Raw genomic sequence first — 144,179 nt, forward strand, 5'->3', positions numbered from 1 at the left:
GAATGCCAAGGTAAGTGTCTATACTTGCACGATGCAATAATGTCTAACATGCGTTCTTCTGTGCAACTAATCTGCTGTCCCTTTTCTATTCTGCAGGTGCGGTGCCTCTGGAGCGAAGATCGTGTGATGGTGACTCGTGGAACCGCAAGTGAAAGCAGGTTCAGGTGAGTAGCTATGCTGCGTGAGATTGAATGTCTTTAGAGAGGTGCAGCTCACCTGATGTTTTCTTTTCCTTTCAGCAGGTGTGGCAGCTCCGGGACTGCGATTGCGTGCGTGGGCCTTGTTGGAGCGCAAGAACGAACAGCATTCAGGTGAGTATTACGCTGCGCGATGCTCAATGTCTTTAAAGTGGTTCTTACTCTGCGCGGTTAACCTGGCTTTCCTTTCCTGCAGATGCGGACGATCAAGACGGAGAATCAGGTAAGGTCTTGTTCTATTCTTTACTCTCTCCTTCCTTTGCAGGCACGGATCGCAATGACCAGGATGGGCGTGGCTGAAGACAGGACTGAAGCTTGCAGACACAGTGAGCGTTATACTGCAGGAGTGCAGAATAACGCGAAGCGTGTTCTGTTCTACAGGCGTGGTTTAAATAGCTTCCCAGAAGTAGTTCCCAGGTAAAGTTGTCCCTTCAACCACACCCTATCAAATAGTCCCCAGATAAAGTAGTCCCTTCAACCAGCCTCAGACTGGGCTGCACGTGGTTCTATTACTCAGTAACCTTCCTTACCTAAGAAGGCAGTATGAGCCTGGCACCAAGACTGAATCCAGGAAGCCCTTAGGCAATCCTTTGGGGCCTTAAAGGTTCCCATGGGTGCCAGTACCCTGGGCAGGCTGGTCTGCTCCTGATGTCTGGGGGGCAAGCACCATGACAGGATGCTAACCCAATAGGAGGTGAAGGACAAAGGGACCCATCCCTCCGCTCTTCTCCCTACCCCTCCAAGTGTAGTATCTGATGACACCGACGATGAACAGGGAATGTAACCAATGAGGGAACTAAGGGCAGCAGAGGAGTATTCAAATCTAACATATACGCCACCACCATACACTAAAGAGGACCTGCAGAAAGGCACAGGACAGCCAGCTAGTGATGCAGGGGCGAGCAGTGAGGCTCAGCAGCGTGCAAAGGAGGAGTTGCAGTGCATAAGCACGAACAAATGGATAGCAACGCAGGTACTCTTGAAGCTTCAATGGAAGATAAATGGGGAGGCAGAAGGGGCAACAGAGGCAATAGAAAGCCTGAAAAGGGATGGCGACACAACCGACTGGGCAGAACTAATGTAAGAGTAGGACAGAAGAGAGAAGGATAGGGAAGTGAGATTAGAGCATGAGGACAGAGAGAAGGAGAGGGGGAAAAACTGGAGCGAGAAGACTGGGAACGAAGAAGAGAAGGAACACTTGGAAAGGGAACAGGAACGGGAAGAAAGGATAGAAAGGGATCCCAAAGAAAGGAAGAGAGCGGAAAGGGAGATGCGGTAGAAAAAGGGAGAGAGAACTGGAGAAGGGGGAGAGACCGAGAGAATTAGCAGAGCAAGACAAATGCAAGTTAGCAGAGAGAGAACAGAGAAAGTTGCAGTTGGACAGATTGGCAAGAGAACGAGCACGCAGGGAGGAAGATGAGTGAGCAATAAGGACAGTAAGAATGCAAGCAGCGTTGGATAAGGAAAAGAATAGATGCAAGGAGGACGGATGAGCAAGATAGCACAAATTCACGAGGCAGGAGCGGGACAGGAAGGAGTGGAGCAGGCCTAGGGGCCTGGGCCGGAGACAGCAAGTATGATTTAGTAGACCTCGATCCTAGCATGAAACGTAACACAGACTTGACATTGAGGAGACTATGTTTTGCCGATGATTTCTGTAGTAACATGGACACAGGATCCGACAATGACGACAAACACAGTGGGGATGAGAGGGGGGAGCAACACTGGTCACAGTCCACATAGACATGTGGTCGTCATGGGAATTTAGGACCCACACACAAGGAGAAGGAGGGGTCGATTCAGAAGAGCAAGCACAGCAGATGAACGAAGTGCACCACACGCAACACATATGATAATAGACTAAGGGATCTCCCAGGACGTAGGAGGGGGGAGATCGTAGAGCTTATGACAATAACAAAAAAGTACCCACATTGGAACAAGCAGAGATGTGCACAGACATTGAGGATGAGAGAGGGCCGCAACAAATTAGATGGTACCGAAGGACACCGGAAGAGAGGGTGGCATATTTACAGATGCCTTTATTAGAGAGTGAAGGGGCAAGTATGTGCCATGGAAGCACACAGACAAAGAGAATGTGAAGTGTGTGAAGTGTAGGCTACCATCATTGAGCGCGGGAGCGGGGACATTGATTTAGGAGATGGAGAAGCTGACAGCTGGTCACAGATTAGTAGTGGGTGACATAAAGGGACTAGTATCAATACTAGGTGACGCAGCCGATGATGTATGGAAGAGGATGGGGTTCCCAGGGGTGACAACACAGAGCATAATGGCATACCATTTGCAAACTGCAGGGCAGCAATATGGCAAGCATTATGAACACAATACCCAGACACGTCAGACATTGACAGTCAGCACAATATAACAGAACAGTAAATGTAGCAGCAATTTAGAAATTATGGAATTCAAGTTAGAGAAATCACACATAATTAGAGAAACACAGTATTACGTTCCGTGTATGTTATTATTAGCGCTGGGGGACCCAGGTAATCTAAAACAAACTGCTGCTCATCATTCCTCAGCCAGCTCTGTAGATGACAGCGCCACAAGGAGCCGCCTGGGGCATCATCACACTCCGGGCACTTGCTCGAAGCGATTCCACGGATGAATCTCCCGCCGAGTCTTGTGTGCATGCATTCTAGTAACGTCGTGCTGTCAATCAGCATGACGCACTATTCTCGAACGTTCTCAGTGCAAAAAACATGTCCATTGATGGAAAAACCCAACTTGCTAACTCTCCAAGACGCTCCTTCCTACCCCCCTTGGAGCCCATCTGCCACTTCAGGAATGTTTGTTATCACTGCGTGCAAGGCTGTACCATGCCTTCTCATGCAAAAGAGGATTTGTTTACCATGGCAGACAGCGCCACGGTTATAAGGAAAGAATATTCCAAGAGAAGCTTTCAATAATATGCATTGCCATTGACCCCTAGTGGGCAAGCTTTACCAGCCCTGCGCTTTGCTAGCTAGTGTCATGATGCTTCAAACACTCAAATACAGGTCTCTGTTAGCTACTAAACTGGGGCCCCTGCCCTGCCTTACTATGCACAATGTAACCTTCCACCCCTTTGAGGCCTGCACCTTCAATGTAGCTCCTTATGCTACTAATGTAGGTGCTATCAACACAACAAATGACTAATTCATCTATAAAGATCTGTTTCAGCATTTAGCACATTCTTTGAATAAACTGTTAGTTTTAGCTGTTAATACAGCCCTCTAAGGACCCAATATGTGATATGGTTAGCTCAGCAGGCTACTGCACCCGCGAAAATGCAACTTCCTTCACACTACATTCCACCCCTTTCCCACCCGAGACACGAGCAGCTCGTAAATGCGGGAAATCTCATGTCCCCCATCCGACACGTCATAGAATATTTCAGTGACCGCGTCGGGCTCACCCTACAACACTATGTCTGCCCACATGTTTTTTACCATCCGCACCAACTTGGTGTACGTGATGTATTGTCTTCGCTGCAGCCCAGTGTTTAGCACAAGCGTGTCAAATTCAATCACCTTCCCTTCTTGCCACATATCCCCTACCGTTACCACACCTTTTGGTTCCCAGTGCCTACGGATTGTCTTTCGCAGTTTGTCATCCACTCCCTTTAATGTCACTAGCGGTACCTGTGAGGAGTACGGGGCTGGGTTATCAATGGCCTGGCAAGCTCATATCTTCCCTCCCAGTCCCAACATCCTGGTACATCCTTTCTGTTGTGCTTTTGGCAACCAGATCCATTCTTTCAGAAAGAACAGGCGCATTCTGACTTTAGTCTAGATCCTGGTGTTGGGTCGTCCGAAAGCCACCTTGCGATATATTGCAGCTGACTGGCCAAGTAATAAGTCTCAAAGTTTGGTAAACCAATGCCCCCTATCTATGTGTTCTGTAGTTTCCACATTGCTATCCTGTTTCTAGTGTTGTGCCCTATAAATTCTCTACAAAGGCTGTGGAGCTTGCCAAAGAATCGATTGGGTATCATGTGTGGTATGTTCCAGAAGAAGTGCAACAACCTGGGCAGCACCATCATTTTTAGTAATGCCACTCTCCCCATCATGGTCACGGGGAGCTTGGCCCAAAATTGCATACTGCGTTCGATGTTAGCCACCGCCCTCTCCATATTGTGTGTATGTTCGACCTCCGGTGTGTGATAAATGTTGATCCCCACGTATCGAAAGGTCTCCATCGCCCATTGTATCTGGAGTGTCGGTAGCTCCTCCCGCTGCATCCCTTTATACCTGCCCAGGAGGAACATGCATGACTTCCTGGGGTTCACCGTTATTCTGGAAAACAATGCATACCTGTCCATCACCTCTAATGTGTATTATAGTTTTTCATCCGGGTATCTCAGGTATAAGATGTCATCAGCATACATGGAGATCAAATGTAGCCCCCCCCCCCCTTCGTAGGGATACCCACTTCCCCATAATTATGCCTCAGGTATATCGCCAGGGCTTCTAACGCCAAGATTAACGCCATTGGGGACCATGGGCATCCTTGTCTTGTGCCTCTATTAAGTTGCCAATGCTTAGAGATGATCGTTCCAGTCTTAATCCAAGCGAGTGGCTCACTGTATAACAGATGCACCCACCTCCAATAAATTGGTCCCATCCTGTAGCTTCTTAGAGCTGCCATCAACCAAGGCCATTTGACAGAGTCAAAGGCCTTCACTGCATCTAATGATATCGCCACCTCTTGTGAGTCCTCCCCCATCTGTTCTATGATGTGATGCAACCTCCGGAGGTTATCAGAGATATTCCTGTGTAGGACATACCCTGTCTGAACAGGATTCATGAGTTTATTAATGAACAGTCTCAACCTGCTTGCCAGCACTGCAGTTAATATTTTACTATCTTGGTTCAGCAAGGTCAGTGGTCTGTACGACCTGTACTCCATGCTGGGCTTGCTGGGTTTAAGAAGCGGGATAATGATCGCCTCCCTCAGGGATTCTGGCAATACTCCTCTTTCTAGTGCTTCATTCAACATTGCTATCATCAGGGGGAGCAGTTCCGCCCTGTACGTTTTATAGAATTTGCTAGGGAGTCTGTCGGCCCCCGGGGCCTTGCTAGTGGGTAAGAGCTTGATTACCACCTCTAGTTCTTCTATGGTCATTTCCCTACTTAACTATATTTAAATATACACATATACATTGACATATACCATATATGCAACACTATATAAACAGTATGTCACAATAGAGATGACTGCTGGAGCCAGTCAGCCCCTTAACAGTACTTTCAAGGACTGTCTCTGGTGACCCTGGCACCCTGAGGGCCTGTCCCCTGATGATTACAGATGGGGGTTTTGCCCTGCTTCCTTCTTCAGGATGGCCTGGTTTATCACATGGGGTCACCTGTGTTCTTCTCGTCTTCTGGCCAACCCCCTGCCCAAGTGGGGGGTCGGACCGCCATGACCACGACTCTCCATGACTATTTTCATTCATGTGGGTGGCCCAGTTGGAGTGGGGACCACCAATGATCACTGCCGTGCCTGCAGCCTTTTTTTTAAATCTGGGCAGGCCCCATTGGCCGACATCCGCCAGGGCCCAGTGGCATTCGACCTGCCCCTGGCATAAGCAGTTCGGCTCCTTCGCTCAACCTCTGCAGGGGGCTCCTGGCATAAGCAGTTAGGCCCCTTGGCTCACGCTTCTGGGGTCTCCACACATGTACACCATGCCAATGCCTGGGGGTAAGTCTTTTTCTCCTTCTCTGCTGTCATTTGCGTCTCTCATCCTTCCTGTCCTTTTCTAACTCTCACTTTACTTCAATCCTCTCAAGATTCATTTCTCCCCTGGCCAGCCCATTCTTGAACAGGAGAGTTCCATTCCTTTGTTTTCCTTTCCTTTATAAAAATTCCATCCAACCCCATGGTGGGCTGGATGGTTTGATCCAAAGCAACACACACATGCATATCATGCATGCATGCATATATATCTATCTCACCCTGCCCCCCCTGTTGTCTGCGTCTTTATTTCTAGGGCCCCTGATAGCCGGGCCCCTAACTCAATTTTCCTCTCCTACTATTGCTACGTGGGCGAGTTTAGCTGCGTCCCTTTCTAATATGGAGGTCTCCATATTCAGTGCTCATTCTGCGAAGGGCACCGGGGCTGCAAAAATATTTTCTGTCTGGGGGAGGGGGAGATGAGACGTTTTACGTGTGCTCACTTTGCATGGAAAAGCACAGCATGAGAAGAATGACCTACAATACCCACTGCCTTAGCTCGTGATGGTTTTAATAGAGACAGAGCCATTGGTTTCCCCTTCACCCGGTTTCTGTTTGCCCTTCACTCTTAGTAACGCTGGAAAGCAAGAATGGAGAATCTTTCACTTTCATTCTGAGGTCATTAAAGGATCTGTCAAGCACAGGCCAGGGAAGCAGCCTGCTTGCTTGACATTTCTATTTGGTTTAGAGAAGCTTTCCGAATGTGCAAAGAAGAGGAAGTGTTTGAGGAGCAAAGTCTATTTATAGCAGCATACTCATGAGTGATTAGGAACATCTGGGCTCACATTGATGGTGTACTTCTTTCTAATATTTCATCCTTTGCTGCTGACCGCTCAGTATAGAAGATATCCTGCAGAATCTAAACACCCAGTCATTTCCCAAAATTAGGTGGCCCGTATAGAGGGAGCGGATCTGTCAAACAATCTACCAGTCAGCTCTATCCGTCAGATGCCCTCACCATTCCAGCCAAACAATCTCTTCTAATGCAAACCCCATTGCTCCCTTCTTTAGGGGGCGCAGAGGCATCTGTCCCCAATATGTGGGGGCAGCTCCTATGCATGTCCACGCACCAAATTGATTCCAGGAAGGTTTATGTGTACAGAATTACTTCTTTGAGCTAATGAATTAGTACCATACCAGTGGGTACTACAGTACAGTTGGAAAATATTCCTAAATGTACCAGTGATAAAAAAACAATATGATAATTAGGCAGTACCTATCCAGCAATACTACTACCCATTTATTATCTGGCAGTAGCACCCTGAGCGGGGGAGCCAGCCAGCCTATCGGGTGGTTAGGAACACAGACTTGCACCAGCGGTGTAAGCTCGTGTTCCAAGCCTCCTGGCGGCCAGCTCCACCCGCTGCCATCCCCTCACCCCTTTTTTAAATTTGTAATCCCCCCCACCGCCAGCTTACCTTATTGTGGCTGCACTCGCCACAGCCGCACCTTCCTCTCTGAGCAGAACGGCTGCCATGGAAATGGAAGAGGGGCTCAGAACGGAGCCCTGCCTTCTCTCTCCATAGCAGATATGTTGGGATAGGATTTTCCTTTGTACAACGGGACGCCACGGGAATACATAAGGGCCACATCTAGAATTGGCTCTAGCAATTAGAGGACAGCAAACGTAGCACCCCCCCCCCCATTACAAAATTCATTGACTACAGATGGCGGAAATTAACTGCAAAGTGAATGAAATATGCCAATGCAAAGAGAAACTGGTAGCAAAGTAGATCTGAATAGGGTGAACAAGAGCCAAAAAGAGGGGCGATTAAGGGTATAACTTGTAGGGCCAGAGGGTTAATATGGGATTAAATAGTCATGGTATAATTCGACATTTGGTATCACAGCATTGCCCCATAGAGAAAGCGGTGTGCTGGAGGTGCGGAAGCTGAAGTGGGGATGTCCTCAGGTACGGAACAGGAGTTTGATGTGAACAGACTCGGCCACTCACCCAGCTGTAACTGCTGAAGAAGGTGGAACCCCGGGTGGGAATCAATACACCAGGGTTTCATTACAAGACTTCTTCCCCCTCATAAAGTCGAACAATGAGGGAAATGAACAGAGAACAAAAAGAAGAACGCAAGAAAAACAGGAAGATGGGAAAGAGGAATTTGTAAAGGAAAATGTAAACAATAAATGTCCCAACAATAACTGAAATGCAATAAATAAGTTAACAAATTCAATACATCAGTCAACCCACATGCGCACTGGTTTACTTTCTCGCACCCCAAAGCACATTGTCTCCCAATTTAATGGGAGGAAACCTGATCCTTGAATCGTGACCAAAACCAACTTGTTCCTCACCAGAACCCTCTCTTATGCTGCCAACCTCCCTGCTCTGGCAGTAGCACCACCTGCAGCCAGCTCCTTCTCCATGGCCCTCTGGCCCACCCTGGCAGTAGCACCACCTGCAGCCAGCTCCTTCTCCGTGGCCCTCTGGCCCACCCTGGCACTAGCACCACCTGCAGCCAGCTCCTTCTCTGTGGCCCTCTGGCCCACCCTGGCACTAGCACCACCTGCAGCCAGCTCCTTCTCCGTGGCCCTCTGGCCCCACTCATGATCAAACTCTGTGGTGGGTGCTGTCTCCATTTCGTTTTGGCTCGCACCACTACCTGCATTCACAACCACCCTCTCCTGCACACCTGTAAACCAGCACTGCAACCCTCATGGGCCCCCAAACACAATCACCCACCACATTGGGAATACATCCCACAGTTGAACTTCTCTTCCCCACCAACCTTCTCTTGCTCCACCTACAAGCATCATCAAGAACCACACACCCTACACCCACCTTCACCACTTGCGCAGAGTCATGTACACACTGCCTCCTTTCGGTACAAATCTTGGGTTTCTCGCGGACACAATCACCAACCAACACTTCAAGTGGCTTCCTGTTCACTTGCTGCAAGCACACCTTCTCCCGACGAGCACATGCTCTCTCCAAAACCTCCACCATATTCACTTCTGAGTAAAGCCGCCACTAAGAGCAGCCATCCTCAACTTCAAACCTCCCTTCCTACCCCTCATAAGTTCAAATGGGGTTTGACCGGTGATAGAGGATGGCATATGCCTATATGCAGCCAATGCTTCTGACAGGACATTGGTCCAAACCAATCCATTAGCAACAGCCAACTGAATCGCACCCTCGACAAATCTATTCTTCCTCTCCACCAACCCATTGGCTGACAGGTTGTACAAAGAAGTCTTGTGGTGCATTATGCCCAACCTACTCGAAAATTCCTGCATACAAAAGGATACAAATTGAGTCCCATTGTCTGTGCAATTGCAGCCGGAACACCTTCCTTGTCAAATACCTTGTTTAGGAAATGAACAATATTCTCAGCAGTTACTGTCTCCAATGCAGCGGCTTCTACCCATTGTGATGTGTAATCCACCAAAACTACTACGAATCTCAAATCTCCTCCAAGAGCATCCATAGGGCCTACAATGTCCAGAGCCAACTTCAACCATGCCTCCTTGGGAACGTCTACCGAATGAACCGGCTGGGGGCGCGGTACCTTGCTCTTATCGCTTACAGAACACGCCACACACTCCTTCACAACCTGCTCCACGTCCTCATCCATCCTTGGCCACCAATACGACTCCCATAATCTCCTTTTAGTCAGGGATCTACCCAGATGTCCTTCGTGCGCCAAATCCACAAGCTTATAAACAGAGGAAAAACTAACCTGTCCCCTCTCAATACCCCACAGCCCTTCGGACAACACATTCACAATATGGTCATACCCTTTTCCTCCTTCCTTGCTGTTCACGTCCTTCCAACCAACTCTCAAACCTTCCTTAATCCATGCCAACTCTGAATTCTCCACACACTCCTTCTCGCACTCACATTATTATGGCACAAAGTACACACGCAACTTGGGTGCTGAAACCACACTCCTCCTCTACCTCAAGAAAATCCCCCCATCAAACAGATAATCCGCCACCACATTCCTAGACCCAGGAATGTGTTCTACTCTACAATTAAATCCCTACAGATCTGCCATCCATCTGGCTTTCCTCAGGGAGACAGATCGAATCCTCTTGGTAGTTAAGTCATATGTGAGGGGTTTGTGATCCATTCTGATCATGTAGGGAATCCCCCCATAGAAATGTCCTAAAGTACTTAGATATTACGCTGTCGACTGGTTAAATTGCACCAGTCTGCTGGAAGGACCTTTGTGGATATCTCACTAATTTGCTTTAAGTAAATGTTCAAAATTTTCCAAGAATTCTTCAAAAATAATAATAAGTTCAATTAGTTGTAACCAAAAAATCTTTTATTTAGAAATATGCATTTGTCTGAGGCCTTTAGCAAGCATTATATTGTCCAATGCATTTCGGTCTGTGCTAGACCTTCATCAGGGACTGTATTAAACGATGCTTCTAATCTTAGGCCTGTTTGTATTCAATTCTTTATTGGAGAATTATCCAACTCTGCTTCACTCAAACATGCTTGTTTATATTTTGTTATATGCCCTTTGTGCAGCTTGCTTCTGTTCTTGATAATCTGTAGTAAACAGATGTAGAAGCAGCCGGGCACCTTGCTCGCGTGATGGCAAAGTGGCTGCCAGTGTTTTTCTTTCAATTACTGCATAACGCCTCTCAGCATCCCTGAGCACTCTAGATGCAAACGCAATGGGATGTAATTTTCCATCATGCAACTGTTCCAAAACTGCACCCAAAGCAACCTCACTAGCGTCCACTGTAAGTACTGTTTTGCTCCTAGAGTTGAACGAACCCAGGGATGGCATACCGTCCACATCCTCCTTCAATTTGACAAACTCTTGTTGGCAACGCTCATACCATTAAACCTGATGTTATTTCTTTAACAAAGCATGCACACCCTTTTTACCACATAAGATGGAATTAACTTTACGTAATATTCGGTCGTACCCAGGAAAGACCTGAGCTGCTCTTTATTTACTGGAGAAGGTGCCTCATTACCTTCACCAACTCCTCTTTAGGCCTCATCCCTTTTGCATCTAACATGTGCCCCGAATAGATGACGCTGGGAACGGCAACCTGGCGCTTAGACAATTTAACAGTCAGGCCACTTTTCCCCCAATACATGCATCAAATGAATCACTCTTATGTCATGTTCTTTGCGATCCTTGCCCCAAATTAGAATGTCGTCTTGGAAATAACTTACCCCTTGTACCTCCCCGAATATCGTCTGCAACAACCTTTGGAAAACGGCAGTCAGATGCCAAACCAAATGGCATGCAGCAAAACCTGTATGCCCCGAAAAGGCGTGACAAAAGGAAGTAAGGGGGCGAGACTCTCATGCAAATGTATCTGGTGGTAAGCGGACGACAACTCAAACGTGGCAAACCACGCTGCCTGTCCTACTGTTGCTAAACGTTAGTTGATGTTGGCCAAGGGATGGCGATCCACCCATACATTAACATTCAGCTCAAGTCAACACACATCCTGAGACACCTCCCCCTCTGCCCCAATACACCTTGCGTGCCAAGACTACCGGTGACAACCACTCAGAGGATTCAATCTCCTCTATTATTCCTGCATCCAAGAGTTTGGCCAGTTCACTTTTCAATCCTTCTCTTGCTAGCACTGGTACTCTCCTGACCTTATGTGCCTTGGGCACCACCCCTCTCTACAACAGTATTTTATGGAGAAAAATCATCCAACATACCCAACTTATCTGAAAACTGTTGGAAATGTATCCTTCAAATATTCAACAGTCACATCTCCTCCCGTAGGCACTCTCTCTCCCTCCTCTACACATAGTACAGAAAAGCCTTGCCTAGGCACATTACAATTTCTAGAGCAGCTTGCTCATTGCAACCTAGGAATATCTTCCTTGTGTGCTACTTATAGCTTTCCTTTAGTAGCACAGCCTTTGAATTTTATTAGTGCCCATTCGTATCCTAGAACTTTTATGGATACCTGAAAATATGCACAAGGGGTCATGTCAGGAGGCTCAAGTGTAGACCATGCTTTTCCATAACTTCTTGTGTATTGTTCCAGAGATATCAGTGTATGGCAATCCGGAATCCACTAACATTTCTATATCTACACCATTTATAGTGAGTACACCCAATGGCCCTTTTTTGGGAACCTCACCCACATGCAATAGCACACCTTTATTATTTTTGTTGGTGCTCCTTCAATCACGTATCCCACTACTCCATCACCATCCACCATTCTCACGGTTTGTTTTCCCTCACCATTCGTTCAGCACATTCTGGCAAAATGTCCTCTCACATTACATTTTCTGCACTCCAAGCGGGGCACTCCTTGGCACCAATGGAGGGGCCGTGCCAGCCACATCTTCTGCAAGACTGTTCACAGGACCCGACGGTCCTGGACTGTTCTTGACAGCATTATTCTCTCCTCCGTCAACTCTCCCCCTTGTTTCTCCACTACTCCTCCTTGATACGATGGCCTGTACTTCTTCACCTAGGCCAGTCTTGTCGCTTTTCTCCATTACGGCTTGTACACTTAGAAATTGCCAGAGCCATTGAAGAATCCTATCACCTTGTCAAGGGGAGGGTCCCTGTCAATCCATAGTCTTGCCCTTACCTGGTTTTCATCATTACCTGGCCCCTTAAGTACTCCTCCAATTCACCAGTGAACTTGCAGGTTGAAATAAGAGTGCGTAGTGCTGTTATATACGAGTCAATTGACTCGCCCACTCCTTGCACCCTTGAAAAGAAATGGTACCTCTCCAGTACCACATTAGGCCTTTTGCCAAAACACCCTTCCAGCTTTTTCAATACTGTCTCATACATCCTCACTGCTATCTCTCCTTCTCCTCCTCCGGGGATACACACATCTTCAGCAGGCAGATGTCTTAATATTGTGAGGCCCCGAGTTCCCAAACAGTTCAAAAGTGTAGCTTCCTTCTCATTTGAATATTTAGTGCCACCAGCTGCCCTTACGTACACTTTGAAAGCATCAATCCAGCGGTCCCATGATGGTGGGGGGGGGGGTTCACCTGGATTTGCCAGTAGTGTGGGTGGAGGCCTGGCATTGCTCTGTTGCATGGTGGTGCCTCAGCTAGGCTTCTCTTAATGTACACTAAAATGTGGGGTTCTGCACACCTCGTTTTGTTGCTACTTGTCCCAAGATGAGCATAGCTTGGTGAGCTGCACTCATGTACTTGTTCACTTCCGTGCAGGGCTCTGCTCCTTGGTTACAATGTTACTGCCTTGATCTGTGTACACGGTGTGGCCACCTGCAGGAGTCAGGTTGCTATGCAACCAAAATGGCCAAACGTCGTATGGTCCTCTACTCGCGGTGCGCTGGTTTTCACTGTGAGCGTGCAGGTGAGAGAACGCTTGTGTCACTGTTCGGTTAGTGCTCCATGTGCCATCCTTTAAAGCAATTGGGGAGGGAGCTCATCTGCGGCTTGCCATGGCCCCTGGTCAGGTACGGGAGCGAGGACACAAGCCCACCTCATCTGCGGGGAATGGTGGAGCAGACTCCCATGGTGCGGCTTGGGAGGCCTGAAAAGGGTGTTTCAAGTGCACAGAACACAAGTGTTAAGGTCTCCAGAAGGTCCGTTCACTGCAGATCCTCATCGCCAGTGAAGTGAGGCTGTCCACACTGGAGATGTAGGTACGGGTAGGAATGGACCTCGGCCACCCAGCTCCAACTGCTGAAGAACGTGGAACCCTGGATGGAAATCAATACACCAGGGTTCCGCTACAACAGAAGCGAAAGGCTTTATGCGAGTGGGTATGATGACCGTTCATGAAGGTGTCGAAGTAAGCAAACCCCACAACCGTCAGGTTTCTTCTGATTAGAAGTATCTTCATTATTCAGGCCCACCAGCTACCATGTCACTCCATAGCTTCCACCATCAGCAGTCGCTCCCATCGCTCCCCACACACCCTCTCCTTGAGTTCAGCCCCCATTCTGATGCCATCCATCCAAACTTGCCCCAGGGTTGATCTAGTTGGTGGTAAAAACCAAGAAGGAAGAAGATGAGCAAGTGCTTTTAATCCTGGAGGGCAGGGGTGTAGACTCCAGGTAAAGCAAATGGGGCTTGATAACGTATGGATTCTGATGCAACTCTCACATTAATGTGATTTGCAAAGGCATGCTGGTTAAGCAGCATGAGGCGTTGCAATCCTTGGATATGTTCTGCCATGCATAAAAAAGGGGTACCTGATTCCATTCTTGGTTATGTGATGAAGTGTTTGAACAGTGGAATAGCACATCCGAAAATGTATGCACCAAGGGGAGTTGAATATCGGTGGAAACATAAAAGGTGATCTGAAAATAAGATAGAAACCAGGAGGAGCATGTTTTGTGTTCATGAAAGGAAGTCTCGGGGGAAAGATTGTTAAAATGTACTAGCAAAGTGTTCCCCAATATGCTAGGCAATTTGAAGGGCTCAGTAGCTCTCAGACACAAATTTGCCCAGAGGTGCCTCATCAAATCCCAACCCCACAAGGCTCCATTCTGTCGTTGCCCATCTTGAAGCACTACATGGATTCTGGGGGAACTTCTTGCTAAGAGACTGAAACCCAATTGGCAAACAGCTATACCTAAAGATCAATTACATCAACGCAAACACTGCCCGTCCCTCAAGTAAGCCTCAATATCAAGTGCCTACATGAAGCGTAACCCAACTACCACCAAGCATGCCAAAAAGCAAAATTGGCTGTCAAAATGTTGTAAAAGATTCATGCCTTCGTTCTTAACCAGTGCAAATTGTTTCTGCTTTACTGCTATCTGCCACTTGTTCTCGCTAAACAGTCTCCCTCTAGCCCTCTACGTTCCTCTGGCACCAACTCTGTATCAAGCATTTCGCTAAACAGAGGGCCGGAGGCCAATCTCTTTCCTCAGCTGGCTGCCTCTCATGGAACATCCTCCCCCTTCTCTTCCTCTTCCTCTTGAGCCGGTCCTCCTCAAGTTCCAGAGGCTCCTCAAGACTGGTATTGTACATCAGCCCGAACAAAAAAGGTCGGACCGTACAATACGACCAAAAAATGCTACCACCAAACATTCGACCCTTTGGTGGTAGCATTGCATTGCATTCCATTGCAGGCAAGTAAGACTGCGGGGGTGTCCCCCGCAACACCCCGCTCACTATACTTTACAGTATAGTGAGCAGGGGAAACCCCTGCAGCCCCCGTAGTACGCAAGCGTGTTCGCATGAGAAAGGTGCAAACATTTGGTAGTTTGCACCTTTCTCATGCACACTTTCTGGCCGCAGCAAAATCAGCCGCGGTCAGATCACTTAGATCCTCAAGACTTTTCTTTTCACCCTCTCCTTCCCTTCATCCCTCCTCTGCTAATCTCAAGGTTGCTGTGATTGGTGACCAGGGCCCTTATGTGTCCTTCTGGGCCCTGGTCCCCCACACCCATTTGCCTTCTGCCTCCACCTACACACAGCACTTGGCACTTACTAGCCTACGCCACTGTAGGCCTGCACTTACCAGTTTATTTTTTACAGATGAAAGTTCCTAACACTTACTACTTTGGGCACTTATACCTTCTGCTCACTCACTAGCATGGACACCCTGAATGCTCACAAGGCCTTGTAGGTCCGTCTTTATCCTCCAGTGTATTCATTGTTTTCCCTCCCTGTTGCCCTGGGGGCGATTTGAAAAGCAATTTACTTGTTGTGTAAGCGCCTAACAAATGCACAATAAATAAAATAAACTATGGCTGCTCATTCAAAACATTTACCAAGATGTCCCAAGGGTAGTACCAACTTGCGATCCTCTGCAAAGTCAAGCCTTCTTCCCTGCCAAGAGGTTTGAGAGAGTCATCCTAACCATGGGCAGAGGCGACGCTCTACTGGCAGGTGTCCCACATGCCACACCGCAGCCTCTGAGAGCCATCCTCCAAAGCACAGCTTGCCACATCACAGGACTATGACATTGTAATCACCCCCTCTCCTGTATGAGCCTTTGCAGGGTATTACTCTAGTGATGAGTTTAACTGTACTTTGAGGATTATAACTCATAATAGTTTTCTCTTTGTTTTGTCTGATAGGGAAAGGAAACTAGAAAACATACACCCCAAATTCGAGTGCAATTGTAACGCCTGTACACACATAAGAAACCAGGGTCCACTCCTGACGAATGTTCTGGATTTGTGCCCCCTAGAACAGAAACATGTTGAGTTTATACTGTGTAACAGTGAACACAATGACAGATGAAACGAATGCAATGAACTAAAACTGTTTATGCAAACTGACCTATGTTTTTCAGAAGAAAAGCTAGGAATTGAAACATTGTATTACTTCTGAGCATTACAACATGTTCACATCTAGTGGCAGTGTTCGTCTTATGTATGTACACAATGATATTTTGATGTGTTTAAGGATGCTTTGTATGACAATGAATAGATTAAGGATCTATGATTATTTTAAACTACTGGAAGTAGCCCCCCTTTCAGTGTTGTTTCTTAGTTCCTAACCTCTCAGACAGGCCTCCATCTCCTTTAGTTTGTGCATATCTCTGCCCTACACCATCAGCTCCAGAGCTCCTTGCTCCCTCAACCAACCTCACCAATGCTAACTCTTTGGATGTCCCTCATTTACAGGGCTTTGTTACATCCCTGCTAGGTTTGTGCTTTATAAGTCCTTTACATAAGCGTTGGAGTATCATTTTCCATTTGTGTAAAATAGCAAGATCTGATGTAACATGCAGCTAGGTGGCGGCACAGCAAGGGGCGTCTATTGTGGATACATTGGTGAAAGGTAGAGGAAGATGCCCAGCGCAATCGGAATTCAACAGAGGCCACTAAAAAGACCACAGAGCCTGGTGGACAGTGGGGTGGGATGTTGCATCAGTTGTACACCTGGCAAAATATTTGAAACTAACAGAATCTAGCACTTTTTCAATTGGTTCAGGTTCTCCAAGACAAACCTGAACCGATCACATACAGTGCTTCCAATTCACACTTGCATGCAAAGACCGATTAGTTGTACTGCGTTGTTCGCAGTGCTGAAGTTTGTAGCCATTGCCAAGACTAATAGCATGCAGATGGGGAGTACAAACCACTTCCTGCGATCCATCCCAGCCCTGGTCTTTTTACAGAGGGGAAACGCTAGTGCTTTGTTCAACAGTCTGCAAAACTCTCCCAAAGAGAAGCGAACCACTCAGCAGGTGTCAGATGCGATGGAAGCTTTGAATTCAACTGGCAAGCACAGTTGGCCACTATTCTTACCAGGGATAGGAGGGGGCTGATCAGCGAGGCAGTTCCATTGGGGCTGTGAACACACTGGCTTACAAACAAGCTACCTGGAGGTGCCAATCTGAGGCCAAGGAGGACACACTACAGCCAGAACACCCAGGGTGAGTGATGGCCCCTATATCTGCACCCCTGACAATTGAATTGCTAGTTTACTTATATAGCGCCTATACACAATGTGCTTCAAGGAGGGAGGGAACAGGGGAAAAATACAGTTACATTCTTACAAGTCCTTTGAAACAATACAGAATGTGAAAAATAACTATAATCATCGAGGCGACATTTCAGATCGTGCAAAGAACAATTAAGGTGAAGAGGGGGAAAAAAGGAGACAGAACCAGCAGTAACATTACTATGCCTGACGACAATTGATGTAGTGCATGAGTATACAAGAGGGGAGGGGTGTGGAGTAAGGGCGAAGGAGAGGAACAAAACAAGCGACTATCATAATACATCAAGTCAAATTAGACAGGTACTGGGGAGGGAGAACACAAGGAGGGAAGGGGGAGACGGACAAGCTGCTATGATAAGAGTAAGGTCTAGTGGACATAAAAGATGTGGGCGGTGGAGGGAGGCTGTGAAAGACAGGCGGCTATGATTACTATGCCTGACTGCAATTGGGGTAGTGCCAGGCTTTAACAAGAAAGGGGGAGGGGTGGGTAGGAAGGGGAAGGAGGCTGCGAAAGACAGGCAGCTACGTTTACCTATGCCTGATGGCAATTGGGGTTGAGCCGGAGTTTAACAGGAGGAGGGAAAAGATAGGCAAGAAGGGAAAAAGAGGGCAGAGGGGCTCACAGATACTCACAGGTGGGATGGGGCATCACAGAACTCACAGGGGGCACACAGACACTCATGGGGGCGGCATACAGAGGTAGACAGGGCCTTTGTTCTGGACCTTCAGAGTGGTGGCTGGCTCCCAGTTGCTTCGATTGGCTAATGAGCCAAATGCAACCAATGGGGGGGGGGGGGGGGGGGGGGGGGGGGGGGGGGGGGGGGGAGGGTGGGGGGGGGGGTCAGGCCAGAGCAACAGATGAAAGGTGGAACAATGAGGAAATTTTGAAATGGCAACGAACCTGGGGCAGGGCTGCAAGATGCCCAAAGAACACACGCAAAGGAAGTCAACACTTGTGGAAAATTGAATTCTCTGCGAGCAGCATCATTAAAGCATATTAAATGCATTTTTTCCCTGATGTTTTCAATGCGCTGTGATCGCGCCAGCGAGCGCGCCATAATTCATCTTACCCCAATAGATCTTGAAGGTGGGGGAAGCATGATGAGGCAGGTGAAAAGCCTCCAGAGTCCTCAGGTGAAGGGAGCAGGGAGGAGGGAGGAGGCAAGGTGAATGGTCAGTCCATCTCAGGGATAGACCCAGAAGCACATAGTTCCCCACCTTCTACGCCACTGCTAAAGCTGGGCAAGAAAGGCCACTGGACTGGCAACCTATGGACCACCGCTGCAGTAGGAAAGGCATGCACACTACAGTTCCCCACAGTCGGGCAGCCCAAGGTGCTTTCTTCCATACCAGGAATACTCTCATGAAGCAGAGAGGAACTATCCTGAAGGCTGGGAGCAGCACAATGAGTCTCATACTGGTGAAAACCCTTCCACCGGGTCACAAAAAAACCAGACTAGGTATGTAAAAACCTCTGTCCATACAGAGAGCATGAAGCAATCTCCCCCTTGGGACAGAGGGGTTAGAACCATCTCAGATACAAGAAAAGGAAACCTGTGAAAGGGAAGCTAATCAGGCAGCACACAAGGTAAGTGGCAAAGTAACCTAGGGCAATACGGAGGTTCAGTCCTATAAAAAGGGATGCGGTGGGAGATCAATGGCACAATCAGGACAGCGATTCAAGGTGGAAACCACAGCCTGCTGAGGACTAGAACTCAGACCCCTGGTCAAGGTCAGCGAATGCCTGCTGAGGACTTGGTCTCAACCCTAGCAGAAACCAGACAGAGCCACCCAAGGCCTATTTTGCTGGCCAACACTCAGAAGGGCAACCCTTAGCTGGTGGGTGAGAATAACTGCAGCCTGACAAGAGCGTTTAAGGGGGAAAAAGACTGGTTGAGTAGTATCCCCGCTGGAGGGAGTGGTTCAAAGTCCTGCTTAGACAGTATTCCCAGTATATTAGACAGTGAAATAAGCAGTACTTCCAGGGAGGAATTTGCTTTAAAACAAATAAATAAAAAAAATAATAAAAACATTTTTTTTAAAGGAATGCTGGAAATGAGGGTCCACAGCGCAGGAAAGCTTCATCTGAGGTCAAGCAACACAAATAAAAACATTCAAGGAGAGATACCCCTCGACTGCGCAAGGCACAAAGTGTTGGGGGGAGTCTCTATAGCTCAGGAACTGTGAATAGAATAATATGGATTGTAGACTTGGACCCTAGGGTTGCTTTAGAGTAGGCCTGCTTTCTGGTCTTTATTCGGGCAGTTTGCAAGATTGGTTGTAAATGGAACCCTTTCGCCCCTCTGAGCAGTTAACCAACTCAGAGCTTAGTTTAGTGAAGATGGGGGTGGTTTCCTGCACTCTGCTGGACTCCCTTCCTCAGAGATGGACCAGGAATTTTAGTGGTGTCGTGAACAACTAAGGAAGGAGGGGGGGAGGGTGTGTGGGGGGGGGGGGGGCAACAGTCAGCACTAGGTGTGCCATCAAATGCCTGCAATCTTGCTGTCCAGGTTTCTAAATGTGTCACCAGCAGGGACACTTCAGTTACTAGCTGCACTGATAAGAGCAGCCAAGTGGCAAAACTGCCCATACAAGTTTATGAACAATTATTTCTAAAACAAAACCACAATGAGGTAACAGCTCCATCATGGCCTGGAGGTCAAAAGGCTGCGAGTGAAAACTACTGAAAACCTCACATTTTTAGATGAGCAAAAAACATTTATAAGACTTAAAAAGGGAAAAGAGGCTTGGGTGGGGAGTAGAGCAATCACCGTAGTCCGGAAGCCCTAACACTCCACCTACCCTCAGAACATAGCACATCAGAATGTTAATTCAAACCAGCCTCACAACTAGTGGGGATTGTGATTATTACCCGAGTCACAACCAGAGAGGACTGTGACCATTAGCCTGCGCCACATTGAGATAGAAGCATGAATATTAGGCTGCGCCGCAAATTGTTAATGATGCCTTGCATCACACCTGGCAGGGACTGTGACCATTAGCATCGGCCACATTGAGATAGAACTGCGAAACATAGGCCTCTCTCCAGTTTTCACGGTGTCTAAAATCAAGGTGTTCCAATTACTGCCAGCCATTCTGTGAGGCCTGGGCCTTCCTCCTGTCGTCTAGGTGTCAGGAATTGAGGTGTAAAATTATTGCTTGGAATTCGCCGAAACCTAGATCCCTCCCGACCCCGCGGTATCCTAAATCTAAGAGTACCATCTCATTGCAAACCACCTATGAAACGCACTAACCCAAAAGCTCAAATTTCTGCATACTTAACTCACACAAAAATCCACACAACAAACCGCACGCACTTCACCATACCACAACAAACACCACATAAGTCGCACCAACAGCACACAAGGACTCACTCGATCCAATGTTCACACCCAAGCTCAGCACATTGAAAACCGAACAGGACCCCACCCTTCTCACTTTCCTACTCCCTCTTCACCCGACTAACGCCACCCCACCTTGTTTACAGATCCGCCTGAGCACCTGGGGACCAATTCCGTTGGTGACGGTGCAGGGTATAAATACCTTTAACATTAAATACAGGGAGTGCAAAGAGAAATTAGGGACAGCGGATTAGATCAGCACAGCCAGGGGGCATGGGTGTGTGCAGACAGCAGGAAACGCACAGGAGAGGCTGGGTGAGGCAGGACACATCTGAAGAGCAGGACAGAGCGTGAAATAGCAGGATATGGTTAGCAGAGGACAGGCACTGCAGAAGAGAGAGGTGGTTAGAATAGAGATTATTCCCCGAAATAGGACGGGCGGATACTCACCAACAAGGAACAATGCTTAGCATTTCACCACCCACATCCTCCTGGCAAAGGAACTGCCATGCAAGATGGCCATTCGTCCACAATATATAGCAGCAGCTTGCCTGCTTGACGTGCATTGGCTCTGAAAGGGAATCGGTATAAAGCGCCGCCAGGGTAAGGTGGCGGCTAGAAGAAAAAGCTACCAAAACGACCATGTGGGTGCAAAAATGTGCAAACAAGCAAAGCGATAACCATATAAAGGGAACACAGGGGCACCATTTATGGTACCACACATTAGTATAAATACATTCACTTCTAGCAATACTACAGAGCAACGGGGTGAAATAATCACACATGGCACTCCAAAGGACACCTTCCGATAAGCACATGCTCAGTCGTAGCTCAAACGAGCAGACTCATTCGTTTTGTCACTTTCTGTAATTACGCGACAAAAGAAACTCATTAGTTTCGCGAAGTTTCTGTAATTATCTAATAAAAGATTGCTTTAAATTAAAAGTTGTTTTCGTCATATCCTGTGAGGCAGTATGCGCCCTTACTAGGTCAGACAATGCATTAAGCATAAAATCCATCTTCGGGCCCAACCTTTCAGCGAGTCATGCGGTCAATATTGTAAATATTGAAACATCTCCTGCGTACTTGCCTTGTTGAGAGTGATAAGCTCATGAGGGTAAGACCTGGATCCTAAAAGCTGTGGCTTGTAGAAATCCTACAAAGCTGGACTAGCAGGGTCTGGGTTCGTTTGTTTGCTTGCTCGGTAGGTAGGGTAGGAAGACAGCTGACCCCAGCGCTGCTCATAGCGACCTTCGAGGCACACACTGGACTCTGTAGGGGTACAGAGCATACAGATACAACATGGAAATGGCTGGACTACAACATGGGCATATTGCATGTGCATTGACGTACCAACATTCTTTTTTCCTTCTGTTGTGGTTATTTGTCTCTTTATGTATTGACAACATGCCTCGCTAAAAAGTTGAGCCTCAAAGACAGATTTGATCCGGAATGCATTGGCTTACGTAGTTAGGGCGCATACTGAGGCACAGGGCATGACGAATACAATTCTTGTTTTTTTCCAAGCAATCATTTATTTAATAATTACAGGCACTGACAAAACTAATACGAGTTTCATGTACGAGTTCACGCTCATTTGTGCTACAAGTGAGCACGTGGCTATCTGAGGGGGTCCCTTGGAGTGCCTTTTGCAAACGAGGAAAGCCACGTTAAAACCAACGACAACCCATTTTAACAGTTGAATCGCCGTTGAATAACACACATGGTCAGCTTGAACTTCATTTACATATGCCAATCAACACTACTTTTCCGAAGGTTTGCATCCTAAAGAGAATTTATGAGCTATGATAGGCCCAGCTTTGTGACCCGTCAGGGGTGGGAGCCCAAGGTGGGATGGAGCCCATAAACAACCTGAGGTATCAAGCAGGCCCCCTCCTTACCTGCTGAGGCGACGGGGGGGGGTTAGGCAGGGGGAAATCGCCAAAGGAGACCACCAGCCAGGACGCCGTGAGAGCCAACGCCAGGGAATCCACGCCGGCAGAAGCAGTACAGAACACCAGGCATGGAGGAAACCGGTGCACCTTGTCTCCAGGTGGTGCCATGGCTCTGCCAGGCACAGCGACGGATACCGCTGGGAGCATCGGAACCCGGTGCAGCACCAGGGATTTAAAAATGTTAGACAACGACCTGGGAAAGTAAATCGGGCCTTCACAAAGCGGAGACAGCAGGCCCCTTTTTATGGCTTGGAACCCCACGCCCAGTACACAGCCACTGTGCGAGAATGGGAAAGGGGCAGGGCTTACAGGCCCTTATGAGGCCTTCCCTGGTCACATCCTTGGAGCCAGGTTAGTGGCCAATCCTGAGGTGGTGTATATAAATAAGTCTGTGTGAATGGTTACGTGTGTTAGCAGGATAAGGGCAGGTGGTGAAGGCGGCCTCCGAGAGATCAGGAGGCAAGAGCAAAAGGAGTGCAAAGGCTATTATAAAGGAGGGTGTCTGGAGTATGTGTGTGAGAGAGAGGAGAGTGAGAAGTAGATGGAGTAGGGGTAATAGATGTTGGGAGTGGAGATAGGCGAAGGTGGTAGTAGCAGTGGGAATAGCAGGAGAGCGAGTCTGTACGTAGTGGGGTAAAGGATATTGGCAGTGGAGTAGGTAGTACAGAGGGCTTGTGAGAAGCAGTAGAGGGCGATAGTAAGGGTATAGAGTAGAAATAGAACTATCAACATAGAGCGAGGGAGATATTAAAATAGGAGCTTAGCGAGAGGCAAGGAGGGAAGAGTAGGCAGCATTAAAAGAAGATCAAAAGGCAGAAAGGTAGAGTGAAATACTGAGGGACTTTCAGTATTGGAACATCTTGGGAACAGAAGAGAAGGGTCAGGAGAGATTGTGTGAGAGATGGACCAGTGACAACCAGTCAAAAGGAAGGCACCACCCTCAACTTCCTAGAATACTACGCAGGCTAGGTCAGGAAAAGTATAAAAAGTCCATAGGGAGTTAGCTGGCCAATGTGTAGGAGAAACAGACAGATGTGTCCCCCATTGCAGAGACACTAACACCCCTGTTACGGACACGTGGGCCAAGGCGGGGCAGAACCAGCAGGAAGTAGGTACGACACTAGCACCAAGCCCCTCTAGGCCCTAAATACCTTTGTACAGAAGATACAGCCATCCTTTATGTAAAGAACACCCTTGCAACTTGTCTGGGAGTCAACGTGGTGGGCCTCCCAGTCACTCACAGACTCATGCAAGGCAAAGGACCCCATTTTGGTTTTACTCAAATCGAGAGTTGCTTTGTACTTTTCCCTGAAAGGAAATTCTTATTATACATTTTACCCCCCCCCCCCAAGATGGAGGCGTATCGGTTTAACTTCAATTTCTGGGCATTGGGCTAGCCCTAAACTGAACATGGGAACGCTTTACGGTTACTGAAGACGCCAAAGAGTTCTGGCCAGAATACTGAGGGTTTTTCTTACACCCAAGATCAATTGGAAATAGTTTGTTTCCTCTTTGTTAATCAGGCTTTTAAAATTATTGTAGATTTTATTTTAAAAAAGTATACTAAATGTATAATCTTGTCCTTCCACTCTCCTTGGCTTAACTCTTCGCTACAAGCCTAAGGGATACGGTTTTAGAGGGGCAAAGCAAGCACTCTGTGCCAAAGCTGGAGGCGCCAGTTTCCCTTACAATGCAGCCAACAGTGCAATTTCCTGCCTCCCACCTTGAGAGCCGAACCCTCCTACTGGGCATTCCGTAAAGCCCTCAAAACCTGGCTATTCGAATAGGGCAGGTCTGGGACCATCTTTCTGCTGTAAACATGCTAGGGAACTGCCAGTCCAACTTGTTCTACGGAATATATACGCTATATGCCTGCAATTTGCACTGCATAACCTGATAAGACCGAATACACGTAACTGTTCGCTGTAACAGCACCTCAATGCCTCCAGGCTATTTGGGTGCTTTATAATAAAAAAAATAAAGCAAGTCTAATTCAGACATTCTTAAGTGCCATTCAGGTTCATAGGGGAGGGGTGAACATGGGAAATCATAATACAACAGAGGACAGTTCTATTGGCTCTGTGACAATTCTACTGTGAAAGTGCATTACAAGGTGATAAGTGCACGGGGGGTGTGGGTAGAAGGAGAAGTGCAGTGCAGGAGTGGGGTCCTCCCCCACCCACTCAAGGGTGGGGACCGGAAGTGCTGGTCAGGCCAAGGCAGCAAGTGCCGGGGTGGGTCCAGGAAAGGGAACCCCAGGGCAAGTGCTGGCAAAGGATGCTGGGGGACTGGTAGGGGGTGTTGTGGCCCCTGTATGACTCTGAAGAGACCAGGCCCCAGTCGCCAGCAGCAGGTGGAGAGTTTAGCACAGGAGAGGGGAGGAGGAGAAAAGGAAGGTCTTCAGGAGTTTCCAAAGATCCGGCTCAAGTCTTGATTGGGGTTGTGGGGGTGTGGAATGCAGGGAGGTTGTTCCAGAGGGAGGCGCCAGCCGAGGTGAGCGACCCCAACCCCCACTCTCTGCTTGGAAAAACCGTTTGACCAGCAGACAGTTGGAGCCAGAAGATCGAAGGACTCTGGCTGTGAGGTATTCGGGGAGAGAAAGCTGGATGTAGAGAGGTTCCATGTCCCAGGCAGCCTTGTGCAGGATGCAAAGGGAGCCAGTGGAGAGATTTTAGGGCTGGAGCGATCCAGTCCCTGGGCTTGAGGCCAAGGAGAAGTCTCAGTCCTATTCTGGATTAGTTGGAAGGTCAGGGGAGGAAAGAGGAAGGTTGAGGTAGAGGCTGTTTGTAAAGAGAACTCTATTGCATGTAGTACAGAAAACTGAGTTTTGGAGCCAATGTTTCCAAACAAAAACCTCAATCATTATTCTTTATTACAGAGTTTTTGGATCCTTAGTCAAGCGATAAGCAGAGCAAAGCCACTATTTTATAAATACATTTAGTCGCACAAAATAGGTTTCACTATATGCCAATTAATGTAAACACATCAAACGTATTCATGAAACACGCATATCACAAAGGCCACGTTGTCCATGGTTTCTAGGGGTGGTCTAGATGTTTCTAAATTTCTAAATCGATGAAATGTCTGCAATGTTTCAGCTACAAAGAAACGTTACATAGCCTTCTTCAGGACAACATTGTGAATGATACTGCACAGAGAAATGTGTTTACAGCATGCCAAAACACAAGTAATAATAAGCGTAATCCATTGTGGTGCATCAGGGTGCTGCAATCTCCACAAGAAACGTACCCCACACTGCCTGGTGGGGATAGTGGCACTAACCGCTGAACACACAGCGAGAGTAGTGGCACAGCTCACACGACATGGAAGAACACCAGGAGCTGGGACGTGGCATGCTCTGCTCTGAGGGATGGCATTGTGCGCGAGACAGTAACAGAAGCGCAGCAGGAACTCGGCAGCACTAGCAAAAGTCCAGGATGTTTGCAACACAAAAGAACATGTGGGAGGACCCACATTCGAATCCCCAAAGTGGAACTTACTGGAATGCAAGTGTGTACCTACATTAATAAAATAAGAACCTGAGCCCAAAGACAAATTATATTTCAAAGGAGCCCAAGAATAAAAGAAATAAAGAAAGTGAAATCATGATATAAAAATAAATAAAGTTCAACTGGCCAATCAGGAGAGATAGCCTAACAGAAGGCCAGAGTGGAAACACTGCCAGCCAATGCTGTGTAAGCAGGGCTTTCCACCAATCAGCAGCCAACAACATAGGGGGGGGGGGGGGACAGGGAAGAGTCCGGCTATAAAAGCAGAGCCAGCTCACTCTGAACAGGTCTCAGTCGGGGACAGGTTCCCTAGATTTCTCACCAGAAGATGGTGAAGGCGAAGAGACGCTGCTGCCTGGCTGAAGGACTCTGGACGACCCTGGAGCATTGCCTGCCTGGAGAAGACCGATTGAACATGGGGAAAGAAGGAGCCCAACTAAGTCAAAGAGTGGAAGAGCTCACCTGCCTAAGAAGATGCTAAGGCAAATCCTTGTTTAGACCCTGGTAGAGCGACCGGGACAAAAGCAAGTTCCCTGAAGAGGAGAGGGGCACAAATCGGCGAAAGAGAGCGAGAGATTGTAAGAGGGATGAATATTAACCAAAGGACTAAGACGAAGAAACAAAGCCTCACCTAAGAGGTCCTACACCTGGAATACACTACAGGTCTCATTTTGAGTTTTTGCATAAACGGCCCTGTTGATGGTCTACCAGAGGAATTGATGGACTTTGTTACTTTAGGGAAGGACTTCTAGTTAGGGATTTTAACCCCCCGCCCTTCCCATACCCAAACACCTTTCCACTTAAAGAAAGTACGTTCACCATTTGATTTATCCATTCTGACAACTCACTATTTTAGGAACATTTGATTCAGGAAACATATATATTAAATTGAGGATTCGTTGCAAAATTTACTTCAGGGTTTCTAGTACTTTGGGCACCTTTTTTGACTTCCTATGTGAAGTGCACCTTACGTTTATGTTATTCACACAGGGATGGCCTTCTAAATCATTAATGTTTAAGCACTTTGCTTTATTCCTCAAACCCCGTTTTGTCCTAAACTGTTGTAATAAAAAGCTTTTCTTGGAAAAGACCCAACGTCTGAGCCCCTTCGGTTTCTGTCACAACCATGCACCGATAGAGGATGCCACCAAGATTAAAATTTTAAAATGTTTTTAAGTCAGTTACCTTTATATACATCACTCCCATTTCCTTTAATATTCACATTGTGGCTACATAACTGGAGATCAAAACCAACACTCATCATCAACAACCACCTAGCACCACTAAGGTTCATTTTGTAGTCAATGATTTACCTACAGTTATAACTACTTTGTTGTTAGACAAGTTGCCTTAGTCTTCCTGTGAAACAAAAAGCACCTCCATAGTGAAGCCCGAGTACCCCACTGAAGGCTGCGCTACCACTGTGGCAAACCCGGGTATCGGGCAGAGCTGCATTCCTCCTTTCAGCTTCTACCCCCATCTGCCCAGTCAGTGAGGATAGGTGGCCTGGAGAAGTTTTGCATACATATAAAGCCATTTGGGAGCCCAAGCACAGATACAACCAGTTGCAAGTCAGAGTTTTTATAGCATTCCACTTGAAAAGCTGCACAGATCAACTTTAACCAAACTATCCAGTATAAGAGTTGTTTCCGGGAATTCGGATTTCAAAACAGATTGAGATTCTGAATCTCTTATCTCTGTTAGGTAGCACCTTCATCTCTTAGGACAAGAAACACGAAAACAAAAATAAAGCAACAGAACTAAATCGCCACACAACGCATACAAAAAAAAAAAAAAAGCATTTGAACATTTTCTAAAATCAAATTAAAAGGCACAGTGCCACATGACATGTATTCAAGGCACAAGGACAGGAAACACTTCTTTCTGTGCTGAAGTTTATATCACAAATAGACATGTTTATTAGTAGCAAAACCGAAAGTACACTGAAATTGAGACCAATGAACAAAGACAGATACTTTTATTTTTAAATATTTTTGGTAATCTTGCTTCTTTGAAACAAAAGACCAAATCAGTCAACTTTTTTTAATTTAGCAGACATCCCCCTCCTGCCTCTCCTGGTTGGGCAAGCATGAAAAATATGGCACGTACACAGACAGTGACAGTCCAGACTGCCCCTCATCCCACCCCCTGTGAAAACAGCAAACAATTACCACGATGGCTCACATATGAAACGGCTGACCTTCGCCCAACCGTTCTGCTAAAAACACATTGTTAAATGTAAAAAACTCAGGGCATTGTAGGATAAATCCTTCTGCAAATACATTGATAACCAGAATGTAAACAAAATAAAGACCAGCACGCTTAAAGCTGCCCTGAGGTCCATCACAAAACGTCCAACTTTCATTTAAAAAATAAAACAAATCTGACCACATAAAAGTGAACATAACTCTTCCAGCCCCGGAAGAACGCTGCAGTGGATGAGGGTTCCAACTCCGGTCCAGGTTTCCCAAGTAACAAGACATAAACCACCACTTTAGTACTGCTTGGTTACAAGGCAGCGGTCATTGCCCCAGTGTACGGGCTGCAAAAGGTAACAAGTACTGTCCTCAACCTCACACGACTTCAATGAACACTAAAAACCCAGGATAGGAAGGGATGATGGAGTTGCTCCTCATTACACAGGTACAAGCAGATGTCATGGTTAGGCTTGGTTGCTTGCATTTTGATAATACTAAAATGCTCTTTTCAAGGCCTCCATAGCACAGGGTACGTGATCAGCACACCTCCCCACACACGACACGCAGGTGACCTCAGAGGGGTGGGGCCGAGGATTTCCAGTTTACTATTATGGTTAAGCACACTTACTGAAGAAGGCAGCACAAGGCCACACCTGAACATATTTGTGTACACTAAACCTACAACATTTTAACGTTGCTAGAGACTGCTTCCTGCTGTACGGGTGTCCTTGGGTCACGCCCCACAAAATCTTCCCAAAAGTAGGCCATACCTTACACACACCAGTGTCCTATTGCCAAGAACATTACATCACCGTCAGAATCCTGAAGATATGGCGTGTGGATATGGATGTAGGCGAGTTTATATACATAAACACAGACAAAGGGGACAATGTGTTGCCCAAGATGGGAGTCCCAGCGAGAAAGCCATCCAATTTGAGTGTACATTTTTGTATACATGTAGCAATTAAACTATTTATACATATGGTGTCATTCCATAATAAGTCACGGGGCTGAGGATGACCAATACTGCCGGTACGATTGTGGGTTGGAATATAAGTGTATATGGGTGGAAATGAGGGGAGGATGGTGGGTGTCTGGGAAGGTGTGTTGACCCAGAAATTTGATAGTGTAATACATCCAAATCAGATAATTCTCTGCAGGACGGTCCAAATACATTTGATAGTTCGCTGCAAAGGGAGTGGGGGTTGGGGGTGGGGGGGCGCAGGGGGCCCAACCATGGGCAGTGAGCTGTGTGTTCAAAGGATCCTTTTTAATAAAGGAAATCTAAAGGCTGGCAGCTGCATTTCCACACAGATCGATGTAAGACCAGTCCTGCTCAACCATAACCACATCCAGTCTGCTCCAGCTACCATTCCTTCTTCTTCTCGTCCATGGAGACACCCCCAGGACCCAGCGCCACCACCAGTAGCAGGCCGCCAATCACCGACATGGTCTGGAAGAAGTCATACTTTAGGAAGTCGTGCATGGGTTTGTAGGCCGGGATGGTCCAGAAGGCATTGAAATAAACATTCACAGAGAAGAGCCAGATGACTAGCGTCAAAGCTGCAAGCTTGGTCTTGAAACCGATGGCCACCAAAATGATCAGGGTGGTTCCCACGATGTTCTGAAGAATCTAGAACAGGGTCAGATAATTAGACAACCAATCAATGCGCAGTCTGCTGTATATTAAAACAGAGGACTAGTTTCCTTTTAAAGATATGACAGTGCTTTCCGGGTGAACCAGCCCCTCCCTCTCTAAAACAAACATTAGGACTTCCAATTCCATTTATCCGGACATCCATCCAACATACACTTAATGAACAGAGCAGAAATTCGATTTTATGTCGAATAAATGCCTAGATTTTAGACATTTTACTGGACCTACAAAATAGTGTGCAAGATGGTAGTTCTCTAAGCCTTTGCATCCAGGAGGCCACCTAATCATATGGTAGTTACAAGACGAATGGGCAACAAAATAATCATTGATAGGGGCCCTTAGTGGAAGAATCTCTTGCTCCCCCAACCACTCATGTAAAAGGGGATGTCCAGCTCTGTGTGCTCTCTGGGACTTAAGATCATGGAAGTACCATCTGAGAGCAATATTGCGTTAGTCCAATAAAAAAAAAAAAAAATAAAAAAAAAAAAAAGGTATATAAACTTGGATTTAGCTTGACTTCACGCAGCAGCAAATGTGGTTACGATTCACGAAAGACTGGTCTTTAAGACATTCCAGTAAAGCCAACAATACCTGTGGTGGACTAAGTGAAAGCAAGAACTTACTCCTCCGTTTTTTCCCCCCATTTAGCTGGAACAGGAATTCACACCAGACAGAGGCGAACACACCTTGGAGAACAGCTCTTTTTAGGATTGTCCGTTAGGGTCTTCCATGAACTTACAAGAAAAGGCAATGCAGTGCTTCGCTGGGTCAGCAAACCATCACGTTTTAAACAGTTTTTTAAAATCACAGGGGAATGCTGTCATTCACCGTTGGCATCCCGCTCTGACATGTCATCAAAAGTCCTGCCTGGGAGCTGCAAGGAACAGTTTCATAACCATAGACCAGAGCAGAGAGCACAGTTTTATTTTAAAAGATGAGCAACAGACACACCAAATGGGGAAAAAGAAATTAATAAAACAGGATTGAAATGTCCCCTTTATGGGCATTGCAGATTTGGGAGCTTACAATCACACAACACTGCCCCATTCCGATTGTGCGACTAGGAAAGCTGAGGCCACAGTCACTTCCAGTCACAGAAGCAAAGAAAGGGTCGATACAGGATGTGTACTGTTTCTTTCATTATGGATTACTGACTAATTTATTTATTACAATTATATTGCGTGCAAACAGCCCAAGGGCACTGAGGCGCTGTTACTTGCAAGAGCTTAGTTACAGGGTTACAGAAGTGGTAGCAGTAGTAGGGTGCGTTACAGATCAGTACAAAAATACAAAGCAGTGCATAATTCCATCAGTACAGTTTATGCAATGGGTCAGAGGTTAGTATTCAAGGCTGATAGAAGAGGCCTTATGTGAAGAGAATAGTTTTCATAGCTTTACGGAAAGAGATGAGGGAAGACTCACCTCGGAGCGTGGGCGGTAGGGCATTCCAATGTGTGGGTGCGAGATATGGGAAGCTGGATCCGCCTGCTCTGGCTCTTTTTACTAAGGGCACACAGAGCATGTTGGTATAGGGTGATATGGTTGGTCTTGTGGAGGAGACGGGGTGGATCCTTTTGTGAGAGGTAATCAGGAGCAGTGAGGTGAATGCACTTGTGGGTCAGTCAAAAAGCTTTGAAGACGATTCTTTCCTTTATTTGGAGCCAGTGAGCTAGTTTCCTGGCCTCAGAGATGTGTTCTCTCTTAGCATTGCCTTGGGCTGCACAGAGCACTATTCTGTATGGCTTGGTGCCTCTCCAGGTTTTTAGTGGAGGTACCTAGAAAGAGTATGTTGTAGTAGTCTAGCCTAGAGCCGCTAATGACTCTGGCTATGTTTGTGCAGTTCTCTTTGGAGAGAAAGGGCCTAAATGCGTTGATTAGTTTAGCAGGATATGTGGCGGAGGAGGCTATTGCATTGATTTGCCTGTCCATGGATAGGTTGGAATCCAAGTAGACGCCAAGAGTTTTGACTGAGTCTGAAACAGGTATTTTGATGGAGTCAATGGAGAAGTGACTGAATTGGGAGTCTAGATTTTTTTAGAATGTCGGGCGAACCTACCAGGAGGAGTTCGGTCTTGTCCGAGTTGAGGCATAGTCCATTGTCTGCCATCCAAGCTTGATGGTGTTGTAGAGGTTGAGGGTCAAGGAATCTGTATCATAGTTGCCAGTGAGGGTGAGGAGGATCTTGGCATCATCAGCGTAGTTGGTGAAGAAGATACCCATAGCATCGAGAATGAGGAAGAGGGGCCGTGAAAAGATGTTGTAGAGGGTAGGGGAGAGGCAGGAGCCTTGGGGCACACCACAAAGCATGATGGCGGGCGAGGCAGAGGCTAAGTCAGAGAATACTTGCATGGTTCTGTCTTGTAGGAAGGAGGTGATCCAGGCTGTGGTGTCAGGGGAGAACTTGGCAGTGGAGAGGTGGTGGCAGAGAACGTCATGCTCTACGAGATCGAATGCCACGGAGAGGTCAAGAAGTAGGAGAAGTGCTGGTTGGCCCATGTCTCTGGCATCGTCCATGTTGTTTTTCAGATCAAGTAGCGCGGTTTCAGTCCTGTGTCTGGGGTGGGAACCAAATTGGCGGAGTCCTAGAGTTTATTCTCTTCAATTAAGTGCTGAACCTGCAAGTAGGCTGCTTTGTCCCGTATTTTGAGGAGGAATGGGACAGTAGTGATGGGTCTGTAGTTGTTAGGGCAGGTAGAGCGAGAGTAGGTTTTTTTTTATTAAGAGAGGGCGGACCCAGGCTTCCCTGAGGGAGGCGGGGACGTTCCCTGTGGCAAAGGAGGCATTAACAAAGGTAGTCAGAAATGGTGCTAGAGTTTCGGTATGATAGTAGCTGGCCAGGCATCACCTTTACAGTTAGAGGGTTTGATGTTCTTCATTAGTTTGATGATGTCTTGTTCCTTTATGGCTTTGAAGGAGAAGGGTTCGGGGGGGGGGGGGGGGGGGGGTCCGAGGCTGGTGGTGCGGTGGGGATGTAGCTAGTATTTTATTTTGGAGAAGGCACAATTTGGTTCGCATGGCTGTTTGCATTTCATCGCACCAGGCTTTGTCTTTGGTGAAATTCTGGGGGTGGGAGTGTGAGTCTCTAGCTCCCTGAAGATCTCTTTTGTGCTGGATTGGGCTTCATAGATTCTGGATTCAAAGGATTTAGACTTTGCTTGGGTGATTGCCTTTTTGCATTTGTTGGACACTTTAAAGACCGGCTTGTCTTTGTCAGAGTGGGACGTTTGACATTGTGGAAGTGCAGCCTTTTTTTCGGTGCAAAGTATGAGAAGGTCAGGAGTGAACCAGGAGTTTGAATGGGTGGTGGGTTTGGATTTACGGGGTTTGAGTGGGGTTATGGAATTGATAGCTGCTTTGATGGCACCATCATAGGCTGATGCGAGGGTTTCTGGGTCCGAGGAGAAAGGTGGTCTGAAGGCTGGGTCTTGGAGGAAGGGCCGTAGCCTTTCCTTAGTGAGCTGGCGGGAGCTTCTTGCGAGGCAGGGTGGCAGGGGTTGGGGTGAGGGAATGGAGGAGTTGGTGGTGGGGATGCAAAATGCTACGATAGGGTGGTCATACCATGGGGTGGGAGCGTTTCCAGTGATGAGTGGGCAGTTATGCTGTGCAATCCAGTCGAGTGTTCTGCCCAGGGTGTGGGTGGGGCCAGATATGGTGTTCTTGTAGCCTAGTGCCTTGAGGGCCGAATCAAGGGATTTGGCTGCCGAGTCCTTGCTGTCAAGGAGGCCTAGGTTGACGTTCCCAAGGAGAATGGCTTTCGAATGTTTAAGGTTATCAGAGAGGAGGTGGCTGAGCGAGGCGTGAAAGTCTCCTGTGGGACCTGGAGGGCAATAGACAATGTGAATAGCAATAGTACAGTGGGGAGAGAGGTTGATGTCGACTTGGAGGTACTCACCATTGGGACTGCTCCCCACCTACACCGTGCTAGCGAGATTTTCTGTTCCACTTGGGGAGGGAGAGAACCTATAGATCGATTCCGCCAGAGCCAGTTGAAAAATAAAAAGCCACACTCCTTTGGTATTGGCAAAGAGGGTGTTTCAATCATTTCTGCTGGTGATCACTGGATAAAAATAAATAGAATAAATAAAGAGACGGCCACGAATGGAACTGCCGGTATAAGACTATGGTCTGCTGAACTGAGAAAGGTTCAGTTCTCCTCAAGCCCACTTATCCGACCATTGATTAGCCTGCACAGTAGCCACAGCTTTCTTGGTTTGTTTACAGACTGTTTCCCTTTAAGAATACATTTCATGCTTGAGTTTTTTTTAAAGTTTTTTTTTAGTTTTTTTTTTTTTTACTTGTAGGGTGGGGCTGCAACTGCTGCTCTTTAAGACGCCGGCCGGCCAGCTCCAGCACTTTCTTGGGCTTTGTAAATTCCGATGAGGCATGCACGCCATCAAAAATGAGGGGTGGGGTTAGAATCTTATGGGGACTATGTTGATATTGTGGCTTTAATGAAACAGGGGACTAATCGGAGACAGCGGACCCATGTCATCGATCTCAATTCAGCCAAGACTGCAGCCATGGACAATGAACTATGCGGAATCTTTGAAGCAAGTGTCTCAACTTTTCCCCAGGAGATTTTGTGTAACTTATTTTGCAGACACAAAGTACTCCTGAAAATGGCATGTACCCCTCGAAACGCATAGATCAAATAATCCGTTGACACTTTTTGAAATCAATGGATGAAATATTAACGTCTAAACGTGTTGCTGAACTTTGTTCCCCAAGAGTAACACGTTTCACAAGTCTGAAGGTCTTCCTGCCAACAAGCTTCGATTGTTGCACCCAAGCGATGGCAGTATGCAGTGTGCATTTTGAAAGTAATATTGTAAGAGAATTTTGCAGGGCCAGCTTGGTTCGTATTATCGGGTTGCACTTGATTATGAAACATAACATTTCTTCAATCAACACCAGTAGGTCCTGAAGGGTCAGGAGCGGGTTTGTGGAGTTACACAAGTAACTGCTCTCTCACTAGCATTACTACCCTTTCCCAAAAAAAAAGTAGTAATATCCAACAAAGAAGCAAGTGTCAATTGCATGTTTTGCACTTTTACAGGAGGAAATGGTCAGTAAGCATAGTGCTACAGGGGCCAAAACTCACCAATCAGTGCATGTATATTTAGAAATAAAATGCCACCTACTAGTCATCGCCACTCCGAGCCACAAACAACAAGGAATTGTGGGTATGCACATTAGCTCAAATGCCAGGAAATGGTCTGTCTTCGGTTGATCAAGCTTCTAAAGTAGCACTGCCCTCTAAGACAGACATTTTGATTACTTATTATGCACTTATACACAAGTGTTTCACAGCAGTTTTTGCTGTTTGCATGGCTGTCGGGACACTACATATCTGGTTTCAACCTTATTAGGGATCATCAGTGCAATATAGTCCCGACAGCCTTCCAATGCTCCAACCACAAGGCTGTCTGGACTACTACAGCACTGAAACTTCCAGCAATGGCTACTCGGTGGCATTGTGGCATGTGTGACTAGGCTCAATGAACAAGCCCTACTTCGGGTGCAGATTTAACACAACAAACCCTTTAAATTCAGCAGATGTGGGATGTCATGACCAGCTTATCTCGACACGCTCCCGTTGAGATCTCCCATAATGCCATTTTGTAGGTCACTGTGAATCCCCTCTTATAGTATGTATGTGCTCATGGGCGCACACCGGGTCAGAACATCCCACATCCGCTGAATTGCAAGGATTTTGCTCTGTTAATTCTGTGCAACTTAACTAAGGTTTTTTCAGTGCATTTCAAGTGTTTTGTTATACCATAGGTTTTTTTTTTTTACAGGTCACTAGCTATGGCCTTCGGCCTGTCCACTGTACATGTTCCCCCCAATAGGTTTCTTTTGGACCCCACTAGGTGGCTATAGGCACTATACATGTCTTTCGGGCCCACTACCCGGGCCCTTTGGCCGTGTCCACTTTAGCAATAGAACCCGAGGAGGGGCGGGTCATTAACGTTCTGGTAATGCCCCAGGGCATCAGTTACAAATACAAGAGAAGAAAGGGCTTTAAATTAAGCCCCAGGGCATCACCAGATTGATAATGCACACGCTCCCCCTTTCCGACAGTTCTATTGCTACCCTGGCACGTTGTAAAGGCTACAAATAATTTTTCCCTCAATTTGCTAAATGGCGGGAAAGCAGTTTCTCCACTACATGTAGTCCCATTCTCCCTTTCCATGGTGGCTATTTGCGCAGTAGAGATGTGCTGGAATGGTACTGTAAGTGGGTTGGAGAAGGGAGGGGAGCAAAAGGGCCACAGGGAGCCCACTTACCTTCGTTCCAAGCAAGGGAAGATTGCAGCCTCCTGCCCTGAGGAGGCTCAGAGTGGGGTCCTTCCAGACCCTGTTCTGAGCCTCCTCATTGGATAGGAGGCCACCACACCCCTCTTGCTGGGTACCAATTTCCATTATGCACTATTCGGTTCCTTAAATTAACCCGATACCCATATACTTCAGCCACACCCATTGCCCACAAACTTTTGTGAAAACGTTTTTCCAACAACTGCGGTTATAGTTGAAATGGATTACAAACAACCCTGGTTATCTGTAAACGCCCGCAAAGAAACACGTTATTTTCGAGTGACGCACTCCCATTCCTGATCCAGTTTTCTACTATAGCCTTGGTTATACCCAGGATAACCCCAGTTATGCAAAATGTCTGACCTCTGAACTTGGCCCCCAGAACACCCCTGTCCCCAAACTCCTTATTTATATGTGTTCCCCTTACTCTTTCCCCACCTCTAGTCGAATCCCATTTTATCATTTTTCCTCCTCCAAATGGCCTTTTCCCACTTTTCAGCTAACCCAGATTATTTCCGTTACAAGCCTGGTTCTCTTGCATCAAACAAAAATAAAAAACAGCGGCTTTCGTTTCTGAAAAGCCTCTACGTTGCAAAGCACCATTGGAGCTATAGCTATAACTTTTTCCCTATGGGGATATGAATTTAAGTAGGCTGAAAAAATTATTACAAAAGCAAAAAAAGTTATCATTTTTTTAAACAAATAATTCACAAACTTTCCAGTACGGGGGCAGCGAGGGGGGAGTCTATTTTGTTTACAAATATCAGCCAAAAGTCATGCAAGTCAACAGGTATTAGAAATTAAATTTGTGGGTTTCCTATGCAACTTGATACTCAAGTATAGTATGGCGACTGATGGATACGTAACTCACCGTAATCGTATTTCTGATGCTTGTATCTGCTTAGACTCACATGCTGTGCATAGGCCGACATCTAGTAGAAGCTGCAGAGTATTACAGTTTGTTTTTTGATACTCAAAAATGGGCGTCGAACTAGGGCGTGCCAGTAATACTATCCTGAGTGTGACGTCCCATGTACCCATGATCCCTCACGCGTGCAGGACCCTCAGATTGTATTTTTTCTGACATGAGGAGTAGCGCGAGTACAGAGTATCCAAGCAGATAAGATAGATAAGACTACATGCATTCATGCGCCTTTTCTCAGAGGGGAGGAAGGGCAGGCACATGTGAATCTAAGCAGATACAAGCATCAGAAATACAATTACGGTGAGTAATGTATCCCTTCTGAGGCTTGTGGAATCTACTTAGATCAGATGCTGTGCATAGAGTAGCGAGCAGTTTTAGGAGGAGGTGGAATGTGAGAAGGATCATGAGCAAATAGAACCGCTTGTCCCACTTGAGTATCTGTCTTGGAATGAGTGTCAATGCAGTAGTGCTGAGTAAAGGTGCGAATAGAGCTCCATGTAGCTGCTTTGCAAATGGTGTCAAGGGGTACATTTACAGTGAAATGTAGAGTGCAGTGTCTTGTCTGAAAGGGAATAGTACAGTTGGATACATCAGACTAGAGACGCAATCTCGCTCTCTGCCTGGAGCTATGGAGACGAACAGTTGATTTGTCTTTCATAGCGGTCTGGTCTTGTCTACATAGTAGAGGACCGCCCTCCTCACATCTAACATGTGGAGTTTCACCTCAGCAGAGCTTTGGGTTCCTGGAAGAAGGCTGGTATCTCAATAGACTGGTTAACATGGAATTTGGAAATTAACTTGGGTGAGAACCTAGGGTGAGTGCGTAAAACCAGTTTATCCTTATGAACAGTAAAGAAAGGATCCTGCACTGACAGGACTTGAATTTCACCGACCCTTTTTATGGATGTGATGGCTACTAAGAAGGCAGTTTTATAAGTCAAGTGTTTGAGACTAGATTTGTGCATGGGCTCAAAGGGGGTCCCCATGAGCTTAGCAAGAACCACATTAAGGTCCCAACCTGGTGGTGGGTTAGAAATTGGATGGAGTCTTTTTTACCCCTTCCATAAATGTTTTGACAGCTGGCACTTTCCACCATGACACTTTATGGGAAGTGGTGTAGGCTGACAGAGCAGCCAGATGCACTTTCAGTGAGTTAAACACTAACCCTGCATCCAGTAAGTGGAGCATTATTCTGGCACCAAATAACGAATCGTTTCCACTTGTCATAGTAACAGTGCCTTGTGTTAGGTTTTCTTGACTTTTTCAAGCTATCCATACATCTCTGGGGTAAATTGAGATGTCCAAACTCTGACTTCAGGAGCCATGCTGCTAAATTCATTGAGTTGGGCTGAGGATGCACGGTTAGGCCCTTGTGCTGGGAGAGTAGGTTGTACCGGCACGGGAGTTTGATGGGGTCGCACACCACCAATTTGCGTAGGTGTGGGTACCACAGCCACATAGGAGCAACTAGGATGAGCGTCATCGGTTCCCTGTGGATCTTGTTGACCACCTTCCTCATCAGAGGGGTTGGTGGAAAAGCGTAGGCAAACATCCCTGACCAATTCATCCATAGGAAGTTCCCCTTGGAGCCTGGCTGGGGGAACCTGGATGCGAAGTCTGGGCATTGCCTGTTTTCGGTTGTGGCGAATAGCTCTATAGTGGGGAAACCCCACTGAGAAGAGGTCTCCTACGACTTTTTCGTGTAGTGTCCACTCGTGTTCCATTGGAAGGGGATCCCTGCTCACAGCATCTGCTAGCGAGTTGAGATCCCCTGAAACATGTTGGGATGACAGGTAAATCTTCTGTTGGAGTGCCCAGCTCCAAATTATCTGGGCAAGCTTGGACAGATTTGGCGAACGAGTGCCCCCTTGTTTGTTCAAGTAGAAAATTGCTGTTGTGCTCTCGGTTAGGATCTGCACTGACAGGTTGGATAGGAGGGGTTTGAATGCCCAAAGCACTCAGAAGACTGCAAGAGGTTCTAGCAAATTGATGTGGTTCTGAGCCACTGTGCGAGACCAGAGACCATGAGCTGTGTGGTGAAGGTGGTGAGCTCCCCGCCCTGCCAGGGATGCATCTGTTGTGACGACGGCGTGTATCTCTCGATCATAGAAGGGTTTCCCCCTTCGTAAGATTCTCTTGTCCACCAGCGAAGACTCTGTACTAGTGTTGGCGACCACTTGCTTGAGACTGACCATTCCTGCATGGGTCGCAGGCGCGCGTGGGGAACCAGGTAAATCAAGATGCCATTATGCCTAGCAAACGCATCGCTTTGCGCACCGTTATTTGGCGTCCGGCCCGATAGAGGAATTTGCAGCAACAGATTCCGAATTCTTTCCTCCGATGGAAAGGCCAACCCCTCTTGGGTGTTTAGGACAGCTCCTAGGAACTGTTTTGAGGTGCTTGGCACCAGGCTGGATTTTTTTCTCGTTGAGAAGCCCAATTGGAAGAGGACGATTGTTCTTTGAATGTTTAGTCTGCAAATTACAGGGGTTTCCCCTGTGATGAACTAGTCGTCCAGGTAAGGGTACACTGGGATAGTCTCCCTGCATAGGTGCGCCGCCACCACCGCCAGTACCTTGGTGAATACCCTTGGAGCCGAGGCTATACCGAAGGGCAGCACCTTGAACTGGTAGTTCTGGTTGTCTATTTTGAAACACAAGAATCTTCTGTGCGCTGGGAACATAGAAATATGAAAATAGGCATCTTTCATGTCCAGTGTTGCCATGTAATCCCCCTTTTTTTAGTAGGAGGATTACCTCTTGGAGTGTACTCATGCAGAATTTTTGTGGCTCGACATACTCGTTTGCAGGGCGCAAATCTAATACTGGGCGCATTGTTAGATCTTTTTTTGGCACAAGGAAGTAGGTTGAATAAATACCCCCGTTTACCTGGTTGCCCGGGACAATTCTTATGGCATCCTTTGCAAGTAGAGTGGCAATCTCCTCGAGAAGGATTTTCTGGTGCTCCAAAGAGTGTACCTTCTGTCTTGGAGGATGGTTGTGGGGGCGCGCTAATAGTTCTATACAGTACCCTGCAGACACTGGACAGCACCCATCTGTCCGAAGTGATCCCCTCCCATGCGTGGGTGAAGGTGGAAATGCGCCCCCCTAATGGGGATGCATGCGAGGGGACCCGAAGCGGAACGTCACCGTTTACTAGGTGGCATACCACCTCTGGCATGGCTGCCTCTACCCCTAGTGCGGCCCCTGCGCTGGCCTCTGGTGAAGCCCTGTGATGTTTGGAACAGATTGTTGCCCCATGGGTTTCCTTGATTTTGGTAGTAGTTGGAAACCCTCTGGGAGCTTTGGCCGTGACAAATATTATTTCCCCTCTGACCTGGGGGTTTATTTGTGAGTTGGACCGAGAGATTTTAGGGTCTCGTACTCTGTCTTCAGTGCCTCTTCCACTGCCCTGCCGAGTAGAACGTTCGGCTCTACCGACATGTTTATAAGCGTGGCTTGGGTCTCGTGTTTGAACCCCGACTGCCTTAGCCAAGCATGGCGCTTTATTACTGTGCCTTCGGCTATTAATCTTCCAGCATTGTCTGCTGCATCAAAATTTATTTTAAGGATGCATCCAGATATGGACCTTCCGTCTGCTGCAATTTGGGCCAACTGGCCCTTTAGTGGTTCAGGTGCAGAGGCTACTAGAGCAGCTACTTGTTCCCACTGATGGAAGTTATAGCTTGCTTAAAGGGTGGTACTGTTAGCAATACGTGCCCGATAGGCTGACGTGGAGGCAACTTTTCTACCCATGGCATATATCCTTTGGCTTTCTAGTGGTGTACCTGCCCTCTTTCTGGTGGGTGTTACTGTTATGAAGAGGCTGGCACAGACAGGTAAGTGATATAAAGGTTTTATTTAGATTATAGTAAGAGAAGAAGACCCCCAACATTAAGAGGCTCCTCTCCTTCAGCTCTTCCTCCAACTGACAAACACTAGAACACAGAAACAAGAAATGCTGTCATCAACATTCCATGACATCATACAGGGATGAAGCATTATGAAAAGCATTAAAGACTTCCTTCTCTTCATACACTTCATAAGTCATCACAACACATCCCCCCTTTAACTTCACTTATCTAAGTTTTAATTTCAACAAAATAATTCAAAGATGTCACATTGATGACCAAGATAACTCAACAATGGTCCAGTTTATGGCACATAAACTTATATATGGCCTCTCTTAACAGTAGCAATTCTATCTTTATTCCACACTTGTCCTCCAGCCACACGTACGGCCCCCTTCATGACCGCTACAACTCTGACCGGATCCGAATAAAGAGATTCTCCTTTCCTCTTGACAACTCCCTTCTCAATCCTGACCCAATCTTCACACTCCACGCGCAGTTCTTTCTTACCTCTCTTCAGGTATTCACGCGCAACCCATTCAGACTTCTTCCTCACCAATGACTTGCTCACTTCATCAACGACCAGATCCGTTTCCCTACTCCTACCCAGCCATGGCGGACACGCCATGGAATATGGCTTCCTGCCTCTCATAAGCTCAAACGGGCACAGACCGGTTGTCGAATGTGGCGCCATCCTCAGGGCCCAGATCCTATTCTGTATCATGGCCAACTTATCCAATCCGCACTCTTCTCCCATACGAATACTCTCCATCACACACCTACACATCCTTTCAACCACTCCATTGGATTCGGGATGGTACAATGAGGTTCTTTTGTGATCAACTCCACATTTCCTTAAATAGATGGTGAAGTTGCCCCCTACAAACTGGGGACCATTGTCCGTCAACAAACTCTCCGGTAGACCTTCATTGGCAAATATCTCCTGCAATGTCTTTATCATGCTTTCTCCGGTGACATCTCTCACAATTTTAAAATTCACCCATCTAGAAAACAGATCTACCACCAGAACAATTAATCTTCCACGTCCATAACCCAATTCCACAGGACCAAGGATATCCATGGCGAGATCACTCCATATCCTAGATGGGAGACCCAAGTCCACCAATGGCTGCTTCTTGGCTACAATACCCTTCCCACTCTTGACACAAAATTGACAATTTGCTAAACAATTTTCTATTTCCTTGTCAAAACCCGGCCACCAATAGTCTTCTCTCAACACACCTTTGGTTTTGGTAACTCCTATGTGACCACTATGTGCCAGCTCTATCACTTTCTTCCTCAAACCAACCGGAACCACTGCTCTTCCCCATCTGAACAATACCCCATCAATGACCGATAATTCAGCCTTCACTTCCCAATACGGCCTCACGCCCTCTGCCAATTCCACCTTATTGGGCCATGGCGCAGAAACAACATACGGAATAATTTTATTTATGCACTCATCGCTCTTCATCTCACCCAACCACTCCTGTTTGGATACAATACCGTCAGTGTTAAACACCAATTCCATTTCTTCACTTTCCACAACACCAGAGTCAATTACTCTCATCCATGACAAATTGTCAGCCAGTGTATTGTCCTTTCCAGGAATGCATTCTGGTGACCCACCCTGCCACCCTACGGGAAACCTTATCAAGGCCTTTATTCTCGAATATGGCTTTAAGTGGTTTGTGATCTGTACGAATTACAAACTCTACGCCCCACACAAAGTTTCTGAATCGTTCCACAGCCTAGAAACATGCCAATGCCTCCTTTTCGAGAACAGAATATCTCACCTCCGCACCCTTGAGACCTCTCGAGGCATGAGCCATCACCTTTTCAGACCCATCATCTTGTTTCTGGGATAAAACTGCGCCTAGTCCACACTCACATGCATCCACTGTGATGATAGATGGCTTTCTTGTGTCGAAACATCCTAATGGTAGGGCTAAGTTTATCTCTTCTTTTATTTCATTGAATTCTGCCTCACACTGACTATTTCACACAAAATCAGCACCTTTCCTCAGAATTTTCCTCATTTCATGCACTTTGTCAGCATAATTTACCACATATTTTTGATAAAAATCTGTCATTCCTAAAAAAGAGCGCAACTCACTCTTATCATTAGGTCTTTCAATCCTCTTTATGGCACTCACCATCTCTTCCTTTGGTCTGATACCATTCCCCGACACTTCATGTCCCAAATAGTCCACTTTTGTCACAGCAAATTTGCATTTCTCTTCTCTCAGCGTGATACCTCTTTCCTTCAACACCTTACATACATTTCTGTCATGCTCCTCCAATGTCACTCCACTCACCAACACATCATCCTGAAAACAGAAACCCCCCCCCTTCAACAGGCGATCCATGATTTTCTGGAACACTGAGGAGGCGGACGCTAACCCAAAGGGCATTCTCCTAAATTGGAATACTCCTTCATGTGTCACAAACGCCGTAACCTTCCCACATGCCTCCTCCAACTCCACCTGATAAGCTGATGTGATGTCCAGTTTTGAGAAATACTTTCCCCCACCCACCATGGTTAACAACTCACCCATGTTGGGCAGAGGGTGCCTGTCCACCAACACACTTATTCAACTCGCGCATATCAACGCACAACCTCAGATCCCCTGAACTTTTCTTCACAATCACGACTGGGGAAACCCACTCGACCCCCCCAGCTCTTTCAATCACTCCTAACTTTAGAAGCTTCTCCAACTCTTTCTTTACACTGTCCCTTAACGCAAAAGGCACAGGCCTGAGCTTCGCCACAGTGGGAACACTGCCTCTTTTCAATAATATCTGATGTTGAAATCCCTTCACTCTTCCCAATGTCTCGTCAAATACTTTCCCATACTCTCTCACATACTTGCTATACGTTGAAGATACTTCTGATACTTGTAAAACTTGTTCAGAGTGGTTGGGATCTAATCTGATACCCAAATTATTTTGCTCTCTCCATCCTAACAAGGATTGACCCTTCTTAATTACATACACTTTCCCCATCACAGCTGCGTCCTTTAAATTCAAACCTACACCAGATATATCCCAGCAGATCAATGTTTTCTTGATTGTACCCCCCAGGACTTATGGCTGGCTCTGATAGTGTCGACACTGCCCCTTTCATTTCGCACTCAAATGCGTTTAACGTGATTTTCGACCCCGAGTCAGCCATCATCGACATCTTACATCCATTCACAGTCAAGACAGCATATGGGCGCTCACAATCATCTGGGTTACCATCCTTACTAACAACATTGACTGTATTTACGATAACATTTTGCAATGCCAGTACAGTGTCATCTTCTGATGACCTCCCCTCTTCCTCTTCATTCACGTATAGAACCTTTCTTTGACCTGTTTGGCCAAACTGATAGTTCTTGCAGCACACTATTGAAGATGCAAAATGTGTTGCACTGGCACACCGAAAGCACAATCTCATTCTTTTTATCTTCTCTCCTTTCACCTTTGCGTCGATTCTTGGTTCCTCTTTTCTTCTGTATTACTCCTCTCCTTCTGTTTGTTTCTTCCCTTCACCCACATTTAACACTTCCGGCTTGCTTTCCTTAGAATCTCCTCCCTCAGCTTTTGATAGCTTGGCAACACGCCAGAGAATGTTCTACACGTTTAGCCAAGTCCAATACCTCATCCAAATTCGGCTCATCCTTCAGCCACAGTTCCTCACGAATCTTATTTGACCGACAATGCGTCATGAATTGGTCACGGATGTGCTCGTCGAAACTTCCTTGAAATTTACAGGTTAGGGCCAGGTGACGGAGAGCAGTCACAGTCTTCAACGGATTACCCCTGAGCCTGTATGCACATGCGGAAATTGTAACGTTCCAAAATCGTGCTTCTTTTTGGGTTGAAATGTTTGTCTAACTTCATCAAGGCTGACTCGAAATCATTCAATTCATCCCCACTTCCATCACTTGCTAGCCGAGGGAGGGTCTCAAAAATCCTTTGGCCTTCGTAACCCAAAAGTGAAGCAATAACGCCCACTTCCTTTCGCTGGAATATGCTGATCCCCTAGCTGCCTTATCTGTTAGCAATACGTGCCCGATAGGCTGACGTGGAGGCAACTTTTCTACCCATGGCATATATCCTTTGGCTTTCTAGTGGTGTACCTGCCCTCTTTCTGGTGGGTGTTACTGTTATGAAGAGGCTGGCACAGACAGGTAAGTGATATAAAGGTTTTATTTAGATTATAGTAAGAGAAGAAGACCACCAACATTAAGAGGCTCCTCTCCTTCAGCTCTTCCTCCAACTGACAAACATTAGAAGAAATGCCGTCATCAACGTCATTTCTAAAAAACAAGACTTGCTAAACTTATCTCCACCGTCCGATACCAACAACTACCACTCCCCTCCAAATGGAAATACCTCTGACCCAAACACCATATTCTGCTTCACTAAAACAACTATCCTGGAAGTGGAAAAAACCATCCTCTCTCTCAAACCATCGAATTGCAAAGGAGATATTTGCCCCGCATACATCATAAAAGAGGCTGCCAGAGACCTCTCCCCCTTTATATCTAAAATTGATTAATGCTTCCTTTGCATCCGGCACCGTTCCAGCTAATCTTAAACAGTCCTGGGTGCTCCCGCTTCTCAAGAAGCAAACATTAGACCCACTCATCGCGACCAACTACCGACCTATCACAACGGTACCTTTCTTACTTAAGATTTTAGATAAAATTGCTTACTCACAGATCCAGAAACACCTTGAAAAGCATAAACTTTTGGGAGTCCGACAGTCAGGTTTCCGACCATTGCATGAGACGGAGACTGCACTGATAGACTTGAAGACTCAGATTGATGAGCTGAGGGATCAAGGGAAAACAGCATTATTGCTGCTACTTGATCTCTCAGCTGCATTTGATCTAGTCGACCACAAGGTCCTTTGCAGACATCTAGTCATAGCAGCCCACTTTTCCACAGACGCTGTCAAGTGGATAGAATCATTTTTGAATGACAGAACGAGCAGAGTATTCTCATCCACTGCAGCTGCAGACCCTACACCGATTACGTGTAGGAGTCCCCCAGGGTTCCTGTGTGTCTCCCACTCTATACAATATATTTACCAAGCCATTGTTCGATGATCTGGACCTTCTGGGTGTCACCTACACTAACTATGCAGACGACACTCAGATTCTCCTCCCTTTTTCTGGGGATCATGGCAGGGACCTGGCGTTGGTAAATAGAATTTATCTCATCATTCAGGCATGGATGGCAAGCCACGGTTTATGCCTGAATGATGACAAGACAGAGTTGTTAATCCTCGGTTCTCCCTCCAACATCTCCAAATTAGGACATGAATATACCTCCATCATTGACGGCAATACTACCATTGTCTCCAAGGAGGTGAAAACATTGGGTTTCTACCTCGAAGCAACTATGTCCTTTACCAAGCAACTAAATTCCCTGGCGTCCACTACAGCCTACACATGTAAGCTGATTAGAGCAGGTAGGCCCTTCCTCTCTAAAGATAATTGCCTTATACTGGCCAGAGCTTTAATCCTATCAAGACTTGACTATTGTAACGCCCTTTACAGTAGTGCCAACAAAACGATCATTCAAAAACTCCAAACGTTACAAAATAACGCCATCAGAGCTGCACTAGGCATTAACAAAAGAGTGCACATCTCTGCCATCAGACGTCACCACAAATGGCTATCTACCCACAATAAAATCCATCTGAAAATGGCCTCCCTGACGTACAAAGCACTACATAACGCTGCACCAAGCTACCTAATTGACAACATTTCTAGAAGAACCTCCTTTAGACCGTCTAGAACCATCAACACGAACTGTCTGGTAGTACCCAGATTCAAATCCTCCAGGATCGGCGGCAACAGCTTCCCTGTTAAGGCCGCCAAACTTTGGAACTCCTTACCACACCAGTTGAGAGCCGACATACCTTATCCTCTCTTTAGAAAAAACCTCATTACTCACCTCAACCTGACTGAAAATGAGTTCCCCTCTGTAACTGGGAGACAATAGCGCGTCTTGCTGTTAGATTGTATACTTGCTAATTGTGCATACCTATAGCTACTAAGATGTTAATAACTGCCTTCCTCGTATTGTAAGCCTTTATATTTTATTACTTCCTGTGTAATGTTACTGGCCATCTATTGTCTGTATTATATGCAACACTTGTAAGCTTCGCATATCCTTTATGCGCCCTGCTACTCCTGGTCTGGTGCGCTTTATAAATGTAATAAACAAATAAACAAACATTCCATGACATCATACAGGGATGAAACATTATGAAAAGCATTAAAGACTTCCTTCTCGTCATACACTTCATAAGTCATCATAACAGTTACTACCAGGGAGTCAGGTTTTAATTGACCCCTTATGTACATGGGATCGGAGGGTGCATCCCGGAATAATTTTTACACTTGTTGATTCACTGCATGAGTGAGGTTTGGGGTTACCAGCGAGGAATAAATTCTACGCTGGATTGGTTTTAATATTGGGATAGCCAGGGTAATGGCTCTCTTGTCCCCTAGGATTTCTTCAGCAAAATCCCCATCTTCTTGGACACCCTGTGTGTCTATGTGAAAATGAGCTCATTGAGGAGTGGCTGACTATCAATCGGTGAGTCATTCACCGGAGGGGGTGACTGTAGGAATTGTGGAGTCAAGTACTTCTGCCTCATCCTCCTGTTCCTTTTCCTGGTCCTAGTCATCCCCAGAATAAGAAACCCCGGTCTGGTCTTCCAGAATCTGTGTTTCTGTCTCCTCTACATATGACTCTGGATGGTAAGGTTCAAATAGGAAAGGGTCTGAAACCAATCCTTGCGCCGGAGCCTTTTAGTAGGGGGGTTGAGAGGCCTTGGACCCCAAAGGGGCAGAGGTAGCTGGCGTGTTGGCATAGCTATAGACATCCTTCTTAGCTATAGACATCCTTCTCATCACCCTATCAATATCTGCCGAGTTTCATTCCCTGGAACTGGGAATAAACTTCTCCTGTTCTGGTTCCTCATCCATGCCCATATCATGAGGAGTGGGAGGGACAATTTTACTCTTAGAGAAGTCGAAGGTCCCTGACACTACTCCTATCACTTTGGGAGCCTTCCGTTTTTCTTTATGGTGTTCTGAAGGTTTCTTGTGTTGTTTATCTCCACCTTCCTGTGACTAGAGGAATGTTTTCCCGAGGTTTTAGGGGTTTCGACTCTTCGTGTCGAGGTTTTTGGCATTTTGCGTCGAGATTCAGAGGTTGAAGGAGGGTGCTGAATCTCAGGAGTAGACGCTACACGCTTTCACTTGGGAGCATAGAGGTCAGAATCTTCTGACGATTGAGCCTCTGGAACTATTGGGAGTGCAGCACCTTTTCCAACTGCGGACAGTTGGGCTTCGTCATGTGGCGATGGCAAACGGTAACGCCCAGAGGACACAGAATCGTTGGACCGCTCTCTAGGTGCCTTCCGTTGCCAATCGCTCGACACGCGTGTCGAGGCACGGCTGAGGCGGATGTGTTTAGAGGAAGTGGTGTGGGTTGCGCTTCTGCCGCCGGGTGTTGTCCCTATAACTGGTCCGCTGGCCAGTCCTCCGAGGTCGGGGGCTTGCGCGTGGGTGTCTGAAATCACCCTTTTGCCCTCGCCGTCTGATACGGCGGTGTTGTTGCTGCCATCGCTGAACGACCCTTCGATGTCCATGGTTTATAGCTGCCTGGCGTAGTGGGCCCATCGCTTTGTCGAGCGGTCCTTAAGTGTTTTTGGCTTGAAGAGCTTACAAGCTCGTCACATAGCCCCGGGATAGTCTTGTGGGAGACTCAGATTGCAAGTATTGTGCTGATCTACCCAGGGACACTTCCTGTTACACTTAGAGCACAATTTGAAAGGTGCACTCTCCATATGTGTAAATCTGGCAGCGGGCTGTGTATATGTAGGAAATAAATGTGGGAAAGTTATGACCATCCCCCCCACTCTCACTACTTGTTCAGGGCCGTGGCCAGAGGCCTTCCAAGGTCTGTCGTGTAGTTTTCGACGGCTGGTTCCCTCGATCTTCGTCGTAGGATGGAAGATAACGGGGAACATTTTTATCAATATTTAGGTATAACTGGCAAATTCCAAGGGAACTCTGCAACATGCGTCCGGCTAGTATGGCGGAAAAAACAATCTGAGGGTCCTACACATGTGAGGGATCATGGGTACATGGGACGTCACACTAGGGATAGTATTACTGGCACGCCCTAGTTCGACACCCCTTTCCGAGTTTTGAAAAACAAACTAATACTTGCAGCTTCCACTAGATGTCGGCCTATGCACAGCATGTGGATCTAAGCAGATTGCACAAGCCTCAGATATATATATATTTTTTAAAACAACCTTCACCGAATTTCCGGTGACGCGCTCAACTACAGAACATTGCAGGCATAAATCCACCACAGACAGGTGATCGTCTGAATACGCGGGTGGCCCTTGTTAAATATGTGAATATAGTTAACAGTAGGATTTCACCTCTGCTGGGAAACCGCAGCACTCACTCCAGTAAGTTTAAAAAGGACTCCAACTCCTACAGCACAGCAGTGACATGCTTCCTTTATTGGCTCCATGGTGGACAACACAAACGACGCATTTCACCCTACAAAGGCTTTGTCAGATCACATCTACAAAGACATACTTGTATTCATACTGAAGTCCCTTGCTTATTTCATGGACCTTTCTAAAGATCACCCATTTTTAGCATTGAACACATTGAGCGCCATGTTAGAACTTGTTTGTTCTCCATTAGTATACACTCTTTAGTTTGTGGGATGTCAATACACCTAGGCTATAGTATTTAGCGTGCCTAGTTCTTTTATGTATGCGTACTACCCATTTTAAGTTTGCAGATTACAAACGATAATTGGCATACTTAGATTTGACACTTATTGCGTACATATCTTACCTAGTACCTGGCTAATTCCATGATCTTGTTTCTATAAAGTATTGACCTCCTATGTTGGCATGACCCCCCCCCCCCCCCAATTACTTATGTATATTGCTTGGTGTATATATGGAGAATATACTGTGCGATATGCAGAATCAAGAGCATAGACCCTCTTGCATCGTACTACCCACGCGAGAACCTGCTGTCCACATGGGCTGCTGTGTTACATATATATGGTGCATGTGCAAAAATGGTTTGTCCTGTCTAAAGTGCTTAGTGCACATGGTTATAGTCGTCCCATGACAGTTAAAAACCTCTGGATGGGGCCCTATATAAGGTGCATAGTGCTGGATACCAATCTACTACACACCATCCTCATTCATATAGTGGAAATCTATATTGTTTCAATGTTCCTCATTGTGAAAATCTGCATTATGTTAAAATCCATAGGTTAGTTTATACTATACTAAGTATTTCTAAAATCTATGTCTTTAAAATGTATAATGCTTAGCACATGTCAACTACAGAATCATGATTTCATAATTTGCAGGTCAGCCTATTGGCTTGTTAACAAGGAAATCTAATATAAGTTTCATGTTGTAGCATCCTAGTTTACATTTGTTAACCACATAGTGTCAGATCAGTAAACTATGGAGCATCCTCACTCATATGATGAACATCTGTATTTTATCAATGTTCCTCACTGTGCAAATCTGCATTGGATTAGAGGTAGTTAGATCAGTTGATAAAAAGTCCTACTAAAATCTATATCTATAATGTGCATGGTGCAAATCCGCTATAGAGCATTCTCATTTGTGTAGTCTGCATCCAGGTTTAGTCAATATTCACACTGTGCAAGTTCACATTTGGATGGAAAGATCGTATTTGTTTCATGGCACTTCTTAAGTTAATGTCTCATTAGAGGGCTGCACTAAAGTTAGCAAAGTGTCAGTGCTTGCAAATGGCTCTCAAAATTACAACATTCAACAATTAAAAACAATGTGTTTTGTACACAAAAAAAAATACTCTCATACATTTCTGTCCTCCTTATGGGCCCTCTCATTCTTACGCATTTACAATTCTAGTCACCCACAAATATGTATAACTTGTCATCCTTGTTATGATCTTTTGGAGTATTCGTGCCAGAATCTATTATGCATCTAGATTCAGCTTGTCCGAGTCGTTTTTCCTCGATTCCCTCCTGCCCCCCCGGGATTATTGGTTAATGTATAAATGGCAAAGTATCTAAACGAGGACATGTCTTTGATTCTTTACCTCGAAATGTTTTTCTATTGGATGCGTCATGTCACTCTTCTTGATAGCTCTTATATGTTGTAATATTGTTGTCTTTATTTTAATTCTTGATAACGCGCCAAATTGCCCACAGACCTCACGGCGCACACACAGTCTTAACCTCCAACTTAGTACTGCCAATGTGCCACAGTATGCGTGGATGGTTATAGCTCTGGACATTGATCCCAAATTGACACGCTTTACATTTGGCACATTGGTAAAATGCTGTGGGGTTTCTCCGATAGCCAAGCTATTCTTTCTGCGGGGTTAACCGATTGGAAAAGGCTTGGGAAATAAGGCTTGGGAGACCATTTGGACTGTACTGAAGCCACTTTCCTAAATTTGACACTTGCAATTGCTTCTATATCTTGGCCAATATCCTTCTCTCTGGTCATGCATGCCAGTGTTTCTCTAAGGCCTTTCTAATATCCCTAGCACATTCATTATATGTAGTGATGAATCTAATACAGTTTGTTGACTCCTTTTGCATTAGCCTTTTAGTTTTAATCTTGCCCATAGGAAGGGTGCTGCTTCTAGTCTGTGTGACATTTGTCATACGCTCTGCTTATGACACCTTTGGAGTACCCCCTTTCACAGAATCTAGCGGCTGCTACTCGCACATTATGTTCTCTTTTCTACAGTTCCACTTGATCCTTATGGGATACTGTTTTTGAGACTTATGGGTTGTACACTGTCCGTCCGCATGTAGTACTGCATTTGTACTGGTTTCCTTTTGACAAAGTTCTGTTGTTCTCTTCCCCTTCTACAATGTTCACTTTAATGTCCAGATATACAATTCCCTCTTTGCTAAGTTACTCTGTAGTTCTTATCATTGGTATTGAGGAGTTTAAAGAATTCTAACCACTCTGATCGTGCCTCCCCACAAAATAAAAAGATCAATGCACCTATTCCGCGATATCACTCGGTACTTGTGGGTTACCAGTTCTTCCAATGCGAATAGGTCCTCCTCCCGTGCCCACATAAATAGATTTGCATAAGAGGGGCCAACGAGGTTCCCATTGATGCACCGCATTACTGATTGCAGAACACACACACTTTAGTCGTGACTTGTAAAATATTACAAGATTTGTAAAGACATTAAATAAAAATCAGGACCATCAACTCAGGAGGGGTATCAAAGCAAGTAACAGGCATGCTTGATAATCAACACTATGCCTGCAACATTGAAAATGTTTTATAAACCAATTATACAAAGGTGTGATGGGGTTAACTACTGCATGGACCTAAAGACCATTGAAATATATGCATTTGTCAAAGTGCAAATTCTGCATGTGGACCACAAACTACCAATCTTAAATTAAATGAGGATCAGGCATTTGGGTACTGGTTCATTAATGCGGTGCAAAAGACTGTAGCAAGAGGGGTTTTAAATTCCAAGGCACAATAAAATACTTACGAAAAACAAACTTGCGTCGAAATGCAGCAGCGTCATGAACATGAGCACCAGCAGCACACGCCCTCCAAGCTGCATGTACTGTTTTGGGGAGCTCTCCCCCATCGTTGGGACCCCAGCAAACATGCTTTTACCTTCGGACCGCGACTCAGCCAAAAGCAGGAGCAGACCTCCACCAAGGGCCAGATTCCTACAACAGCAGAACACAATTTTAAAAGCTCATTTTAGCAGGAAAATGTTTTGATCAATCATTGAGCATGTTATATATAAATATAATCAAGATGGCAACTAAAGCATTCTACCCGATCCCCTCCACCCCACCCACTCCCCAACGCTCGCCTTCTCGGATCTTTCGAAGACCACTTCTTGACTGTCTCCCATTTCAAAGCGGCCCAAACAAGAAGCTTCTAGTTTTTTGGTGGAGGCTCTGTCAAACTCGTATATGCAGAAACCCAGAGGCCGAGAATCGTTTGGTATTCAGATACAAGATAAAAACATTGAGCTTGTACCAGATGGTAGTGATGCTCCTTAGTGCGTCTACTATATAGCTGAGAAGCTACAAGAGAATCTCCCCCACACAAGCAAACAGAAAGTGAAAGCACCCACTTACAACAGCATAAAGCCGCTTTCTCCACAAACAAAAGCAAATGGTAAGGCCGCAACAATGTGAAATCACTAGGACTGCCCTCTGCTTGTACACAGAACATGAAGAATAAAAATATCACAAAATTAGCCCCATATTGCCCAACCTTACACTTCCAAGACAAAGTTGAACCAACACCCCCCCCCCCGCAAGAAAAGAAAAAGACCACAGCCACAGGTCGCTGTACTGAAAGCTACCTGTGCATTAGTACATCGAACCAACTCATTGTGGCTCTGTGGGCTTCCAATAGAGTTCAAATGCTGCCATTCATGCCAAGCACTGTCTCACAAGAGTGGTTTAGGACAGTTCTTTCAGGTATACAAAAGAAAATAAATACTGGATGATATATCCATGGTACTTGTATAGGGCGAGCAATGGGCAAATGTCCCTTCTTAGCCCAATATTCTTCTCAAAGCCTCAGGCAACTGGCAGTGGTATTCCAAGCACAACTTTGGCCTCGACGCAGAAAGCAGCAACACACACACACACACACACACACACACACACCCATCAAAAACACACACCTATAAAGTGATGTAAAGTCAATTAAGCTTCATACCCTGGTCTGCTTGGATGGGAACCGAAACCCACTGAAAGTCAGAGCCTTATGCCAGGCCTCCAAACGTGTACTTGTCACTAGCCATTGGCAAGTGATCATTGACCCTTTGCGAGTAAGAAATATTGGCCTGGGCGCATGTGTACAATGGAATTGCCATGTGACTTTGCGCCATTAAAGTAGCTTGCAACTCCTCACAATGCCCCACCAAATCCAGGACATGCCAAATATGGCCCTTGGATACACATTAAGAATATATGCTACTGGACATTCAACTGGGGTAGCACACCTACCTCATTAAAAACTTAAGATCCCAGAGGATGCTGTATGCAACGGTCTGTCAATGAAAGACAAAAGAAAACGATCAGAGCACACTCTGCATAAAGTTACACAACAGGTTACAGAGAGTTTCGGTTCATGTTTTACCTACTCTGCAAATCAGAGCATAAAAAGGAATCCTTCCTGCACGCAGAGTACAGGGAATATGATCAGCAACAGTGTGACAAGGACTCAGAAGGTACCATTACACTCTATGGCTAAACTGAGGTGCCAGGCCAACAGTATCTCAAGTTTAACCAGAAGCTGGCAATGATGGGGCGACACCCATGTTGCAGCGCCTTCAATGCCTGAAAAGAGCTGCCCTCAAATCATGAGCACACAGCTATATACAGTCTCATGTGCAAAGTAATCGCGCAGCAAAGAGTCAGTCTTGGACCCAAGAACTACTGTTCACTCCAAAACAAGTGCATCAGAGACTTACCTGTAATGCTATAATACCGAACAGACCAAAACACGCATACTGTACAAAGTTTCTGCTCAGGACCAGGATACAGCCAGCTGTAAAGCAGGAGAAATGGAATGTAAGTAGTTAGAACATCAGAGGAAGGGTGGCTACAGTGCAGGGGCAGAAGGTGCTGGTTCATACAACAGGTAAGATTAAAAAATATACCCAAGTGAGCACAAAAGCACATGTCTCTATACTCACTTGTGCCATTCCACCTGCAGAGTTGGGGCCCACTCAACTACGAATCCTTTCACAGAAAGTAATGACTAATTAGGTCATTTAATGAGACATTCAAGGTGCATCCTGCTACACCCTCCTAATACAATGGGAGGGTAACTGACACTAGGACCATGGTGGGGAGTTTTAAGTGGAGCCGTTATATACAGACGACATCAGAAAAGTCTCGAACTGGCCAGACATCACAACACCAGCGGAGCCTAACCAACCAAACTTGCAGGGTGAGGTGCCCGTCTAGAGCAAGAACAGGGCTTTGCACCCAGTTGGGTACTTCAAGCGAAAGTCCACCCTAACCGTAGTGTGTCCTCCAGGCCACATAGGTATCCCTCCTATGGGTTTTGTGGAGGGGAATGGGGGGGGGGGGGGGAGAAGGGTTGCAGAAACCAGCAACACAAGTTTTGCTTTTAGGTGAATACAGTACATTCCAATTGGTAGAAACAAGTGCGGTCTGGAGCACAAGACTCCAAATAAGTCATGCATTTGTACTACTGAATGTCATAGATTTCCCTTCCAACTTAAATTACAAAACAATACATATTTCAGTGGCTAAAATGGAGGGGCAAGTCTGGCTCGGAGGAGCATCGCCTGTAAATGCTGGTACAGGTTTTGAGATTGCAAGCATTTACCATAAAGCAGGTGCCTTTACATGCAATGCTGAATTTACTGGCACTATAAAAAAGGCAACATTGGCAAAGTCCTGCACAACGCTCTATATGAGCAGTGCTGCACTCAGCAAGGAGAATACCCAACATGTTTCTTGTTAAATTAAGTCTAGACAATAATTTCTTAATTTTAAAATTCTATAAAGTCATTGCATGAAATTCATTAAAAACCTATAGATGTAAATTTTTAGTTTGTAGCAAAAAATACTCCAAATGTTACCCAGATAAAATGCAATTTTTTGTAAAAATCCACAGTAAAGTCAACACCACATTATTTACATCGTTAGTTACCCTAAGATTCAGGAACACCTGATTGGTAGTCATTCAAAGTGTTTTGGGTTGGGGGGGGGGGGGGAGAAACGTCATCAGGTATGGAGACACCATATATCTGGTATAGCACCACAAGCTGACCTCTATCCCACAGATGCTACAATGCTCAGGGGCTTTCAAGGTATTTTTGGCTCTAGTTGAAGGAGAAACTGTATTGGTTATGGCAATCAACCACCAAGTGTAGTATCTGCACAGATACCACTGGAAGTACTTTAGAGATTCAATTTAACAATGGAGTGCAACCTTCACTCAACTATAAACCGTTATGGTACTGTCCAAAAACAGGGATGGGTGCAGAATGTGGCCAGGGGTTCATGCCACTCTTTCATGACTAAGCAATGAAGAGATGCCCATTCACGGCGGATGTAAATCTCGAAAAGTTTCATAATATTAGAATTTGGTTGACAAAGGGCTTGTACTAAAATGTCCTGCCATATGGGGCTGGAATGTAATGGGTTTCATATGTCCACCTCCACTTGCACAACCAGCCCTTTGGGAAGTAACTTCGGCTCAATTTGCAGCAGTCTGCATATCTTGGTTTCTTTTAATGTCCGCCATGCTTCAGTTCTCAAGAGGTGAACCCTTCATTGCCCCTCTGTCTAGTACAGCTGCCCCGTTTACAGCGATTAATACGGCCACATGTAGAACTCTTGCGTCGCCCCATGTCAAGTAAGAGTAGCTGATCAGTCATGGTTTCCTTCCTTTGGATTCAGCCGCAGTTTCGATTTCCCATAGAATAAATTCAGGAATGCAAGTCATACATTGCAAAGAATCCAGGACTCTGGGCACCTGTTCCAAGACGGACATGAAAAGGGCAATGGAACTGTGCTGTGGCCTGAGCACATGTTGATCTTTGATGAGGGCGAGTGGGGCAATGGATAAGGAAGGCATAAAGCCGCATTTCAGCGAAGCAGAGAAGGGTGATGGAGCAGGATGGAACGGTTGCCTTGCTACTGCAATCACCTTCAAAGTTCAGAGTCAAAAGGTTTGCATTCAAGTAGATGAAAATTAAGCAGACAGACTACGGAAAGCCTAAACATGGAGGAACGTACAATTAGAGACTGATCAGATTGCGGGATAAAGAAAGGAAGCATATCTGGCCAAGCACCACATCCCTTTTCCTGAGAGATGACGGGGGGCGGGGGGGGGGGGGGGGGGGGGGAGACTCATAATATGAAAGGAGGAGAAGCTAAACCCTAAGCAGGGGGTGGGGGAAGCAATATTTGCTGGCAAGTGTATGAAAGAAAAGAAATCAAAACCAAAAAAAGGTATGGCCACTGTCCCAGGATGGCAATCTGCCACTGGAGGGTGAGAAACGGAGGAAGGTAAAGTTAACAAGTGTGCTGGGCACTCGTTAGATCCCAGATAATAAATAGTAAAGTAGGGAACAAGGGAATAGAAGTAATCTCATACATCGGCCCTAGAAACAGGTTATGGTAAGCAAAAAGGTTCAGGCTTTCCAACAAAAACGTGCCATTGTGACCAAGCAAAGGCAGCTGGGAAGGGCATCAAGGGGCAGCTGCTGGATCCCCTACCATGTGCACTACCTACCCTAGTGCAGAATATTTCCAATGTGAATACTCCTCTCCCTGGGAAGGCTGGCAAAGGTGCAACTGTGGTAACGAGACCCTGCGGTTTGATCAAACCGACCACCAACATAGCAAAAGCTGCATTATGTAGGGCCATGTCCACCACCACAGAGGCTCAACACATGCCGCAGCATGCATGGAGCCATAAGCAAACCGAGAGTAAAGAGGCGCAACTCAAAACTGCTCTCTTCCTCGTCCATCAAACGAGGTAACAAAATAAAACACGGAGAACCTCTAGCACAGCCATTCTATTCTCTAGGTCCGGAACACCGGAATATCAATGCTTCATCGCCATCCCCCAGATAACCTTCAAATCTCGCACCTGTGCAGTTATTTCTGCAACCTCTTACCGGCACAGAATTAATGCACTACATCATGAGACTAAATTCAAGTTGCTGGCTACTAGCCAGCCATAAAATGTTACTTGCCGCCTCACTTTTATAAATACACACAGCATACCATTTCCTACCCTCCAAGAGTCAAATATCACTACCCAATGGCTAGTGGAAAGTGCATATTTTGCATCCTGTTCAAGTAGATTGATTATTGGTTTCTAAAGCAATTCGCCAAGTCTTGGAGCCTACCAGTTATCCAAAATTCTTCCTTAAGTGGCAACAGGACCCAAAAAGTGTGCTGGATGCTCAGACACCCCCCCGCCACCCCCCCCCAGACCATCAATGGACTACAGAACTCGAGGGAAGTACCCCCATTAGATAACAAACACCACGTCACATTATAATTTACCCTAACCCAATACAGTTTTATTTAGCTTGCACCTGGCTGTGGAAAGACCCTTCTAACCACATAGGAGTGTATCCCCAACTACATCCTGTCAAGAGTTTTGTTGAACAAAACATTTCTGGATGGGTGTTCCATTGTTCCTTCTTCACAACTGCAAGGTACCTGGGCTTCCATACGAACTGGGAATGCCCAATCAGTGCAATGTTTTTGGTGAAAGATTAGGTGGAGGCGATTAAGGGAGCAACAGTCCAGATAGTTGGTTGGTATGCGGACAGCTGGCACCAAATCCGCTGCAGTGCCTATATGTGTCAATAAATGGAGTACCATTGCAAAGGGTACCAACACCAGTTACTGCAGTGCTTCAAAGTTGGAGGACTCTAATCTGAAACACGATGCAAGTTAAAAACACTGGTATTAGCAAGAAGGAAGGGCGAGGATGTAGGTGCTCGACAGCAGTGATACAGGCAGGACCCGAAGGCAGCATCAATGATGGAGACCAAGATCATCTCAACAGATCATGCCTACAAGTGAAATCCCATGCCTAGATTTCTGATGAAGTGGCAAAATAATTGAGGCGAACATGAATAGGTGGTTATGCTTTTCAAGCAATCCGACATGGAGGTCTAGCCGAAAGCTAACATCTACAATAAAACGTAGATGTTAATATGAGGCGGGGTGTGGAAGGCTTAGGAGGTTTACCGGAAAAAGTAGTGGAACTATAACCTGGGAGGTAAACGGGGTAGGCGGGAGCATAATGCAATAGGAGACCAAGTGTTGCTGCCGGGGCAGATTGACAGCCAAGAGGATGCAATGGGCATAAGAATGTGGTGGCCACGTTTGTTCTTTCCCATCTATTCCTTTTTGTCTCTCAGTCGGTCCATTGGTGGGATCATTTATAAATTGCCCAGTCTCGCTGATCAGATCTGCACTCAACTTATACCCAACATAGCATTGCCATAAATAGAATTTGAAAATGTACTCCAAATCCGGTGTACCAAGATTGATCGGCTCATCTCCTCTGGCCAGACAGGTTTTAGGGACTAATAGTCTGTGATTCTCCATAGACCAAAGGTTCCATCCTGGGATATACCAGGTGTTGCTATACTAATGGTGACCAGGAGCAGTGCCACTGAATCCATTTGTAAAGGGTGCAAAGATTTTTAAGCTGAACGTTCTACTCTACTGGAAGCCATTAGCCATACCCGGTTTCTATGAACAGCTGGACATGAACACTTCCTACATCCAGAAACCAATCAGTTTTGAGCACCTGAAGGCGGCCAATAGGTTTTTGTTACCCCAGAGAGTGCATTGGAATATTCCAAGCAACTAGTCACTATAACTTTACACTTGCTCAGGGGCGTGAGTGGAGGAAAAATCCTCCATAGACACCTAATATAAAAAAATAAAAATAAAGTATCTACAAATGGCATGGACCTTAGCATTTACCCGCGATAACAACTTGACAAGTTTTCCAAATATCAGGGAGAGATGGAGTCTGAGGAGAGATTCCTTCTTGGTGTTACCAGGACCTCCCCTCCCTCACCCCCTCCTATCTTCCCCCGACTAAGACGAAGCCAGCTAGAATTCACCCAGGATAGGACATGAAGGCATCTGAATTGTATGCTCAGATTTCAGTTTAGCTGCAATTGCCATTAGATGGTAAAGTGAAAGATGTGCTTTACTTTCAAACAGCAATGTTCCGGAATGGTGAATTTGGTTGTAAAATAGTAGTGCAACTCCGCTCCCGACCGTTCCCTTCCACCACTGGTTCAAGGAGGTGGGGTGCGGGGGGGAGGGGGGAGGGAGGGCTAGAGTCACTGACCCACAGCTAGGCAACAATTTCCTGCAAGCTTTCCCCAGCTCACATGGTGGTAGTGATGGCTGACTTGTAGGATGGTGGTTTTGAAATGCAATTTGATTCCATAAGGAAGGTTCACACAAAGATGTGAAAACGTTATGTAGGTTATAGGTATGCAAACTTTATGAAGAACAGTCTTCAGAGTGCTGGAAGAGATTGAACCAGTCATGGTCCCAGCAAGGTCCAATGGCGTGTGAATATCAAATCCAGGGAGTGCCCAAGGGCTGCCTTTAGACCCACATCAGTTTGACCAATGGGTTGCGGGGGGAGGGGAGCAGTGACGAGTATATTTAAGATCCTGCAGTGAAGTAGAAGGGCTAAAGACCCACCGGAGAAGGAGCTACTTTAGAATAAACGCAAACTGTTGAAACGGGGGTATCATGTGCATTTGGGGAGTTGCAGTCTGTGTCCAGGTGTTGCAGTTCAGATACGACCGACGCGAGTGGTCCCAACAATAGAATTCATGGTAGTGACTTGACTTTTGTAAGAACAGGCCTCAGGGCATTCGGTTACCAGTGCTCAAAGTGTCCAGTTCACACAGGGACGAGGAGAAAGGCAGGCTCTGGAAACAGGTTATCCTTGCGCCCGTCAGATTTGAAGGGAGAGCAGGTTCCTCTGATCCCAAGAAACGTGTCGGACACTGGCAGAGCATTGCACGCAGAAGCAAAACATGCCAATCTCTGGATCGGCTTTGTCCAAATTCCACAACAGTATGGCCATGTGTCCTCTCTAAACCACGCGTTTGGAACAGGTAAGGATGCAGGATAGGACTCCCAGGCTGAACAGAAGAAAAAATAAAATCGAACACACTACTTGCAATCAGAAGTGTGGATTCCCTTCAAACTGGTTGATGGCCAACCAATCACTGGGGTATTGTAATGTTCAACTAGTCTAGCCGTTTCTCTGGCTTGCACATAAGATATGGATTCCTCAAGGACTCAGACACGGGGGATTCCTCTCAAGGACTCAGACACAGGGGATTCCTCTCAAGGACTCACACAGTTGGGGGAATCCCAACCAGATTTGGCCCCTGCTCCACTTTCCTCCCTCTTCTGCGGCAGGGATTAACCATGACCATGTTTGGTAACATCCGTGTCCCGTTTATACTCCAACTAAAATTACCCTTGTGCCTCCATAGGGAATTTGAGCACATGGGAGCCCTCTAGAGTACGCCACAGGATACAGCCAACTGAAGATATATATGATACGATGTGGCATTTATAACGCGCCTATACACAAGTGTTTCAGATCAGATATGCAATCATCTGAATAGGCAATTGCTACCCCAATGAAAAGAGTACACAGGGTGAGCACTTTAAAAATGCAAATTAAATAAAAAGTGTCAACTGTACAAGGTTGATTGCTAGAGGTACAGTTTAGGAAAAGGATGGATCCAAGGAGGTTTGCAACTCTTCGGAAACTGGGCCTTTATTGTTACTAAAGATATGGAGGGGAGATCCTTGGGGGGTCCAACATGGGCAAGACTACGTGGTCAGGAATAGAACATTGGTCTTGAAGTTCCACAATGCAGTAGCTGTAGAGATGGGGAAAAGATATGGATGGAGGAACCCTGCCTTGAAATAAGGTTGGGCGTTTATAAGAGGCAAAGACTGAATATAAACTGATAGTAGCTATAAAGTGCAGACATAATGGCAAACACTTACGGCACAAATTACTTGTTTGACTCAATTCATCAGACGGCACAAATCTTTCAAACTTAGGCTCCTATAGGGCACATTTCCATTGTCCAAGCAAAGTCCTGCATGGTCGCGATTTCACTGTAGGTCAGGAGCAACAGTGCTAGCAAGTCAAGGAAAGGCAAAACCCAGTGGGCAAAGTACAAGAGCACAGAAATGTTAGGTTATGTTACTTAGCATTTATATAGCGCTCTATATATCATTGGTATGACCTCAAAATGCTGGTGGGTTGAACGCCCTCGGGAACCGAAGTTCAGGTCAGTAGAGCGAGAGAGAGAGATATGGTGTTGTAGGGTGTGTGGGTGCACCAGATGTGTGCAGCTGGTGTAATTGTCAGATGGTGGCTGCATCCTAGCAATAGGTGTGGTGCTGAAGAGATCAGTTGGATGTGTGCAGTCTGGTGTGTGGACGAGTTAGGCCTGAAGAACACATATGTGAGCAACAATGCCGGATTGTGCTTGGCTAGCTGCCTTTTATTAGGGTGAGGAGATGTTCATGGGCTGGTATTCGTATGTGAACAGCTAGGCCAAATTGGGGTATAGCTGTGTTCTAGTTGAATGATGGTGTATAGTAGAGAGTAAGCGCAGTGATGTGCTGTGATAAGGTGGTCATCTTTAAAGCGCCCGAGACCAGGCACATGATCAGGATGGTGGGAACATAGCGACAGACACTTAGAGACAGGGGCGGTACGGGTATATAGGGGGGGTGGAATACCGATATAAGGCATATATAGTGGGATACAGGTATATAGGGGATACAGATTTTATAGCAACAGGAGGCCAGGGCGCACAGTGATAAAACGTGTGCGGCGAATTCCATCAAATTTCACTCATTCCATTCTGCCCCATTCAAATGTCCAAAGGGAAGTTGTAAAGATGCAAAGGGCCCACAGTTCATTTACTTTGAGCAGGATTCTGGAGCCAAAAAGGCATACGAGAACATTCAAGAGTTTAAAATAAAATTTTGAAAAAAGCAGCAGAAAGACACAGGGAAACACAAGGAAGGGGAGAAAAAAAAAAGTGTGGTGATTGGGGCCTATGTGGATACAGCTGGCATACTAAGTGTGATAATTGTCAGGAATTAATATGGCCAAGCACACATGCATGGTAAACATTACTGATCTCTCAGGCGGGTGCACTGGAAAGCCACTTACTCAACTGCCCCACTAGGTTAATGAAGACGAAGATGGTTGCCAGGAGGTAGCCGCAGCTCCAGGTGGCCTCGATGTAGTCCCTCTGTTCGTTCCACTGAAACCACATGCGGATGCCATCCTCCAGGAAGGTGCTGATGAGGCACAGGCGTGCCATGTGTGGCAGGTACTGCTTTGTGACCCGCAGGAACTGAGCAGGGAGAGAGAAGAGCATTACAAGAGTGCAAGAGGGGTCACCAGCATGGGAAAGACACTGCATGCTGTTATTGGCATCACTGAAGACCTCACATGGCAAGCACCTTGCATTCTATTTGCTCCCACTTATCGCACCGCTGGTGCCATTAAAGCACCCCTACCCAACATATATGCACCAAAACAAAACCTACCGAAATAACCAGCAAATTCCAAAAAGCACAAGAAGCTTCTAAAAGTCTCAGGCTACCCCCTCTAGCAAGGACACCGATCAGTAATTAACACTTAACAGACAACCGGCCAGTCATTACTTTCCAGAACTACAGAAATGAACTACAACAGAAATCACCACGTTAGGCAACCAAGGCTAGATCAGCAGAGATGCACCTGGCCACCATTCTCTGGCTGTAGTTTCTGGCTTGGCAAGATGTGCCCGACAGTTATTGATTGATTGTTTTTTTTATTTCTATCGCGCTCGTACACAAGTGTTTCAGAGCGCGACAAGCCAAGGGAGGGGAACAGGGGAGAACAAAACCGCGATCTTACTAGGCCCAGACAGTTATGTGCAAGTGGTGGAATTATATCAGCACTGCCCCACTTCCAGAGGACCATCAGCCTTTCAGGAGAAAGCCTTTGTGGAGACACACAGAGGCCGAGGTTCATTGCGTGCAGCTGTTCAGCGTAAAAGAATGTTCACTCCACTAGAAGGCCAGCAACCCATCTAATCAGAGAAGACAGCCCGGGTTACCTGCCAACTCTATCGAGCCATTTCTAGAGAGTCTGCCAGCTGCCATTACTATCCAGTTTTAACCACGCATTGGGAGGTTCAAAGGCTCCATCAAAGACAACTGGTCCTGTAAAGGTTTGCTCTTGGTTCTTGCGTCAAACACTGCTGTATATAACAAAACCCAAAAATTAAAAAGGACTATGAAAAATGACACTGTCCAAGCACTAAAGAGCCCTTTTGACGCAGGACCATCCCCCCATGGATTAACGTATCCCTTCTGTAATGGCATGGCACACTCATGGTCCCTGGTTGATTTATTCAAAAGCAAGCCCTTCATCCACCAAACACACCCCCCCCCCCCCATCTCTCTTCACTTCTGTACAGGTCACTCATCGAGGCGAGTATGATTAGAGGTGGGTCCTGAGCTGTCTGTAACTACAGACCCAAGCTACACCTCACGGACGACGCACTAGCATGTCTGTGGAAGGATGCGTCTCATGCAGAAAGGACGCAACCTGGCAGTTCGGCTGGATTGCGCCTTTTTTGACATTGGTCAAACCCGATTTGCATACGACCACCACCATTCTAAAAATGTCATGGCAGTTCGAAAAACTTGGGGGTAGAGGGCAGAGAGTTTTCAAGAGCGATGCCAGTAGTTGCGATTCATTAAAGCCCTCCAGCCAGCTAATTTCACTATATATATTAAAAAAAAAAAAAAAAGACCGCCAGTTGCCTTTTCAAACTAATTTAAATGCATTGATCTTAGATTGAAGTACAGTGAAAATGCAAATACAAGATTAAATCAGAGGATACTCATCAACATACCAAAGTTCTGCCATATGAAGGACCTTGAATTGCAGCCCGTTTGCAGAGTTCCTGCTCCCCATTGATAGCCCGATTATTTCTGGACACTACACAATGAAATTTGGTGCTGGTTTCTGCAACCTTGCATTATATATTTATCGTCGATTTATAATAAAAAAAAAAAACGTTAAAAAGGCACCCTCCACAGTGCTTCGGTCGCAAAAGAGGGGGGGGGGGCGAGAGGGTGGCTGGACTGAGAAAGAGACATGGGTGGGGAACAGAGTTCATTCACTGTGCCTGGAGCACTCCGGCTAGGATATGTGCAACGAGCAAGGAACAGTGTGGTAGCAAACTGCTAGGAGTACTAACATGCTATAAGGGGCAGAAATTAAGCACAATCAGGTGATGTGAAAGTGGGAGAGGGGCAGTCATGATCAGACCTGCCTACAAACAGGAGGCAAAAAGTTGCCATGCCTAGCAAACGAATAGTTACTGCAGAGTAGGGCAGTGTTCGTCTCTGGCACAACTATTCTTCTAAGAAGCCTGGCTTGCAAACACTATACAGGATCTCTTGCACATATTGCTGCCAACAGGTGTTCTTTCAACAGTGAATCATTCTGCAATTTCTTTGCTGTGGCGAGCACTTGGCCCACCAGGAACCAAATAGATGACCACTCATTTCATTGGGGGCACCAACAGCTGCCCAAAAGTGATGCATTCCAATGCTTACAGACCTTGTCTGGTTGCACGCCAGTACCTCAACATACCTGCTGAGTTATCCAGCCAACAGAACATCTTCAGGGGCGTTGCTTGGTCTGGAAAGATCTGGCGCTATGCTAATGTCGGGTCAAGCTAGCCTTTTGGTTGTAGCCTCTGAGCTTCTATCCGGAGCTACAGCCAAAGAAACCTGTGGCTATAGCCCCCTCAGCCCCCCCCACCCTAGCAACGCCTCTGTTCGGGAGAAAGTCTTTGCATTCTACCCTCAGCCTGTATAGCTCTCTTCCTAAATATCTTCCTCTCTCCCCATCTTCCTTCTCGAGCGCTTCGCTCCTCCAACTCCCTCAGGGTTAGTCGCTTTTCCAAGCAGCATGTTGGTGGTAGATCTCAGTCTCCTCTGCTGGGGCCTCCCTCTGGAAAAGCCTGCCTCTCTGAAACTTGAGGAGAACCATCTTCGGCTCTGAAAGCACCTCAAGACCTTCCTCTTTGCTTCTGCTTTCTCTCTTCCTCTCCCCTGCCGATTTCCTGCTGAATCAGCAACTGCACTAGTTACCTAGCTACCCTCTGATCTCGGGCCCAGGTATACCCCCACCCCGGCCGTTGCACACCTGCACTGCCCCCCTGGCAACCCTTACACTCGTGGGCTGTTTCTGTATCTCTCCAGCTCCTACTAGCACTTGACGTCTGCACTTGCCTCCAGCTGGCTGCACTTTCATTTATTTCACTGTTATCTTATGTACTGCACTGCCGCCCCCCCTGCACTTGCACAATCTCAATGTCAACTGGCCTAGTAGGATCGTGGTCTCAGTCTTCCCTCTGTTTCCCCTCCCTTGCCTCGTCGCGCCTTGAAACACTTGTGTGTAAGTACGTCATAAATGCCTTATTATACCTAGCTGGAAGCCCAAAAGATTACTCTTGGGCACTCAAGGATAGCATCCCGAATGTCTAGTGTAAAAGGAGGGTGTGATTGCAAAGAGGAAAGACAACGGGGTGCTTGTGGTCCTGTGCAGAATGGAGAGCCTGGCAGTTGACACCTCTCTGGTGGCCGCAGGCCAGTCAATCTAGTTCATCTCAATCACTGCCAAACAGAGGACAAAAGGGTAAAAGAAAGGGGTGCTCTATATGTGGGTACAAAAGTAAAAGCCCCCGAAATGGCATCCTAAAGTCAGGGGTAAGGCCGCCAAATAAAAAGATGGCAGGAAACCAAAAAAACCCACCATGTTGGATACTTTTGTTTACCCTTCCCTAAACACTTTGGCCCGTTGTTTCCCCACACCAGAGGGAGACGCAGCTCAAACCAATTTCTTCAGGCTGATATCATAATGAAGCCGGAATCTGCACTTGGATGTTGCCACTGAACCTACCTGTCCCATTGGGGTTGGCCAATTTAGTGCAAGACTACAGTGATTTTCCTTGCAAAGTTCTGCTCTCGTTACTAGCTCTGATCAGATTCTTTCAAAGTGAAGCCTCACTTGCCTCTGGGATGACGAAAGGGAATCGGGGATATTGTTGGGCTGGGGTCCTTTTTATGCCCCAAGTATTACTGGAGCTATGATGCCACACATTTTGGTGGTCGGAAAGTAGCGACACCTTCCTACAGGAAGCTCCTGTTCTGCACTCCTAGTGGAAAGCCTGTGCAGATGGCACAACCAGGCTCCACACAAAGCCACGGGCTCAAACAGTAAACTCCAAAGTGTTCTCTAGCCAGAGAAAGCTGCCTCCTCCAGGTTTGTGTCCCTGGCATCCGCCAACACACAGGAAAGAGGCAACAGCCATACAGAAAGTGCCTGTGTTCAATGACCAGCCTGCAGCCTTACTTACACGGACAGCAGAACCTAAGAAATAGTTCTACCCAGTTTAGTTCAAGGATTAATATCTGCCCTTTAAGAGGTTGCCTTGTCACTAGAACACATTGAAAAAGCTACCACCCTAGTCCTTAAATCCTAAGCAGGTCACGTATGTGTGCGTCCTCAAGGTAGAACTTGGGGGAAAGCGACTTCCTTTAGCCTACTGTTCATCTGAAAGTAACACCCCACTACACAAACATTATTATTGCAGGTAGAGGCTAGCATTTACATACACTACCCAGTGCTCAATATTTATGCAGCTCATTACTTCCTACAATTTAAAAAAAAGAAAAAAAAAAAAGTACTTCTCGTCCATCTCAGTATATCATGGTGACGGACTTACACACCTTCTTTACCAGCAGCCCCGACACTGAAAAGTAAGTGTGCAAAGTATTTCATCAGCCTTCCATGGTCACGCAGGAGAAGCACGATCTCCAACAAGCGTAATGAGCCGTGCCAGGCGATGCAGAAACTAAGCAAACTTAAAAATAAACATGAGATGGCTGACATTTGACAAACACTCAAAGGGTGAAAGAGAAAGCCTATAAAAAGAAGAGGGCGCCTAGAAGGGAGAGCAGGGAAGAAATATACTGGTTATCAGAACACATTTAAGGAAGACAAATGTCAAATATTAAGCTACTAGTCCGGGTACAATTTGTGAATGAAGGTTGCTCAGCAAACAGAATTGTGTGCAAACATTGTATGATTTTACACATACTCCGCCGGGTGAATTTTTAAAAGTCCTCGATAAGGGTTCCCATCCACCCAGATCACCTTGTCCAGTCATTACAGAGCCCCATGTCCACATCCTAGCCATGGGACAAGGGACCTGTGCTTGGGCACCAGAGAAGGTAAATCAGTGGATAGTGTGACATATTCCCAGTTCCCCCTTCCCCAATCACAGGGGCTTTTCGATTAAACAATTGCCAGGAGGGATATTCTGTGGATTTTGGGCAAGACCCCCACCCCCCCTTCCAATCTCTCCCCTGATCTAGCGAAGCACACGGCTCCCTCAGATGTCTTGTAGCAATGGTCGATCAGAGAAGGCACCTCTCTCGGGAAGGGAGTGGGGCAACTGAACATGATGTACAGGTACTTTCTCCTACAGTTAGTAGGCAAGTCTCGTGTGAGGGGTAGACTGTTCTTTCAGTGTTCTCACGAGTGCCCCAGAAAGTATTGTTGAAATGTTAACCACAACTTTCGGTGCTTCGTAATAGTACCCGCAGAAAAACACAAAAGAAAAAAACATTGAAACGAAATTATCACAGCCTTTTTGGCAACATTTATTTATTTTATAAATATAGGGGTGGTGTAGTTACAGTGGGAGGGAGACAGCAGGTTTCCTACTGCATTATTACAGACAAAAAGAGCTGCGAAAATCTCCATTCGATGTTGCAATGTACATCCCTTTGTAACAGTGGCGTGTGTCGAAGGTTATCATTTACATGACCCCTCAAGAAACTCAAAAGATATGGACTCACTTGCTACAACTATGTAGGCAACACGCAAAAAATAAATATCTACAGAATAGACCAAAGCCTTCTGTCTCCCAATGGATGAGCAGCATGATCCTTAAACTCAACTTGGACAAAAATAAATTAACAAATCACACCCAACAACCCCTCCAATCACCATGGTTCATAGAAATGCAAAACAGACAGGAGGCATCCAGAAAAGTGACACATATTGAATGAAAAATGGCTTAACATTGGAACCACAAGTTAATGCAGTAGTGAAGAAATGTTTCTTCCATCTAAGTACAAACTGATTCTACCATTCCTCAACTTCCCAGAGGGAACACTTGCCACCATCAACCTCGTAGGTCAAAAAGACTACGCCAACAGCATATACCTTGAAATGCCGGATAGCCTCAACGAAAAACTACACAGGATACAGAATGCAGCAGCAAGTTTGTGAAACTCGTCAAGCACTAGAACGACACCAGCACCAAGATCGCTAAACTGGCTACTAGTCAAAAAAGGGATTCACTTCAAAAACACTAAACGCACAGGCCCGCCATAGACAAGGAGCCTACAAGAAACAATCTCCCATCTACAGTCCAAAACGAAACATGAGCGCCAGCAACAACAAAACTAAAAAATATATGGTGGCATAGACTTCCAATACATAAGGTCCTTTGCAGACACATGGACTCTGCAGCTCACTTTTCCACGAGGCCATCAGATGAATAGAATCATTCCTGAGCGAGAGAATCACAAGAGTATTCTCCCCGTCGGCAGCAGTGGACCCCATCCTGTGTGGTTTTCTTCAGGGCTCATGTGTCTCGCCAACTCTATACAACATTTTCGCCAAACCGTTGTTTGATGATCTGGACCTTCTGGGTGTCACCTAAACCAACTATGCAGATGATACACAGATTCTCCTCCCGCTTTCTGGGGATCATAGTAAGGACATGGAGTTGGTGAATAGGGTATATCTTATCCAGGCATGGATGGCCACCCATGGCCTATGCCTGAACGATGATAAAACAGAGCTGATAATACTGGTCACGCACGCTAAAATTAACAAACTAGGACAGGAATATTCCTCATTCAACAGCGACGGAATCATCATCAAGTTATCCAAGGAAGTAAAAACCCTTGGCTTCTACCTTGATTCCACTATGTCCTTTGACAAACAAGTAAAATCTCTGGCCTCGACCACTGCTTACACTTGTAAGTTGATAAGAGCTGGTGAGCTGGCAAGCCATTCTCTCCAATGACAGTTGAATGATCTTGGCTAGAGCTTTAATACTCTCCAGAATTGATTACTTGTATTTGTTTATTTATAACACGCACCATCCGGCCCAGGGGCATCAGGGCGCAACTTGAAGCAAAGTATACATACATTTACATATCTTATATACAAAGAGTAGTGAAGCAACCATAGAAATATACAAAATTACAGGGAAGCAGTTAGCAAATGTGATGCATAGCGACCTAAAAGTAATATGAGCAGAGAGGGAATGCTTCAGTTCTGATCGAAAAGCCAAGCAAGATTTAGTTTTCGACTTGAAGGTGTATTTGTCTTCAGATCTGGTGGTGACAGGGAGAGAGTTACACAGCTTAGAGGCAAGGACAGGGAAGCTCATGTCCCCCGCTTTTTGGAGTTTGAACCTAGGAATCGGAAGGCTGTGGATCTGTGCCGTTCTTTGCGGTCAGGTGGAGGAGTGGGAGAAGAGTCTGTTGCAGAGGTAGTGAGGGGCCTTGTTGGCCAGGCATTTGTGCGTGAGGGCGAGAGTTTTCAGTGTGATTCTCTGCTTGACCGGAAGCCAATGCAAGTTGATTCTGGAGTCGGAAATGTGGTGGTTTCTAGAAATGTTTAGAGCTGCTCCAATAGCATTGTTCTTTATTCAGATTCCCTTGGCTAGTCCCCAAGTAGAGGGCATTGCAATTGTCAATTTTAGACACAGTGTTCTGGCTAAGGTGACGCTGTTCATGGTAGTTAGAAACGGTCTACAAGCTGCAATAAGTTTACACGTATAGGCAGGGGCTGATCTGCCTGCATTAGTTTGGCGAGACAAAGATAGAGTGGCATCAAGGTAAAAACCTAAAGTTTGTGTGTCTTTGGAGACTTTGATGGTATTGCCATCTATGGTAAATGACTGGTAGGAAGGCTCTAGTTTGCTCAGACGCTGTGATGAACCCAAGATAAGGAGCTCGGTCTTGTCGTTAAGGCATAGTTCATGTTTGGCCAGCCAAGCCTGGATAACCAGGTAAACGTCGTTCAATCAAAGCCTTGGTGTCAGCTAAAGTCACCAGTGATAGGGATGAGAATCTGGGTGTCGTCAGCATAGCTGGTATACGAGACACATAATTAAGAACGTCAAAGAGCGGTTTAGTGAAAACATTAGAGTGTAGGTGACACGCAAGAACCTTGGGGAATGCCACAGTGAATTGGGGCGGGGTCAGCGGCTGCGCAGGGTGAAAAGACCCTCATGAACCTGTTGCTCAGAAATGATTTGATCCATGCTGTGGCTGATTCAGAGAAGTGGGCAGTGGAGTGAAGGTGCCGGCATAAGATTTGGTGGTTGACCAAATCAAAAGCCGTAGAAAGGTCTAGGAGAAGTAGCATTGCCAGTTTCCCCATTGTCTTTAATAATCTCAATTTGGGTTTTTAGGTCTATCAGGGCTGTTTTGGTCCCATGTCTACATCGGACTCCAGATTGTCGTAGACCAAGGAGATTATTAGATTCCACGTAGTTTTGGATCTGAAGGTATGCCGCGCGGTCTAGGTTCTTGAGCAAGAATGGGACGGTGGTTATGGGTCTGAGGTTAGTGGGAATGCTTGGGTCCAGGGAAGGTTTTTTTAAGCAAAGGTATCAACCACTTGTCCTTGAGGTTGTCAGGGACGGTGCCTGTTTTAAAAGAGGAGTTAATAAAGGCTTTGATGAAGGGAGCCAAGTGATGGGCAGATTCCTTAATGTAGGGAGCGGGGCATGGGTCACCCTGGCAGTTTGACAGTTTGATTTTCTTGATAATGTCTTCTACCTCAATGATGGAAGGCGGGGAGAAGGCAAAAGGTTTAATAGTGGGAGAATCTGGAGGGGTGTCCCTTACAGTGGTGGGTGGACGGTTCAGCTGCAGGCTGTCTTGTTTGTCTTTGATTTTAGATTGTAGAGTCGAGATTTTATTCAGTAGAGCGGATTGGATGTTATCACACCATTTACTGTCTTTAACGCAAGTTTAAGTAGGGGTGGCTGGGGATTCGAGTTCTTTTAAGATCTTAAAGAGTTCTTTTGTGTTGGAGTCTGCTAGCAAGATGTGGTTATTCAAGGACTCCTTTTTGGCAGTGATAACGGCCTCTTTGTAGGAGAGGGATGCAAGTACAAAACCATGTTTGTGCTCATCAGAGGGTTAAACTGTTTTCCAACGGTTTTCAGCGCAGCGTTTAGCTTTGCGGAGCATTCTTAAATGAGGTGTGAACGAGGTTTAGCCTTCCTGTGTTGGATATGGGCGATGGAGTTTATAGCTGCAAGCATGCTATGATTGTATGTGTCTGCTACAGAAGTAGGGTCAGTGCAGGCGAGTGTAGCCGCATTGAGAGCTGGGAGAATTAGAGGGAGAGGTTTCTCTTTCGTTATATCTCTTATTTCTAGTGGGGAGGGCTGGATCTATCACAGTCGGGGCACGTGGGGCTGCTTCCATGTTGAAGTTGATAATGTGGTGGTCGGACCATAAGCAGGGGTATTGGAGAGGACCTTGATATTACAGTTGGAGCCGGCTAACCAGTCAAGGGTCCTGCCTTTAGTATGGGTGGGATCATGAATGCGCATGGTGAAGCCGAAGTCGGTTAGAACGTTCACTAGGTCAGAAGCAGTGGAGTGTTTAGGGTCACCAAATCCCAGATTGAGGTCACCTAGGATAATTTGCGAGTTGGTTTTAGTTTTGTCGAGAAGGGTGGAGGCTTCACCAACAAAGGAGTGTGTAGGACCCGGGGGTCTGTAAGTGTGGCGGTTTGGTTGGGCGTTAGCGGTAGTTTAACTGTGAGTAGTTCAGCTGACTCGAGTTTGGAATTGGACGACACTATGAATGAAGGCCACTCCACCGCCTCTAGATTGGGCAGTGGTGCGATCACATCGCATGATGGAATAGTCTGGTGGTAAGGCCAGGGCCAATGAGGGTCTGGATGCGGCATGTAGCCAAGTTTTGGAAATGGCCAAAAAGTCAAGATCTTGGGTTGTGATGATGTCTGCTATGTCTAGTGCGTGAGCTAGAAGAGATCTGGCGTTAATGAGGGCATCCTTGACCTGTGGAGGTTTGGCTACTGTAGTAGAGGATTTCAGCGAGGAGGTGGGTGTGGGTGAGTGAGGTGGAGTATGTGTAGTGTGCTTGGGGTTAATGCTACGGGTGGGTGAGGTGCGGAATCTTGAGCCTAGTCTCTTGTTTCTGAGCGGAAGGGAGCAAGGTTGGTTGGGGGTGGGTTTCCTTGCAAAGTGATCCAGCCAGAGGGCAGGGTTATTGGAGGTATTGGTTGGTATAGTTACTACTAAAGTAATGTTCAGTGGTAGTGGTCACCGGGCAGCCAATTGTGGGTCCAGAACTGGACAGTAGTTGGAGGTGGGGGCTGGGATAGGTAGCACTAACCGACAGCTGAAGGAGCTGTGGGGGTATGGAGGGGTATGGAAAGCGCACACGGGAGAAGTGTGGGTATTATCACTGGACGTAGCTGAGCTAGGGTGGCTACCTGTAAGGACATGCAAAAGTAGAGGATATGGAGAGTCCTAAAGTGCATGATGGTGGTGTAGGGCACCTGGAAATCCATAATAGGGCACACTGACCTAATGCAGGAAAGTAGGGTCCTGAAGATAGATTCTAGGTGGCCTCAGAAGCTCTATAAAAGAGAAAATGAACACAGGTAATGGGCGACCTAAATTCGAAATAAGCATTACAAGCTAAATGTCACTGTAAATGCGACAATGAACACAGGTAATACTGCAATGCCCTTTATAGTGGCGCTAACAAAATGACCATCCAGAGGCTTCAAACCTTATAAAATAATGGCTTAAGAGCAGCGCTTGGCATAAACAAAAGTGTACATATCTCTTCCATTAGACGCCAACATAAATGGCTCTCCACTGACAACAAAATACAGCTAAAAAGGATTTCATTGACCCACAAAGCCTTAAACAACGTCGCCCCTAGCTACCTCTCAGATACACTACATAGAAGAACATCCACTAGACCAACCAGAGCTGGCAACGCCAACTGCCTTGTAGTACCAAGATACAGGCTCACAACGATTGGTGGCAACTGCTTTCCTGTGAAGGCTGCTGAACTCTGGAACTCACTGCCACAACACTTGAGTAGACCAACCTTACCTACCCCTTAGAAAGAACTTTCATCATCTCTATTGACCCCTAGTCACCCTTTCATCCACGCTGCATCTGCCCTCTTGCCCCTTCTACCTCAACAGCACACTACCAGTATTCCTAGTTGAACAATGCCACATTGTCCGTAAAGCAATGTGTAATTTATCCTGTTATTCTGCGTTTCTATGCACTATATTGTAACCTGCACAAATCTGTAACTTTGTAAGCCTTGCATTATCTTACTGCTGCGCCCCGTTACCTATGGGTTTGGTGCGCATTAAGTGAACAAACAGCTCTACAAACTCTGGAACTCACTCCCAAAGAAAATGCACAGTAGGAGAGCATCTAACTTTCAGGAACTCACTAAAAACCTGGCCCCTTTAATTTATCAACCTAAAAGCCAAAACGCAGGCCAAGAGAAATACTGCAATACTAAAGAGATACACCACAAACTAGGAGATTGCCTTTAGCCTCCTGGATCATATTAACAAAACTTGACAGGCCCAGAGGGGAAAAAAATAATATATAAATAACTATATAATATCCCTAACTCTACCTCAAGACAACAGAGTCTAATCTAAACCAAACAATCTCTGCAAATTCAGCGTCCAGCACCTCCTACTAAAACTCTGAATATACCTGCAAACACACCACACAATTACCACACACCACTAGGCTGACACATGACTACCATAACAGGCATTCTAAAATCCGACAGCTATTTACACCTTCAAGATAATCACTCCATTCACAACGTGCTTAAATTCCAACCCTGTGCCACAGCCACACAAAACAACAGACACTCACACTAGAGCACCCAAGAACAAGTACCACCTAGAGGAAAACCCAATACACAAGTAGAGGTTTTTCCAAACTGTAACTACCAACAGAACAGCAAAGGCAATCTTGCACTATCCATCTCTTTCCTTAACAGATTTTACTTCCGCCCCTCTTTATTTTCAGATCCACCAGGGCGCCCAGAGACAATGAAAATGGCAGCAGTGCTCAGTATACATTTAATTAACATAGCATAACAAAAAAAGGCCCAAAGCTTTCCTATAGTCTAAACCTATCCTATGGGGAAGCTACTGGCAACTCTCGTCAAGTTTTTGTCAGTTTTCAACTACAGCCATCTCCGGACATAAATATCCAATGGACCCAACACAAACTCGCTGCTGATGTTTTTCCTTCTCTGGTCCGTTTCGGGCCTTCAAGTAGTCTTAGGTTAAGGGAGAGCAGCAGCTGGGGATTTGCAATGTCCTGGGTATGTGCCCAGTGCAAGATAATGTCTTCTCTATATTAAGAAGGCTGGAGCACCAAGTGAGGAAGACAGCAACAGAGTGAAGAAACAAAACTGGCTGCTGATGTGGAGCATTGGGACCAACCCAATTATCTTGGACCAACCCTATCTCCAGGATCCACTCTTTGGATTCCTTATTCATCTCCACCTCTCCCTCTCTCTCTCAGGCACTAATATGACGGTCAGACCATCCATATCTGATCACTTCATAGTTTCCACCATATCTCCTTTCCACCCGCTGACCTATCCTCACCACTTGCTTCACCCATTACTAAAAAGGAAATGTAAACCTTCTGCCATTCCCCCTTCTCTCCAACCTACAGTTCTCACTCTTCTCCTTCACACGCGATACCTCCTCCAACAACACTGCATTCTCCAGCTTCCAATGCCTACTATATGACTCGTTCTCCTCCCACTTCACACTATCTCTAGTGTTGAAGGCTAACCCCTCATGTGCCCCATCAGACCCTATTGCGCCTCAGCTAGTCAAGCCTATTGCCCCTATAAATTGCCTCTCATCTCGCTCAACTCTTCAACCTGTCCTTCGACTCAGCTCACTTTCCCATCGTTTTCAAAACAGCGACGTCATCCCTCCCCTAAATAAAAGCAAGGGGCTGACCCTAAGTTTCACCCAGTTTCTCTTCATCCGGTGTCTCTTTCCGCACTACTCTAAAGTGCTCCAAAGGGTTGTGTTCAACTGTCTTACCAATTTTACATATCCACAACTTTCAACGACCCCTTACATGCAGGTTTCCTCTACCGTCACTCCACAGAAACTGCTCTCATGATTGTGTCCAACTTCATCGCCTCTGCTAAGCACTCCAACCTATCCTCTATCCCAATTACCCTTGAACAGTCTGCGGCCTTTGACCAAGTCAATCACTCGGATCGCCTTAATACTCTCTTCTTGGAATTAGTGATCAAGTCCTTGCCTGGATCGAATCCTACCTTGCAGCTCACCAATTCACTGTGTCCTGGAGCAACAATACCTGTCCACACACTCCAACTGTTGGTGTTCCAAAAGGCTCAGCCTTGGGTCGGTTCCTCTTTAGAGGTTATACTTCTGCTCTTGGGGCACTAATCTACTCTTTTGGGTACTCAAACTCTTTCCAGACAACACCAAAATCTTCTCTGTTCTTGACCTCTCCTCCGATCTCTCTAACTAAATTTCAAACAGTCTCTCTGCCATTAAATAATGGATGGCTTTGCACACACTGATGTTAAACTCTACCAACACAGAGGTATTCTTCTTCCCTGCCAAAAGCGCGCTCATCTCTTCCTTTGCCTATCCAGTTCCCCGACACTCTCCCCTACTCTTCTTGAGCTAGAATCCTTTGGTCATCTATGACCCTTCTCTACTTTCATCTCCAAAACTGGAACAGCAGCTTGCCTCAATCTCCTAAATATTAGGAGAAAAAGAAATAATCAGACACCTACTTCCTTTCAACACCACCAAGCATCTCTTAGCCACTCGTCTTCTCTAAAATGGACTACTGTGCCAGCATCCTCTTTGGTCTCTCCAACTATGCTTTCTCTCTACAAGATCATTAACTTGGCTACCCGGACTCTTTGAACTCCCTCACTTCACACTTACTTTCTCGTACTGTCACCACGCTTAATGGCCAATGATGCGAAACAGGGCCAGATTTAAATGTCTGGTTCACAAATCTATCCATGGTAAAGCTGTACTGTATCTATCCAACTCTATAAGCCTTTTTGTAATCTCTGCTCTGCCTCCTTGACTACCCTTGTAGCTCCTTCCTCTCCCTGTGCTTCCTCTCGCTTCGGCTCCTTTCTTCTTGCTCCACTTGCAAGGAACTCTTACCCCGGACATCCGAGAAACAGTCCACACGATTTTCTTCAAAACCAATCTAAAAGCCTACCTCCTCGCCTCCGAGTTACTTCCCCTCATCTGCCCAATAAAAAAAGTTTCCCTCACCTCTAACCTGCCTCTGTCCTTCACTTCCTCTGCCTCCACTCTAGCACTTCTCCCATCATGGTCATATCTCGAGCACAGCTGGCCGTACCACCTACCTGCACATGTCAAATGTTGGTTGTCCTTATCTATGTACATCCACTTATGTATTGCCCCCGGTGACGGTTCCATTTACTCCCCTCCACAACCTGGTCAGAATGTCCCCCAAACTCACCCCATTGTAACTAGCTCACTGCCTCCTGTAAAATCTGATTTCTTATCCATTGTACGTTCTTCTGTGATCAAAAGAGCATTGTGTTGCTAATTTGGTGAATTAAGTTCTCATGACCAGAGCAGGTAGATAAAAGTGCCTCTCGAATTGCCAATATTCTTTTCGCTGGTTTAGGTTTGATTGCAATAAACAGACCTTATCTGTCCAGTAACGTGTGCTTCCATTACTCCGTGCCGTCGCCTCAAGTCTTTTGGTTTTCTGGCCAGGTGAACACTCTGCAGGCTCATCGGAGAGCAGTGGTATGAACAAAGCAGTCTGACGCAGTTGTCTCAATGTGTGAAGGGATCAAGGCACCACCGCAGGGCCCTTTTCTGGCTGAAGAGGTGGCAGATCAGATTTCCTGCAAAGCTTCAGTCCTGCACAGGGCCACACTGTTTTGCGTGGAGGCATTTTTCCATCTTCAGGGACACATCCCAAGAGATGAATAAAATAGTGCCAACCCTCGCTAGTTAATGGAATCCAAAGCAGTCACCTCTGACCCCCAGCCTCTAACGGCACGTGTGTGACCCCACTCACTAGGTATTTCCCCTACTACTTCATGATCATGCCACTTTTGAGATTTGTATCGCAACACTATTTTTTTTTATTAAGAAAAAAAATGTTTTAACTTAACCTCCAGCATTTTCTGGAGGAATTGAATACATTGCCCATTTCCACAAGACAATATTTCACACTGTCCAACGTAAAAATATTTTAGCATTCTATGGTCAGGAAAAGGGGCACAGAACACTAGGCAAACAAATATTCGCACTGAATGTTATCTTTCTATCTGGCCGACTGTTGCCATTCATTAGCTGTAAACCATCCTGATACGACAAGAAAATTAATATCTCCAACTGCTACGCAGGCCTCGTGGTCAAGTAATACAATGGAGACAAATACTACAGGAGCTCTTCCTTTTGTCCTTAGTAGAGCAAGTCTTCTACATGCTCACCCTCGAGGGACTGCATGCTAAACTGGTTAAAAACTGGAATACAATCAAATCTCATCGGGCTAGATTTTACTAGAATCAATTCTGTACACCCGCTTCAAACCAAGCACAGAGCCTAAGCAGGGTGAACATAAACATGATTTACACCAGACATCCAGGATAGGGAGGGATCAGTTAGGCTAGGTTGAAGGTTGCAACAGGGCAGACAAAACCGATGCATTACCCAACCGATACAAACGGCTATGCTTTCATTTCTCTTTTCACCAGTACGGAAACGTTCTCATCCAGAGGGGAGGCTTATAAAGTAGGATAACAGATTGTGGTTTGTAGGCCAAGAAGGGTGGTGTACACACGTTTCATAGGATTGTGTGGCGCTAAAAGAGGGAAACTAGGGAGCAGGTAAGTGGAACAAGCAATAGAACATAAGGAGGGGGGGACATGAGAAGCTGTAAGTGGGTGTATTCCCCCCCCCCCCTGAAATTATGGACGGGGAAGGAAGGAACAAGCAATCTTGCAGGGTAGTGGCCTTCAACTGGCTGCCCTCGCAACATGACTTTAAGCCAGTGATCTAAATGCATACCATAAAAGACCATGTATTGGACGTAAGCCAATACAGTTTGTAGTAAGCATTTGGGAAGGATGCCCAAACCTTAGTGGAGGATTAGATTTAAAATGTGGTGAAGGGAGATTATAAATAAAAATCATGGTTTGAAGATTAATTTGGGGGAAGTTTAAAGAGGTATGACATGGAGCATACACGAATTTAAGTAATATGCTGAGGGTGGCGAGTCTGCACAAACTGAGCAAAAGTAGTAGATTCTTAATATTAGGGGGGGGGTCTAGTGTAAGTGAAGATTGTATTCCACATTGTCTTAACATATGTGTACTATAACTTTTGTAATGCAATAACACTCTGTCCTTGAAGCTGGCCGCTTCAAGTGACTCTAGGAAGGTCGTTATTGGTTGAGGGGATAAAGGTGGTTATAAGGCCCAGTTTTAACAGAGAGGGGACGGGGCGTTGCTGTATTAGAGCAGGTCTGCACATTTCATGTAAGCTGTACTAGCCTAGTCCCCCTTCTTTTACACAGAAAATACAATATAAAGAGGCGATGGCAAGCGATTCACGGGCGAGTACAGTCATTTACAAACACTGAAATAGCTCATTATGCAGAACACTCGCTACTGCAGGTAGCAGTGTGTACATTTGAGAGTTAAGTTCGGACTCCTAGCAAGGCACACTTCCTTCCAGGATTTGTATAAACTAGCATCAGTGTGGTGTGCAATTAGTTTTTGTAAACCTGCCAGAAGACAGTTCATTTTCTGCCTGCGGGATAAAAATGCACAGTATAATAAAACAGGCTGCTGTGTAAGCAAATAAAATACCTCACGAAACTTCACGGCACGCAATCTTTCACTGTTAAGACAAACAATCCCAGGTTTGCAAATGCCACTCACTCCGAGTGGGCCAGGTATGTCCGGAAGTGGTACCCGAGCTTGCTGTGGGTGGAGAGCCAGGAAACTCCGCATTGACGACACCCAGTGAGTCTGAAACAGGTCTGGGGTTGCTTTTGGCCTTGAGCCGAAGGTATGCAGCCTAGCAGTTCTGGCTGCGCCGCACCTTTTGGGGCGAGACCCAGCCAGGTTTGCATATGGCCTTTTCACCTTCTGTATGTGAATGGCAGGCAGAAATAACATTGATTGAACCTGGAAAGCTGGTAGATCAGTCAATTGCAGGGAACATCTAGACTTCATAGTCTCCACATATGTGAGGCTCTTCATAGGCCAACATCTTCACTTTGAATAGGAAGTTCAGATCAAGCACCCTCCTAAGGTGGCGTGAAAAAGGGACGCTTGCCCTTTCGACGTGAACAGAGGTCATGCAGCTGCTGTTTCTAGGCAACAGTCGAGAGATAGTCCATGTTAAGAGCCATGAGCACCTGTTACTATGGCCAGCAAAGAGCCATGTTTACCAAAGTTGCCCAGGAGCAACCTGGCACCCGAAACGGTTTTTAGAGAGGTTTATAAAATGCTGAAATGATCGCTCTCCCTTTTCAGAGCAAAGGCCAGCCAGTTCCATGACAAATTAAGGAGTCTATCTCTGCAGGAGAGAAACCAGCAGTGCTCAATTGTTTGCAACTCCTGAAGCTTCACAGCGGTTATGGTTAGAACTATCTAAGTAAATATTAGCTCTCTTGGACAGGGCACGACCCAATCCTAGAAGGTATCCGGTAACATCAGTGTTTATATGGCCTCGAAGTCCCAAATTACACAGGTTTTGGAGCCAGATCAAAATGGACTCAACGGAAATAAACAAAATGCAAGGAAAACCCCAGCTTTATCCTCATCAAACTAAAGCAGAGACAGCATACGAGCATAAACGTCTTGACAATAACAGCATACTTATCAAAAACAACTGTTCATATATTCAATACTAGTAATAACTGACATCATACTGTAATCTTAGTTACCAAAAGCTTAAGAGTTTAATAGCGGCGACTACAGCCCTACATATAAAAAGGGGTGTATCAGCCACTTTTACTCCCTAAAAATATGCAAGTACTCCCAAAAAATAAAGAGTACAAATACAGCTAACAAAAAAAGTAAACCGACACAATGGACTTTGAGCCCTTCTACCCCACAGCTCCATAGATAGGTTTGGAGCAGTAGTGCACGTAGTACCACAGGAAAAACTACTAATCGTACTGCCTGATCGGAAGAAAAACACATGCATCTTTTAATGTGTATGAGTAACTAGGTGCAAAGGAATATGCATTACAAAAACATTTTTTTTTTACTCACTTATTAAAAATACTCCCATTGGGAATTGGATTTGCGTTATTCCCCCCCCCCCTAAAATATATATGTTTTACTCCCAACATTAATAGTGAGTAAAATACTCCCACTTCAAAATCTTATCTGGAGCACTGGGCGACTACATATAGATATGGGTTACATTTCTGATGCGTAACGCTTGTCTGTTGGCTCCTCCTGAGACCACCTCTAAAATGATAACAATAAAAAGACCTAATCTCTACAATACAGACACCCCGAACAGACGTTCAAGTAGTCATGTTGCCAAGTGCCTCGTCTCTGGTCTTTATGACCCGGCTTCAAAGCTTCGGCACCATTTAAAGTCAGAACACACCAACAGCCCGATTCATGGAATTATTTGGGTGAAAAACAGATTTGCGCGCCTTTCTGCCCGAAAATACCTGTTTGAAGTATGACGTTTTTGAATCGGGCAGTAAATCAATTAACCAATTGAAGACTAAGAATTGAAGTGGCTTTTTCTTTATGGCTGGCTAGTAGCTTGCAACTCTTCTCCCCCCCCCGACTCAACTGTATATACATAAACACCAAGACCAACAATGACACACAGCCTATACAATATAAACACATACCTTCATAAACAGGGGTGACTGCTGCAATAGGCACCCCTTTCAAAGTACCTTAAAGGTGGTCTCTGCTGGTTGGATGGTGCCCTGTGCCCAGAGGACTTGGTGTTCTGCCCCACCGATGCCTTCTTTTGGGTGGCCCCATCCACCAAGTAGAGCCACCCATAATCACCACCCTGCGATCCAGACTTCCATGTGTCCTTGGGTGGTCCCCTGCTTTAGAGGGAGGGGGTGGAGGGGAGGTCTGCTCACATCAATGCTGTGACCAGTCGGGGGGAGGTGCACCCCGGGTACATATGTATTCCAGGCGGCGTCCTCATGTTAACATGGATGCCACCATTCCTCACCTCCACAGCCCCTCCTTTATTCCTGCGGCCCGCCCCCTTTGCACTGCGTTGAAGAGACGCAGGCCACAGTTCAATTATCAGGGTGCTCCGGCCGGAGTTCCTTCCTTCACCCAGGCTGTTCTGTCGAAGAAGCCTGTGACTTCTCTTCACCATGGCTGCTCGACAGATTCGCCGGGTCTTACCTGGCTCCTTATAAGCCGCTCCGACAACCCAAGGCTTTCTTCACAGCCCCACTAACCCACCCACCAAACCAAGGCAGCTTTCCCTCCTCACCTCCCAGGCCGCCAGGCAGACGACGTGGCCCAGGACTTCACAGCAGAGTCCATCTCGCCAGCCACAAGGTGTGCCGAACTAGGGGTATGGCCGGATGCCTGGTTCGGGCCACCTCCCCCACATGTGGTGGCTCTCCATCTTTGGCCTGCAAACACTGACTGGGTCTGTTTGGTGTAGCAGCCGGGCGGGCTGACTCCCACGATAGCTGTGTATACCCAAGCGGTTCCTGACACGCAGCCTGGGCCCACGGTTATCAAGCCAGGTTGCCCACCTCACACGGCCCAGCGCCACAATGTCTGTGGGCTGGGAGTGGTTTCTTTTCTCCTCTCTTTTGTTTCTTCTTACCAAATGTTTCTTTTTAAAATTCCCTTTGGATTCTTTCCTCGCCCATTCTTGGCCAGGAGAGTTCAGTTTCTTTGTTGTTCTTTTCTTCGTCCTCCAACATTTCATCCCGATGATTATTCCAAGAACACCACCACAAAACATTCCATAAAATATTTCTATTACACCCTGCTCTCTGCCTTTAGTGCTAGTTGGGTTTACTTGGGGGCGGGGGATGACATGGGTTGTATGCGAGAAGTCACTGGTAACAAACATTGAGGGTTACTCGATATTTATGTAAAATATTTTTAAAGGGACTAAACACCCCCCCCCCCCCCCAACATATTTTAGGAATGGTGCAATTATATAAAAAAAACTCCAGTCCTAGAATATTTCGGGAAAGAGTCACTCTCGATGTTATTTCCAGAGATCATATCACTGCATACCAAAAGCATGCAGTCCTTTCTAGCTGGGCCCTGGGCTACAATACACACTGTTGGCGGCACCTGCAGAAAGCCCCACTCCTGATCTGCTAAGGATTAGATGGAGTCTGCCCCCATGCACACCATTTTATTCACTACATAAAATCCACTGTTTGGCTTAGAGCCTAATACCAACCCACACGTCAAATGCTTACCAACTTTGAGATCAAATTTGTATTACACAAAAAAAAATAAAAAATAATAAGGTAACCGATGAGGTATACGTAGTGAAGGGAACCGGGACCTTGTCAAATACTAATGGAACCCAAAAGACGTGGCATGGTGAACAATGCTGCCAGTGGAAAGAACGGTTAAATAACCATGCACGCTAGCTATACAATGAATTCCTTTAAATGTAGAGCTCTCAAACGTAAATAGTTCTGGCATAGTGAGATGTAATAATCACTGAACCAGCAGGTCCTAAAAGTCCAGCGTCTAACAGAAATCTAATCATCATAAGCTTGTCATCATATAACGCACCTAGACGAGCTCTAGCCACATCTACCCAACACAAATAGTAAAAGGATTGGTTGAATGCTAAGATTAAAGTACTAGAACAGAATTACAAAGAGAGAAGACCAGCGTGAAATGTGCAATGTATCCTGTATTGCGATGCCAGATTACATGTATTTGACACATAAAATGCACGTCCAGACAGCCACAAGCACCACAAAGACATATTCATTGAAGATCATGGTATCGATAACTGTAACTTTAGTGGTTACAACATAAAGAGCGACCAGGCTTTCTTGCATCGAAAAACCTCCTGGCGACTACAAAATTCTAAGGTGTGCATTTTGTGCTGAAAACACAGCATGGTGTAATAAGCTAACACGATCAGGGATAAAAAAAAAAAGGTCAAGTTGCAAGCTGCCAGAAAAGCAACAACATGCCTCCTCAATTCTCCCAAAACACAATTTCTTACTCACAAGAGTGAATCATCAGTAGCAAGTGCACATTTTGAGGCTTGCATGATCATATACAAATATATGGCAAAATGTGAGGGCCAGATTCATGCCAAGCTGAAAGCAGCATTCTTCTAAATTCTAGACCTTATTTAGACAGATGGTGGTGTATAAGGGCGTCTACTTACTGAACGTTACAGCAGTCGTTTCAATTTACACATGAACAGACCACGCTCGGTTATGGTTTGCTCTGCACGGTTGAGTAAGAAATGAAAAATGTAACTAGTCACCCGCATTCACAAAAGATTACGCAGATATACTGGTTTAGTGAACCACAACCTCTCATTGGTTCCAATACTAAACAGTGTAAAATAAGAGGCCCTGGTCATTGACCGTTCACAGGAGCCCAACTAGGTAGCGCCACATGGACAGTAGGAATGAATGTCTTTGAATAGCCGTATAACTTTATTAAAGTATCAAATCGAGGAACAAAAAAAGAAAAACTAAAATATATATAGCTTTTGGACTCAAGCGGAATGAGCAATTAGTGCTAAAAAGCATCCATTTCAATATTTAGGTGAAATTCTCCAGAAACCCAGGTGGTCGATTAGAAGGTTTGAGTAGTAAACTCATCCTTCCAGATAAGCAGCACACCGACTTGTTTTACTCCAGATACACAGAGGAAATACACGTACAAATACACCACGAATTCCAGCTACTCTGTCAAAACTCCCACTAGCACTGTCTACGCAAAAGGACACTGTACAAGTCTACATTCCTTGCGGCCTCTTGTAAAGTGCAGCAGGGTTCAAAAATACATCCTCTCTTTTATTAGAATGTCAAGCTACCAAAAGAAAAAATCGACTTAAGTACAAAAAATAAGGTTTTACCATGCAGAACTCCAAACTTCCAAATGTAGGGAGTAGAATGGTGCATTTAAAAACCGCATTTGCAGACTTGGTTGCAGCCTTAGGTTGACTAGGTCTAGGTTCATGTGCTTCACTTCCGCTGCCACTGAGCAGGTGGATGAAATCCTGCAACCTTAATTGGTTAGATTAGCAAGTTTAGGCTTTAGTAAAGCATGATGCAGCAGGCTCAACATGTGCCCACAGTACCCAGGCTCGGCTGATGTGGCACTCAAGACGCGAACTAGAGATCCATCAGCCTGGCCCAGGGAATACTTGCTATTTGTTTCTATGTACACCATATATTAAATAAAACCTGGGGTGGGGGAGGGGTTGTTGCAGAGGCATGGCCAGGAGTGTCTAGCATGTGGGGCCTGAAGCTAGTTTAGTTGGGCCCACCGCAGTGACATTAACCTGTGTAAATACCCACACAGGGCTGCTGAGCAGGCAGTTACAGATTGTTGGTGGGCCTTGCCCGCTCAAGCCCTACCCTGTATACGCCTCTGGGTTGTTGCCCAAGATCACATTCCTTTGCCACATGACATTGCAGAGCGCTGCTGCGTAGGAACTTTTTTTGTAGTTCACTCAACGTTTGCCATCATACCAAAAAGAAAATAGAATACTAGAGATTTTAATCAGCAATAGCATTTGAGTGAAAATTGACATGGCAATTTAAAACAATAAAAATTACATTATGATCATCGGCAAATTCATAATCTAGAATTGCATTTCATGGGCAGATGTCTTTACTAAACACAAAGACTTTTTAATTTTCTTAACCAGTCATTACAACATGTCCTTTTAATTCACAAGTCCATTCCAAAAACAGAATGGTTACAAATTTACTCGAATTTATGTGTTCCATGTAACGTCGCAGGCACCCTTCCATACTGGCACCAAGATCACAGAATTAATTTTCCAGCTAAGAAAAATAAATGATCGGGAAAATCACACTGTGTGGTGTGTCATTACATCAGCACCAACAAAGTGATTCTGCATGTTAAGCAATAGAACAAGAAAATATCTAACACGTTTTTCTAACCATTCCTAAAATGGTCTTCAAACGGACCATTAAGCTGTACTTCTATTGACAGTTCAATGTTCTACATCCAAAAAGATTATTAGTTGCTTAGCTACGGAACGCGTCTCAGTGACGAAAACTCATGTTTGTGCCGCAGTAAAACACGGACAGACATTAGAAACTCTTTTATGCCATTGTGTCCCAAAGTTGAAAATGATCCAGTGTCACTAGCACAAGAGCCACACCCCACCCCTTCAGGGGACTACAGAAACAATAACCTCCTGCACGAATAAAGGATGCTTTACAGATAATGAAAAATAGGCCAAACGCTAGACTCCACCCTGAGCCGACTTTGGTCACGTTGCATTCTACACATTGTTCCACTTCCCCTCCCTCCCCATGCACTTACACTCATCTGGGCGTAACAAGACCCGTGAATGTTCTATTTCATTACGCCCTCCCCCTTGGGGTACCACTGTGCAAAACAACAATAAGTACATTTCTAAAAGGGTTGTTCAATCAACAGACCATGCTCCCCACCGTAACTAATCCTTTCTTTGCTTAGGGAGTGAATGATTGTATGCTCAAGACAGTTTGATAAATGTGATTCTTTGTACTGAGCAAAGGCTTCCTGACGTTTAATAAGCACTCCTTAATCACACTAAACGATCATATAACGCAGTATATGGATGCCATTTGAAAAGCACCATATAACCGCACTGAAAACAGAATAACATCTTTAGGAAATACTCTTAGAAATATTCCATAACAACTCTTTCAGTGGGCCCATTTTAGCATTCGAAATCCCAAATTTGCAAAAAACAAAAGACCGGGAGAACATTTTTTTTTTTAAAAAAAAATGCTAACCCACCAAATGCTAAGCGATCACTCACCGTAGGAAAGCTTTGCGAGCTTACTCTATGGTTCCTTTCCACATAGTTGCATAACTGTCTGAAAATATACCAGACAACATTGTTGTTCCATCTATGGTAGTTTGCGGTCAAGACAATTTAAGACGTGTTCTAATCTCACTCCACAGCGGGACCCTTCTACGACATTCGAGGGCCAAATGTCTCACTCCTAGAAGCGAGACATTTCTTCACGGCAGCATTTGCCCAAAAGAAAGGTTTTATATTTCACAAGGCCGCACAGTTGTGCACCTTAAATTCTGACAATGAGTTCCCTCTTCTGCCCACGTACAAGGTGCCAACAACTCTGACAAAGGTTCTTCTTGTCCCCCAAACATATGATTAAAAAAAATATATATTTAATAAAGCATTAGCTGCTTCTAACTGGTCAGCACCGTAATAAATCAAAAAGGGAGTGAAACTTGGGAGGAAAGTCAATGTTTAACATTCTAGCAATGATTGAAATTAGGTTGGTCGACTACATAAAAGGTGCACCCGAGCCTCTTTCAACAGCTGCTATATTATTTGGCTCATTAACTCATTCATCCTTAAATAGCACGAGTCATTGACAGATTAATGACCCTGTAACATGGCCAGCATATTCAGGAGTGTTGCAGTCAGTACTCCGAGACGAATATATTAAAACGTTATCCCAACACATGGCCATATTCTTGTGTGCCCTGTATCATCCACTGAACGGACTGTTCTGGATTCGCAGGGTCAAAGCACAGTAGGGATCGTTTTGAATGAGGCGCAATATATACAAAGTGCGTAAAAGCCTTGCCTAACAGCACACTACGACTACGGACCATAAAACACCCCAAGCCCAGCCGACGGAACCACCGGGCTGAGGCTGCCAACAGCACATCACTGCTCTCTTGCACTTTTCCAGCTTATTCCTACTAACCCACCCCCTCTCCTCCCCTTTTCAGAGCCGCCAGAGCGCCAGGGGACCACTTCGGTGGTGATAATGTTAATGGTCATTTGTACTGCGCACTAACTAATGTTTCTACGCGTTTGGTTTACAGCACGCCTCATTTTCAAGCATTTGCTTCAGCATGACATTTTTATGCTGGTGCAAATGCTGTGGGGTTCCTATGGACTCAGCTGGCTTTTTGGTGGGCACTGCGAGCAAGGACCAAAACCTGTGAGCCTGAGCTACCCAAGCTGCATAGAGCGACATAACAGATAGAGCGGGATGCTCCAGGCTACAGCAAGAATCTCCTGGATGGCAGATGAGGGTCAATCATTGGCTTCAAAGACATGTATGTTGAAACTATGGGATCAGGAATAGGTTTTCAAACACATTCCATATTAAAGAAGTTAATGTTTCTCAAACACGACAGTGGGCAAGGCAATTTACTGACACCTGAGAAGACCCTAACAAAAATACTGCCCAATTTAATCAATTTAAAAAATAAAAGCGGCATTATTACTGGAAGAAATTAATCTAAACATCTCAGGCAGACCAAGGATGGGCATGATTTCTTTTGGGCAGCATTTGAAGTTTGTGTGGCCAACAGTAAACTCATGCGATCTCAGGATTACAATTTATCCCGAAAGGGTAAATACCTGCACCACTGCATAACAAGCAAATCCACTTTTTTGCTACAAGTACGATGATCCAGATCACAAAGGACATATCATGACTCCATGCTGATGCAGTTATATGTGGATAAAACAGTGCATTCTAAAAATTGACATGCCCTGGTTTAAGAGCACCGTGTCATTTTTTTTTAATGCAAAGTTTAGTGAATCCACGTTCTGATAATACACTATGGTTTCAGTTGGTAACCACCATCACGATAGTGGAGGCCAGCACTGACGCACTGTCCCCAGTTTTGCTCGCTTGTAGGCGAGACTGGAGACTCCCACTATACGTTTTGTTTCCCCAGAATATAGTGGCACCTCATGTTCTATCATTTATGCAACTGATCCACATTACATCTAAGTTGCCACCAACGGTGACATTCTCGACCACTGTACATTTCTCCCCACATCAATCACCCCAGTAAACCATTCTCTATTTCCCTTCCTAGGTACCCTGTACATTGCTTCACCATGGTTCCTGCATAGTCCTCCTTGCCCTATGAATCATCACATAATGCCCGACCAATTGCACACCATGTCCACCAATGATTGTGCCTTTGCTTGCAAGTGCACAGGTTTGCGTCAATGTGTTCTATCCGAGCTGGGTAGTCTTCAATACTTATCTGAAGTCTCCCTGCATGAAACTGACCCAAGAAAAAACAAGATTAAAAAATGAAACATAGGGGGGTTGGTCGTGATAAGTTGCGTCGGGAATCACAATTACAGGTCCCGCACAGCAAGCGGGTTATCCACAGATCTCTGCAGAGGCTTTGCTAGGGGGGGTGGGGGCTAAGGGGACTATAGCCCCGGGTCTTTTGGTTGTAGCCCCGGATAGAATCTCAGGTGCTACAACTAAAATGCTACCTAGCCCCGACTCCCATCAGTCCCGACATTAGCATAGCCCCTGATCTTTTCCAGACCTAGAAACGCCCCTGGTGCTATGATCATGTTTTAAGCACACAAGTAAAACATACTGAGGCCAGCAGGCTTAATTTTGTTTTCTTAGCGTGTACCTTATTCTGTTTAAAGAAATTGGTGAAACAGAAAAGGGGGGGGGCAAACACACTGTCAAGCATTGCTGTGTAGAGTTGCTGTTGGTAAAACAATGATAGGTGAACTTTGAAGTAGATGGGGGAGCTTAACACGAGCCCTTTAGTGTATTGATCAAGCTTAAATTCCTCAGTCCACCCAATTAGCCCCTTCTCCAGAGAAAAGAAATGCTAGAATATTGGCCATGCAATCCATCTTACTGGCTATAAAGCGATAGGTTTATTACCAATTCTGATGCGACACTCTGTGCAGAATAAATACAATTGCCTAAACTCATCTACTCCCTTCTCCTAACTCACTCCATGGGTATGTCCCAATGCCTCCTCACCTCCCAGCCAAGTTCGTCTTCATAACTCGACACATCCATAAGCAACTAAAATGGTCGAGTACACAGGCATATAATCGTAAAACCTGGCGTACGGGGTGGGAGGGCAGAGTACCCGAGTGTGCGATGCCAACATCTGGAAAATGGTGGCAATGCCAATCATAGAATGCACGTAAATGGGCACTTTATAGAAATACTTGGACTTAATTGTTGCCATTTGATGGCACAAGGTGGCAACGTGTGCTAAGTGATGGCAATATTCCGGCAAATTATAGCATGTTGGGCATGCAATAGGAACGTCGGGCAAATCACGTGGCAACCAGAGTACGTGAATACCCAGCCACAAAGATAAACATTTTCGTTAAACAGTGGAAAACTGTTCGAGAGCACCGCGCTCTCATAACAGGCTATTGCAGAAGCACATCTTCCCAGTCTGAACCCTGGACAGTCACTGTAAACTGGTGCCTCCTGCCAGAAACTTTCGCAAGATTTTAGGAAGGCTTCAGCCCCCTCGCCCCCCTTACACACCAAACTCACAGCTGGCTCCACCACTGGGCCTACTCCATCCTTTATACCCACCCTGAAATGTGCTCCAGGAGTCCACATATTAAATCATTAACGGACCCACCGCCCTCCCGCCCCCGATCATGCATTACACCCAGTTCACCTGAATGTATTATCTTCTTTTCTTACTTAAGGACCCCCCACTTAAGGACCACCGCCCCCCCCTCCCATCCACCTGTTTCATTTATTTCTCTTGCGGCCACCCCTAAAAGTCCCACCTTGTTCTCCTATGGGAGGGGGGCATGATTTTGCTTACGTGGATGCACCCCCTCCACCCTGTATGTACCCCTCTCCCAGCCTCTGCCCCCACACTAGTATTCGATTACTCACATCACATTGTGCGCTTGCCCAGGGACCTTAATTATGGACCCTCAGTGACAGCCTTGCACCCCCAACGACTCCCTGAAGTGGCCCCCACAGACCCCTGTATGCCCCCTGTATGCCCCCTCCCAAACACCACCCCTACAGCCGCCCTTCCCTCTGGAGTCCTAGCGCTTTCCTCTACTTGTCCCATCAGGCCACCGTACAGCCACCCACTCCCCCCCAAAAACCCTCTTTGGTATTGCCCAATACCACCCCCCCTTACAGGGCACCGTGTATGAGCCCGTTCACGTGCGCCTCGGGGGCCCTCTAGTGGTTGCCCCCTGTGGCTGCTCCCCCACCTGGTCAGCGAAGTCCTCGGCGGCGCCCATCAGCTGAGTGCTGCCCATGGTGCCGCTATCGGGTGCTGCTGCTGCTGTCAGCTGTGTGCTACTGCCACCCTCCCCAGCCGCCGAGCCCTCCTGCTCCGCTCACTGCAGGCGCTGCCACGTAGGCCAAACCTTAAAGGAGCCGCGACACATTCACTGGAAACAAACGAGGGCCTGGCAGCGCAGAGCGGTGTGGCCACCGCGGGAATGATCCAGATCCAAGATGGCGGCTCCAGCTACACTGCAACCCATTCCATCATGTCCGCCTTAGCTCTAAGACTATACACGCGGCCGCCTTCTTGGATTGGGATGTTTTACTCACAGGGAAGTAGCATGACAGGCACTGTGGTGTGAGAACAGATTGGGTTTCAAACTGCCATGAGCAACCATTGTTATTCTTCCTTATAAAGATGGTAGTTCAAAGAGTTTTATAGAATTTTTAACAGTAGTCATTACAAATCTAGTGCCAGAGCCCTCACAGAGGGAAACAGAAAGTCACAAATTAAATGACAAGATAAGTATATGAAACTTAAGTGAGGGCCAAAAAACTTGTATAGTGAACTATGTCTATGATATGATATTTTATTTGTATTTAGCTCATACACAATCGTTTTTTAATCATCAATACAAGTTACAAACAAGCACGTACAAAGCTTTGGAAAGGCTACTAGGGTTTGCCACCATATTTAGTCCAGGCTGGACCATATTTTCAGAGCTTTGTATACTTGCCAACCCTACTGATTTACATACATGCCAACCCTCCCGATTTAGGCGAGACACTCACAATTTTTTAAGGAAAAATCTGGCTATTTTTGACCGTCTCCCGCCTAAAATAATTATAACTCCAATGCAATCCTATGGGAAAAATACTTTCTCCCGATTGCTGTCGTGAAATCTCCCTCTTAGGGCCTGACGAATGTTGGCATGTCTGGATTTAGGCAGTACGCTACTGCTTTTTAAGCATTCCTACCACCTACAGATTTGGGTGACAGATCCCACTGCTTTTTATAGTGGCAGGTAATTTATGTGACTCTAAGGCAATTAATGAAGATTCCCCCTGCTAATAGTGCAGGGAGCTCTTGATTCTATTAAAGACAAGGAGGTGAGCATTAAGCTTCATCTTCTTTATTCTCTACTCTCCAGCAGTTTCAACAAATATAACTTTGTAAACTTTCAATTAAAAAAGGTTACTCAACAACTGTATAATCTGAAACTGGAAAGGCTATCAAAAAATTCTAAAAAAATCCTTCTGAACAGGAAAAATGTGATGACCATCTTCAGCCAACTGACAATACTCAGAAAGATCTCTTCAGATGATATCCTGATAGTCGAATTCCCGGCGGAAAAAAGGCCAGATGTGATTATACTCCATTTAAGATCTCAAAGGATAAAAGAAACTATGTTGAAAGCTAAAGAAAGGCTATCTGATGCTGGATTCGAACAAGTGGAAAGACGGAAAAGTAAGGCGCTTATTGATCAATCAAGGTCCAGGCTGAGAGAATATGATGATGAATTTAAGAATTACCATTACAAAATCTCAGACAGAGAACACCTGGAAAGCAGGCCTGGAGAAAGGAATAGAGAAAAAGATTCGGACCATAGAACAACAGAAAAAAGGGCAATACCGCCTAGATCGGCCATGAAAACTAAACAAACAAAATACCCTGCCCAAAGTGATCGAAAACACCTGGAGCGAAGTCAGAAGGACGTTCAGTGTGAGGGAAAAAAAAGTGGAGACGAGTTCAGACCACGGGCCAATAGTCCAATGGCAAATCTGAGATTTAGGGTGGATAACTCTCATTCAAAAGAAATAACACAAAAAAGCAACAACGTATGGCAAAAAAAAAGGAGGAGCACGTGATGTAAAACCAGAGAAAAAGAAACAATAGGCTATAAATGAGGCAGAAAGGGGGAATTCCCTACTGGCCTCATGGAATACCAGCGGCTTCAGCCACCTTTTCTCAGGGGAAAGTGCTTTTTTAGGAAAATATGAAATAATATGTCTGCAGGAATCTGGGATATGAAAGCTTCCAATATGCAAAGGATATAAGGTTTTCATGAACCCAGCGAAGAAAGGTCTACTGGGTAGACCACGTGCTGGTCTCTTGACATTAATAAAAGACGAGACTGAACTTCACGTCCTGAGTCATCACACCCCTAATCCTTACGTCCAGATCCTAAAGATTAAGAAAACGACAAAAACTCAGTAAATTGGTATCCTTATAATAAACACCTATTGGAGCCAAACAGACTGTGATTCGGAAACATATTTGTCCGACATTATGGATGAAATAGACGAATCCATGATAAAAGATAAAAATCAATTAATTCTTCTCTGTGGAGACCTGAACTTAAAACTACTGGACCAGGAAGGGAAACCAATACTTGACTCTCGGCTAGAGGGAAACGCCAAACGATGGATGGAGGAAATGGAAATAAGAGAAATGAAAATCTTAAATGGCCAGACAAAAGGAGATCTCGAAGGAACCTCTACTTGGTCTAATAATACTTGTAGAGCGGTGCTAGACTACTGTTTTATAGCTGGGAACACCCAACGATGGATCAACTACTTGAGAGTCAAGAAGCAAACAGCTAGTGACCACGCACTCCTAGAGATCGAATTCAACTGGGTGTCTGGGGATACAACAAACTCTCTTGCACCCCCGTTAGAAGTGACATGGACCAGAAATCGTCCAGAATAAAGCCACCGGCCATTGTTAAAATAGCAGAATGCTACGACAATCACGTCAAAAAAAACCTGGACGAGGTAGAGTATAAATGGCTCCTAAAACAATATGAATTCCATGGCAATGGAACAAAAAACCTTACAATATCAAAGAAGCACACATACAATGCGGAAGTGGTGGCAAAGAGAAGGAAATATCGTACCACATTAAGAGGCCTAAAACAAAGCTTGCTACCAAATAAAGAGGAACTAATACAGAAATGTAAGCAATCCTATAAAAACTGGCTGATTGCATCGAAGGCCTGGCAAGCACAATGTATTGTGGAAAAGATACTGGCAGCAATTCAAACAGCTAATGCACGCAGCTTATGGGAAATCATCAACAAAGGCGACGACTTTCAACCAGCCTTAACCACTTCACAGGTCTCTAAAGAGTCATGGGTGAAGCACTACTCTAGCCTCTTTAAGCAGAGTCCAGTACCAGAAACAAAATCAGCTCCAAGGGAAAAAAAAACTGAGAATAACCTGCCCTGGAAAATTGACTGTGACCTCGACGATATCGTAGGCATCATCAAAAAACTCAGCTCCTCGAGGGCTGCAGGGCCGGATGGGATATCAAACTATATGCTCAAAGAAAACGGGGATGCTTGGGCGAGCTTCATTCTGCAGCTCTTTAATCAAATAAAGAAAACCCAAACTATCCCGTTATCATGGAAGGAGGCGCTAGTAGTCCCAATATTAAAAAAGGGAGACCGACAAGATCCGAAGAATTATAGGCCTATTGCCCTTTCGGATTCAAAATGGAAAATCTTTGACTCAATTCTTCTAAGGGATCTCAAGAAATGGGCGCAAAAGGAAGGTCTCTTGGATAAACGCCAAACAGCCTTTGTAAACGGTGTTGGCACCACCCTTAATTTATTCATCCTGAACATACTAAAGCTCCGGGCCCTTGAAGCAAAAACAAATGTATTCTTGGGCTTTATAGATCTGGAACAGGCGTTTGACGGAGTCAGCAGAGATCTTCTTTGGGCAAAATTGAAAAACTGGAATTGCCCGAAAGATCTGTTGGAAGCAATTCAGGAACTGTATGTAGGAACATTAATTCAAATTATAACGACAAAGGGAGGTACCACTACGAAAAAGATCCCGACATACAAAGGAATTAAGCAAGGTTTTACCTTGGCACCCTTCCTATTCATCTTGTACCTGACAGACATGGCTGAGTCTCAGAATATGATCAGAGCTTTTCCACCAAAAATCTATGACGAGGAGCTGTCTTGGATACTATATGCAGATGATGTGGTCTTCATAGATCAGACTGCTATAGGTCTCCAGCGACGTATAACAGAATTTAAACATTACCTGGATAGAAATCAAATGAAGGTAAACATAAAGAAATCCGTGATCCTAATAATGAAATCAGTTAGGGGAGCAAAACTGAAAAGAAAGAAGTTTAGATGGTCACATGACAACCAAAAACTGGAAACGGTTGACATCATGATCTACCTGGGACTAAGAATAAATAAAAATGTGAACGAGCATGGTCACTACAGCTTAATCAGAGAAAAACTGCTAAAGTTAACAAATCAAGGCAGAGCACTCCATAAAAGGTACGGAAAATACTCAATGATGCCAATACTGGCTTTCTATAAACAAAAAGTCATGGCGGTTGTGACCTATGGGGCGGAATCCCTGCTTATCTTAAATGGGAAATCTGGGATGTAGTTGAAGCTTTCTTCTGGCGGAAGATACTAAGACTTCCCAACTGTTTGGGGATTTCAACCATATGGCAGGAACTAAGATTGCAATCTTTAAGATCAACGGTGCTGTGGAAAACTATCTCCTTCTAAATGTATCCTGGAATCACCGCCACCCCCTTTTGAAATCCTGGTAAAAAGAGTGGAAAATAAAAAGGACAAAACCCTTCAATTGTGGGAAGAGAATTGCCAGTCGATCCTAAAATACTATAACATAAAAGAGGAGATTTTGAGATCAAATCCCAATAAAGCAAAGAAAATCTTGCAGGAAAATGACTGGGATGAAACAAGCACCCTAAAGCAAACCAACAAACTGTGCCACAATATCATTTGGGAACGTAAAGCACTAAATGATCCACCACCCTATTTGAGGAAATTTCCATCATCCTACTATAGGGATATGCTGATGCGTTGTAGATTAAACATCTTACAGACCAAAGAGGTTCAACTCCAAAGAAAACAGATCCCACTCACAGAGGCAAGCTGTCGTTATTGTGGTGATACGAACACTATTGAAACAACTAGGCACCTTGCACTATCCTGCCCGAAATTAGCGGTTCTAAGAAAACAGCGCTTGGGCGAATACACCTTATTAATTAACCCAAGCACGGAAGAGGAATATTGGGAAAGGTTGATAACAGTGGAGAAGCTCGGTAAAACTCTTGACCTACTCAAGTTCATAGAACAAATTCTGATAATCAAGACTGCAGATCCAGACCTAAGAACTGTGTGGGGTAAAGAAGATCAAATTGAAAGGATCAGTCAGGACTACCCTGTAGAGCCCGAGCCCTAGGCTCCCTCTGTTCAACATTTTTAAATACCAACATGGCATAAGGGGAGGATTTACTCACTTACTAAAGAAACACATTGATGAATTGATTGAACTTTGGCTGCTGATATCGCAGATCTGTATACCCCTATAGTTCTGTATGCTTTGCCGTCCTGGAGGAGTTCTGCTAGGAAATTCAAGATCTCAACTAGAGGGGCAGAAACGGGATGAATATTTCTCCTTTTACACCATGTCGACCACTTGTTCCAAGCTGCGTCGTAGCTCCTTCGAGTTGATGGAGCCCATGACTCTGCAATGAGACTTGCAGCTTGTGACGAAATGCCCGGGAGATTCCAGCGACTCCTGCTATCCTGCACGCCATCAATGGCAGTGTCCCCTTCACTCTCAGAGGGTGAGATGACCCAGCTAGGTCCGTGAGGAGGTGTTCTCCTTGGGGCAATATTCTCGGGCAATCCACCAATAGTTCCATGTGTGCTGGGAACCATACTTGGGATTTCCAGATCAGAGCTACCACTATCAGGTCCGCTGTCTCTCTGCGTACCTTTGCTAGTACTCGGTTCATCATTATGAATGGGGGAAAAGCGTAAAGCGTGTGCTCTCTCCAATCTTGTAGGAAAGCGTCCACTCCGGCTGCCGCTGGGTCCAATCTCCAACTGAAGAACCTCTCTTTCTGAGCGTTCAGCCTGGACGCAAACAGATCTGTGTATATTGGGCCCCAGATCTTCTCCAGTTTCTGAAAGATCGTCCGATCCAGCATCCAGTCGCTGGAGTCTGAGAGATGTCTGGAGTTCCAGTCCGCTACTACATTCAACGAACCTGGTAAGTATTCGGCTACCATCGAGATCCCTGATTCTACGCAGGAATGCCAGAAATCCTTGGCTATTTCCGCCAGAAATTTGGACCTTGTCCCTCCTAAATGGTTGATGTATTTGACTGCCGAAATGTTGTCCATTTTTAGCAGGATACAGGAGTTCACTTTCCCTTTCGTAAATGCCCTGATCGCAAAGGATCCGGCTAGTAACTCTAGACAGTTTATGTGTAATTGGAGTTCCGATGCGCTCCATCTCCCTCCTGTCTGGAGATCCCCGCACCGGGCTCCCCAGCCTGCTCTGCTGGCATCTGATTCTATTATCAGGTCTGGGCGGTCACCGAAGATGGCTCTTCCGTTCCAGGCCTTCATGTTCGCTAACCACCATTCCAACTCTGTCCTGGACTCTTGATCTAAGAGTACCAGTTGGTGGTAGTGTAGGCCTTGCTGAAGATGCCGTATCTTCAGCCTCTGAAGGGCTCGGTAGTGTAATGGCCCTGGGAAAATTGCTTGTATTGATGCCGCTAGTAATCCAACTACTCTCGCTATAGTGCGAAGTGATATGCTCATTTTGCTGAGACATGCTCTTATTTCTATCTTTATGTCTCTGATCTTTTTGTTTGGGAGTTCCAGTGTCGCCGACCTGGTGTTTATAATAAATCCCAGGAATTCTATCCTCCTCGCCGGAGCCATCTCCGACTTCTCCCAGTTCACTAGGAAAGCTAGCGAAGTTAAGAGGTGTACTACCCAGTTGGTCTTGTAGACTAGATTCTCTCTGCTGTCGGCCATCAGTAGGATGTCGTCTAGATATATAATCATGCAAATTCCTTTCCCTCTGATTGCTGCGGCTACTGGCTTCATCACTTTCGTGAATGCCCACGGCGCCGAGGAGAGCCCGAAAGGCATCGTTGCGAACTGCCATAATTGCCCGTCCCAGTCGAATGCTAGGAATGGACGGAAATCCCTCTGTACAGGAATCGTGAGGTAGGCGTCTTTCAAGTCTATCCTCGCCAGCCAGTCGTTCTGTCTGAGCGTATCCCTGAGCTGGTGGATTCCTTCCATTTTGAAGTGGTTGTAGGCCACCCAGCTGTTCATGTGCCTTAGATTTATCACTGGGCTCACTTTGTCTTTTCGGTGAACCAGGAACATGTTGCTCACAAATTCTGGCGGCGCAATGCATGGTTCGATCGCCCGTTTTTCTGCTAAGCTTCGCAATTCCGAGTCTAGCAGCTCTTTCTCTGTCTGCGTCGTGACTACGGGGCGTGGCGCTTGGTCCTGGACGGGGGTTTCTGTGAATTCTATACACATGCCTTTCACTGTTTGAAGGACCCAAGCGTCGCTGGGAAAGCGAGTGCCAGTTTTCCCAGAATATAGCTGTCCTCCCCCTACTGGTGGATATGTAAAGTTTCTCACCTGTGGGGAAGTTTTGTCCTCTTCCCTGTCCTCTGCTTCGTCTTCCTCTAGGGAAGCGGTCTCTTGGGGGAAAGAAGGTATCAGGCTGCCTGGATTCCCAGTATTGGTTTCTGTTGTACTGAGGTCTTCTGGATGTTTGGTATCGACCGGTCGAGCGACCTCTGTAGCGACCGGTCCCGCCAAAAACTCTCCCTGGGAAAATTTTCTTCATCGAAGCCTGCGCTTTCTCCAGGGAGGTGTAGGTCCCTACGAACCTCCCCATCACCTTACCAAAAGTCTCTCCGAACAATAGGCCCTGCGCTGCCTCGCCGGCTTCGTATGATGACAGATCTCCTAGTTTCCGGTCGATTTTCAAAAGGAGGCCTCTCCTGCGCTCCGATGAAATCGCGCAGTTCGCGTTTCCTAGTATGCATACGGCCCGTTGGGCCCAGTTCGCTAGCACTCCTGGGTCTACCTCCTCGCCTGTATCTCTGTCTCATTTGGCTAGGTCCATTATTTTAGCTAGCGGACCTGCCAGGTCGAGGAGTTTTTCCTGGCAGCTTCTCCAGGAGCGGTCTATGCCATTCCTCGGGTCTCTGTTTGATTTGGAGACGAACGACAACATTTTAGGGTCCAATTCCGGGGCTTCCGTGACTTTGCCCGGCAGGTCTGGTCGTGGACATTCAGCCCTCAGTCTTTGTCTGACCTCTTTTTCGAGAGCTTTCCTCAATCTTTGCGTCATGTATTTTGCCACTTTCGGCGATGGCACCCACTCCGAGGATCTCGGATTTCTGATTTCCTCCGGTTGGAACATGTCTGCCGTTTCGTCCTCCTCTAGGTGGTGGAGTTTTCGTTGCCTTTTCTTTGGCGGAGGTTGGCTCCCCTCATATCCCCTTCGTTGTCTGCATCCGCTTGAGTGGATGTGGGGGATATCGGCGGTTCCTCGTCCGGGAAGCCTTCTGGGGGTTCCTCCTCTGTACAACCCATATTGTCATCCCCTACCCTCTGGGTTGGGGGTCCGGAGGCTCGGCACCTGGGAATCTTTCATGAATGCTTCCCTTAGTCTGAGAAACGCGTCCGTAGCCTCTGGGGCTCCTGTACTTGCCCCTGTCGGTTGGCCCGGGGGGTCAGAAGAGTCCTTGCTCTTCTGGGCCCTGTTACACCCCTTAGGGTCATCAAACGTTGCCCTTGTGGACGCGCTTTCTCCGTGCTTGATGCGTTCTTCCTTCTGGCTCAGGAATAGTTCTATGGTATCTAGCCTTTCTTGTAAAGGCCCTACCCCCTGGGCTACTGCCTCTGTCAGTGAATCTCCCAGCACTTCTTTGAAGCTATGGGCTAGGTCTTCTTGGTAGACTGCCTCCTGCTCCTCTTCGCTCCACTCGAGGTTCGACATTGTGCTGGCCGGTGCCTGAATCAATACCTGTCTAGGTGTAGTGGCGCGTCCACAGATTCACTTTGCTCGAGGCTGCACCTTCCTTATACAGTATGTATGTTTGCAGGATATATCTATCTTATTTGCCTGGTAATACGCTATAATCGAGCAGCTCCGCTGTCTAAAGCCAAGCACTCGCGTAGGAGGTGTTCGCTATTGGCGCTTTCGCTGCGCGTGGCCGTTTCTGTTCGGCTCGCGGGAAGTTTCCCGCCTGCGTAGAGCTCCGCCTTGCTCTGCTAGGGGGTGCGGTAGGCTCCTGAAGTGTCGTGTATTACGACACGGGGCCTCAGAATCCCCTTCAAAACTAAAACACTAACGCTTGTGCGCTATACTAAACGTTTATTCTATAATAGTCCGTGGTGTACAATTCCAATTACGTTAATGGCATAAAACACGTTTTGTCAAGCGAATATTACGGAACTAAGATAACAAGGTACTTATCTTGTGGAGAGCAGGAAAAGAAGAGGAAGGACAGAGGAACAGGAAGGATTAGGTCACATGGCCAGAGACTAGGGGACTACAGGATTGATGGGATTTGAAGTTTGTTTAAAAAAAAAATATATATAAATATTTTAAATTGAAAGTTTACTAAGTTATATTTGTTGAAACTGCTGGAGAGTAGAGAATAAAGAAGATGAAGCTTAATGCTCACCTCCGTCTTGACATAGAATCTGTCTTTGTGGTGGGCGGGTAAGTGATACATTTGAGTGATGGGCTCAGATCAATCCACTGACCTGACAGCTACGTGACTCTGCCCTGCACTCTTGCCGGAACAGACCTTAGGTGAACCACCAGTGAAGGCAAGTAGCAGAGCCTACCACCATCACACAGCATCTGCCTATCAGACTGAGAAGGGTATCTGTCTCCATGTTGTTCAGTGTTCAACCTGCACTGCAAGAATACATATGTAATGCCTGGGCTGCTGCTATAGAGCAGTGGCAAACGTTGCCTACCAGCTCTTTGTGAATATTTTCTGTGAAGTTAGGTAATTAAATTTGGTGTTAATTTACCATTCACAATTATGCATTTTAAACATTTGAGCATCTTTCCATGTTGTGCTGTTTGATGGGTTGTGCATTTTAGAATACTCCAGAGGTGCGCCTGTGATGTCGTTGTTATGCTAAGTATTATTTTTGAAACTTGAAAAATCCTACATCTTTTTGGTCACAGAATGTTGGCAAGTATGGCTTTGTCGGGTTAACACATACCTGCCAACCCTCCCGATTTAGGCGGGAGCGTCCCGATTTTTAATTGAAAAATATTGCTATTTTTCATGGTCTCCCACCTAAAATAACCGCTGCCCCAATGCATTCCTATGGGAAAATGCATGTCTCCCGATTTCCTTGGGGAAATCTCCCTCCCAGGAACGTTGCAATGTTGGCATGTATGTAATACATCCGGGTTTTATCTGTGTCTTGAGAAGGCATTCAGAGTTTGAAGAGACAGAAGCCAGTGCAAGTCAGTTGGGTTTTAAGGTGTGTCTCAGTCAGAGCAGAATGGGCTTCCTGCAGTGTTCCTTCCAGCTGTGATTTACAGCTCTGTTGTCAGACAAGAGCCGCCAGTAGGCATCAATTAAAAATGGATCCCGGGGCAAGTACACCATTAGTCGACCCTTGTATGTGCAAAGCTCCACCTCTTCATGCCAAGCGGTATCTCAGGGGACTGTTATTTTTGATAGTCCATATGCATTTTAAGGCAAGCCAAGGTAACAGGTCTCCCAAGCTAATTGGTTCATTTGTGAAAGAAAAGGTCCACTTTATAGTTAAAGAAATCTACAAAGCTACCTGCTTGGTTAAAAGCAAAACAACTTTTTATTCTCCAGAACTGCACATTTTATTTATAGATATGCAAGACAATACGCTGGGTGCTTGTTGTCAATAATCCAAAAAGCAAGCAGCGTTTATTGATATACATCTCTGCTTCACAATCACCATATAGAGAAAGGAGACAGTGGAGGGAAAGACGCTGACAAGTGGTCAGTGTTTGCTTTCAAGCCAATGCCAATTTGCATTAGCTAATTTGTGGTACAAACATCTAAGAAAAGCTAAACTACAAGTCCCAGAATACAAGCCACTGTTGAACGAACAGCCAGTGCTTGATGTGAGGTGTCAGCCACATTATGGGACCACTTCTCAAAGCTTTAGGCTTCCTTGGAATGTAGTCCCCTCTCTACAGATCTATAAAGCTAAACAACTTCAAGTGAGAGTTACACCATTATTATTCACAGTTTATTATTTGCTTTCAAGGAAATCGATTATTTGTGTAGCGCTTTCACCAAAGCGCTTTACATAGAACATATTTACATACATTATCACCCAACTGAAGTCGGTACTCATTTATCGACCTTGGAAGCATGAAAGGCAAATTGGTCTTGCTGGGATTCGAATCTGCGTTCTGCAGATCACTCAACCAACTGAGCTATCTTACCGGCATTCATTGCCTCTATGCCTACATCAAACTTCAAGCCTGTGACTTGTGGATCTGCATTTCATTGGGGAAAATGTACACTTCACTGTTGTGTAAGGGAGCAAGATGTCTATAATATTGTTCTATGTCTGATATGCCTAGCCAGTGCAACAACAAAGATAAAATGGGGATATTTAGTAACAGGGCAGTTTCTGCAAAAGGCTAAGAAGAATGGGAATAGATCATCCACAAGTCAGTGGCAACGGCTATGCCTCTAAAAATTGCAACAGATCATTCTGTTATTGGAGTGCGCTTTTTAAAATGGTCAGAGAGTCACTCTCACCTTTTAGGCATATGACTTTATTTTGCACTGTTTGCTTGGTGGGTTAATGTGTCTGCTGCGGTGATTTATGTGAAACCTGCAGCTGGATCTGTGCTGCAAGTTCTTACCTTGCTGAGCTATTCCAAGGATTCACTAGCATTCAAAGCTTAACATAAAGCTAAACATACAAATAAAGCTTCTTGGAGAGTATTTACAGCTGTTTTTAAAACTTATAACATTTTCAGAAATGAAATGATCAGCATCATTTCTTCATCTTGCAAGATGGGCCAAGTTGGTTAATTCACATGTTGTTAAAATATGAGCAGTTGGGCAGTCACTGAGTCCAATTATGCCAGCATCAGGTCAGCCTTTCATTGCTCCATTGTCAAAAAATGTATGTTGTATAATTTAGTGAAATGTCATTTTCAGCCTTACTTAATTATGTTTTATTTGGATAATGCAGATTGTTTAAAAGAAAACGAACATAGCACTTTAAAAAAATGACAAGCATGATTTTTTTTCTCTCTCTTTGCTATTGTACTAAAGATTTCAAATCTATTACAGGGGCGTTCCAAAGGAGCGTGGCTTCTAAAATTGTGGGTGCGACTTCAAGTCTGATTTTTGATCCATAGGAGGCAACCCTAAATGTTACAACTAACACAGATTTTCAATACTAACATTTAGTAAAGTCATGATTCTATGACAAGATAGGAGGCTCTCATTATGCTTTACTTTCTTTATATGCTGCCATACCAGCACTTTAAAACTTAACTTTAATACTGTACATTTATGTTCTTACAAAACCACAGTTATGGAAAATGAAAATGGACCAATTTAAATGTTTGTTTCACATCTGCCTGTGATCACTGTAATCACCCGGGAACTACTAGTCCCATGATACTCCTAGTCTCTGGTAGTCCGATCCTCCTAGCTCTGCACCTATCAGAGGGCAGCCTCCTGTATAAGAACCCTTGTGCCCAGGTCCTTTCCTCTTTCTTTTTGCTGCCATAAGATAAGTGACATATTTCTCTATCTTTGCCTATAGAAGGATTGTTAGTCACGTATATATTTCTATAATTTATGTGATATGTGTATATCAGTATGGCACTACATCGTAGCGCGCATGGAATTAGTTTCATTTTCCTCAAAAGAGTTTACCTGAACGCGTAGCGCGAGCGTTGCGCAGCGTATTACATTCAGTAAGCGCGCGTTATACTTCTTTCAAGTTCGAGTGTTGTGAAGAGCGAGCGAGGGCCGGAGCCGCAAGCAATTCCGCTCGCTTCAGGCTGCCGAGCCCCACGCTCTGTAATAATCGGCGCCGCCGAACTCGGCGGCCGTTAGGACCTGTGAGAGCAGGAACCCCCTCAGGTATTTCCCAGCTTCCCAAGGGATTCTAGCTTCCACTCACATTGCGCTTGCAGTCGCGCACGAGGGAAGTAGTCAACCAGAGCTCCAGATTTATTTATATATATCTCTCTCTTTTGATTACGTTATAAATCGCAAGAAGCGGTTTACAGGCACACACTACATTACTCCTCAGAAACGTGTGTAGAGCCTGAAGAGCCTTCATCTGCTGACTTCCACGCAGTTGGCCCTGCCAACACCTCGATTATGGCTCAGTTTGTCATCCCCACCAACACCCCTTCCACTTCTCCGGAGTGGAGTCAAGAAGAGTGGGAAGAGGATCCTTCCCAGCAAGAATCAGACTTGACACAGAGTTTTAAGAAGGTACTCAGAGACTCCTTGCAGCAGGCGGTCTTTCAAGGGGTGCAGCCCATTACGAAGAGATTGGAGACTCTGGAAATGATAATGGCTGAACAACAGAAACAGAACACAGCCAGAAAAAGACGGGCTAGTAGCCCTGATGAAGGAACGTCAGCAGGACACCCCCAAAAAGGGGTTGAGAAGAAGGGGTGTAAAGTAGCCCAGAAGAGCAAGCACTCTTTGACCCCCCCAGGCATCACTGAAAGGGTTAACTCTGTTCCCCAATTGACAGGTGACCCTGTCGCCAGGCTTAAAGAAGCCTTCCTGGCAAAGAACAAAGAACAGAGATGGCCAGGATAGACCCCGTACCCCAGGGGTGTACAATTTAGGGGACGATGACGAGGGCTATTCGCCCGATGATGAAGGGGGCGAGGAAGAAGAAGATATCAGTAAAGGTGGGGAAGACCCCCAAATCATGGAGGATACGGCAGACATGTTCGACCCCGAGGCCATCCAACACCTTAAGTCCTCAGAATGGGTACCTTCCCCTAGAGTGGCACTTTACATGGCTTAGCATATCAGAAAACCTCTAGAAAGAGAGGTAAGATCGAGAATGAGATCTGAGTGTCCTAGACCAGAAACCCCTGACTTAGACCCTAAGATGGTTACGTTTGTGACCAAAACAGCTAGAGACGTCAGGGAAGGCGTGGACCGAGCCTGGAAAGGATGTCAGGATAAGCTCCTGGACATTTCGGGTCCATTAGCAAAAATTATGGACCTCGCTGAGAAGTCAAAAGATACAGGTACGCCAATAGACGCAACCGTCCTGGACAACTGGGTGCAAAGAGCAGTATGCCTATTGGGCAACGCCAATTGTGCCTTATCTTCGGAAAGAAGAAGAGGAATCTTATTGAAGATTGACAACAAGTTGAGCGACCTGGCCACCTATGAAGCGGGTGAAGGCGCCAAAGGTCTGTTGTTCGGCGAGGCGTTCTCCAAAGAAATGGCGCAGTTCAGAGTAACTTATTGCAATTTAGAGAAGGCCCAGACTTCAATCAGAAAAATCTTTCCAGGGCAGATTTTTGCCGGGACCGGACGACATAGGGGTCGCTCGTCCGGTCGTTATAACTCCCAACGAAGGCCCTACAATCAGCGCGCCCAGTACTGGGACTGCAGACAACAAGACTCCTTCTTCCCGGCTAGATCGAGGTTCCCTAGAGGCCGCAGGGGAAGAGGATCTTACAGAAAACCAGGGGCAGCAGCCGGTGAGTACAGCATGTCGGAGTGTAGGAGGAAGAACCCTCCACTACCTGCGCGAATGGCAAGCATTATCAAGCGATGCATGGGTGCTACAGGCAGTAACAGGCCTACAGATAGAGTTTATAGGTACGCCAGTACAGAGAACAGAACCCCGCCCCATAGTTATTGCGCAAGAGGAAGCAGCGCTCCTGCACAGCGAGCTCAGAAAGCTAGAAAGCAAAAATGTGATAGAGCGCAAACTCCAGAGAGATCCCGGTTTCCTCAGCAACATGTTCCTAGTTCACAGAGGGGACAAAATACGACCAGTAATCAATCTGAAAGATTTGAACGAATGGGTGTTATACAACCATTTCAAGATGGAAGGGATTCATCCTCTCTGAGACCTTCTGCGCTCCGGAGACTGGCTAGCTCGTCTAGATCTCAAAGATGCGTACCTAACGATTCCAATAGCAACTTCTTTTCGGAAATATTTGCGCTTCCGATGGAAGGGAGAAGTATGGAGATTCACGTGTCTCCCGTTTGGTCTGTCCTCAGCTCCTTGGGCCTTCACCAAGCTCATGAAACCGGTGGCAGCAGCCATCAGAGAGAGAGGCATACGTATTATCACCTATCTAGACGACATTCTCATCTGCGGATCAGAGAAAGCTACTCTAGCAAAGAACGTTCAATGGGTATTCTCTCTCCTCACCTCGCTAGGATTCCTAGTGAACCTAGACAAATCCCAACTACGTCCGGTTCAGAGGATAGACTTTCTAGGCTTCACAATAGACTCAGTGAAAGCCTCCCTAGAGCTCCCGGGTCACAAAGTGAGAGCGATCAAGAAAGAACTCAGAGCAGTGCTAGCGAAAGGGACTATTTCCCTTCGCAAACTAGCCAGAGTAGTAGGTCTTCTAGCAGCCTCCATTCAGGCGATATTTCCGGGCCCTCTTCATTATCGAGCCCTGCAAAGGCTCAAAATAAAACATCTCCAAGGAGGTCGGCGATATCATCAATTAGTGACTTTGGACCGCAAAGCCCTCACAGAGCTCAACTGGTGGCTAGAAAATATGGAGGCCTGGAACGGCCGCGCCATTTTTGGCGACGCCCCAGAACAAGTGATAGAATCAGATGCAAGCAGTTCAGGCTGGGGAGCCAGATGCGAACATGTACAGACAGGAGGGAAGTGGTCAGAGGAAGAGTTACAACTCCACATAAATTGTCTCGAGTTATTAGCGGGCTCTTTCGCAGTGCGCGCTTTTACGAAAGACAAGGTGAAATGTTGCATACTGCTCAAGATGGACAACATCTCCTCAGTGCGTTACATAAACAAATTGGGAGGTACAAAATCCAAAATGCTGGCCGAGTTAGCGAAGAACTTCTGGCATTACTGTCTTCAAAACAGAATCTCCGTATCAGCGGAATACTTACCAGGCAAGCAGAACAAAGTAGCAGACTGGAATTCACGTTATCTTGTGGACTCCAACGATTGGAAACTACACCCCCAAGTCTTCCAGCGATTGCAGAATCTATGGGGGCCCCTACACATAGATCTGTTCGCGTCCAGACTGAACGCCCAGACATCAAGGTACTTCAGCTGGAGGATAGGCCCGGATGCAGCGGGCACAGATGCCTTCCTGCAACCATGGACAGGGGCAGTACATTATGCCTTCCCGCCATTCATTATGATCACGAGAGCTCCAGCGAAAGTTCGCAGAGACCAAGCACAAATTGTGATGGTGCTCCCCCTATGGAAGGCACAACCTTGGTTTCCAGTAGCGATGGAACTTTCTACAGATTTTCCGAGGATAGTGCCTCAGCTGCCGGACCTTCTTCTCGACCCATCCGGCCATCCCCACCCGCTAGTGATCACGGGCTCGCTACATTTGATAGCATGCAGGGTTTCAGGAAAAGATGGGACCTGCCAGGAATTTCACAACTCGCTGCAGATTGTATCAGAGACTCCAGGGCGCCTTCCACCCTTCGGAGCTATAGTGCGGCATGGAATGGGTGGTCCAGGTGGTGTTCGGAATACGAGTTGGATCCCATTTCAGCCCCTTTAGTAGAAGTCCTCAACTTCCTAGCTTTCAAATTTCAAAAGGCGGCGCCTTCAGAACGGTGGGAGTGTATAGGTCAGCCATTTCAGCAGGCCACGATGAGATTGACGGTACCGCGGTAGGTGAGCACCCAGCAGTTGTACGGCTACTCAGGGGGATGAAGCTCAAAAGACAACCTATGCCCAAGTACAAAGTGTTGTGGGATGTTAGAGACGTTTTTCGCCTCTGTCTTACATGGCCCGATAACGAGAACTTGTCACGGTCTCAGTTATCGGGAAAGCTAGCCATGCTGCTTTGCCTTACAGCCTATAGGCGAGTTTCTGATGTCAAACCTCTGAAAATCGATAGGAAAATATTCTATCCGGACGGCATATCTTTTACCATTACTAAAAGGACTAAGACAGATTTGAGAGTGATTGACTACCCGTATTTCACTAGTAATAAAAAGCTTTGCGTAGCGCAATGTATCAAAGATTATGAGAAAGCAACAGCGCATATTAGGCCACAGGGAGTGACCCAGCTACTCACTGAGCACAGGAAGCCCTATCATGCAGTAGCATCAGCGACCATTGCTAGATGGGTGAGAGAAGTAATGCATTGGGCAGGGATTGACTTGTCTCTTTTTGGCGCGCATTCAGCCAGGGGGGCGATGGCTTCAAAAGCTTTTACTACAGGGGTGTCGCTGCAAGACATTATGAAATCAGCAGATTGGTCCTCTGAGTCGACCTTCAAGACATTCTATTTTAAGCCTGTATCGGAAATACCTAACAGGGTGGTGAACAGCGTTGAACAAGCATAATGGGAGCCTCCTGTCTTGTCATAGAATAAAGATTGCCCACGCTATCAGCTCAGGAAGTCTTCATTCTATTAAAGACAAGGAGGCGAGCATTATATCCCACCCAGAATAGTAACATATCAGTTGCATTGGCATGTGGTTAACTTTGTATCACTGTTGCTCAGTCCCACCCTCATAATGACTCTCCATTCCTTTTAGGAGATGACCAGAAAACTGCAGGATGAAGAAACTTGCGAAATCGAGTAAAGTTTCTTTCAAGTTGGTCGCGTTTCACCTTAAAGCCTTCAGTTCCGAGGATTGTTAACAGTTCATCCCGAGAGGATCGCTCTGTTGGCGAAGAGACTATTGAGTTTGAGGGCCAGACACAAAGAAAGAGGAAAGTACCTGGGCACAAGGGTTCTTATACAGGAGGCTGCCCTCTGATAGGTGCATTGCTGGGAGGATCGGACTACCAGAGACTAGGAGTAACATGGGACTAGTAGTTCCCGGGTGATTACAGTGATCACAGGCAGATGTGAAACAAATATTTAAACTGGTCCATTTTCGTTTTCCATAACTGTGGTTTTGTAAGAACATAAATGTACAGTATTAAAGTTAAGTTTTAAAGTTTCTGGTGTGGCAGCAAATAAAGAAAGTAAAGCATAATGCTCACCTCCTTGTCATAGAATGAAGACTTCCTGAGCTGATAGCGTGGGCAATCTTTATTATATTAAGGACAGTATTAGTACAGAGCCTCCTGTCTTGACATGACAGTTAAACGTCTCGGTATGATGTATCCGTAATGGGTACAGTTAACAGAGCTAATTAAAATGATAATAAACGTTCAGAAAGACATTGCCACATGTTTGAGTTTCAGATATTAGTTGGTATTGTGATAACTAGCCATTTTCTACTGTTAAAGTATGAACACGGCAAAATAAGGAGCTGGAATAGGAGTAAGACTTATCAGGTTGGCATCATTGAGTAGCTATGATTTGACTTTTGATTTTTATTTTGAACATTTATACAATGCTCCGGACTGACTTAACCATATAAAGGGGCAGATGACAACAGACCACTATAACATAGGAGTGGCCAACGGACGTAGATGAACTGCCCAGTAAGCCGACTTAGTCCTATTTAAACAGGAAGGTTTTGAGCGCCTTCCGGAACTGAAACAGTGTCTGGCAGCCCCTAATCTCCAAAGGTAGCTAATTCCAGAGTCTAGGTCCGAAAACCCCAGCTATACTGCACACAGAGGTTCAATCAAAGGAGGAAATTAGAAACGAGGAGTAGCCAGGCACAAATGGAAAGGGCACCTGGTCAGAGGAAGTTGTCTTATATATATAGAAGTGTAATGAATGATCAAGAAATCTCGTGGAACCCTTACAAAGAGACATTAGTCAATTGACCAGGGATTGGCAGCCCATGGAGAGATTTGTACTTCCTCTGAAATGTGCACTGCAGTAATACTGAAACAGGATGAAATAAGGATGTTCTTCTAATGGAGACCACATTTTGTTTAAAAGTTAGTTACGGAAAGGGGGTTTTGTGCTTGGGATTTATGAAGCCTGTGATTAAGAGATAGGGCATTCCACCACATCTTAAAATGTGAGGGTCTTTTTGTTTCCAATTACTTGTTATGCCTTGCAATGCAATGGTGAGCATGTTGTCCAAAGGTTTGGTTGTGTGGGGCGAAATCACCATCCTCCCTCTTGTATTTGTAATTCAGAGCTCTTTGAGAGGGGAGTTAACACTAGGGTTTAGGATATAAACAATATACTTATACCACCCCCCGCTTACAACATCTGGTACATCTGTTTAGAAATTTGCACTACTATGATGAAGAAGAATGGTGGTGTCGTCTCATGAGTGGTGAAAAGACGTTGTGGATCATTGCGGTGGTGGGATTCTTTTGAAGTATTGGCCTACTTACCTGATGTTCATGGCTTACGGAGATACAGACACCGTCTGCCCGCCCGGGATAGTCAAAAAGTCTTGTACCAAAAGAATTTTTCAGGAGTACTTAATGACTTGTTTTACTTGGGAAACAAGTCTTGTAAAAATTGTTTTAAACAATTAAATCACATAATTAAAAAAAAAAAAAAAAAAAAAAAAAAAAAAAATATATATATATATATATATATTTAAAGACTTGGGACCAGTAGTTTTCAACTTTAGGGCAGTAACATACTATGTGTTAAAAAGAGCTGACATGGCATGTATCTTCGCATAGCCAATTTAGCTTGTCTTCTTTAATGTTGGCTTTGAATACCTTTTCAGGAGTCCCTAGGGCTCTATGTATACTGAACAAAACTGTTTGTGATTTACTCCCCACACTTGAGGCCCTGAAGGATCTTTCATAAATAGTCCTCCATCCTCTTTCACTGAAGTTAACATCTAGATTAGCATCCAATTTAAGTTTTTGTAAGGTTTTATGGTCTGGCATGAGTGTTTGGGTTGAATTTAATAGATTATAAAATCTTCACAGTCAAGAGTTGTTTACTCCTAGGAAAGTCTCGAAAGGATTCTTTATGCATAATCCAGTCTGAATTGCTCTTGCTTACCAGAAGTTTCCTAATTCTAAAGTAGTTATGTTGCTCATCATCTGGCAGACCAAATGCTTTTTGTAAAGTTTAGAAGTTCTTTTTTGTTATAGAGGTGTTTCATGCAGGTGACGACCTCTCCAATAATCCAGGAATTCCATCCTAATGTTTTTTGTTTTTAAGTGTGGGATTGTACCATATTGAAGAGTCCTTTCAGGTCTGCTTTGATGGACCAAATTGCTTATTTTGTTTCTGGAGCAAACTAATGGAGGGAACCAGTACAGAATTATTGAAATGCGTGTTAGATTTTGCCATGGGACATAAGAATGAGAGTGGGGATGGTTCACATAGCTGTTCTTCCAAAGGGAGCCATGGAGGTATATCAAATTAGGCGGTGAAGAAAACTAATAGGGGATCTGTTTCAGCCTAAAGGCTTCATAGTAAGCCTTGAAATTGGGAAATCTGACTCATCCTTCCAGTTTTGAACCCTGCAATTTCCTAAGGGAGATTCTGGGTGTTTTATTTGACCATAAGAATTTGGTTGAATTTTGTTCAGTTCTGCGAGGTCGGTTTAATTGCAGGAGGGTGTCAGAGGAAGGATTTTGGTTTTATTTTTATTAAGTTTATATCCTGACATATTTTCCAAAGTTATTATACTGGAGCATCATTTTCCTGATGGTCACGCTGGGGGCAAATTTGGAGAGAATGATTTCATCTGAGTAAGTTGCCAATTTGAATTCTGCCTACCCACATTTAATACCACTGATTTGCCACACTCTTATTCACTAGTAAGTAATCAATTGTGAAGCTGGCTTTGTGGAGTTTGGAGTAAAGGCGAACTCACAGTTATCAGAATTATAAAGCATACACATATCAATTATGTTATTTTCCTTCATTAATTTAGTGAAGGCTTTACGGTCTTTACTTCTTGTAAAGGTAACCTCCCATTTCCAGTCTAGATAGGGAACAATGAGCATATTGCAATTGCCTCCAACAATAAGGCTGGTATTTATCAGGACTTTAAGTTCAATCATGTTACTAATGGTAACAAAGAATTCAGTCACCTCCTCAGCAGCATTAACTTTGCAACTTCCACTGTGTAAATGAAGGGTGAGTAACCGGTCATGCCCCGCCAATGTCCACATGGAGTAAAACAACTATAGAACTGAGTTAAAAAGAGAAAGAATAAAATTAAATATTAACAGGAGAAACAAAAAAGAACCAAGCTATGGTAAGCAGTGATGAGTTCCTTAAGGGAATGAAGGGTTCATTGTCAAAGAAGATGGTCATGGGGTCCATAATGTTGTACATTAGGAAATGGGGCATAAAAAGCTACCAGGATTGTTGACAATGATGCAGGGTCCTCTGGAGGATATTTGGCAAACAGGGAGGTCTAAGTGACATCTGGGTGTCATATCCACAAGGCAACACATTGAAAATAATGTAACGAAGATTGTTTTCTTAATGGTGCTTGGTAACCTATTGAGACAGTGGAGAAACATCCAACATTGACATAAAGTAAAACAAATACATTTGGCACTTACCTAAGAAACTGATATAAGGCAATTGGCCAAACAGGAACTAGTTATAATGTAGGGTCTGCAAATTATAGTTCCAATTCCTGGCAATCGTCGTATGTGCAAATCGGGACTGTTGAATGCAAAATAGTACTAGTAACTGCAGGTTCCTACAAATAGTGCTTTTTATATTGTTTGTGAGTGCTGTGAGGGGTCAGCAATGAGAGGCGGACACAAAGTTGTAATGTATCTTGCCCTGAACAAAAGAGAATGTCCCTGTCTATGAAAAAAAAACGATAGGAAGTTGACCTTGTGTCCAAAATACATCTGACCCTCACACTAACATATAAAATCAAAATGTACAATAGAAATGCTTTTGTTTTCACTTCAATACAATTGTGCAAAACCACACACACACAAATATATGGGATACATTACTCACCGTAATCGTATTTCTGATGCTTGTATCTGCTTAGATTCACATGCTGTTACGCTCACTTGATTCCCACGGGGGCGTCGATCTGGACTGGCCCGCTGTTGCTTCCACCAGAGTAACACGTAGAGCCGAGATGACAGACTGGACAGACCCACTTAGCTTTGTTGGACTCGTACGAATATCTTTCTGCAATGGAGAAGGGGAATTAACCTCCCGTAATCTGAGCGTTAACCCGCCTTCCCACTCCCCTTGTCTGCCCACAGAACACTCCTGAAGTCCCCTCTTAATCTCACCTGATGATTTGGAAAGATGACCTCTCCATCCTGTGTCGAGTGCAGGGGCGCGTAGACGACCAGTTACTTCACTGGCATGAGGAATTGGCGAGTTCCAGTATTGACTCTAAAGTCCAATCGTTCGTAAGAGTTCAAAAGTCTGATCTTCACTCTGCCAGATTCCTTGCAGGTTGCAGATTTAAACCACTAGAAGAGTTCCAAGTGGCAATTGGTAAGATCCTGGTAAGCCTTTTGTGGTTCTCCCCTTTGGGGCCGGGGTACAGCGATGATGCAGAATTAACTGCGCCGACCCGAAATGAGGTGAGTACCCCCCTGTGGTAAATCAGGTAAGTCTTTGGGGTTAGGTTGTATTGTCCTTGCTTTCCCCTTAGGGACCGGGGTGCGGCGGTGATGCAGGATTGACTGCGCCGACCCGAGATGAGGTGAGTACCCCCCTGTGCTAATAAGGTAAGTTTTGGGGGTGGTTTGTATTGCCCTTGCTCACCTATTTGTTCTTGTCTCCCCCAGGTGTTGAAGAATGGCCTAGAGATGCTGGGTTCACGATGGAGTAAAGGAATGCAGCTCCGGATGGTGAGTTCAGCGCGGCGCTGCGAGGTGCGTGGCAACGCACCTGTGAAGGTGTAGTGATAAGCTGCTAGGCGCTTGCAGTAACCTGCATTTGCACTAACCCACTGAGCTATCTTGTGTGTATTAGAGCCTATTCGAAGCGTGGAGGAAAATGCTGACATCAACCAGGACTCTCAAACTGGGTGAGCCTGCATGCTTGCAAGGGGTTAATTGCAAAGGCCTTTTTTGAAGACATAAAACATCGTGCTTTAGCAAGAGGCTCCATGCAGTTCGTGGGAGCCAGGCATTGCTTTGCCCGTCTTCGCTCTGCAAGTCAGGTGCACTGATAAGACAAGAATGCAAAGAAACAGTGCCCGAAGCCTGGGAGCCAAGACTGGCTGTTTCCAGTCTTGTAACTTTCCAAGCAAAAAACATGTTTACTGCTAGGAGGGAAGAGCCTAGAAGCTTCTCGAAGAGCTGACACGTCATGATGATTGACGTGCAGCTCCTAATAAGAGAACTATACTTGGACCAGGGAGGGGGGACTCATCCTGGACTGTTGGAAAGACGTGCGTATCAAGGACAGTGCCTGGACGACCAGCTGTGCGCTATCAGGGCCGAGGCTCCTAACATCACATCCCTGCTCTGGTGTAGGACTGTGGGGGCTTGGCCAGTCCTCCCCTCCTCTGCTGAGGAGTGCCGGGCACCAGATAGCGGCGAGGGTCCTGGATGTGATCAGATCGTATCTTCATCTACATTTCATTAGGAGCGTAAGACCAAATAATTGCATATTCATCTGTGATTGATAATTGGCATTATATAGCTTGCACTCTCTATTTCCACATTATTATAAATTGCTGCTTAGTTTTCATTAGTCATTGTAGATAATAAATGCAAGCATCATATTCTGTGTGATTGGCTTTTTTCCAGACTGAGTTCATCGTGCTTCTTAAACCTTATTTGTGTGGGAAGGTAATTAGGAGTGATTTACTTTGCACAAAGGGCTGGATCCCAGGGAGGTGCGGGTACTGTTTATCACTACATTTGGCGCTGTGAGTCAGGGTTTTCGAGCACGATGCCCTTCTGGAAAAGAAATACAAAAGATGAATGCAATGGGGAAGATAGTGCACTCTGTCACATTCCAGGATGGCCGGCATCAAATGCTTGGTCGGGTGTGGCAGATATTTTGCATCGGTACTCGGCACCGATGGCATGGGACATGCTTGAAAATGATGTTTCCCCGGCGGTAATTAGTAAGTGCTTGGAGAGTTTACCGCTTGAGAAATGCAGAAAGGAGCTCAAGGCAGCAGGAAATATAGGCTGGTTATTCCTGCAGGCGCTCAGAAAGGTGCATGAGAATGAATTGCTTAAAGATGCTAAAATTAGTAAATTAACAGACGAGATATCCCTGCTCCAAGAGCAACAAATTATTATGAGAGAGACCCTTGAATCGTCCGTTAAACGGGCTGATCAGATGGAGGACAGGTGTGCCTCTTTAGCTGTGCGTGTAGCCACGCACAAGCGCAGACAGCAGCGGGGCAATCCATCAAAGATAAGGATTCGCGCGCTAATTAGGAAAGATAACTGGGACCCAAATTTATGGTCGGGTGAAGTCAGTGATAGTGAAACTGAGCAAGCACATGACTGGAATGAGTCTGTTGAGATTAGACTTGCTGAATTAAATTGGTCTGATGGAGAAGAGCTGGAATGTGTTCCAGAGAAATGTGTTTATCCAGCACGGCCATTAATCACTAACAAATCAAAGGGCCAAGCTGGCGGTGCAAATATTCAAAATACAAGGATTGTCCGTGATTATACACAGACAGAGCTTTTAGAGATTGCTAAGTTATTTAGACAGAAGCTAGGTGAAGCACTTTTGACTTGGTTCCTTCGCATCTGGGACACGGGTGCCGATAGTATCTTCTTAACCCCAGAGGAACTGTTAAAGATGGGTTCACTCACTACTAATGTGATGTTGGGACAGATAGTGCGCGGTGCGCTCGGACAGCAAGGTTCTCATTCCTTGTTTAATTGGCTTCAGACTGCCCTAATGAATCTGTATGGGAGTCCAATGGATATGGAAGAGAGTTGGGGCTGTTGGCAGTCACTAACTGAAGCAACAAACCAGCTTAGAGAGATGGGTTTGCAGTGTGCACTGTACAGTGCAAATTTTGCAGGGCCTGACATGGAGTTGTTTACAGCTGGCATGCGCGCACGTTTGTTAAGAAATGCACCGAGTCACATGAAGGGCGCATTGCTTTCATTGCTGGGTCCAGCGCAGGGCAAAGCCATTGGTGAAGTGGCACTTCTGTTAGGGCAACTAGAAGGGCTGGATGTACGCAAAGCAGCACGTCTAGTGGCTGCAAACAATGATTCAGAAAAAAAGCGTGGTAAAAATGTAAAGTATAAAGAGAAAGCTGATACTGTTGAGATCACACGCAAACAAATGTGGGTGGACCTGCTAAAGGCAGGAATTCCAAGAGATGAGATAGATGGTAAACCCACATCTGAGCTGCTTGAGAAATGGAAAAAAATTAAAAGACAGGGACGGGAAAAAACTAAGCCCTCTGCACCCTCTGAAGAGGAGGTGTTAAAGCCCAAAGTGCGAGCAAAGGGTTACCCTGATTTGGCAAAGAACAAGTGGGAGGTCCCAGACCCCATTTTTGATTGAAGGGCTGGCTCTGTCTTTGAGGTACGGTTAATAAAGAGAACTAGCCCCAGAGACAGACGCCCTTTTGTGCCACTTACCTTGTACTTGGATGAGAAAGTAAAACATGTTTTGGCTCTATTAGACACAGGAGCTGAGGTAACCATTCTGAATGGCAATCCCAGTAAATTGTCTGGTCCCAGAGTTTTGGTCAATGGTTATGGGGGAGCAGAAACTGTTGCAAAAGCCTTTAATGTAAAAATGTCAATTGGTGAGGGATTGCCTTTCACAGCAAATGTTTTGATTGCAGATATACCAGAGTACATCCTTGGCATGGATGTGTTGTTGGGCAAAAGTGTGACTACAGATTTAGGCGAATTTGTTTTTGGCAATCGAAAAATCCATGTGAGAGTTGTTAACCCTGTTGTGGTTGGGCATGCCAAATGGTCCCCCTTGCATTTACCTCCTCCTGCTGACCCAGTGTGTGTGAAACAGTACCGGTTGCCAGGAGGACATAAAGAGATTGGTGAAACTATTGAGTCATTGGTGAAAGCTGGCATAATGAGGCCGGCAGTCAGTCCATTCAACTCGCCGATCTGGCCTGTCCGCCGCCCGGATGGGGCATGGCGTCTGACAATTGATTACCGCATTTTGAACAAGAAGGTGCCGCCCTTAGCTACGGCGGTGCCAGACATCATTACTCTGATTGAAAACCTTACAAGAGAAGTGGGTGAATGGCATGTGGTCCTTGACCTGGCCAATGCATTTTTCTCCATTGATATTGACACTGAATCACAAGACCAATTTGCTATCACTTGGGGAGACAGACAATTTACCTTTACTAAATTGCCCCAGGGGTATGTGCATAGTCCCACTCTGTGTCACGGATTGATTGCCAGAGACTTAAAGATGGTGCAATTGGATAATGTATTTATTGCTCATTACATTGATGACATCATGCTGACTAGTGTTGAGAAAGAACATGTAGAAAATGCTGCTGAAAAGTTGATCACACACATGCAAAATCGGGGGTGGGCCATCAATCCCAAAAAGGTACAGGGGCCTGCTCAAGAGGTGAAATTTCTAGGTGCAATCTGGTCTGGGTCAGTTAAGAAAATTCCCGACCCGGTAATTGATATGGTTCAGCAGATGGCTCCACCAGCAGATAAAAAAGAGGCACAAAGATTCATTGGGTTAATGGGGTTTTGGAGAAATCACATACCTCATTTAAGCCTGATACTGAAACCCATTTACAAAGTCACCAGAAAGAAACATGACTTTACATGGGGCCTAGAGCAACAGACTTCCTTCCAACAGGCTAAAGATGCATTGCAAAATTACATCACGCTGGGGCCCCTGACGAAAACTGATCCTTTTGAATTGGAAATTCTTGTCTACAATGACGTGGCTGTGTGGAGCTTGTGGCAAAAGCAAGGACATAAAAGAGTGCCACAGGGGTTCTGGTCAAGGAAACTCACAGATCCTATGACAAGATACACTCCTCTTGAGAAACAAGTTGCTGCAGTGTACTGGGCTCTAGTTGAAACTGAAAGAATCACAGGCGAGCAACCAGTGACAATTTGCACAGAAATTCCAATCATGGGCTGGGTGCGTGACACTGCTGCAAATGGGAAAAGTGGCAGAGCACAAGACGCCACTCATGTCAAATGGAAATGGTATTTACAGCAACGTGCAAAAGCTGGCCGCACAGGGGTTTCCAGACTGCAAGAACAAATGCTGGAGGCAGTAGATCTGGATGCGATGCCTGAACCAAACACCCCTGTGGCGTTGCCAGAATCTCCCTTCAAAGTCGCACCCGCCTATGATACATTGACAGAAGAAGAACAAAAGTCTGCATGGTTCACGGACGGCACGGCAAAGTATGATAAAGGGCAAAGACACTGGCAAGCTGTCGCATTCCAGCCCCATCGAGAAACACTGCTAATGAGAGAAGGTGTGGGAGGATCAAGTCAGTATGCTGAACTGCAAGCAGTGGCCTCCGTGATTGAACAGGTGAAGGAAACAGAGACTGCATACATATACACAGACAGTTGGGCCACATATCAAGGCCTGACACATTGGGCACCGGCATGGAGAAGAGATGGTTGGCAGATCAAGAACACGCCGATCTGGGGAGGGCCAGACATCTGGGAAGAGATGTGGTGCAAAGGTGAGAGGTGCAAAATCTGCATTGGGCATGTCGATGCACACATGCCCCCTGACACCTCACTGGCTGCCCTGTTCAACAATGAAGTGGATCAAATGGCAAAGATTCGCCCAGTGACAACACCGCAAGAAGCTGAGGTGCTGCAAGGGATGGCGGATTGGGCACACCAAACCTCAGGGCATCTAGGGCAAACAGGAACTTATCAATGGGCAAAAAAGAGACAATTGCCCATTACCATGGATCAAGCCAGACAAGCTGCCTCCCAATGTTCCGTGTGCAGTGAAGTGAAGCACTACCCTCTGGAGAGGAAGCCACAAGGCCCTTTGAGAAGAGGTGAAAGAGCTGCTAGCGTATGGCAAGTTGACTACATTGGCCCTTTACCGCCCGAGAATGGAAAGCATTATGTGTTGACCATGGTAGACACATACTCTGGACTGTTATTAGCTTATCCAGCCGCCCATGCAGATCAAAGGGCTACCTTGCAAGGCATGGAATACCTCATCAGACACTATGGCATCCCGGATGAAATCCAATCAGACCAAGGCAGCCATTTTGCTGGACACAATGTGCAAGACTGGGCACTAGAGCAAGGCATAAAGTGGACACTGCACATCAGCCGATACCCAGAATCCTCTGCTCTGGTGGAACGTAGCAATGGGCTGCTCAAGCAACAAATAAAGAAGCTGACTAAGACTCACACTCTCAAGGGGTGGTCCAAACATCTGGCACATGCACTGTTTGAACTGAACAATCGTCCACTGGGAAATCGCCAGACACCCTTTGTGAGACTGACAAGTGAGAAAGTGGAATCTACAAAGACTCTTGTTGTGTGGAAAACTGACAAAGAAGCTAAGCTGCCTGTACAAGCCACTGCAGGCAGCATTGGACTTGATCTATCTACCTGTGAAGATGGTGTTATACCGGCGGGGCAAACCAAATCCATCTCGCTGGGTATTGGCATCAAATTGCCGGCTGGCACTTATGGACGCATTGCTGCACGATCCAGCCTGGCAAAACAAGGCATTGACATATTAGGAGGTGTGATTGATCCTGATTATAGAGGGACTGTTTCGGTACTTTTACATAATGCTGGTGCATCTGCAGTACCATTAACCAAATATGACCGAATTGCACAATTGATTTGTGAACAAGCAGTTGTCCCCCTAGTAGTAGAAAGCAAGCAATCTCCAGACACTACATTGAGGGGGGAAGGAGGCTTCGGTAGCACAGGAAAAAAGGTGTGGGTGCACCATCCTAACAAAAAGCCTGAGGCTGGGGAAGTGCTAAGTCAAGGTGTTGGAAGTACTTATGTTGTACTTTTGCATAATTCTGATGTGCCTGTTTATATTCCCGCTACTAGGCTCACACCACGAACGTAGAGCAGTATGAAGGGGATGGGACTTGCCTTGCTGTGGGTGCTCCTGGCCTGCCAAACCAACGCTTTCTCTGTAAAGAGTGGGTTATTGCAAGACACTACATGGACTCTGAGAATCGCATGCACTACACCTGATGCTCCAGTCCTGCGTGATAACTACAACCGCACCGTAACCTGTGAGAAAAGTGTTACAAATGAGTATCCACATGGAACTGCAAGAGTTCTAGATTGGCACATTGTTGGACACCTTTTATCACTAACTCATATGACTGGCGCCTACGAGATTTTAGGTCCAAAAGTTTCAGTGAATGGATCAAATAATTTGTTTGATGTTTCATGTTTCTTTTGTCCCAAGAACTGCAACGAGTGTACTCGCCAAGATTTTCTGGACTATAACTTAGCCACATGTTCTTCATATGATTGTACGTTGAAACAGCCTATACCAGATGGTAGTATGGTGTTTGTATCAAAAACCAATATTGTGCATGGTAGGCATCCCACTTGGAGGATGGTGTTTTTCAAATCTCACAAAGAGGAGTTGGTAAAACTGCTAGATTTTCCAATAGTAAGACAACATTTAAATTGCAGACATGTGATGCACGCTTCCATTATTTCAGAGGTACACTTAGACATAGACTTGTCACGGGGCAATGTCTCCTTAGTACTACCAAGCTGCTATAAATGGAGTCAATTTCTATGGCCCATCACCAAATTGCGCGTAGCTAGGGGTTTAGATTCCTTGATTGCGGGTGCAGCGGGAGTGGGAACGGGGGCTTTAAATGCTTTTGACATAGAAACTGTGCGCAACAAGTTAGCCACTATGGGTTCTGATGCCAGCGGCGCTATAAAACTTCTGGCTCAGTGGGGCCCATTGATAAGTCCTACCCTGCGCAACACTGCTACAAGTATTGGCAACCATTGGAAGTGGCAGAATTTCAGCTATGAAGACATTTTCTCTGCCATAGGACAGGTCAACAAAACTGCTAAAGACACACGATGTATTTTATGGCAAACTTTGCTAAATCAGCAGGTGTTAGCTTTCCGCTCCGAATGGGGGCGACTATCTTCAACCCACTGGCACACAGAGCTACAGTTACCAGCAGACATATGGATTAAGCCGCTTGCTTTTGATTGCATGAATAACACCTGCCATGCGTTAATGCAAGTGAGTAGGACCGCTTATGCTCTAGAAATATGGTGCCCTTTTATAGTACTGCCTATGAAAATCAATGGTTCCTGGTGGGTTCCGCAAATACGAGGGGAATGGTTAGACAGCCAAAACTACACCATCCACAGTCACACCTGCATGCCCTGGGATCAGGGGTGGGTGTGTCCCCTAACTGGGAGGGTTCCAGACCCATGTATACATCCCGTAGCAGGGGAGTGCACCTGGATGCAATACCACATAAATGGGACTGACATCTTTCAGATAGATCAGCATACAGCTTGCGTAGTTACTAATCATTCCTTGCTTATTAACAATTATAGGTTATTAGGGAATCCTCAAGTATTTTGTGTAGATCAAGTTGTGACTATCCTAGACATTGTTACTCATACCCTATATTCTCTAACCCAGTGGTCTCACACTACTCTGCATGCTGAGCTCACGCATTTGCTTAACTGGACTCTATCCTATGGAGTGATTACTGCCCGGCTTCAAGCTATTAGACAATTTGCTCAAACTGCTTGGAAAGATTTCCAGACGCTAGCTACCTCAGTTATTTCTGCAGAGTACAAGCTAATAATAGACAGAAACCAATTAATCAAAACTGCTGACCATCTGCAATCTGTTACTACTCACCACTGGTGGGATATATTCACTGGATGGTCTCCCTCCTCCACTAAACTGCTTAATATAATACTGCACCCATTGCTGTGGTTGCTGATTTCCCTAATATTAATACTTATCGTCTTCATTGGACTCTTGCGCAGAATGTCTTTCCTTTATACTAGAATGTCTGCGCTAGAGAAACGCTTAATTGGCCTACAGCACACTGTGCATGCTTCCAGATCATGGAACTGAGTCAGCATTTTCAGGCCTCACTTCGAAAGGGGTGGAATGTAGTGATAAGCTGCTAGGCGCTTGCAGTAACCTGCATTTGCACTAACCCACTGAGCTATCTTGTGTGTATTAGAGCCTATTCGAAGCGTGGAGGAAAATGCTGACATCAACCAGGACTCTCAAACTGGGTGAGCCTGCATGCTTGCAAGGGGTTAATTGCAAAGGCCTTTTTTGAAGACATAAAACATCGTGCTTTAGCAAGAGGCTCCATGCAGTTCGTGGGAGCCAGGCATTGCTTTGCCCGTCTTCGCTCTGCAAGTCAGGTGCACTGATAAGACAAGAATGCAAAGAAACAGTGCCCGAAGCCTGGGAGCCAAGACTGGCTGTTTCCAGTCTTGTAACTTTCCAAGCAAAAAACATGTTTACTGCCAGGAGGGAAGAGCCTAGAAGCTTCTCGAAGAGCTGACACGTCATGATGATTGACGTGCAGCTCCTAATAAGAGAACTATACTTGGACCAGGGAGGGGGGACTCATCCTGGACTGTTGGAAAGACGTGCGTATCAAGGACAGTGCCTGGACGACCAGCTGTGCGCTATCAGGGCCGAGGCTCCTAACATCACATCCCTGCTCTGGTGTAGGACTGTGGGGGCTTGGCCAGTCCTCCCCTCCTCTGCTGAGGAGTGCCGGGCACCAGATAGCGGCGAGGGTCCTGGATGTGATCAGATCGTATCTTCATCTACATTTCATTAGGAGCGTAAGACCAAATAATTGCATATTCATCTGTGATTGATAATTGGCATTATATAGCTTGCACTCTCTATTTCCACATTATTATAAATTGCTGCTTAGTTTTCATTAGTCATTGTAGATAATAAATGCAAGCATCATATTCTGTGTGATTGGCTTTTTTCCAGACTGAGTTCATCGTGCTTCTTAAACCTTATTTGTGTGGGAAGGTAATTAGGAGTGATTTACTTTGCACAAAGGGCTGGATCCCAGGGAGGTGCGGGTACTGTTTATCACTACAGAAGGCTTCTCTCTTTCAGATCGACGATGTGCTGGATCAAGGATTCAGGTAAGGGTTTTGTTCTGATCTCTTCTCCTTTTCTTGTTCCAGGTGTTCCAGGGCTGAAGCGGGCGTGGCTGAAGACTGGAGCTGCTGAAGACACGGTGAGCGTTACGCTGCAGCACGCAGAATAACGCGAAGCACGTGTGGCTGTCCGGGTGTGGCTTAAATAGCCTCGGAAGAAGTCCCAGGTAAGTATTCTTCCACAGCCCCACCCGAGAAGAAAGTAGTCCCTGAGGTAAAATAGTCCCTCTAAGCCTCATTTGGCTTGTGGCTTCGTGCAGCATGGTCTGCATCAGGTAGGTATGCAGCATGGTCTGCATCAGGTAAGTTTTCTGTAATGGGCCTGGCGCCCATGGCGCCAGGACTGACTTTATTCTTATGAGCCTGGCGCCATAGGCGCCAGGACTGTAGCCAAATAGCCCCTAACTGGGGTTTTTGGACATGCTTCAAGTGGCATGATGCCTGCTTCCGGGGTTGCTGGGCCTGGTCTGGCTTGCCGGGGGCAGGCATCGTGACAGTACTCCCCCTCAAGGCCTGTCAGAAAACGCTCCAGGTCTTGTATCACCCCTGCGGTTCTCGTGTCTCATCCTCACCAAAAGCTTCTGTCCCGTTATACCACCATACAGAAGGCGGGCTTGCGGTATCCACGCTCTACGCACGGAACACATTTGCGTCGGGAACGCAGTTCCCAACGCCTCACGTGGAAGTTGCCATGGAGACTACGTCAGTGGACGCAGCATCTTCCACGTGATAGAAAACGTGTTGGGTCACGTGACCATCTTGGTGCCGGTACTTCAAGTACTTAATGATCTGGCGCCCACTTCTCGCTGCTTCTGATCCAATAGTGACAGTGGTTTTTCTTGCTCGGATTTTGTGGTTTTGTTTGATCTCGGATTACGTTTACTGGATTGCTCTTGGATTACCCTTACCTGTTCTTGTATCTTGACCTCGGATTGTTTATGGATTATTCTTGCCTAGTGATTTGGTTTTGTCGAATTCGGACCTCGAAGCTTGGGAGACCTCTTACCTTCTTTCTTTCCTTCCTTCCTTTTCCCCCTCCAATCTCTTCCCTGTCCTTCCCCAGGGTGCTGTAGGCGTCCTCGTGCCGGCGGGTATAGGCTTGGTGCTGGACTAGAGACTTCCTGAGCACCTTTTAGGCGTCCTCGTGCCGGCGGGAATAGCTGGTTGCTGGACTAGTGACTTTCTTACACCTTGGATTGTTTTGGTCCACCGAACAGAGGGCAGATACCATCACACTGTTCCTACAGGAAAGAAGAAGAACTTTGCCAGGGACGTTCACTTCCAGGGAAACCAGGGTAAGAAACCTACCTTTCCTTACCATTTTTTCTTTCACTCATTCTCTGGTACTGATTGTCTTTTTTCTTCTTCTGGTCTCCAGAGTACACCAGTATAGAGGACATTCTTGCATGAAACACTTCTGGTTAAACCGTTTTCTGCAGGTTAGTCTGTTGAGATTTTGTTACGTGTTCTCTTGAAAGGGGTGTATTTGATTGTAATCAGTATAATATTCTGCAGTCGTTGGACGGAACCTGGAACCATCATCTACCGGGAAGTTGCGGGCCGCTCAGCTCTACGATCCCAACGACTCTACACCATCTTCCGATCAATTGGATTCTCAGACTGTCCTTTCGTACTCCTGAGAATCACATTGGTAGGAAGAAATATATTCTTCACGACGGGTCAACGCGGAACCAGGCTCCCGGATTTCTGACAGAATCAGAAGCCTTATTATGGATGCCGTGAATGACCCGTTGGCCGTTTTGGTTCAGTTAGTGGCCGACCTACGTGCCGATATGACGGCCACCCAGGCTGACACCCACCGGCGCATTGATGAAATGCAAGCTGGTATCAGGGAAGTGGTTACAGGAATACCATCTTTGGCCTCCGCTTCCGCTTCAGGTCAGGCAGGGCCTTCGGTCAGACCTGATTCTACGCATGTTTACATGGCCGCTCAGTTCCCGCTTGCTCCCCCAGAAAGGTTTACTGGGGATCCAAAATCCTTTCGGACATTCATTAACCAATGCAGACTGCATTTCTTGTGTCGGCCTACCTCGTTTCCTGATGCGACTACAAAAGCAGCCTTTGTCTTATCTAACCTTGGAGGTATGGCCGCGGTTTGGGCGAATCCTTTGTTGGAACAAGGCAGTCCGCTGTTGTTCGACTGCGATGCATTGATCAGTGCTATGACGAGTGTGTTTGATACTCGCTACAAGACTCAAGCCACGGATCTGGAATTGCTGAATCTCCGTCAGGGGGACACTCCTTTATTATCGTATTTGGCTAAGTTCAATCAGTTGGTGGCTGAAACTGGTTGGCCGGAAGATAAGAAAGCCGCTCTGTTCTATAAAGGACTGTCGGATACGTTAAAGGATACCATAGCTACGGTTCCGGTGGTTCCTACGTCCTTTCCTGATTTTTTGGATCTAGTACTCCAGATTGATGCCCGACGTACCGAAAGAAAGGGGGAGAAGAGAATGATTACGGTCAATACCACTATATCCCCAATCCCTGTTTCTGGCGGTGACGAGCCTATGCAAATTGGGGCAGTAAGGGGCCCGTTAACGACAGAAGAACGAGAACATCGTAGACGGAACAATCTGTGCTTTTATTGTGGTTCCTCTACTCATCTGCTTAGTGCATGTCCAAAGAGACCCCGCAAGTCGGGAAACGCCAAGGCCCGGTCGTAGAAGGAACCCCTACGCCGAGCTCTTCCCTGCAGGGTTCCTCGTTGTCCACGCCTTTTTATATTGACGTCATGTTGAGTTACGATCAGGTCACTCCTTGGAGTTCTGCAGCTGTTCTTGACTCAGGGGCAACCGGTAACTACATAGATGCCCAATACGTTCGGAAATGGGGTATTCCCTTGTTGTCAAAAAGTGTTCCGGAGGTAGTCAATGCGGTTGACGGTTCAACCCTACTTTCGGGGCTTGTTACTGAACATACCATTCCGTTGTTGTTAACTATTGGCGCCGAGCATTCGGAATCCATCACATTTGACGTCATTATGGCACCGCAATACAAACTCATCCTGGGTTTACCGTGGCTCAAGCTTCATAACCCGTTCGTTAACTGGGAGACCGGGGTTATCGCTTTCAGTGCTCAGCAACGTCCTCGATCCTGCAGTTCCCTAGAGTCCATGTATGAAGTACCTGAAGCTCCTAGTCGGGCGTTGTTGAACTCTGTGGTTACAATCGGAGCTGTTGTTAACACCGTATTACCTGTCGAATACACAAGTTATAAGGACGTCTTTGACAAGGGGAAAGCAGAGATCCTGCCGCCTCATCGGCCCTACGATTGCCCCATTGTTCTCAAACCGGATGCCAAGACACCTTCGGGACGTATCTATTCCCTTACACAAAAGGAAGAAGTCGTCCTTAAAGAATATTTGGATAAAGCCCTCGAGTTAGGTTTCATTCGGCCTTCTCACTCTCCATTTGCTTCACCGCTATTTTTTGTACCCAAGAAGGAGGGGGACTTAAGACCTTGTATTGATTATCGGGAACTCAATGCAGGTACTATCCGTAATCAATACCCGATTCCGTTGATTTCTGTCTTGCTGGATCAGTTAGGGTCTTCAGAATTCTTCACTAAATTAGATCTAAGGGGTGCGTACAATTTGGTCCGGATACGTCGAGGGGATGAGTGGAAAACAGCCTTTAAGACACGATATGGCCTATTCGAGTATTTGGTGATGCCATTCGGGCTTTGCAATGCCCCGGCCACATTCCAGAATTTCATCAACGACGTTCTACGCGACATGATCGACAGATTCGTTATTGTCTATTTAGATGATATACTCATCTATTCTCCATCCATGGAAGATCATGTACGTCATGTTTCACAAGTCTTACAACGCTTGCGGGAGCATCATCTTTTTGTCAAGCTGGAAAAATGTGTATTCCATGCGAGTGAGGTCGAGTTCCTTGGATATGACATCACCAATAAAGGAGTGCAGATGAGTAGCAATAAGGTGAAAGCTGTCTTAAACTGGCCTGTACCAACTTCAAGGAAAGAGTTACAATCATTTCTGGGGTTTTCGAACTTTTACAGGCGGTTCATTAGACAATTCTCTTCGATTGCTGCACCCCTCACCGAATTGACCAGTAACAAGAAACCTTATTTATGGAACGATAACGCCCAAATAGCGTTTGAGTCTTTAAAAGCCGCGTTCACTACAGCCCCAGTGTTGCTACACCCAAATGTCAAACGTCCTTTCGTTGTCGAAGCTGATGCTTCGGATGTTGCGGTAGGGGCTGTCTTGTCCCAAACCTGCGCTGATACCAAGGAGTTGCATCCAGTCGCCTACCATTCGCGCAAATTAACGCCCTATGAGCGTAATTACACCGTTACTGAACGGGAATTGTTGGCCGTAAGGGACGCATTTATGATCTGGCGTCATCATCTCCTTGGGACGGAATTACCGGTCCAGGTTTTTACTGACCACAGAAACCTGTTGGCGTTGCAGTCCCTGACGTGCACCACTGCGAGACATGCCCGTTGGCATGAATTCTTTTCCATGTACAACTTTAATTTGACTTACCGCCCAGGTGTCTTGAATTCCAAGGCGGACGCGCTATCCAGAAGCCTGGGTAATGATGGTTCACGTCCACAGGATGGGTCTTTGTTATTACCTACACAAGTGGTCTGTAGTTGTGTTCTACAACCCACTTTGAAGTCAACGCTCCAGAACTGGGTTGATAAAGAGCCCACAGAACTGGCAGACTATAACATGGATATTCTGCATGGTCTTCCTTATGTCCAGGGTCGTGTTTTTATGCCTGATCAGGATACCCGGTGTACAGCTATTTCTTTGTGTCATGACGCTGCTATCGCAGCGCATCCTGGTTCCCAGAAAACTCTTGAACTCCTCAAACGCTGGTGTTGGTGGCCTTCCATGCGAAGAGACGTCTCGCAATATATCTTGACCTGCGCCATCTGTGCCCAGTGTAAGTCCCATTCAGCGAAACCTATGGGGTTATTACAACCATTACCAGTGCCAGCCAGACCTTGGGCGATGATTACCATGGACTTTGTGGTGGAGTTGCCTTTGATTGATGGTTTTGATACCATATGGGTGGTGGTTGACAGCTTTTCTAAAATGTCTCTCTTTGTGCCTTGCCAAGGTCTGCCATCAGCTGCTAAGCTGGCAGAGTTGTTCTTGCGACATGTTTTCAGGTTTTTTGGGTTGCCTGAGATTGTGGTTTCTGACAGGGGGTCCCAGTTCACGTCGCGTTTTTGGAGGCATCTAATGTTCTCTTTGGGGGTAGATGAACGGTGTTCCACAGCGTTCCATCCCCAGACGGATGGTCAAACAGAGCGGGTTAACGCTACCATGGAGCAGTACCTCAGGTGTCTCATCCTTCAACATCAGGAATCCTGGCTAGCAGTTCTGCCTTTGGCGGAATTCGCGTACAATAATTCCAGCCATTCATCAACGGGAACATCGCCATTCTATGCCTTGTATGGGCAACACCCACGCACCCTTCCTCTTGATTGGAAGCTACCTGAGGATTGTCCGGCAGTTCAATCTTGTATCAAAGATCTGTCTCTGGTCCGTGATAGGGTGCTGGAACATCTGAATCAAGCACAAGAACAGGCGAAGAAGTACGCGGATCGGAATCGCCGTCCTGCACCCGTCTACATTCCAGGTACACGGGTATGGTTGTCCACTAAGAATCTACGCATTCCAGGTCGACGATGCTTGTTGCCACGTTTTGTAGGTCCTTATGTTATAAAGGACGTCTTGAGTCCATTGGTGGTCAAATTAGAACTTCCGCACTCTTGGAAGATACATCCGGTTTTCCATGTGTCCATGGTTAAGCCTTGTGTAGACAGTACCAGGATACCGGCTTCTCCGTCTCCGATATTGGTTCAAGGGGTGGAGGAGTATGAGGTCAATTCCATTCTTGATACCAAGGTTTCTCGTGGTACCAGGTATTTCTTAGTGGACTGGAAGGGTTACGGTCCGGAAGATCGGACATGGGAACCGGAGCAGAATGTGCATGCCCCGTTGTTGGTTTCCCAATTTTTGGCCTCTCGGGGGCATGGGGGTCCTTTGGGGGAGGATACTGTCAGAAAACGCTCCAGGTCTTGTATCACCCCTGCGGTTCTCGTGTCTCATCCTCACCAAAAGCTTCTGTCCCGTTATACCACCATACAGAAGGCGGGCTTGCGGTATCCACGCTCTACGCACGGAACACATTTGCGTCGGGAACGCAGTTCCCGACGCCTCACGTGGAAGTTGCCATGGAGACTACGTCAGTGGACGCAGCATCTTCCACGTGATAGAAAACGTGTTGGGTCACGTGACCATCTTGGTGCCGGTACTTCAAGTACATAATGATCTGGCGCCCACTTCTCGCTGCTTCTGATCCAATAGTGACAGTGGTTTTTCTTGCTCGGATTTTGTGGTTTTGTTTGATCTCGGATTACGTTTACTGGATTGCTCTTGGATTACCCTTACCTGTTCTTGTATCTTGACCTCGGATTGTTTATGGATTATTCTTGCCTAGTGATTTGGTTTTGTCGAATTCGGACCTCGAAGCTTGGGAGACCTCTTACCTTCTTTCTTTCCTTCCTTCCTTTTCCCCCTCCAATCCCTTCCCTGTCCTTCCCCAGGGTGCTGTAGGCGTCCTCGTGCCGGCGGGTATAGGCTTGGTGCTGGACTAGAGACTTCCTGAGCACCTTTTAGGCGTCCTCGTGCCGGCGGGAATAGCTGGTTGCTGGACTAGTGACTTTCTTACACCTTGGATTGTTTTGGTCCACCGAACAGAGGGCAGATACCATCACACTGTTCCTACAGGAAAGAAGAAGAACTTTGCCAGGGACGTTCACTTCCAGGGAAACCAGGGTAAGAAACCTACCTTTCCTTACCATTTTTTCTTTCACTCATTCTCTGGTACTGATTGTCTTTTTTCTTCTTCTGGTCTCCAGAGTACACCAGTATAGAGGACATTCTTGCATGAAACACTTCTGGTTAAACCGTTTTCTGCAGGTTAGTCTGTTGAGATTTTGTTACGTGTTCTCTTGAAAGGGGTGTATTTGATTGTAATCAGTATAATATTCTGCAGTCGTTGGACGGAACCTGGAACCATCATCTACCGGGAAGTTGCGGGCCGCTCAGCTCTACGATCCCAACGACTCTACACCATCTTCCGATCAATTGGATTCTCAGACTGTCCTTTCGTACTCCTGAGAATCACATTGGTAGGAAGAAATATATTCTTCACGACGGGTCAACGCGGAACCAGGCTCCCGGATTTCTGACAAGGCCCCTCCTAAAGCTGTTCTCCCTCTCGGCCTAGGTTTGTCTGGAAATTCTTGGTGGAAACTTTTCACTAATTGAGGTGCATGCACATGGTCACTAGGCTCCCAAGATCTTTCTTGTAGACCATAACCTTTCCAATCAATGAGATAGAAGAGTTTTGATCTCACCCTTTTAGAGTCCAAGATATTCTTGACTTCGAATTTGGGTTCTCCGTCTATGAGGATAGGTTCAGGTGGGGTGGTTAGCCTAGTTCCTGGTTGCACAGGCTTCAAAAGAGACACGTGAAAAACAGGATGAACACGCATATGACCAGGCAGGTCCAACTTGACGGCCACTGGGTTAATTATAGCCTTCATAGAATAAGGTCCCAAATACCTGGGGTTAAAAGTCTGTGTTCCCTTGAGTGGTAAGTACTTGGTGGCTAACCATACTTGGTCCCCTACTTGGTATTGCGGTGCTTCACTCCTGTGTTGATCAGCATCCTTCTTGTATTTATCCTTAGCCTTTTGTAAATGTGCAGTCGCCTCTTTAAAGGCTTGTGTGATAACAATGTGGAGATGGTCCACCGCGGGCATCTCTAAATGCTGGGGAGAATCTAAATCTGAGGTTCGAGGATGGTGACCATATATGGTAAAAAAAGGGCTTTGTTTAGTTCCTGAGTGTACAGAATTATTGTATGCATACTCAGCGATCCAAAGAATGTCTTTCCAATCCCCCTCAGATTGATGTAGCATACAACGTAGGTATTGCTCAAGAGTCTGGTTGGTTCTCTCTGTTTGACCGTCGGTCTGGGGATGGTGGCTGGTTGAAAGCCTAACATCAATTTGTGCCAGCTGGCAACACTTCCTCCAAAAATGTGAAATAAATTGACTTCCCAGGTCCGAAATTAACACGGAAGGAAAGCCATGTAGGCGGACAACATTTTCAAGGAACTCCTTGGCCAGGATTGAAGCTGAAGGTATTCCTTTTAAAGGAATGAAAGGGGCCATTTTAGAAAAAAGATCTACAATAACTAGAATGGTGTTATAACCGTTGCACGGGGGTAAATCCGTGATAAAGTCTAATGACAAGGTATGCCAAGGAGTAGGTGGTATGTCTAATGGTTGTAATAATCCAGCAGGTTTTTTCTTTTCCCCTTTATTTTGAGCGCAAATGCCACAAGACATGGCAAACAACTTCACATCTTTTCGCCAGGTGGGCCACCAAAACTGTTTCTTGATTTTGGCTTCAGTTTTTGCAATGCCAGGATGCCCTTCCATCAAGGTGTCGTGGTAATGAGAAATGACAAGTTTCTGTAGTTCCTCTAGTGGCAGAAATAGCCGGCATTGGTAATAAGGTAGATTGTTGGTGACAGAATACTCTGGACCTTTCCTTGCCCAGCCCTGTAAGGCATCGGAATCAAAGAGTTGATGGACCCTTTCTTGAATGTCCTCCAGAGAGTGTATGGATGTCAGACCACGGATCCTCTGTTGGGGAATTATGGGTACAGGTTCTAAAGCTCTTTCTGTTTCTCCCTTTCCAATTCGGGACAGGGCGTCAGCTTTTCCATTTTTACATCCTGGTCGATAGGTCATTACAAAATCAAACTCGGCGAAGAACAATGCCCAACGGAGTTGGCGTGAGGATTGGGCCTTTGCTACCTTTAGGTATTGTAAGTTGCGGTGATCAGTGATGACCGTAATGGTATGTCTGGCGCCCAGCAGATAGTGCCGCCAAGCCTTGAAGGCGGACTTGATGGCCAACAGCTCCTTGTCGGTTATGGCATAATTTAATTCGGGAGCTGAAAACTTTCTTGACCAAAACGCCACTGGGTGCAGCCGGTTACTTTCGGGATCCTTTTGGGAGAGCACTGCTCCCATAGCTGAACTGGATGCATCTGTTTCCACTATGTAGGGAAGCTCTGGGCGCGGGTGTCATAATACAGGAGCGGACGTGAATTTCTTTTTTAACTCTTGGAAGGCGTTATCGGCTTCTTCTGTCCATGCAAAGCGTTTATTCTTTCGCAATAGTGTTGTAATGGGATGTACAATGTGTGAGAAGTCCGGGATAAACCTGCGGTAGAAATTGGCAAAGCCGAGCATGCTTTGAACTCCTTTGACTGAGCTTGGCGAAGGCCAATTAAGAATTGCGTCCACCTTACGTGTATCCATCCGGATTCCTTTCGGGGTCAGAATAAATCCAAGGAACTCTACTTCCGTAGTGTGAAAGATGCACTTTTCCAGTTTAGCATATAACTTATACTGGCGTAACTTCTCTAGGACTGCTCGGACGTGCTTTACATGATCGGATTCTGATAGGGAGTATACTAAGATATCGTCGATGTAAACGACTACACAAACATCGATGAGCTCTCGGAAGACATCGTTCATGAAGAACTGGAAGGCCGCTGGTGCGTTACACAGTCCGAAAGGCATCACCTGGTACTCAAATAATCCGTACTTGGTGCGAAAAGTAGTCTTCCATTCGTCACCCTCTTTGACGCGTACCAGATGATATGCCCCGCGAAGGTCTAGTTTTGTGTATATACAATCGTTCTTTACCTGGTCTAGTAGTTCAGGGATCAAAGGCAATGGGTATCGATTCTTGATAGTTATCTGATTCAGCGCGCGGTAGTCAATGCATGTTCTAAGGTCGCCTTCCTTTTTAGGCACGAAGAACAAAGCGGAAGATGCAGGGGACTTGGACGGGCGGATGAAGCCATTAGCAAGATACTGGTCTAGGTACTGGCGCAAGTGGAGATTTTCAGGTTCCGTGAGGGCATAGATTCTGCTGCAAGGTGGTTGTGCTCCTGGTATGAGATCTATTTGACAATCATACGATCTGTGTGGTGGTAAGGTGTTTGCCTGCTCCTTTTGAAAGACATCCTGAAAGTCTTGGTATTCAGCAGGTAATTGTATGGCAGCTGGGATTATTGGGGCCAGTACTGAATTTAAAGTTCTCTTTGGGTAACAGGTGTTAGCACATTCTGGGAAGGTTAGTCTCTTCTCTCGCCAATCAATACAGTGATTGTGTTTTTCCAACCAAGGGATTCCCAGTATCAGTTAAAACTGTGGAGCCTTGATTAAATCAAACACCATAACCTCTCGGTGTCCATCCTGACCCAGTAATGTCATCTCTGCAGTGGAATGAGTTACAGGCCCAGAGGCAATTTCAGTTCCATCAACAGTGGTGACAACATCGGCAGTGGTCTTTCGGGTGAGAGATAAATTCATCCTGGAAGTCAATCCGCAGTCCAAATAGTTTCCTATGGGTCCACTATCTATGTACGCCTTTACCGTGTGCTTGCGTGATGGCTGCTCTGGATCTATAAGGACCATGGCTATGGTGAAATGCGAGGTCAGAGTGTCCTTCTTTAAGCTCGGCAAGCTGACCTCTACGCTTGCCGGGCATGGTCGTTTCCCGAGTCAGGTTTCAAGTGGTTTTCGCCTGCTGCTCCTATAGTTGTCTTGGGTGGTTTTACAGGGCAGTTCCGAAGGAAATGACCAGTAGCTCCGCAATATAGACATAATTGCTGTTCCCGTCTTCTTTCTCTTTCCTTTTGGGTTAAGGGTCCTCTAACCCCCCCGATTTGCATGGGTTCTGAGGCATCTACCCCCTTGGAGTTTACGTAGGTTTTAACCAAGACCCTGTTTTCAAACTTGGTTCGATCAGCCTTTCTGGTTTGAAGTCTGTGATCTAACTGGACCACAAAATCTATATATTCAGCACAGTCTATAGGCGGGTTCACAACTTGGACTAAAACATCCTTGAGTTCTCCCCGAAGCCCTCGATGGAATAATGTAATTCGCTTGGCTTCAGGCCATTCGGTTTCCACAACTAATCTATTGAAAGTTGCAATGTAAGATAAAAGATCCTGATTACCTTGCCGTAAGGATAAAAGTTTGTTATCCAAAGCCTGTCCTTGGGAATGTCGGGCGAACAGTCTTTCCATGCTTGTTCGAAAACCTTGGAAATCTCGAAGAATCAGGTCATCCTGATTTACTAGCGGAATGGACCAGTCGCTGCACTGCCGCTGAGATATGACAGTACAAAAGCGTACCTTGGCTTGATTGTTTGGGAAAGCTCCAGGTCTACATAAAAAGTGTAAGCGACATTGATTCATGAATATAGCAAACCTTTTTGGCAAAAAGCCAAAACTCCGGCAACTCTGGCAACTCCGGCAAAGCGTTCAGGCGGAGCCAAGGGAACGGCTCCAGGAAGGTTTATCTGCACCGGGTTACTCGGTGGCACTGGAGCTGGGCTGGCCCCGAGTCCAGGTAGAGGTGTTTGTCCAGCCTGGCTTTGTAATAGCTGTCTGGCCAAATCATCTGTTTGTTCTTTTGATACTATCAATTCCCTCCTGAGGGCATTGGTTTCCTGGCAGGCGGAATGCACTTCGGCCCTTAGTTCCCCTAATAATTGGGCCAACTGATCAGTTTCCGAGGTCTCTATGATGCCCATGTGGGTATTTGTGGGTAAGTTTCGCGTTCTGTTACGCTCACCTGATTCCCACGGGGGCGTCGATCTGGACTGGCCCGCTGTTGCTTCCACCAGAGTAACACGTAGGGCCGAGATGACAGACTGGACAGACCCACTTAGCTTTGTTTGTTGGACTCGTACGAATATCTTTCTGCAATGGAGAAGGGGAATTAACCTCCCATAATATGAGCGTTAACTCGCCTTCCCAATCCCCTTGTCTGCCCACAGAACACTCCTGAAGTCCCCTCTTAATCTCACCTGATGATTTGGAAAGATGAGCTCTCCATCCTGCGTCGAGCGCAGGGGCGCGTAGACGACCAGTTACTTCACTGGCGTGAGGAATTGGCGAGTTCCAGTATTGACTCTAAAGTCCAATTGTTCGTAAGAGTTCAAAAGTCTGATCTTCACTTTGCCAGATTCCTTGCAGGTTGCAGATTTAAACCACTAGAAGAGTTCCAAGTGGCAATTGGTAAGATTTTGGTAAGTCTATTGTGGTTCTCCCCTTTGGGGCCGGGGTACAGCGATGATGCAGAATTAACTGCGCCGACCCGAAATGAGGTGAGTACCCCCCTGTGGTAAATCAGGTAAGTCTTTGGGGTTAGGTTGTATTGTCCTTGTTTTCCCCTTAGGGGCCGGGGTGCGGCAGTGATGCAGAATTGACTGCACCGACCTGAGATGAGGTGAGTACCCCCCTGTGGTAATCAGGTAAGTCTTTGGGGGTAGGTTGTATTGTCCTTGTTTTCCCCTTAGGGGCCGGGGTGCGGCGGTGATGCAGGATTGACTGCGCAACCCGAGATGAGGTGAGTACCCCCTCTGGTAATCAGGTAAGTCTTTGGGGGTGGTTTGTATTGCCCTTGCTCACCTATTTGTTCTTGTCTCCCCCAGGTGTTGAAGAATGGCCTGGAGATGCTGGGTTCGCGATGGAGTAAAGGAATGCAGCCCCGGATGGTGAGTTCAGCGCGACGCTGCGAGGTGCGTGGCAACGCACCTGTGAAGGCTTCTCTCTTCCAGATCGACGATGTGCTGGATCAAGGATTCAGGTAAGGGTTTTGTTCTGATCTCTTCTCCTTCTCCTTTTCTTGTTCCAGGTGTTCCAGGGCTAAAGCGGGCGTGGCTGAAGACTGGAGCTGCTGAAGACACGGTGAGCGTTACGCTGCAGCATGCAGAATAACGCGAAGCATGTGTGGCTGTCCGGGTGTGGCTTAAATAGCCTTGGAAGAAGTCCTAGGTAAGTATTCTTCCACAGCCCCACCCGAGAGGAAAGGAGTCCCTGAGGTAAAATAGTCCCTCTAAACCTCATTTGGCTTGTGGCTTCGTGCAGCATGGTCTGCATCAGGTAAGTTTTCTGTAATGAGCCTGGCAACCATGGCGCCAGGATGACTTTATTCTTATGAGCTTGGCGCCATAGGCGTCAGGACTGTAGCCAAATAGCCCCTAACTGGGGTTTTTGGGCATGCTTCAAATGGCATGATGCCTGCTTCCGGGGTTGCTGGGCTTGGTCTGGCTTTCCGGGGGCAGGCATCGTGACACATGCTGTGCATAGGCCGACATCTAGTGGAAGCTGCAGAGTATTACAGTTTGTTTTTCGAAACTCGAAAATGGGCGTCGACATAGGGCGTGCCAGTAATACTATCCTTTGTTGAGGGAACGTTATGGTTAAGAAAAAAACCTGTGCACTTCACTAAAAAAATACTTTCAACCTCCCCTTTATGCTTCAAATTAAAACCGAAAAACCCCTGAAATTCGACAGTTATGGTAAACTAAGCCCCCAACCCTGCCACCACCCCTGTGCACTGCTAACACGAACACCCAGACCATGAACAATGTCATCTCAAATGTCAATGATGACATCAATGACGACATCACTTGTTTAGCCCCTTTCTTTTCCTTCCCTGCCATACATATATATGTACATTCAGTAAAAACATTTTACTAAAGGAATGTTATACTTCACAGTGCAACCAAAAACCACTGCACATTCCCCCATTATGGTAAGCTAAGCAACCATAACTCGCACCGTCTACGTGCACTGCTAAGACTAACACCCAGGGCATCAAAGATGACATCACAAATATTGATGACATCACATGTCTGCCTCACTTATTTTGGTGCATTTAAAAATGTAGGCCAGGTGATTTTATTCACTGACCAGCACAATATGAAAATTGAGAAGGTGCTGTATAGCAAAACGTTACCCTTGTTGTGTGTTCTTAAAGTACTTTGATATAAACTAGGACTCCTTCTCAATCATGGAACACCAGAAGGTAAATAGTTTACATGTAAGTTTATTCTCTTAGTTCATAAGTAGAGAAAGCACTGGGACATCCATCCAGCCCAGCATATTAAGTCCAACTGGCACCAGTGGAACCCAGCACTCCAAACAACCATCAACACTCCACAAGGATGTCAATGACATCACTACACCAACACTCCACATGGAATGTCATTGACATCACCACCCATCATAAAACACACATAGGCATAATCCAGCCCAACACAGATTATGACATATCTCCTTCCCTTACACTAACACACCACAACACCCACAACCACAAAATGGATGAACACCTCAATATCACGCAGAACTAAATAGCTAATGCCAGCTCAGAAACAACTCCCAACTTAGCCTTTGTGCTGCTTCCCAAATGTAGCCAAATCTTCATTTAAAGCACCCAACTAAAAGCCACACCACAGGCCCTTCCCAAAGCCTAAACACCCATTCAGCTATCAACCCGCTGAAACACCATAACTGTGTCCCGCTCAAGAACATTATCAGAACTCAGATCCTACAACATACCGCTCAAGAACATTGACAGAACTCTGATCCTCTCACCAGACTTTACAGAACACACTATTGCCATGACTTGCCTATGACCAGACAGCACTCAGCTGCCCCTTAACCAAAACACAGGCGGCACCACACTGCCCCTTAAATTGACCAGCCATCTCTAACTGCCCCATAACCAAAACTTAGAGCACGTCTCAAAATGACCAGAGAGCACCTAACTGCCCCTTAACCAAAACATAAACAGCACCTCACTGCCCCTAACATCGACGACGGCACCAACCATGCCAATATCATACACAACACCTCACTGTCACCTGACAACACCTCACTGTCACCTAAACCAACATGGACAGAACCTCACTGCCCCTAACATCACCTACGGCACCAACCATGCCAATATCCTAAACATCACCACACAGTCACCTAAACCAAACATAGACAGCACCTCACTGCCCCTAACATCACCTATGGGACCAACCATGCCAATATCCTAAACATCACCACACAGTCACCTAAACCAAACATAGACAGCACCTCACTGCGCCTAACATCGGTGACGGCACCAACGGTGCCCATCTTCTAAACAGCACCTCACAATCACCTAACCAACATGCACAGCACCACACTGCCCTTAACCAAAACATGGACAGCACCTCACTGCCCCAAACATCAGCAACGCCACCAACCATGCCAAATCCTAAACAGCACCTCACAGTCACCTAACCAAAAATAGACAGCACCTCACTGCCCCTAACATCACCTATGGCACCAACCACGCCAATATCCTAAACATCACCTCACAGTCACCTAACCCAAACATAGACAGCACCTCACTGCCCCTAACATCACCTATGGCACCAACCATGCCAATATTCTAAACATCACCTCACAGTCACCTAACCCAAACATAGACAGCACCTCACTGCCCCTAAGACCTCACTGCCCTTACATCACCTACGGCACCAACCATGCCAATATCCTAAATAGCATCTCACTGTCACCTAAACCAAACATAGACAGCACCTCACTGCCCCTAACATCGACGGCACCAACCATGCCAATATCCTAAACATCACCACACAGTCACCTAAACCAAACATAGACAGCACCTCACTGCGCCTAACATCGGTGACGGCACCAACGGTGCCCATCTTCTAAACAGCACCTCACAATCACCTAACCAACATGCACAGCACCACACTGCCCTTAACCAAAACATGGACAGCACCTCACTGCCCCAAACATCAGCAACGCCACCAACCATGCCAAATCCTAAACAGCACCTCACAGTCACCTAACCAAAAATAGACAGCACCTCACTGCCCCTAACATCACCTATGGCACCAACCACGCCAATATCCTAAACATCACCTCACAGTCACCTAACCCAAACATAGACAGCACCTCACTGCCCCTAACATCACCTATGGCACCAACCATGCCAATATTCTAAACATCACCTCACAGTCACCTAACCCAAACATAGACAGCACCTCACTGCCCCTAAGACCTCACTGCCCTTACATCACCTACGGCACCAACCATGCCAATATCCTAAATAGCATCTCACTGTCACCTAAACCAAACATAGACAGCACCTCACTGCCCCTAACATCGACGGCACCAACCATGCCAATATCCTAAACAACACCTCACTGTCACCTGACAACACCTCACTGTCACCTAAACCAACATGGACAGAACCTCACTGCCCCTAACATCACCTACGGCACCAACCATGCCAATATCCTAAACATCACCACACAGTCACCTAAACCAAACATAGACAGCACCTCACTGCCCCTAACATCACCTATGGGACCAACCATGCCAATATCCTAAACATCACCACACAGTCACCTAAACCAAACATAGACAGCACCTCACTGCGCCTAACATCGGTGACGGCACCAACGGTGCCCATCTTCTAAACAGCACCTCACAATCACCTAACCAACATGCACAGCACCACACTGCCCTTAACCAAAACATGGACAGCACCTCACTGCCCCAAACATCAGCAACGCCACCAACCATGCCAAATCCTAAACAGCACCTCACAGTCACCTAACCAAAAATAGACAGCACCTCACTGCCCCTAACATCACCTATGGCACCAACCACGCCAATATCCTAAACATCACCTCACAGTCACCTAACCCAAACATAGACAGCACCTCACTGCCCCTAACATCACCTATGGCACCAACCATGCCAATATTCTAAACATCACCTCACAGTCACCTAACCCAAACATAGACAGCACCTCACTGCCCCTAAGACCTCACTGCCCTTACATCACCTACGGCACCAACCATGCCAATATCCTAAATAGCATCTCACTGTCACCTAAACCAAACATAGACAGCACCTCACTGCCCCTAACATCGACGGCACCAACCATGCCAATATCCTAAACAACACCTCACTGTCACCTAACAGCACCTCACAGTCACCTAAACCAAACATGGACAGCACCTCACTGCCCCTAACATCACCTACGGCACCAACCATGCCAATATCCTAAACAGCACCTCACTGTCACCTAACAGCACCTCACTGTCACCTAAACCAAACATAGAGAGCACCTCACTGCCCCCCCCAACATCATCGACGGCACCAACCGTGCCCATTTCGCACCTGACTGCCCTTACAACTTCATCACCTCACTGCACCTCCTGAAACCTAACATGAAGTATGAAGCACCTCACTACCCCATAAAACTACAACATGGACAGCACCACGCTGCCCCTCAACCCAAGATATATAGAAAGCACCGCTGCCCCTTAAAATGACCCAGACAGCACCTCACTGCCCACTGGACAGCACCACACTGCCCCCAAAAATGACCCAGACAGCACCTCACTGCCCACTGGACAGCACACACAACCCCTAAAAATACTGTCATCGCCCACACATAACCAGGGGAAATGCCTCTGCGAAAAATTACCCACAATATGACCCAGACAGCACCTCACAGCCCGCTGGACAGCACACACTGCCCCTAAAAATACTGTCATCGTCCACACATACCCAGGGGAAATGCCCCTACGAACACGACAGACAAACACCGCAGGACAACATGAAAAACCCCACCTTAAGCAATATGGAGATCAAGACCTTGGCGCTAAAGTCCCTGCGCCAAACCCCAACATGTCCCTGAAATGCAAAACCACAAAATGCACGGCAAGTAATAGTAAATGCAGAATGGATGCAAGTGATATGGCGCTAACGTCCCTGCGCCATGCCCCCACCCACATGTCCAATTCAGCCAACCTGCAAAGCAAACTTTGCATAAACAAACATTACAATGTCCCATAGACCCAACACCCACAAGTCCATACTGAAAACCCAAGGACATGTCCTAACACCGGCCACCACATAAACACAACATCAGTATAACAATTGACAGGCCTTACACCGCTAACATTGACCCAGGACCAAACCCAAATATCTGCTAAACCCAGAGGCCACAACATGAACACAAACAGCATCAAACATTAAAACAGGCCTCATCATACACCTACCTCTATTTAGTCCTCCCTTTCTATGCAGGTTTCATCCTGTATGCATCCCCAAGCATCAGGATCGAGCGCTCGCCACCTTGCCAATCTCCTTGTCTGATCCTCTACATGTAGCTTCCACGTCTTCCAGCGCACTCATTGTAAATGCCCAGACTTCCAAAACCAGCCATCGCACATGCCAGCAGCTCCAATAATAAACGTCTTTTTTTTTCAAACAAATCCTCCGCGCTCACCATCTGTCCCGACAAATCCATTACACCATGACTGCCACGTGCAGTAGTTGACTCCACTCCAGACCATTGTAACCCCGGAAATGCCACACACCTTTTTTGACTGTCTATAGACTTCCGGGAACCGCTTTCCTTGTCCACGGTGCTCACCCGGACAAAAGTACCCTGCTCACCAGTGGGCAACAGAAAAACTTGCGGGGCTTCGCACACTGAGCCAGGGTCACGTCCTGGCTGAACGCTTACATCGGTGACAGCGTTATGTTCCATAATCACGTGGCATCGTAAGATAACGTTGCGTACCTTATGAATGCTGCGTTCCATATGAACGTTGCATTCCAACTGGGCATTGCTTTCCAGCTGGGCCCGCTGAAACGCCTGTCCTCCGCCCACCAACGCCGTCCTACCTCCAACCGACGTCACCATTTCGGCAGCCGGCTCCACAGAAGAAACACCTCTGGCCGGTACCCCATCATGATCGGTGTCTCTCAGGCCTCCGCTCCACTCACGCTGCACGGCCCTGTACTGCACACCGACCGGACTGTCTGAAACCTTGCTCAAAGAGACTGGCTCCATGCCGTAACGTGCACAACAATGAAAGCGCCCAGCACACACGGAGATTGGATTATTCCTCCTCCAAACTTGTACGGAACCCTCCCTGTTGGGCCCCTCCACCGCTCCTGCAATGCCAGGCACCTGGAGGTTAATCATGGCCGCCTCTGCTTCTCCTGCACCCGCCCGGCATGCAGGATTAAACAGCCGCCACCTCCGGTCCTTCCAACATGGGGCTCCTGCCACCTCTGCTCCAACGCCAGCCCCCTCAGGCTAATCCATAATAGCCAAAGCAAAACAGGACAACGATGGGCTGCTCAGACAACAATTTTGGCTATGCAGCCACCCCTTTGGCACCTGGTATCCGGACTCGCAGGATCCCCTTCCTGGGCCCTACCCTAGACCTCGCCGCCTGGAATCTGGACCTTCCAGGCACTGGGCCACCTCAGCCCCGTCGCCACCTGGATTTTGGACCTTCCAGGCACTGGGTCACCTCAGCCCTGGTGCCGCCTGGACTCTGTACCTTCCGGGTCCCCGACCTAGACCACTGGATTGGACCCCACTGCACCACCTGGCCTGCAGCTTATTCCTGCTTGATGGATGTCACCCTGGAAGGCAGCACTTCTCTCCAGCTGCCCCTTCCCAGCAGCACAGGACCCATCCTCGTCGCCAGTGATATAAACTAGGACTCCTTCTCAATCATGGAACACCAGAAGGTAAATAGTTTACATGTAAGTTTATTCTCTTAGTTCATAAGTAGAAAAAGCACTGGGACATCCATCCAGCCCAGCATATTAAGTCCAACTGACACCAGTGGAACCCAGCACTCCAAACAACCATCAACACTCCACAAGGATGTCAATGGCATCACTAAACCAACACTCCACATGGAATGTCATTGACATCACCACCCATCATAAAACACACATAGCCATAATCCAGCCCAACACAGATTATGACATACTTTCCTTAGTTCTGTTGTGAGCCCATGATGCACATGCATGGGGCAATAGCAGGCCTCAAACACACAATTAATTTGTATACAGGAAGATAAACTGTCGGATGCTGCTAGTTCTTTGTTCCTTACTTCAGTTTCCCTGTATGTGCCTCTCATTTATATGCATCGGGTCGTCATATGTATTGTTTGCGGTAGCACAAGTGTGTATTAAGTCTAGATTTGTGAACTAGTTATTACATGTGTAACATTACACAATCACCCCCAACATCTTGCAACCAACATAATAGAAAGAACCCCTTGTAGGTAGGGACTTTTTAGGAATATTATTTTCACATGTGATGTCATCAATGATATTTGTGATGTCATCTATGATGTCCTGGGTGTTAGTATTAGCAATGCACATAGATGGTGCGAGTTATGGTTGCTTGGCTTACCATAATGGGGGAATGTGCAGTGGTTTTTGGTTGCATTGTGAAGTATAACATTCCTTTAGTGACATTTATTTACTGAATGTACATACATATGTATGGCAGGGAAGGAAAAGAAATTGATGTCGTCATTGATGTCATCATTGACATTTGAGATTACATCTTTCATGGTCTGGGTGTTAGTGTTAGCAGTGCACAGGGGTGGTGGCAGGCTTGGGGGCTTAGTTTACCATAACTGTCGAATTTCAGGGGTTTTTCGGTTTTAATTTTAAGCATAAAGGGGATGTGGAAAGTATTTGTTTTAGTGAAGTGTACAGGTATTTGTTAGGGCAACTTAAACATAACGTCCCCATAACAAGGTTTTTTTGTAGTGAATTGTATAGGTTTTTGGAAGAGGAACTTAATCATGACATCGTGGCAATGAAGTTGTTGAGCAGAATATGCATTGCCATTATGTGATCTTGGGAGATATGTAGTGTAATGTACGTACTTGATATACATTTTACATAGAACATACAGAACCCCCTCCCCATTGATATTGGAAAGGGATGGACTGAGTGCCTGTTTGTGGACGGGGGCGGACAGGATCAACATTACCCAAAGAGCCGGGGGGTATCTGAAAATGTACTATTGTCTTACACAAAAAGTGTGCAAAGTAGAAGAAGGGCATAAAGATATTGTAAGTAGTAACATGTAAATATGGAAACCTGAAGGTGTGAAAAGAAACCACACATTTAATAACCATGTAGAATGAAGTGGATGGTACCAAAATAAAAAAGAAAGGATGCCTCCACTGTAATCACTTCACATAAA

The 144,179-nt window shown here is 46.1% G+C and overlaps 1 protein-coding gene across 1 annotated transcript; it reads right to left on the bottom strand.

Annotated features, from left to right (window-relative positions):
* Positions 1-27,978: 27,978 nt before the first annotated feature.
* Positions 27,979-91,316, bottom strand: SURF4 (surfeit 4). The gene is made up of 6 exons (XM_069609348.1): positions 91,153-91,316; positions 62,872-63,058; positions 54,581-54,657; positions 54,114-54,157; positions 52,625-52,811; positions 27,979-29,919 (listed from the first exon to the last, which is right to left on the bottom strand). Exons 1-6 carry the CDS (start codon positions 91,198-91,200, stop codon positions 29,653-29,655), a joined length of 810 nt encoding a protein of 269 aa, XP_069465449.1. The 5' UTR covers positions 91,201-91,316; the 3' UTR covers positions 27,979-29,652.
* Between the last annotated feature and the right edge of the window lie 52,863 nt (positions 91,317-144,179).

The sequence above is a fragment of the Ambystoma mexicanum genome, chromosome 8 (genome assembly GCF_040938575.1).
Source record: "Ambystoma mexicanum isolate Mex_15411 chromosome 8, UKY_AmexF1_1, whole genome shotgun sequence".
In the NCBI taxonomy this organism is placed as follows: Eukaryota; Metazoa; Chordata; class Amphibia; order Caudata; family Ambystomatidae; genus Ambystoma; species Ambystoma mexicanum.

Coding starts and splice junctions, on each gene's coding strand:
- SURF4 (XM_069609348.1), bottom strand. CDS start 91,200: ATGGGCAGCACTCAGCTGATGGGCGCCGCCGAGGACTTCGCTGACCAG. Junction 63,059..91,152: donor CCGAGGACTTCGCTGACCAG/GTGGGGGAGCAG, acceptor CTCCCTGCTCAG/TTCCTGCGGGTCACAAAGCA. Junction 54,658..62,871: donor TAACCTAGTGGGGCAGTTGA/GTAAGTGGCTTT, acceptor CCTGCTTTACAG/CTGGCTGTATCCTGGTCCTG.